The sequence below is a fragment of the Nymphaea colorata genome, chromosome 6, assembly GCF_008831285.2.
Source record: "Nymphaea colorata isolate Beijing-Zhang1983 chromosome 6, ASM883128v2, whole genome shotgun sequence".
In the NCBI taxonomy this organism is placed as follows: Eukaryota; Viridiplantae; Streptophyta; class Magnoliopsida; order Nymphaeales; family Nymphaeaceae; genus Nymphaea; species Nymphaea colorata.
Window position 1 is genome coordinate 9,240,763 of NC_045143.1, and position 121,985 is coordinate 9,362,747.

The 121,985-nt window shown below is 37.8% G+C and overlaps 8 protein-coding genes across 15 annotated transcripts; 4 read left to right on the forward strand and 4 right to left on the reverse strand.

The window, feature by feature from the left end:
* Nucleotides 1-4,126: 4,126 nt before the first annotated feature.
* On the forward strand, nucleotides 4,127-8,814 carry LOC116256663 (40S ribosomal protein S15). The gene is made up of 4 exons (XM_031633066.2): nucleotides 4,127-4,223; nucleotides 4,315-4,460; nucleotides 4,575-4,632; nucleotides 8,401-8,814. The coding sequence occupies exons 1-4, from the start codon at nucleotides 4,221-4,223 to the stop codon at nucleotides 8,647-8,649; spliced, it is 456 nt and encodes a 151-aa protein (XP_031488926.1). The 5' UTR covers nucleotides 4,127-4,220; the 3' UTR covers nucleotides 8,650-8,814.
* Nucleotides 8,815-21,343: 12,529 nt separating this feature from the next.
* LOC116256274 (ethylene-responsive transcription factor 4-like) lies at nucleotides 21,344-22,293 on the forward strand. Its single transcript, XM_031632593.2, has one exon. The coding sequence runs from the start codon at nucleotides 21,545-21,547 to the stop codon at nucleotides 22,139-22,141; it is 597 nt and encodes a 198-aa protein (XP_031488453.1). The 5' UTR covers nucleotides 21,344-21,544; the 3' UTR covers nucleotides 22,142-22,293.
* A 43,494-nt stretch (nucleotides 22,294-65,787) lies between these two features.
* LOC116256484 (probable WRKY transcription factor 21) lies at nucleotides 65,788-69,035 on the forward strand. Its single transcript, XM_050078408.1, has 4 exons — nucleotides 65,788-66,010; nucleotides 66,683-67,432; nucleotides 67,528-67,653; nucleotides 68,491-69,035. Exons 2-4 carry the CDS (start codon nucleotides 66,801-66,803, stop codon nucleotides 68,633-68,635), a joined length of 903 nt encoding a protein of 300 aa, XP_049934365.1. The 5' UTR covers nucleotides 65,788-66,010; nucleotides 66,683-66,800; the 3' UTR covers nucleotides 68,636-69,035.
* A 14,134-nt stretch (nucleotides 69,036-83,169) lies between these two features.
* Nucleotides 83,170-91,694, reverse strand: LOC116255563 (signal recognition particle 9 kDa protein). The gene is made up of 4 exons (XM_031631429.2): nucleotides 91,405-91,694; nucleotides 91,229-91,297; nucleotides 83,639-83,732; nucleotides 83,170-83,531 (listed from the first exon to the last, which is right to left on the reverse strand). Exons 1-4 carry the CDS (start codon nucleotides 91,474-91,476, stop codon nucleotides 83,455-83,457), a joined length of 312 nt encoding a protein of 103 aa, XP_031487289.1. The 5' UTR covers nucleotides 91,477-91,694; the 3' UTR covers nucleotides 83,170-83,454.
* Nucleotides 91,695-95,436: 3,742 nt separating this feature from the next.
* LOC126410180 (transcription factor bHLH92) lies at nucleotides 95,437-97,692 on the reverse strand. 2 transcript variants are annotated; one of them, XM_050078459.1, is made up of 5 exons: nucleotides 97,603-97,692; nucleotides 97,200-97,514; nucleotides 96,805-96,883; nucleotides 96,568-96,665; nucleotides 95,437-95,757 (listed from the first exon to the last, which is right to left on the reverse strand). In XM_050078459.1, exons 1-4 carry the CDS (start codon nucleotides 97,681-97,683, stop codon nucleotides 96,658-96,660), a joined length of 483 nt encoding a protein of 160 aa, XP_049934416.1. In that variant the 5' UTR covers nucleotides 97,684-97,692; the 3' UTR covers nucleotides 95,437-95,757; nucleotides 96,568-96,657. The 2 variants fall into 2 exon arrangements, with proteins under 2 accessions (XP_049934416.1, XP_049934415.1); XM_050078458.1 differs by lacking the exon at nucleotides 95,437-95,757 and having other exon boundaries at nucleotides 96,493-96,695.
* Nucleotides 97,693-99,946: 2,254 nt separating this feature from the next.
* On the reverse strand, nucleotides 99,947-107,543 carry LOC116256121 (CRM-domain containing factor CFM3, chloroplastic/mitochondrial-like). Of its 3 annotated transcripts, none has more exons than XM_031632343.2 (11): nucleotides 106,484-107,543; nucleotides 105,174-105,657; nucleotides 104,926-105,056; nucleotides 103,984-104,334; nucleotides 102,314-102,470; nucleotides 101,508-101,800; nucleotides 101,307-101,366; nucleotides 101,097-101,186; nucleotides 100,815-100,998; nucleotides 100,375-100,501; nucleotides 99,947-100,246 (listed from the first exon to the last, which is right to left on the reverse strand). In XM_031632343.2, exons 1-9 carry the CDS (start codon nucleotides 107,408-107,410, stop codon nucleotides 100,828-100,830), a joined length of 2,664 nt encoding a protein of 887 aa, XP_031488203.1. In that variant the 5' UTR covers nucleotides 107,411-107,543; the 3' UTR covers nucleotides 99,947-100,246; nucleotides 100,375-100,501; nucleotides 100,815-100,827. The 3 variants fall into 3 exon arrangements, with proteins under 3 accessions (XP_031488203.1, XP_031488202.1, XP_031488201.1); XM_031632342.2 differs by having other exon boundaries at nucleotides 100,353-100,501; XM_031632341.2 differs by having other exon boundaries at nucleotides 100,348-100,501.
* Nucleotides 107,544-108,703: 1,160 nt separating this feature from the next.
* Nucleotides 108,704-110,714, forward strand: LOC116255995 (succinate dehydrogenase [ubiquinone] iron-sulfur subunit 3, mitochondrial-like). Its single transcript, XM_031632105.2, has 4 exons — nucleotides 108,704-109,006; nucleotides 109,746-109,984; nucleotides 110,086-110,295; nucleotides 110,368-110,714. The coding sequence occupies exons 1-4, from the start codon at nucleotides 108,704-108,706 to the stop codon at nucleotides 110,528-110,530; spliced, it is 915 nt and encodes a 304-aa protein (XP_031487965.1). The 3' UTR covers nucleotides 110,531-110,714.
* Nucleotides 110,715-113,782: 3,068 nt separating this feature from the next.
* Nucleotides 113,783-120,447, reverse strand: LOC116256134 (serine/arginine-rich splicing factor RSZ21A-like). Of its 5 annotated transcripts, none has more exons than XM_031632364.2 (7): nucleotides 120,324-120,447; nucleotides 118,578-118,676; nucleotides 117,963-118,051; nucleotides 115,032-115,251; nucleotides 114,382-114,519; nucleotides 114,202-114,255; nucleotides 113,783-114,059 (listed from the first exon to the last, which is right to left on the reverse strand). In XM_031632364.2, the coding sequence occupies exons 2-6, from the start codon at nucleotides 118,664-118,666 to the stop codon at nucleotides 114,231-114,233; spliced, it is 561 nt and encodes a 186-aa protein (XP_031488224.1). In that variant the 5' UTR covers nucleotides 118,667-118,676; nucleotides 120,324-120,447; the 3' UTR covers nucleotides 113,783-114,059; nucleotides 114,202-114,230. The 5 variants fall into 5 exon arrangements, with proteins under 5 accessions (XP_031488224.1, XP_031488223.1, XP_031488225.1 ...); XM_031632363.2 differs by having other exon boundaries at nucleotides 113,783-114,129; XM_031632365.2 differs by having other exon boundaries at nucleotides 113,783-114,255; nucleotides 114,382-114,516.
* Nucleotides 120,448-121,985: the final 1,538 nt, after the last annotated feature.

Sequence of the window (121,985 nt, forward strand, 5' to 3'; positions counted from 1 at the left end):
CAGTTAAAGACATATTTTTTAAACATGGATTGAGTATGTCAATCTGCATGGACAGGGTCATGATGGAGCAAGCAATATGAGATGAGCATTTAATGGGTGAAGATGCTTATATTTAAACAAATGAGTATGCATATTATATACATTGCTTTGCACATCAGCTCCAACTAACAGTAGTTTCAGTTGCACATAAACACTTGGTACTAGATGTTTTTTGATACATTAACCATATTACCAAGTTTCTTTTCTACTTCATGCAAGAGATCAGAGCTTGTTTCAGAAGTAGAATAAATTAGAATGGTTAAAGCACTTGAGTTTGATGAACTTGAAACAAGACGAGGATTAAATCAAGAAATGAGTTTTAGACAACCTGGTGATACTCGTTGGTATTCTCATTATGTTGCTACACTTAGTTTAATAAACTTGTATCCTTCTATAATTAAGGCATAGGAGTTTGTTATAGACAACATGAATATATGAAGACTTGAAGTAGTTGCATTGATACATAATTTACAAGATTTTGAGATTGTGTTTGGCTTGCATTGGATAATCAAAGTTTTGGGGATAACTGAAATACTTTCACAAACATTTCAATGTAAAGATCAAGATATTGTTAATGCTATGAATTTAGTTGCTAGAACCAAATAGGCCTTCAAGATTTGAGACATGATGGTTTGGAGTTTCTTATGAATACAATTTCTATATTTTGCAGTACATATGACATTTCAATGTGTATACTAGATGATATGTACACACCTCAATGATGACCAAGGCGTAAAACTATAACATGTTTATATGGTTATTGTGTTGAGGTGTTCTATGTTATCATTGATATGCAAATTCAAGAGCTAAATAATCGTTTAACTAAGACAAATACATAACTTCTCCTTTCAATGGCATGTTTAAGCTTAGAGAATTCTTTTGATGTAAATAAGTTGATTCCTCTTGCTGAGTTTTATTCTAGAGACATTCAAAAAAGAGATCTATAAAGACTTAGAAGTCAATTGAAAGTATATATAAAGATGTGAAGGCAAGTCCTGAGTTTTCAAATTTAAATTCTTTGGTAGGACTTGTAGAAATGATGGCGACAATGGGAAAGCATATGGTATTCATCTAATTTATTTGTTAATGAAGTTGACATTAACTCTACCAGTTGCAACAACAAGTGTAAAAGATCATCTTCAGCCATGAACAACATCAAATTCGGCTTTGTAACAAAATGGGAGATGAATTGGTTAATGATGCTTTAGTTATTTTCATTGGAAAGGATACATCAACAACATGACTGATGAAGCAATTATGCACTGTCTCCAAGATATGAAGAGCCAACGATGTCAAATATAAATTGTGCATCATTATAGTTTTTGTCTAGTTTCTTTTGTGAAGAATAGCTATTTGATTTTTTGGAGCCAATTGTAAATTTGTACAGAAGTATAGCTATTTCATTTGTTTTTGGAGTCAATTGTAAATATGTACAACTATAGTTAATTGAATCACTTTTTGAAGCTAATTGTAATTTTGTTTGTAGCTATAGTTATTTATTTTGTTTTTCAAGGCCATTTGAAAATTTGATACTTATATATTTTGTGCCCCATGGAAAAAAATTTCTGGCTCCAGCACTGGTCTTATCATATGCTTTTGTTGGGCTCCTAATTCAAAATGATATTTTTTATTTACATTTTTTAAAAGGTTATTTTACCTATAACCAACTATCAAAATTGCTCATGCTGATTTGTCCACTAGAGAGAGGTGTTATTGTTTAATCAAATTCCGTCTTGCTAAATATTTATATATTTTTTTAAACACAAAATACACATGAGATTTCCATGTCCCAAAATCATAGAAAAGAGTAACATTTTTTTTGACATATCTAATGAAGCTTGAATTGTTATAGAACAAGATCAAGACCATTCCTAGGTCCAAAGCCATGGATACCAGATCATGACCATACTTAGGTCCAAAGCCATGGATACCACATATTAAATATCTCCTTGTAGGGTGAATCTAAACTAATAGATGCACCTCTCTAAACAATTTAGTAAAAAGTAGGTATAGGGCTAGTTTTTTTTTCCTTTCTATTTCGTCTGGGGTTAAAATATTGAAAACTTGATGGCCGTAAAAAAAATTAAATTTTTACACTAAATTATGTGAAGTAAAAAATATGTCCATCGCTAGATATGTAGGAATGAAGAAATACATCTATATTGATCTTGTATTGGCCTCAAACTATGCCTTTGCCTAATACCAAAAAAGGCTTTAACCAAGATGGATTAAGACATTTTTGAGACGCACGTATGGAAATAAGTTAGTCCTAACATCTTCAGATTTGACCCTAACAATATTTCTATGAAGTACTTCAATTTAAATTGAGAGGTCTGTTTATGCTGTTCTACTTAGCAGGACAAGATTTGTCATGCAAGAGTTTTGCTTTAAACCAAAGGACACATATTGGGGGCTGTTTGATTGAAGACAAAAGTTTTTACAAAATTATAATAAAATTATAACAATCTAGTGACCAGGGCCATGGCCGGACTGGGCCTTAACTGTGAAATGCTTTAAAGGAATAACAATAATTTTTCAGGGGCGGGTCAAACGGTCCGCGGGTTGGGCCAAGAGGAGCGATGGGTCAGGCCAATCTAAAAAAAAATGATTTTTCAATATAAAAAAAAATTTTCCTGCACTCACCCGGGCCATGGCCCTTCCTCCGCCCCTGTGGGTGACTCCCCTTGTGTTGTCATGCAAAAGTTTTGTGTTAGCATTTTATTAATGTTTATCTCTCAACCATCCATCACAACAAGTCAATAACTCTCATGGGTGAGCTCACTGTGAGGACCATTCACTCCATCGTGATGGACAGTTAAGGCCCTGTTTGATGGCCTTAGATTTCACTGTAGAAGGCAGACAAAAGTCTCTGATTTCTTATTTTGCCTCTCCTTTCTCACACACTCGACAAAATTCTGTTCTCTCAAGGGTGAGAGCGCGACCTTTGTCCAATAAAAAACAGTCAGAGTTCAGAGCTCCGACTTTTGTCCGTGGATAGAAAAGTTTACCGTTGATGCATCTTATTTTTTCTCCCTTAACATGAACTTCATTGCACCACTTCACTGCAACAGCCACATCAACTGCAGCATCCACAGTAGTTTCATCTCTTTTACTACCATTCGAGTGCTCCTCTAGATCAGCTCACCCTTCCACCACAGCCTCCTCCTTAGACTGTTCACGAGGCTCGATGGTTTGGTCTTCAGTATTAGTTACTTTCCTCCTTCCTTTTCCTGCTTAAAGTTAATATATGAAGTTTGGAAATGATAAAAAAGATTTAGAACTTTGAAATCAGTTTATCCTTGGTCTTTCAAGAGTCAAGTATCTGATCTTTGAGGACATTCCACCGGCTAATCAGCCAAGGAAATCATTCTAATATGCTATCAAGTGAGAAACGTGTTCTCTAAATCAGAATCGATCGTTCCTTTTGTTCTAAACTTGGTGGGCCTTTAAACCAGAAACAATAGAAGAAATGGTATAATACATAAATCAACCGACCTCCTGCTTCAATAGTTAGCATTTAATAATTTGTACCACTTAAAATTTACCGTGTAGCCTAGTCTTTGCAACAGATTTTTTTTTTGTCTATGGATTTTAATTCAATTCAATCACCTGGTGGACAATATTTTAAGGATTTTGATCCCTACCCATCATACGCTAGACAAAAATTTTGTCTATAATCCATCTATGGATTAAAATCCATAGATTTTTACCTATGAACTTTTGTTTGTAGCCATCAAACCATACAACAAAAATAATAAAAAAAGGTAGATATTTTTGTATTTAATGTTAGTTTAAAACACAAATAAAATTGTAAAAGACATTTTTATTGTATAATATTAATTATTGTTTTCGTTTTAATCCATTCCTCAATAGTCAATCCTGATGAATTGGACGGCTCTAAATGGTTTGATCACTGTTATGGCTAGCCATGTGAACGAGGGTATGAAAAACCATAGACCAATCGTTGCCGATTCCTGAATCTCGTAACATTTTGGAATACTCAATGCTGGTCGGATCGGGTTGGTTAGGGTTGTAACCAACCCGCTCCACAGTCTTTTATAATCCCATCGCGGGAAACCCTAACTGTCTTTGCTGCTCGGCTCTTGGGGTTTCCATCTCCCCCCGCTCTCTCTCTCTCTCTCTCTCACACACACACACACACATTCTCTTACATTCAAGCCATGGTGAGGAATATGTAATTTTGTAGGGTTTCAGGGTTCGGAGGAAACCGCTTTCGTTTGCTGATTTGCTTGTTGGGTTTTGGGCCATTTGCAGGCGGATGTTGAGACGGAGGTCGCCGGCGGTCAGCCGAAGAGAAGAACGTTCAAGAAGTTCAGTTTCAGAGGGGTCGATTTGGATGCTCTCCTCGACATGCCAACGGAAGAGCTGGTCAAGCTTTTCCATGCTCGTGCACGGAGACGGTCTGTTGATTTTTTCGGTTTTTGTCATTCTTTTCGACTTGCCTGCCTTTTTTCTTCTTTTCGGTGTGTGTTAAAAAAGTGATTTTGCATTTTCCCTCGTGGTTGGATTAATAGGTTCCAGAGAGGCTTGAAGAGAAAGCCTATGGCTTTGATCAAGAAGCTGCGCAAGGCGGTAAATGATCCTATTTACTTGGATCTTTTTTGTGCTTTTGATTCGGGGAGTTGGTCCTTTTGGTTGAGAATGTTTTTCGCCCTTTGGCGGTGTCATAGAATCTTGAAGCTTGCGATGATTGCTTGCTAGTCATAGCAGTAAAATTTCAGTTTTTTTTCTTCAAATGATTTTCCCTTTGGGTGAATTCAGTAGTTGTTGCTGCAAGAAGGCACAAAACTGGCTCCCCATTGTGTAAATTGCTATTGAAAAATGAACCTGTCCGTACTTACCTTCTATGTAGGGTTTAGGTTTAGTGGGTAATTATGTTAGCAAGCTGATGGCGGTGCAAACTAGTTGGGAGGGAACATGTCTGCTGCTTTGCTTCTAGGTTCGTTGTTCAGTTTCAACGTTATTATAACTGGAGCTTAATATGAATCCCGCAATCGTACTCTCATGACGTAGTTATTTAGATTAACAATATTTAGCGGTGGTTTTAGATTGATTATTGTTATTCCTTTACTAATCTAAATGTGAACTCTTTGACTATGGTTTGGAGTTTTCGATGCACCTCTGTTGAATTGAATTTCTTATGGGTCCGTGCTTCTCACTAAACCTAAACCTAAATTGGATACCTTATAACTCACACAAATGGTGCACCTTATGCTTTTGCCAAACCGAATGAAATCATGTGTGAGGCGTGGCAACCAGATGAAATGAGGACAAAGAATGTCACAGACTAAAAGAAAAATTTTGCACTCTTAAGTTTTTGTCGGCGATCTTGCAGTGGATGTCGAAAACAAAAAGTAGCTGATTCTTTAATTACCTAGCACTTCTAATTTCATTCTTTGATGAAAACAAAGGTCTAGATTTTCCTGAAAGAAAGTTATATTTACAGAATATATGTTTTCTTTCCCTCCTTTCACTTCCTTAGTTGCCACTTGCTACATGGTTGATGGCTTTTTAAATTTTAAAATGATCAACTTTGTAGTCTCTAAGAACTATCTTGGATCTCTTGATCATATATTGGCATGACTTAGCAGGATGTTTAGAAAATCAAAGGTTTTTTGGGGCAAAATATTGTTTAAGTCTAAGCTCTAAAGTAAGAAGCTATGTCACACGGACATGGCAAAATAGCCCACGTATCCGTGTCGACACGTGGACACTGGGATACGGGTGCGGACACGGCAAAAAATAAAAGTCATTAATTTAATGTCTTTTTTTTTTTCATTTTATCAATTTTTTATGATGCATCCAATTATTTCCATGAACAATCCTTTCAGATATTCAGTACTTTTGTGATAAAACACATTTTCTAACAACATTGTAAGAGTGAACTATTAATTTAATGTTTTTTTTAATCTTATCATTTTTTATAATATTTAATGTAGCCGTGTCCGCTATCCGCACCCGTATCCCCGTATCGCATCCGCACCCGTGTGACATAGGTAAGAAGTCAAATATTGAGATTCTTAGAAAGTGGATGTGAAAATTTTGTAAGGTTACCGGAGAATGTTTATTCATAGTATGCATATCTTTCAATGGTAGTTTCACTGAAGAAATAAACTCTGCAAGGCTCATAAGTATTTCTAGGTGTAGTTAGTATGAGTAGTTCTATAGGAACAGTTGTACAAATGAAAAGGTTCCATTTTTTTTTTTTCATTTGAAGATGGTCAACTGAACCTACTCTATGGACTAACCTTTTAGGCATAATTTCTGAGATATCTATGACAACCTAGGATGATCAGATGATTGTTCCTTGTTATTGTAGTTTAGCTGTATATCCACAATGGTTTTCATGGTTTAGTTGCTATGGAAGATAGTGCAACTTATGTTTACTATGTTCAACCGTCAAATATTGTAGAAAATATTGTGCTTTGGCATTTTCAGTATTTTGGAAAACACAAACTGATAGGTTCACACCGTATGTGATATCATCATTAGCAAAGTTTATTTATCAGATCTAATTTTTCAAACTTAGTAATACTTGTCAATTTTTGTGGAAGGTGTTTATTTTATCATAAGGAGTTGCTTAACGAGCTTACTGTTTGTCTGTTTCAGGAGAGAAAAATCTGTCTTGAAATAAGTCAATTTTGGAATGGAATTAGGTTGTTAAAATCTGTTTTTATCTAGGTTGTATTTTACCGACCAATGTGAACCTAAGTCACACGAACACTACAAAATGACTGCCGCGACCGTGTTGACATGGGTGCGCTTTAGACTCGCACCCAGCAGGCCGGCACAAGTCAACAAGAGTCGGGTGTGGCTGACTGCACCCGATCATTTTCGTTTATTTTGGACAGGCACCTGACTTGCTTTGACTCGAGTCAGGTGTGGTCAAACTGCATGAAGCCTATTGTTGTTTTTTTTCGATATTTTTTATTTTAAAAATTTTTAACGTTAAAAGGAGAGTTTAAGGCACGATTGTATACCCTCTTCCTCTCCTCCTTTGCACTCTTTCCTTTGCGTGGGTTTTGCTGGTTTCATTGGAGCATCTAGCGGAATGGAAGGTCATTTCCGGCAACTGAGGGGGTTGAACGACGGCCGGCGACAACATGCTATTGGTCTTCGAGTGGAACATAAGATTTCTCTGTCCTATTTCAGTAGTATTGTCATCTGCATCTTTCTCAACCCTATTTTTGGCAAAACGACTGTTTTTCTATCTGTCTCTGGCTTGATTCTACCATCTGCACTTCCTCATTGCACTCTTGAGTTTGTATTTCATTTTTTTGTGTAACCGATTCAACTAATGACTCATAGCACAGGTGCTTCTATTTTTTTTATGCTTAAATCGGTAAATGTTCATATTTGACTCAGTTTGTTCACTTTCTCGGTTTTTTGTTTTAGTGCAATGACTGCTATTTCTTGTTTAGCATTTTTTTTCCATTTCTATGTTCTGTCCTGGTTTTGTTTGTTTAGTGTTTGTACTTTGTAAGCATGTTAATGCTTAATATGTTGCATTCATATACACAATATATTATAACTTATAAGTATGTAACATATAATATTCATATATAATTTATCCCAAAAGTGTGTAGTGTAGAGTGTATAGACTATAGTGTATACTCTTAATTTCTTAATTCTTATATGTATACATATATTATAATAATAAATTAATAATAATAATAAATACTCTCGCCGCAGCGACACCTAAATTTTTGGGGATGTGCTGCTCCTGCACCCACACCCACACCTAAACTTTTGGGGATGTGCCGCTTCGGCAGCACCCCACACCTATGGAACATAGATGTGAACCTACATGATCTGCAAGAATAATCATTTTTTTAGAAAATCTTTTATCTGAAGTATGTTCATTGATCAAATCAACATGCAACCGATGCTTTTGATTCTTTGGTGACCTTTTGACTACAACTTATATCTAATGGATGAATCATCCAAGAAACAAATTTGTCTAATTTTTTCTTATTCAAGAACCTATGCTGTTAGAGCTTGGAGTATGAAAAAGGAACAGCTTTTCTAAGTATTGCATCAATGGTCGATTTCTTCATATTGTTCAATGTCTGGGAACCTATCCATCAAAATATATGTTGCTAAACCCAGAAACTACGGAAGAAAATAGGTAGACATCATGACATTGAATTTCCCAAGGGAATGTGTTGTTTTTTTTTTTGTGCAAGATGACTTGGAACTTAGCAAGTATTTTTGCTGTGAAATAGTTGACGTACTTTTCTGATACCATGAAATTTGTATTAGAAATGCCTGTGATGCTAATGCAGGCCTCATATATAGATTCATTTGTTCTAATTTTATTGTATTTACCTTGTAAATCAGAAACGTGAAGCCCCACCTGGTGAAAAGCCAGAGCCAGTCAGGACACACTTGCGCAACATGATCATTGTACCTGAAATGATTGGAAGTATTATTGGTGTTTATAATGGAAAGACCTTCAACCAGGTTGAAATCAAGCCAGAGATGATCGGCCATTATCTGGCAGAGTTCTCCATCAGCTACAAGCCTGTTAAGCACGGGAGACCAGGTATCGGTGCCACCCACTCGTCTAGGTTTATTCCTCTCAAGTGATGCGCTTCTTCAGATTTTCTTTTGGGGGAACTTTTGGGAGTGCCTTGTAGTACTTCTTTGCCTTTATGCTTTACAAATTTTGACTGTACTAGCTGCTACTGCCCATGTGACTAGTGAGGCAAATTTTTCTACTTCAGTTAAGCCGATAGTTGATTGATTAGCGCATTCTTATCCGTGTCAGAGTTTTACTCATAAAATGGAGTTTGGCTTCTGCAATGAATGAGGTTGTGGTTGTGATCTAAGTTCCTGCCTTCCAAAAGTTGCATAATGAGATGGTCTAGCAAAAACAACCTTCTCCCGCTCTCCAACGTAGCGCATGTTTTCTGTCTGCTTCGATCTGGAAGTCCCAATTTGATATAGCAGAGAATGAGAATGGCCTAATCAATCTTGAGTGGTCTTTCATCTTGCAGCTCAACCGGATCCTATTCAGTAGGTCTTGACCCTTATTGATTATTGTAGAACCAGTTATTGCGTAGCTATTACCGCATCATAAAACTGGACTACTATCGTATTTAGTGTGTAGGATGGCACATTTGTAGGACAAGATTGGAAACCTGTTCATTCTGTTGTCATTGTTGCCTAAACGTCTGCTCTGTTCCAGTCAAAATTTGAAGTTTTTTGTAGTTTTTTTCCCTCCTATTGGTAGTTTGGACAACAAGACGTCTTTCCTACGTGAAAGAAAAAATTTTAAGTGCAGTTGCACGAAATGTGGCACAAATCTACGGATTGCTTCGGAGTCGACTTGTTTCTAGTCTTCGGTCTTGGACTCCCAAATGTTGAAATATAATATGCTTTGCTTCTTCTTGTCATCCTGTTCTAGTCACAATTCGTGGCTTCTGAAGTTTCTCTACCATATCCAACTTAACCTCGGAGTACAAATTCAAGAGATGCTTTCCGGGCATTGCAGTGTTGTATCCATGATTCCGTTTCTTAAAATCGCAAAAAAGAAGGCTCACAAGCACCATGGAATTCCATTTTGATTTTAGAGTGGTTTTGTTATTTCGGTTCAATGTTTTTGTGAGGTGTGTTTTCAATTATTTACCACTCCTTTCGCTCCATTGGTCCAAACAATGGAGAGCATAGCATGTAAACAAGTTCTGTGACACCAGCTTAATCGAACCCAGAATATTTGGACTCTCAAATTATTTTTTTCATTAATTTATTGTTAGTGCTACGTTGGATTGAATGAGTAGGTTGCCATCATTGACGACCGCATGAAAGGGAAGGCTCGGCAGTGCCTCTGTCGCCTTCTCTTACAGGTTAGAAATGGTTGATTGCTGATATTGTGTAAACGTTAATCGATGATGTCCTCACCCTTTGCATCTTGCATCTTTAATAAAAAGGATTCCTTCCGTCCTCATTCCTTCTTGGATCCATACAATCTGCATTGCGTGTATGCACATTAAAAACCAGATGCAAAATAAACATATTTTGTAGGCATCTGATCACACTATCCCCGATGTGTCTCGGTCAGTATCCGGAAAGGCCCTTTGGAAATGACCATTTTCTTGGCATGACATGTTCTTTCCATAACACTATCAGGGGCACTGCTATCAGTGACTATCCCTCATTTGATCAGTGATAACAATTAGTCAATCTAAGGAAAGGCTGAAACTTCATGGCATTGGAGTGCAGATTTCATTACACAGTAAAAGATATACTTTTGCGGTCCATATGCAATTTTCCATTGCCAATGATATGGCCAAGAATTCCACCTATAGTCAACCAAATAAGCACTTTTTCTAGTTCAACTGTGTGCAGATGTTGAACGTGCCTTCCAATAATCAAGCTGTACACCACTGTGCCGTCCATGTACTCTGGGACAAACCTATTGAGTTACAGATAGAATTTCTAATTCATCATGGAAGGTAGTTGATCCATCCTTTGAAGTCGAACAACATTTAAGAATTCATATGCCCTGTAACAGGTGGGATATGTTGTCTTTGCTTCAATCTTTTGTTGTGGTATGGACTTGACTGTTGCCCAATCACAAGTTCAGCTTCAGAAACACATAAATTCCACCTGTTGGTCGAACAAAATATGCAATCAATGATTCAACAGTGAAGGCTACTTCCTCTTTACTGTGATTTTGTTTAGTTGTACCCGATGGTCAACACATAGTGGTAGCAAACCATCATGTTCCTTTCCTTTGAGCACCATACAATGTCTTAAAGGGTCTAATTTTTGCTTCTTGAAAGCAGCTCGTCGAGTTGTCTCTATGTGGCAGCCAACTCAGAAGCTTTGCAGGGATCACATCTGTGAATTCCTTCATGATAGATGCAAGCACCTCCAACACTGAACCAGGGTAGCATCAGGCACTTCTTTGATTGCAACCAAGCACGTCTCTTTCTATTGTTTCAGGCCTTTCTTTAACTGCACCATAGAGATGCTATGCTTAGCATTGGCAACTTATCTGCTTCCTACATTTAGACACTTTGAGGCATAAGGTTGTTCACTGCACTGCCGGCATTTTAAGTTCACCGGTGACTGATTGGAGATGAGAAGGGCAACCTCCGTTTCACATATATTCTTAAAAGCAATTTGAGGGAGGCATCTTTATTGTCATCACCAGAAGGTGAGAAAGCAATGGGAGCAAGGGAGACTACAGATAACTTGAAAGCAAGACATCATTATTTAACAGTAAGAAAGAGGTGACCTTGCATGTCCTTGTCCATGTTGAATCGACTACACACAAGGGGAAGAGGGGCCTATAAGGGCGAGTCAAAGAAATGCACATATAATTCGGGTGAGCAGAAAGTATCACTGCAACGTTGAAAGCCAAAGCCTCCACTCAACCCCTCACCCCCATAGAGTATAGGGCCTGCTAGGTGCTATCCCCCTAACTTTTCAATAGCTCTATATAAGCACATACACTTCCAAATTAGGGTCACTTCTCAACTAAACATTGTACACATTAGTTCCTTCCTCAATAACCAAAATTTCTGGTCGTGTCACCTTTTTGGAGATCTTGATTAGGCAATGAGTTCATGCATCAAGCCCAAGTGCTTTGTCCACCAAAGCCAGGTCACTGGGTTCAAGGTTTGGAATGAGGTCAAGGACCTAAATTTAATACATGAGGAACGCCTCTTGGCATAAATTGGTAGTGGCATGTCTAGTATGAAAAGTTGTTTGTGAAGACATCTTGAAGAGGTCGAAACCCCTCTCATTTTTTCCATTCTCTCGAAGTATATGACTACCTTAAGACCTAAGTAGAGAGCAGTACACCAATCAACTAAAGTGTTGTTATGCATCTAACATTTGCAATTCAGAGGAATAATGTCCATGGGAATTGAGTTGATGACTAGGGTTTTATCATCATCAGTCTGACCACCTACTCTACACTATGCCAATCAGAGCAACTTGTTTGTAGAACAAAAAAACAACAAATGTTTTGATCCTGTGGCATGATAATAAAAAAAATTAACGTTTTTCATTGAAACAACTTGAATCAAAACATCTTTTGTATCAAAATAGTCTTTATAAATATTGTAAAATGTTTATATTGTATTTAAAATAGTTTTTGAACAAAAAAACAAAGGGTCTGGTACCTAAGGGCCCGTTTGATGGGCGGGTGAAAGTGGGCGGGGGAGGAAGAATTTGTACAGGCGGGTGAAATTTCACCCGCCCGATTGAGAACCCATCAAACGGGGTGGAATTCCACCCGTTTAACCGAAAAGGGAGCGGGTGGAATTCCACCCACTCGAAATATACCCATCGGTACATAATCTTCCGCAGCGCTCGACCTCCCTCCGCAACGCTCGACCTCCCTCCGCAGCTCCTCCTCTCTCGTGCCTTCTCACTGTCGCACTCGAATCAGAGCAGAACCAGGTATCACCGTCGACCGTCGCAACACCCTCAAGCGGCCGGTGTCCGACATTTTTCAGCCGGTATATATATATATATATATATATATATCTCTCCCCTTCGCTAGCTGCCCACATTTCCCCCCTTTCTTGGCCGCCATCGCAACATCCTGGAACATTCAGCGACCTATATTTGTCTGTGCTGGGTAGCACCCTCAAACGCCCCCATTTTTTCCCCCTTTGAACGCCCGGCAACGGACATTTTTTCTCATTTTTCTTTCTGCCTCACAGTCGCAACTTTTTAGACTGAAACCATACGTGGCTGAAGTTATCTCTGTGCCTCATCGTCCGCGCCTACTCACCCTATTTTGTATGGGGTTGTTATGGTTTAGAGTTAAGTGTGGATAAAACAATGAACAAAAAACTACACAACCTGATTTTGTATACAGTCTTTGTGTTGGAAGGGAGAAAACCAGTCTAGAGTTCCTGATTCTCTGTACAGACTTTTTGTCATTATAAAGGAACCTGTTAGTGGTCAATGAAAGACTAGTTAATGATGGCAAATGAACAACCATGAGAACACGCAATCGATTTGGGAACATTTGTTTTCAGTAAATTTAAAGATGAATCTGTGCACTCTTGTTTTTGTGATTCATCTACAGTGGATTCTCGTTCCGATCATTTCCTCCTGAACTTCTATTAAAAATAATTTGATATTGCGTTCTGGGGACCAATTGTTTGTGCCTATTCGTGAAAATGATTCACGTTCATGTGCCTTGCAGTTTTGATGAGAAATTATTTGGCTGTTTAATTAATCATAGCTATGGTATGATTTAATTCCTAGGACTATTAGGGCCTTAAATGCAGTTTTTTACTGTTTAGGTTGATAGTAGATCGATGGCATCTTTGTAGTTCTTATAGACAAGAATTTGTGGTTTTGTCCTAGTGTTTGAGGAAGAAAAGCACAAAAGGTATAAAGCTGATGGTGCATCTTAAGTGTGTGGTTGATACGTCTGAAAGTTAAACTGCATCATTCTGTCGAGTACAACAGCGCAGAGGACCAGCATGCTGTTGCATAATCTGCGTTATTTGATATATTCCTCCATCCATGGGATTGCAAGCGCCTGTTATCTATTGAAATGAATAGGTCCAAGCTATATCTTGCTAAAGTAAAATCTCACAAAAGTATAGATTCTTTGATGGATGTTGGGAAATTCTTGTGCCCAAAAATTATTTATACGTACAGAAATAAAAAGCAGTTAACTGCTAAGAACATAAAATAGTTTATGAAGATAATATAGATTTTACAAGAGAAGAAAAGGAAGAAGAAGAAGAAGAATATAAATTAACCAAAGTTTGAAGATGTCATCGCAAAGCAAGATATAGAAGAGACGAAGTTTGAAGAACGGAAGTGCAGCCACAAATGTTGGATTACTTGTTTTGTGATTACATGTTTTCTCTGTTGGATATGTACTCATTAAACTTTTTTTTTTCTTCTTAGTAGAAAGTATACCCTTTTGTGGATTCGTACTCATGTAACTTTTGTGGACAATTTTTGTTTAATGCTTTTGGGAACAAATATATAACTTTTGCAGTTGTAGATGCTCTCAAGAAGGTGCTTTCTGTTGTAATGTGTTGCTGGATATTTCTTTTTGCTTTTTGTTACATATATCGTGTGAATGGCCGTCTCTTAATGAACTGGTTATATGGTGATTTGTTTTGGGATGATTCATGAAGAAATATATGGGTTCTGCAGTCCATTTTTTGTTTATTGGTTTTGGCTTGGTGGTGGTTCCATAAGGTGATGATCTTTCTCGTTTGGTGGTGTGCTTGGGTAATCTGTACATATAAGAATCGGTGATGAGGTGATGATCTTTCTCGTTAGATGTTTTGGCTTCTTGACACAAGCTTTTGTGGCATTTATTTGAGTGGTGATCTTTTGTTGTTTTGGAAGATCACATTCCTACTCCTTCCAACGTCAGATTGGGGAGGAGAAACAAAAAACAACATTTTCTAGGTTAAATTTTTCTTGTGCATCAAACATGGTTAAATTTACCACGTTAAATTCTTCATGTTCATCAAACAGGGTTAAATTTATCACGTTAAATTTCACCTGACAATCAAACAGGGCCTCGTTTTGGAAGAGGGTGAAATTTCATCCACTAAATTTTTCTAGAAGAATTTACCTTGGTAAACTTACCGCGTTAAATTTCACCCGCCCATCAAACGGGCCCTAAGTATTTGGTTTTTACCAACTTCTCTCTCTCTCTCTCCCTCTCTTTCTATATATATATATATGTGTGTGTGTGTGTGTCTAAAACTAGACTACTTAGGTAAGAGACAAAAGCTAGATTTATTGAAATTAATCATTAAAATATTTTTTTGAAAACTAATCTTATAGATATGATCTTAAGAGTGATCTAATGAGAAATATATATTAAGTTCTTTGTTTTATTACTTGGATAATGTGTTTTTGATAGTTAAAAAAATGACCAAGTCTTATAACATCAAAATTTTGGCAGTATAAAAATCAACCTTTTTTTCTTTTACAAAAATGACTGAAACTGAAGTGTGGTTTATATTAAATTAGAGTTTATAGACACATTAGAAAGTTCACATTTTATTGTAAATATTTTCTAACATGAATTTAAAAGGTCTAATTTTTATCCCTTATCTGAGTGACATACCAATCACTTTAGTTTTGATATTTAAAATGTTTTATGAGCATACACTTATTTCATACATAAAAACTAGACCCTTTAATTTTAATATTTAAAATATTTAAATAAATTTTGATGATCATCTGTTAGACTTCAATAGTGTTTTTATAATAAGAAAAACTGAATGACTCACATAGCATCAACGTTTTGATAACAAAAAAAATCTATATCATTCATAAAAACAACTTGAATCAAAGCATTTTATATCAAAGTAGTTTTTATAAATATATTTAAATGCTTATATTTTATGTAAAATAATTTTTTAACAAAAAATTAAAGGGTCTGATTTCTATTCTTGACATAAGTGTTTGGTTTCTACCAATTATTCTCTCTCTATCTCTCTCTCACCAAATATATATATATATATATACACCCGTAATAATAAAAATATTTTGGCATGAAAAAGGGAAAGCTGGCGGCGAACTGCGTTTCCAGGACTCCACGCGCAGCTGCTCAGCATGAGTAACATGGATGAGGAAAGAGAGGGCCACACCACATTTCATGGGACGCTTGACAAGGTCCCCATTTTACCTTTCCGCTCTGCCCTTATTTTGTTTTTATTCTCCTCCAATCATCTGCATCTCATTCTCTCCTTCTCAAAGGTCATTTTTGCCATTTCCAGTATACTTTCAATTCATTACTTCCACTACCCACACAAGCAAAGTAGGTGCACTATAATTTATGGCTCCCTGATGAAAGGGAACGAAAAAAAAAAAAAAATCACTTCCCTTTCTCTGCATTTGAATCACTTATTTGGTAAAACAATCTAATTATTGGACAGATGTCTATATGAGTTGAGTTTGTTTAGTATATTGTTACTGTGTTTCATGAATTTACCTCAAACTTCTGAGACGGATTCGTAAAACTGTTAAATGTATGTATGTACATATTTCGCAAAGCTAAAAAAGGAAAAAAAATTTGAAAGAAGAAGAAGCAATTGAGGAAGAAAAGAATGTCTTGTCTGTTGTGTTGGGTGTGAGTTATGAGATTGGAGCAACTCATCTTCTTCCCCTTTGAAAGGTCGTTGAGGCTGAACTGCATGTGCACACTCTAATTACCACATAAGGAAGCTCTGCACACATGGAATCTTTCCACTCTGGTTAATTGCAGGTGATTTATATTTAGACATTAAGTAATGCTCGTGTGTGTGTGTGTGCACGTACATGCTCCCAATGTCTTGTGTGAGTAAAGGCATGTTTGTAAGTTTGCCGCAAGAATGTGGCATTGCTCAAGAACTGAGTCTAATCGTCTTCTTTCCAATGAGAAAGTATGATTTCTAGAGGTCACTTGTTTGTAGCTGGTTTTGGAAATTAGCTTCCCTTTAACGCCGAAAATGAGTTAAGATGCCGTTCGGGAATAAGAACATTTTGTTACTGTCTCATGTATCTAACTGAAAAATTGGTTAGATTCATTGCACAATTTAAACGTGTTCTATGTCTCATGTATGTAACTGAAAAATTGGTTAGATTCATTAGACAATTTAAAAAGTGTTCTATGAATTTCCCTCACTTTTAGCGGCAGATGCACGAAACAGTAATATATTGTTATCATTTCCAAACAGAAAACACATGAAACACAAGGATTTGCTTAGTTGGAAGAAGATGAACTACAAACATACAGCTGCCTTATGAAATCGATAAATATGGAATAGGATTAATCTTTATTTAGTAAAAACCATAAAGACCCTTAAAGTCATACCTTTATATCTCTAAGGTTCTGGCTTCTTTGGAGGCTTGGTTGGACTTACGATACATCTTTTAACATGGTTGTCGGGTTTGCCTAAGATTATATTGATTCACCTGAAGTTTCTCCAGCCGAATGATCGAAATTATACTCTCATCATTCTTGACCAATCTCAATCTAAAGTAAATTAATGAGTCAAAGTGAGGAAAACATCCGTAATCAGATCTTTCTCAATGGTGATAAGAAGAAAGATTCCGGAAAATGAATTGATCATAGTTAAAACACACCCAACTTTTTTACTAATACAATTGTACTAAATACGAGTGTAACTATTATAACCAAATCCGTTATAGCCTTTTACTTTTATCAAAATTAGTAGAGCAAATATTTTTTTTTTTTTATGTCACACAAAAATCAAGTGCAATCTCTTAAAGGATGGTTAATTAACATTCGGCTTGAGATGAATAAGCTTTTGGAGAACTTTTCAGTTAGCCATGGAAGGATGTAGATGTGTTGTAATCCACAATATTGAAAAGTTAGGTGTGCCTCTCGTTATTGTTAGGTACTTTAAGTGTAAAAAGAGAAAAAAAAATTGATTCCTTCTTCTTTCTCCCGTCAACACCTTAACAATTATTAATTCATTGTTCTTGGGCATTACAAGCAAAAAAAAAAAGTAAAAAGAAAGTGCTCACTCAAAAAAAAAAAAAATTACATGAATTTTCTTTATTGAAGAATGAAGACCTGAGGAAGTATCTCAGTTTTTATACTACTCGAAGTTTCAGGCTTTTTCTTTGTAATTTTCATAAAGATCTTTATTTGTGCTATTGTAATCAGCTTGGATCAATCAATTCGAATGGAATTACTGACGCACCCATCTTTTCAAAGCTTTTTTGTAGGCGTGTGATTGCCCTTTATCTAAAATCCTCATAATATGGTGTAATAATTAAGATCGGACCTTCTTTCTCTCTAGCCTTAAATGGGGTTTGGTTGCACGTGGTTCAAGTTGAGTTCGAGCTCGAGTCAGAAAACTTGACCTTGAACTCGACCAAGATGAAATCGATAAAACAAGCTCGAACTGGACTCAAAAATTCAATGTTGAACTCGAATTCGACTCCTTTAACTTGTTCATGTTAAACATGTTTCTACTCGTTAACTTGTTTAGTTAATACTCTTTAACTACTTTGTCATTATAATTCAACATTTATTATGTAGTCGAGCTCAGTCGAGTTCCTATAAATAGCTCGAACTCAACTCGTCTAACATTTTGAACATATTGTCGAACTCGAGTTTGACTCGTTTATAAACAAGTCGAGTTTAGATGAGCTAGTTCGAGCTCGCTTCACTTGTTGTTAGGGGCGAAGGGAAGGGTGTGCTGGACGGGCCTTACCCCCACCCTCAAATTTTAAAAACTTTAAAAATTTATATGTAAATCTAAAAAAATTAGTTTAATATATATAAAAAATTGAAATTTTTTATTTCAGCTCCTGTTAAAATTTTGAAACTATAGTTTTAGTCCCTACGTTAAAAAGTTCCTGACTCGGCTCCGCCCCTACTTGTTCATACCTTTTTATCAGTGCAAAAAAGTTTGACTTAAAGATCATAGTCTGACCGAATATGAATTTTACTATGGTTCTTTTGCTACATCAACAAAAAAAATATGAAATACTCAAATACCTTAGATTTTTCACATATATAGTGAATCGGCAACTTTAGAAGATTCCATTTACAAAATAATCTTGTTCACATTAATATCTATTTTACTGTAAAGTTTGGCATAAATGGGAAACCAACTCTCACTCTCGAGCAGTCTGCCGCCATGAAACACCCCGCTCTCTTTTTATTGTTCTCATTATTATAATGTCACTACGCTATGCTAGTTTTCTTCTCTCATGTTATAACGTTATCGTCGGGATTTTACCAAACCTATTGAAATGTAATCAAAACTCTAATTTAACACTCAAATAAAGACGAAACTTAACGCGATAAAATGCAAGAGACGATATTTTATTTACGGGGTCCTTCAGTCGCCGAGGAGGAGGCGCCGTAGAATAGAAGCAAACGACGAGAGAGAGAGAGAGAAGACGTCACGTATCCCACAGGTGGCAGGCACCTCACGTGACAGAACATCCCCCCTCAAGCCCCCAGTTCAACGGTTCAACCCCCATGACCAAAGAGCCCTTAGAGGTGAACCGAATTCCCACCTCGGTCCGGTCTCGGATCGGTGAAGCGCAAGTCATTTTGTGAGTCGATCCGTCTCGGATCGGTAACTCTTTCGAGTTTCGCAAGGACTTGTCTTAGCTTGATTCAGGTGTCAACTCAAAGGCCATAAATCAGGGTTGGCTGACCTCAGGGTCAAGTCAAAAGTCAAGTGCGTGGGTTGGGTCCACCCCTACTGGACCCGACCCACGACCTGCCCAGCCCAAGTCAAGCGAGTCCCGAGACGTCCCGTCTTCCTATTTAATGTGCCCAGCGGTCTGGCGACCCTCGGTCAAGGGCTCCGGGGGAGTTCGCCATCATGGCACGACAGAAAATTCCCGACCCCCTGAGGGGCGTTTTGGTCATATAACGCGCAATCGGTTAGTCGGCTATAAGGGGCGGAAGAAGCAAAAACACAGCGCGCGTCTCACGCGGACGGTAGCGCCCGGTGGTCCCCACTCTGCTGGGTCCCGCGGAGACACGTCACCACTTAATGCGACGCCGCTAGATGGGGCCCACAAACACTCTTTTGCCTCTCCCCCACCAACATTCACCCTCTTTTCTCTTTCTCTCTCCTTGACGGTTGTTAACGGATATTCCATAGCTGTCGCTTTCCTACGAGCCCTGCCGTGACGGTAACCTAACGGCGACAATCCCCCGTCTCCCAAACTGAGGACACTCGGCTTCCTCCTGAACTCTCCACCTTCCGTTGATTTCGGGCTACCTGAACCCTAGACCCGATCCGGACCGAGACTTTGTGTTTCGCGACAAAAAAGAAGACGATCGAATCGCGTAATGTATCAAATCCATTGCGTGGAAAAGTTGGATATTCGCCGAACCTCGATTCAGGTCAGAACTGTATCCAATTACTCTGACCTGGGGCGGCTAAGGGAAGGGTGTTTTGGTCATTGGAAAAGATGGAAGGGGGGAAGGGGAGCATGCCATGATAATGATGGTGAGGATGATGATGATGTTGGTGGATGGAGGGGGTTGACCTCTCGAATCGGATTTAGGGTGTCATCATGGTGCATGATGATGATGATGATGGCCGCTACGAATCATGATCAAGCCGACTCGGCGGGGCGTTACATGACATGACGTAACATAGTCTATCATAATCATCATGATGACACCCACGCGGGGTCGCCGATCGTTGTCGTCGTCGCCGCCGCCGCCGTCGAATCTCTCAGCCAAAAGACGCCGCTCCGGGCGGTCAAGCGTTTCTACTTTTTTCGCTTTTTGCCTCGAATTTAAAGGGAAGGGCCCGGAAACAGGCCCGTGAGCCGGCAGATCCCACGCCAACCGGCTTCATCTTTCTCCCCTTTCCCCTTTTCTTATTTTCAATTGAAATTTTTTAGTTCTTCCCGGCAGTAAATTGTGCAAGAACACGGGCGGTCAAAATTTTGACCGGTCGGAGGCGTAGAGCCTAAGTTCCGCCTACGTGTTGCACATGTTTCTTGTTTGTTTCCTGATCTTGCATAGCTATATGATCGTCGTAGATAAAACCCTATATAATTTGAATAGAAAAAGTTTCAAATATGCTTGATAAACTTTTGTACCGTACGTAAAACCATATTGATGTTTCTTTTTTCCTAAGTTGTTGTTCTTTTATATATATATAAGTGTAGGAAGAGAAGAGATAACGCTGCCTTTCTTTCCCTTTTAAACTACCGGGAATTTCGCCTCTTTTTCTCTCTCTCTCTTATAGGACTTTTTATTTGTTGGAAACGACAAGGGGAGTCTCCAAAGTCGACGGCTTCCACACTACATGCCGCCCACTCTCATGAATTTTGGCCTCTCCGATCCCATTTACAATTTTGCCCTCCCTTGAAATTTGATTTTAATGAGTGAGAATCACTCCTTCAATCGATTTCCTAATGAATTAACAAAAAAAATTACTTTTTAAACAGATGAAAAATATTAAATGTTAATAGAAAAAACCTTTTTAAGGAAAATGTTGTTCTGGAGCCAGTGGAAAGCGCCTGCGGGGTTCGAACGAATGACCACCCACTGGGCCGCTCGGGCCTTCATTGGGTGTTGTTTAATTTAATGTAACAGCGAGAGCGGCGGGAGGAAGGAGTGTCGGTGCGCGCGCGCGCGTGAGGGAGAGAGAGGTTGTAGGTGAAATCAACGCGCGCCGCACGGCACATCCACATACATCCATCCATCTACATGGTCATCAACGTACCACATGCATTCATTATGAGCTTTAGAGAGAGAGAGGTTGGCGGTGAAGGAGTAAAATTTTCTGCGTCGGGCAAAGCGTGAACCGCGGACTTCGCTATAAATATACGGCTGGCCGCACACGCTCTGCCCTCCTCTCTCTCTCTCTCATCTGAATCCTCTTCTTCGACGCCTCCTCTTTTGTTCTTTCTTCGCCTCTCAGATCGATACGGGGCTTTCCTCTCTTCTTCTCCTCCGTTGCTTCTTTCTTTCGGTTTCTGAAACCATTGGGACCTCCTCCTTGTCTCGTTTGATCTTTGTCGTCCGTCCATGGCCGTGGAGGCGCTCCACATGGTAAAGGAGACTTTCGGCGGGCGGCCGCCGCTTGCAGCCGCCGTGACAACGGCAGCGGCGGCGGCGGCGAAGGAGATTCCGACGACACCGTCTCAGCGGGCGGGCTCAGGGAAGGAGACGCATTTCCGCGGTGTGCGGAAGCGGCCATGGGGAAGGTTTGCGGCGGAGATCAGGGACCCGTGGAAGAAGACGCGGAAGTGGCTGGGTACCTTCGACACCGCCGAGGAGGCGGCGCGAGCGTACGACAACGCCGCCCGCAACCTCCGCGGGCCCAAGGCCAAGACGAACTTCGCGCTTGATGGGGAGGACGGCAGCTCGCCGGAGTCCGGCGTCGGCGGCGGCGGCGAAGGAAGGGAGCAGCTTCCGAAGTGGCGCGGTTTCTACGGGGTGTGTCCCCGCGACCTGACGGTGACGGTGGCAGTGCCGCCGCCGGTGCTGACGGCGGCGGCGTCGGATACGGCAACCGGCAAAGAGAGGGATTCGGTGTTGGAGGCGAGAAGGGAGGAGGCCGGCAAGCCGAAGGAGAAACGGCGCTTCCTCTTCGACCTCAACTTTCCGCCACCCCTCCTCTGAGAGTTACTTTCTTCTCTTTTATTTTTTATTTTTGCGTCTTTCTTCGTTGCACATCTTGTAGTCGCTCCCTCTCCGGCTCTCTCTCTTCCCGTGATGTAAATATAATTTTTAACGGCCTAATGATGATGGAGTTACAGCATATATTCAATGGACGAACCCCTCTTCTTCTTCTTCTTCTTCTTCTTCTGCGTCTGTGTTTTCGAACGGTGTATGGGGGAAGCTTCCCATAGAGAGAGCGATCCTCGTCTCTTTTCCTCGAAGCTCGTTACTCGTTTTCCTATTCAAAAACGTCTTTCCTCTCTTTCTCCCTCCCTAGATTTGGTGGATTCATTATCGTGGAGTTATAATAGCTTGAAACGGAAAGGTGGGATCTCTCTTCGTCTCCATCGGGAATCTTGTGCGTGGAGGCGGAGATGGTGGCGTCGCCGCCGCCGTCGGGAAGGAAACACAGAAACGGAATGTTGCAGCTCTCCACTTATATATGCGATTTCCTTTGTTTTTTAGCCCCCCCCATGTCTTCGTTCGTTGGGAAGAAGATTTGGACTCTCTCTCTGGGTCGTAAGCGAGAAATAGTGGTCAAACGGCAACGATCGATCTCGCAGCGTGCGGAAATAATTAAAACTCCTCTACCAAGATTATCATTCAAAACAATGAGCGATTAAGAACTCAAAAACAAAGAAAACAAGACAGCGAAGAGAGAAGGCGTCGCTTCGAATCCTTTGGTCTCCTCATCGTGGACGGCGTCGTGCCGAAAGAAATACACCAAAAAACCAAAAAAAAAAAAAAAAAAAGGCGCCATCGGAATACGTGGTCCCTTTTTATTCCGCGGCAGCCTCCCAAATTACGCAAATACCCCTATCGTCGAAATGACGATTTTAACCTTCTTCTGGTTCCTCGTTCGCCGTCTTGACTCGGTCGCGGCTTTGCTTGGCCTCATTCTCCGCCGATTTCTCCGCCGGTGGTTCCTTCACATCTGTCGATTCTGTCCAACATAAACGGATCGCGTACATCGGGTTCTTGATCCGGTTAGCTGAACCTGATAAAGATCCGACTTGTTCCTGTATGAACCTTGATTCTTCCGCTAATTGAATCTAAATTCAGTATATCATAGAAACCCAAGTTGGCTGTATATAATCCCTTAAGTCGAATTCAATAATAAGGACTTCATTGACGCCATTTACGGGCGCAGCCTATTTTTTTAAAGATGTTTAATAAATTTTTAATTGATCATGAAGCCGTTAAAAGAATTCAAATAATGTTTTATTCTCATTAAATGATGTTGTTGTTTTTTTTTCCAAAATGGTATAAATTTCTTCTGTTAGCATCTGATGTCGACTTTCTGACATTCAGAAGCCTTCCTTAGATAATCACGCAAAAATATTTCAAAAACAATAAAAATGATATAAAAAATTGATTACAAACACAAAAGCGAGAGACCGATACGTCTCGTCGCGGCGGCCTGAGGCCATTCTCGTCCGCGAAATCGTTTGCGGTGCCCTCGCCTGGAAATTCCGGAATAGGAGGAAAAGGAAGAGAAAATAAAAAAGGAAAACCGAAAGCACGGCCGTCCCAATTCCAAAGCCCCAGGCCGCCGTACAAGGACGCTGAAGCGAATAAGCAGGGGGGGGGAAGAAGAGAGAGAAAGAGAAGGTGAAAAGAACACGAAAGGAAAAGGAGGGAGGGAAGAAGAAAGGGGCGGGGCCCGCAGCGGCAGTGACGCACATGCGGCCGGCCGGGTGTCGTGCTCCTCCCTCCCCCAGCCGCCAGATCGCCGCCTCGGAAGCCGGTCGTCCGTCCGATCTCCGCCGCGCCTCCGCCGCCGCGCCCCTTCTGCCACCTGTGGGGCCCCTTCCTCCTCCATTTTAACTCCGCTCCGTCCTCCGCCATTCGAGCCCCTTTTCCTCCTCACACGTGCGAGAGCCTGCCGCCCGCCTCCGGCCGCGTGACGCGAGCCGCGGGGCGGAGGAGGGCTGCGGCGGGGCTTCCGAGCGTGAGGTGTCGTGCAGGGGATGCAGTCCCCTGGGGCCCGCGCCATCACGTGCGTCGCCGCTGCTGACCCCGGGGCCCCACTCATCCTCCTTTCATCATGCATCATCATTCATCATGCATGTCATCTACGCTCCGCCCGCCCTTCCGCCGTTCTTGGTTGCGAACCAGAACGAGCGCACGGGAGGCTAAGTCGGATGCGCAATCGGTTGACGAAGGGCGCGTTTGATAGTCGTGGATGTGTTATACATCCGTGGATTTCTGATCCTCGAAGGCCCTGAAATCCGCAGATTTCGGGTGAGGAGGGTCGGAGTCCGAGCTCTCCGCCGGATCTCAGCTCAGCTCCACGGGAAGAGGCGCACTCTCTCTCTCTCTTCCGGGACACCCTCCGCCATCGCAAAGAGAGGGTTTGGATTAGAAACCCTTCCGGCCAGAGAAGGTGGGGAAGCAAACCCCTTTTTGCAGACGCATGGCCGACTAGGCTTTGAAGTCATGCCCGGCCGGCCCATAATGTCAGGCTTCCTTCACCTAATAATCTTGACAACAAGAAGACACGTAAGTCTATCTACCTTTGATAAAAGATTTCACGAGAGAAAGGAACATGTGAAAGATGGGTAAGAACTCAAGAATCAAAATGAGTTCTTATACCTTGAAGTTGTTATCACCCAAATTCAAGGGATTTCGATTCGAGTTACCAATCCAACGAGTCGGCTGATTCTTGGGGAAGTCGCCGGAATTCGAATTTCGGTGCTAACTCGCCATGGTCTTGACTTTCGTCCCATTGAGCAAACTATCTCAGGCACGTCAACTCACTGAGTTTGTCAAGAAATCAGAGTAATGGGGGAGATGTGACTTAACATCTATGGTGGCATCTCACAGTTTCCTCTCTTTCTTTCCCCATATAAATGTTACGGAAGCATGGCCTTTGCCCATTTAATTTAATTTATAGCATAAGCATACACTATGGTAGTCTCCTTTTGTCGTGCTCCCTGACTGTCATTTTCTTGACTCCCTCCGTCGAGCAGCCATCTGGATGGGAGAGTACAACCATGGTAGTTATTTGCATGCAAGAAACTTGAAGTTTACAAGTGAGTTCAAGAATTTCGTTCATAGTCATCCAATAGGCAGCTCCGTGACTCTGAGCAACGCCCAACTGCTTGATACATTTAAAAGTAACTTGAGATCCTACCCATCAAATTGGCTCGGCAAGCAACACTCGGCACTTTCGTATATTTAATTGAAAACTATACAAGTGCATTATACAAGTAACTATATATGTATATATATATCTATGAAAACACGTTTTCTTCGAAAAAATGCGAAGACAAATTAAATGTTCATTTACAAGTTAAAGAACCATGTTTTTTTTTTGAAAAAAACGTTACAAATGAAAAAAATGCGTTTTTGTGTTTTTTTACTTTTTTTTTCATTTTTTTCATCTTTCAGTTTTTTAAATGCCAAGCAGTTTTTATTATTATTTTTAATTTGTTGCAAATCTACTTACCTTTTGATGTTTGTGTTATTAGTTTCTCACTTATTTTATTTCTCCTTCATTTTTATTTTTTTAAAATTTTTAAAAGTTTTCAAGCTCGTTGTATTATATCTGAGAAAAACCTCGTTGTTTAAAACTCAGAAACCTTATTTATAACTATGATATATATATATATATACAAGGCCAGCTGATAGATGGCCGACCTGCCCTTCATTGGAGTGGTATGGATGGGCACCATCACTTTTTCTTGCCGACATGCGTGGTGAGCCCTGTAATAGCCTTAGGTTTTGTGCCACTAAGCGAGCAACAAGTTAGGATCTTCCAAGCTATTCTTGAAGGACATTCCAAGCCTTTTTTTTTTTGTTTTGATCTTTCAATAAAAAATTCTCTTCATAAAAAATATAAGGTAGAACTAATAAAGAACTCTTTTTCAATTCGTTGAATACTTCATTCAAGAATTTTTTTTATCCAACTATTAAGAATCAATAGAAAAGGCAAATCCTTATGATACATCAAATCAAACTCGGTTATTAATAGAACGAATAGATCTGCCTTTTCTTAAAATCTTTCTTTTGATTCAAAATCGCATGCAGCCTGTATCTCCCTTTTATACAAAAACTCCTTCCTTTTTGAAAAATTTGAAAAATTAGCGAGTTATTGATCAATTTGGTTACTCTCCACGATTGAGTTGATTGATGGCTAAACACATTATATTATTTCAATGTCAAAGTATTCATCCCATTTATTTGAATATAATTTCATTCATGATGCCTTGTGAACTACCAATACGTTAATCTCACCAAATAAAGTTTGCATAATTCTAAAACCGTACGTTTACAACTTTCAGGAACTTTTGCCCTTGGAAATATTTCAAAGGTGAAGTAATTGACTCAAATGTACAAATTATCTGATTTTTAAACTATTTTAATTACCTTTGGTTCAATGGTTGAATGGGTTAGAATGTAAAATGTGAAACAGTAATAACGTTGGTAAGTTTGATTCATGAAGTCATTTTCACATTGGACTTTTTTGTGACATTAAGTGTCACATATTAAATTACTGCAGCCAATTGTTTTTCCCTAAATGTTGCACTCGGACGGTGTAGCGTACTGGCTGGCAAGACGGTTTACTCCAAAAGGGGTTCGTGTGATGAAACCCATGGTTACTGTCACAATACATACAGTGCACTATTCTCTTACACCATAAAAAGATCTTGAAGTAAACTCTATGAATCGAAAGGATTACGGCCTCCTTTTAGGGTACTGAAGATATAACCACTTACCCAAAATTCAAAAAAAAAAAAAAAAGTTTACCAAAGAGTTTGAAGTTAAAGGAAGCCTAGACACCAGTAAAAGCCAGGTTTTACTTGTTATTTGTGGTCAAATATTCAAATAAAATTCTAGAAACGTTTTGCCCTTTGGCAATTGAACTTGTATGTTTTCGTTACATTTTTTTCGCAAGCTGCCTGTTTGTAAGACAAGGCCTTCAATGTTTACTTACAAGATTATGCTTTTCAAAAAAAAAAAAAACTAAAATAAAATTACTTGAAAAACATATAAGAAATCTGAAAATAGACCTACTGAAGCACAAAAGCAAACACTTATCTCAATTTCTTGAGGTGGGGAATGGGAGGTATTCAGGCTTTGTTTCAATGGTAGGGATGAACTCCTCGCCTACTAAAAAATACTTGGGTCAATTGTCAGGCGGGAGACAAGTAGGCTCAGCCTTATAAGCCGCATTGGGACGACCCGACCCAGCCCGGCCTCATAACGAGTCGGGCTCGGGCCAGCCTGACATCCAAAATTCCAAGCCCGGTCTTGACCCGATTAAATTTAGAAATATATTTTCAATGTAAAATAATATATAAACATGATTAATGATAATAAAAATATTATAAATTAATAAAAAATATATAAATTAATAAAAAAAAAAATTTCAAGCCCGAATTCGACTTATCAGGCCCACCAGGGCCTGATTACCGAGTACATGGTGGCAACCTGGCCCGATGCCCAGCCTTAGAGCCGGAGTCCACCCACTTGATATTGATAGGGTGGGCAGAGTGAGGGAGATAGTGGGAAGGTGTATAGGTAAATAAAATACTCTCTATAAATGCAACAATGCTCATAACATATAAACCGTTCTATGCTAAATATTAATTGTTTGATGAATCTGTCTTAATGTTTATGATAGATTAATAGAACACATACCTATTTTATTGTTGTCAAACAACTAACTCCTTAAGTCACACTTTCAAAGCATTAGTGGAGCTATCTGTAGTTTGGGGTAGGCCATTGCCCACACCAACCAGTCAAAAATCTAACCGTCATCTCATTATAATGAAATGAAATTTGACCCATGCCCAGCCACATGCAATACCCACATCATGGTTCTTTGACTCAACTACCCCTCAACGAAAAACAATTCCACCCTCTACCCCCCATTTCAAAGAGTGCCAAACCAGACAAAACTTCATCTATTAATCATTTGAGACCTTCGTAAATTAAATGCTTAGCAACCAAACATGTGGACCATCTTGAAATTGAGAACATTTATGGGGTCAAGGGCGTATCCGTCACCTGAATAGAATTCCTTTCTCCTGGTACAAGTCCTCACGCTCACAATACATGTCACATCTAACAATGAATCTAGGAATATTTTTTTGCGGCAAAAACCTAATTATAGTTTCAAAATTTAAATAAAAAGACAAACATAAATTTTCCAAATTTTTGTATAATTGAAACTAAAATTTTAAAAATTATAACGGAATGGTTTTACAGTATAACTTTTTAAATCGAGTGTCAATGCGTCACCATTTACAATTTAAAAGAAAAATATTTATTAAAATTAAACTGAAGACTAACAAAAAATAATAATAAAAAGAACCCCAATAACGCCGACGTTCTTCGGTTCACATTGGTTCGGGATACAAGAAAAGGAGGGGGGCAATTTTGGCACTGTAATACGAGTGACCCTTTGTAATTTTGGGAGAAATACGTGGCCAACGCGGGAGATTAACCGTAACCGTCGCTTTCTTCAGGCCGCCCCGCGGCGTCAAGTAACGGCCGTCAATGTTAACGGCGCTATGCCTGGGGCGAAGTGGAAAAGGAGAAAATAGAAGGAAAGTCTAATGTGGACTTCTTGAGGTGATAAAACTTTTATGCATAACTTTTCTTTTCGATCAAATATTTTTGGCCCTTAAACATTGTATTTGATCGGTATTATTAATAAACTTCCACAATATTATGACAAAGTGGAAAAAAACAAGTTCTTAAATTCAAAACCGGAAGTAAAGGTCTGTCAAACTTTACAATTCATTGTAAGGAAATGTTTGAGTTACTCTAACAAGCCAAAGTCACCATTATATAAGAAACAAAAACCAAACCCCTAAAATTAATTGTTAGTATAATTTTTTGCACTGTTTTGATGAGAAGCATACAAGACAGTCATGTTTTTGAGTTTAACATGTTTTTGTAATAACACAAAAATGAACGGTTCTTACATTATATTTTAATGGTAGAAAAAAAAAAGTGTTTTTCTAAAACACAACTAGTATTACGACATGTTCTACGTTGAATTAGTAATTATAAACATAGTAGAATGTTCATATGTTCTTTAAAATGATTTTTGTCAAGAAATTAAGAGGTCTGGTTTTTTTTGCTGTGATATCAAGAGTCAAGATGATAAAAACACTTGCATCTTGTTCCTAACGTCAAACAACCCGTCAAATGATCTTTAAGGGGTCGTTTGACAAATAGCTGTTCTGTGAATCTGTACTAAAGATTGGAGTAACCATCAAAACATAAATCTAGTATTTCATAATGATACATATTTTCATAAATCTGGTTCAATCTTTGAGGTAGATTTACAAGACACTCACAAAGAATTCAATTGCCAAACAATCGCTATAAGAGTCTCGTACTTAATCGTCTTATACATACTCTCTCTCTCTCTCTCTCTCTCTCTCTCTCTCTCTCTCTCTCTCTCTCTCTCTCGTTGTATATACACATAAAACAAGACCACTTGGGTAAGAGACAAAAATAAGATCTTTTAAGATTAGTTATTAAAATATATACTTTTTAAACTAACCATATAGATATGATCTTAATAGTGATTTGATGATAAACATATACCAAGTTAGTCGTTTTCTTACTTAAATAATTTTTAAAATGTTTTAATAGTAAAAAAATGAACGTCACTTATAACATTAAAATTTTAATAGTACAAAAGTCAATCATTTTTATAAAAATGACTTCAATTAAAACAATATTTACATTAAATTAGCGTTTATAAATACATTAGAAGGTTCACATTAAACACTTAACCCATATCTAAGTTGTTTGGTGTGTGTGTATATATATATATAAACCCAAACTTTTCATCAAAGATATTAAACAGTATATACATATTCAGAGACACACACACATTCATTAAACAAAGATGAAAGTATATCAACTTCTGACTAATCTCTTGATGGAAAGTTCAAGCGTGTTACAATTCAAACGCCGCCACCGACTCAAAAGTAATAATTTTCTGTCCAGCCCGAGGCGTTTAGATCCAGGGCAGTGGCGCTTCGTGATGACTCTCAAAGGACCCTTGATGCACTTCATGGGAATTCCTCTATCTGTTTATTGGGAAAAGGTCACGTTGGTCAAGTCGTCAACTTTCATTCATCAAAAAATCCTGTGCAAGGGATGATGAACAGTGATGCATACAAATCATATCTTTACTCAATCCACATATTATGTTACCCCTACTTACTTGGACATCCAAGTAAGAGAACAATAAAACTGGAACATGATTCATATCTTTCCTCAATCTACATATACTCAGCACAACAAAAAACTGTTTGTTCCCTGAATCCACGCAGATGTTTGTCGACAAAAGTTTAAACAACTCTGTGTTAAAAGGACATAGAATCTGTCACCAATGTTCATCTATTACATGGTTCAGTAGGGGCCTACATAACCGCAACTGATCACCAATAAAGTGAGGAAATCGACATTTTTCTAGCAGTTGGGAAATAATCACGGGTGCTAGAGGAATGGATACTTTGTGAACCAAGAAGAAAAACATCAAAAAATTCTGGAGTGCATGACCACATGACACATCTTATAAAACTTTTGAGGAATGACTAATGCAAACAAATAACATTTTCTAGTGTTCGGCTGATGCCAATACAGTAACTGTTTCTAGGGACAAACCTTTAAAATTTTAGCCATCCCGCAGTATGCCACTTTAGGTTCTGCATGATTGAATCATCGCTTTCTCCATCATCTAAATATTTTTTTAGTCAAATGGCACTCGTCACAACGCCCATTTTATAATAGAACACTAAAGATTATGAAACTTGTTAATTATAACAAAACAAAGGCATTTGGAATACCAATAAGATTCAGTTTCCTAAGTACAAACATAGTTCATATTTTAAGCAAGTTTTTACTCTCCCAGGCCACAAAACCAGGGGATCTCTGTAAAGGCCATTTTAGAAGCTGCTTATGAGTGCGGCACTCTCAAGATTCGATGAAAAGTTATAATCCGATGCAATGGAAGGGAAGATGATTAACGAGCGTGGCAGCATATGCTGCAGGGGCTTGTTTTCAGAAACACTTTGTACTTCCAGACGGCGAAATGGGCGAAGGATAGAACCAAAGGGGGGTTTGGTCCAGTAGAGCCTGGCCTTCAAGCTCTGCAGGTGTCAAGACTTAGCATGAGCTGAAAGATTATACATAGGCCTTGAGGTAAGATACTAACTAAATGGTGATCACTTCCCTTTCGCTTCATACAGCAACTAACAATTGCACAGAATTCTACTCCTTCAAGGTAACAGAAAACTCATGCAGAGAAATGCCAACTTCGTTACTCCTTTCCTGTTGCCTCTCCTTTTATCTTCTGCTAATCAGCATAGCAAGCTTCCCTTTGAATGACAAACCTGCGAAGGAAAATAAACCAAATTCCCAAGCAAAGAACTTGACGAGATCTCATGGTTATGGTGAAACAAATGTTGAGGGTCGAGCTCGAGTAGCAAGTCATGCGGCAACAAGTTATCTGTGCTGCTGATGGTACTCAACATGTAGGTCTGAGCATTCAGAGTTATGGGCTTCCGCTGCGTAGTCAATTCATGGAGGATAACAGGTCCTATGTAAATCCAAGCTGCTTGGTTTCCAGGAGTTGACAGTGACGCAAGAACGCCATGGCCCTTTTCATGTACAGACATATGCAGGGACAGAAACTACATGATTGAACCTGATGCGTCCCGAAGCACAAAGCACTCGGATGGTAACGTCTCTCTCTCCTCAGGTTGTCTCATCCAATAAGAGGCCACCGTCGCCGGCGCTCCACAGAGAGAGACAGATAGAGAGAGAGAGCGAATCACTCAGCTACCAATCAGCCATGAGAGCACAGGTAATTCTGCAACCACATCCGATGGACCATGCTACAATACGACCAGAAAGTTTCTGCAATCACGCCCAATCGACCAAGATACATCAGTTGTGAGCAATGCCTCGAACGGCCATTGAACGCACCTCTGTGTGTGTGTGTGAGAGAGAGAGAGAGAGAGAGAGGCTCAACAGGGGAAGACACACTACCGAGCTTACAGGTTACAACGGCAGAGCAGCGAACCGACCGCCCAGAGGCATCAAAACTACCCATTTCCTGAACCCCAAAGTTGAAAAGGACCAACACATCCAAACACCCATAACATAAAACTGCGATCTTTTATGCTTAACATCCAATAGAAAGCCTCTTCAATAATCTCAAACTACGAAACTTTTCCTTAAAACAAATCATACATTTAGATAATGATCTGCTCATCACCTCTTTCTCCGACCACCAATGAGTAGCACAAACAAACTTATTAATTGAAGAAGACATAAAAGGATGGGATCTTCCTTCATTCTCCAAAATTTTAGGAATCGAGATCGGGAACTGTATCTAATAAACAACCCAGTAAAACTTCCTGCTTTCATTGCATATTTGCATGCTCAACTTATACAAATATTCCAGACAAACTAAGCCATTATAAACAGGAAACAAATGCTATAACTGAAACCCACAAAAGAATTCATGTAATAAGAGCAAAAAGAAGAGGAGTTTGCTCTTCTCATCATACATCTGCAGACAGAATAACCTGTCCTCGACGATCTCTTACGACCCATGTTCTAACAACTCAATCGGACGGCTGCTGCGCACCCAAATCCGGCCGACGGGCAGATCGCACCCTCTTGCTACCCTTCGACGGCGGCAGCATCGAATCGTCGTACCTGGACGGCAGTCTCCTTCCCTTCGGCCTCAAATCTGTTGACGCCATCCTCTCACTCTCCACTCCTATCATACTCTTCTCGCGGATCAAGCTCTTCTTCTCCATCTCCACGCCCTCACCCTCGATCTCTGCGGCCTTCGTCAACCAGAACGCCTTCTTCCTCCTCCGCACGACCCTCCTCTGCATGAAGGGTACCCAGAACTCTGATTCTACCATCAAGGCCGCCGCGGAGCCATTGAGAACGTCGCCAACAACATGCCGGACGGCCTTGGCCAGAAGATCGAGCCCCTCGCATCTCGCAGTGAACTCGGCTGAAGGCGAAGAATTCGATGAATACTCCGACGAAGAAGAAGTGGGTGCTTCAAAAACCTCCTTCTTGGTCTCAGGAGGATCCGCGATCGCCACTGAAGGGGCGTCGATCGGCCATTGCCAAGACGGTCGCCCTCCCCTGATCCTCATCGATTTCCGCCGAGATCGGACAGAAGAGCTCCGATCGGAAGATTGCAAGAAGACGGACACCCAGAAATTCCGCGTCTGGTGTCGGATTTCGCCGCAATCCTAGCGGAGAAAGACGGCGAGAGGGCGGAGGAGGGAGAAGAGTGGAGGTTGAGGTACAGCAACATAGCATGGGGTGATTGCAAAGAGCTGCCAGTAATATAGTGCAAAAGAGTACCAAAACACCCCTCCACGCAACGCCCTGGAAATGTTAACTTAGCTTAGCCAAGATGGGCATAAATATCTTTTACTAAGGTATAGTTTGCTCCCCTACAATCAACATACTCGGATGCAGATCTTATTATCATTGCTTTTAGATTTGAGGCTGCATAAGAAAAAAAAAAAAGAAGTGTGTTTTGGCAGATTCTCAGTAATAACATTGGATTATAATGTTGGATTGGAGGGAGGGATGGACTGATTTTAAATCCATGGATCTAAAATCTTACTATTTTAGTTCACTGCAGATTAGATCCGTCGTCGTGAAACAAACACAACCTCGGACCTTGATTTATATCATTTGGACAAGTTCTTCATTAAAGATCGGATGTTTTTTTCACAAATGGATTGTACGCTTAAGGGGGTGCACGATGAGTCAAGTCACTAAGACCTAACTCGTTTCTAGATTGTATGCTTAAGCTCAGTCCCGGTTGCTCTCACCAAGCATCTTCATTAACATCAAAATACACATCATAAAACAGAGATCAATGATGCAGGAAGGAAGGAGGATGTCCTATAGATGACAACCTGTGCCAAGGAAATGAGCCGCATGTATGCTCACCACATAACTCAAGTCACAGACTCGCAAAGCATGTGATCAGAAAATCTTTATGAAGAAGAACACAACAATACGTATTCCTTCTTATCTTCCTTGAAAAATACGACCAATTATAGTATATAATATGTGGTATCAATGGAAATGAAACTTTTGTATGGTGAAGATTGGGCTTAGCGAGAGTCTTACCAGATTGTGCTGGGCTAACTGGATTTGTGCCCTTTCCTATCATCAATTTAAGTTCCCAAGCTAAGAGAGAGAGAGAGAGAGAGAGAGAGAGAGAGAGAGAGAGAGAGAGAAGACTTTCAGTTATTGTTCTACATGTAAACACATGGCCCGAAGCTGACTCCAGTGTTTGGTCTGCCAATTCCCAACTCGCTTCTTTTACTACAATCAACCCTGCAGGAGGTTAGGCCTCCCATCTTTATTAATAAAAAATAGCTATGCAAATAGCGGTTAGCAGTTCTTGACAAGATGATTAAGCATAGCTACAGTTTCAAAAGTTGGGTTAATGCGGGGAATAATTAATAAACCTATGGCCTAACCTTCTCACATTCACAAACTCGCTTCTACAAGGAAGACAGCCATTCGGCCACCTCAACCAGTCCCCTCAAGGCTTGCTCCTTTCACTTGATTCAGTTCATGAAAAGAAACTAAGAGCTATGACAAATTGGTAGTAGTGAACTGACGATTTTAAATCTTCATTTTGTAAATGATAGTATACAACTATTTTTATGTTTCTCTTCACACATCAATGCTGCCATCTGTTTTCCTTAAGCATGCACATGCACTATGCATGCAAGATCCGAGATTCGGGTGTTGATGTTGACTATGATACCAAGTAGAATGTTTGAGCCTAATATTAACCCAATTGTTTGGCATGGCAGATCCCAACTCATCTCCTAACAAGCTTAGGTCCATGCCATACAAGACTAAGACAACTAGTATTAAAGACAGTCGCATGGGCTTTTAAATTTCCTACCATTTCTCAAAATAATCGTTATAAAACTGTTTTTAAATTTTTATCCTCACACAGACACAATTAAGAATTAAAATTGTAACCCCCAAAAAATTTTAATTGAAATTTCAAATTTTATTTTCTAGCAAAAATACATTAAGTTTAGGAAATAACCAAGTAGATGGTATCAGTTAAATTTCAATGAACTATTTTCAGAGAGACCAAGAAAATAGACATATACAAGTTTGAAGCCCAAAGAAGGGAATTCAAATCCTTTAATGGCCTTATGTTCCAACCTTTGTCACTATCACCTTCATTGAGAACCTATACATGTTGGATACGAAAACAATAGAGAAACTCATTTGCCAATAGATTAGTTGCAAGAATCATTTCTAGATATTATCCATTGACCATAAACAACAAGAGTTGGCCTTTAGCCAACAAAACGTCCAAGTCATCTTCAATTGCTATATATGATATAGGAATATGGTACCCACTAGAGCAATTTGTAGGCGGTCCTATAGCAAGCTGTTTTAGAGTTATGGATCTTTCAAGTTCCATAGTTGATGCTAATATTTTGCCAAGAGAAAAGGCATTACAATATAAGAAGATGATTGCTGATCTACTGCAATGTAAATTATGGCAGTTAAATAGTGGAACATGTTCCTAAATTCAAGAGAGAAACACCAAATTTGTAAAACCACGTTAAGCTTTTCTCCATTTACTTTTGTTTGTGATTGTTTGGTAGCTTGAAAGGTTATTTTACATGATCTTATAGCCTTCATCGAGTTTAGCTCTATTCTTGTTTATGGCCCATTTAAATTGTTTTATATGGCCTCGGGCCCTCGGGTTTGTTACTGCCATGACTTTGTCAGCTCCATGATCATCGACTGTTATTTCTAGTGTTTCTCTCCAAGGTGCTACCTCTTATCTTTCTTAGAGATTGATTTAATAGAATTAATGCATTCTTTGATCATGTAGTCTTATAGCTATCAAATTAGCCAGAACAAATTACCTATTATGCAGGTAAAAAAATCAAATCGGTCATGTTGAGCCAAAATTTGCTTAAGTTTGTTGATGACTCCTCTTGCTAGTCAATCATATGATTGTTTACTTTTTTCTTGAATTTTTCCTTTAACCCAGAAATATGAAACAATTATCTTATTGTTGACTATTCTATTGGTCACAATATTAAAGTTTTTCACAATATATGATGAGGAGAATTTTTAGGTCCTTACTTCTCTACTTTTCCTGAAAACAATATCAGCAAGTTGCTACATTTCATGATTTCACATGCCTCCACAAAATGGAACAATATGAAAGCACTATCATATTGCTGAGATTGGCCTAAATATGATATTCCATGCTTATTTACAGATATTTTCTAGTTTGATGCTTTCAAAGCTGTTGTCGATAACATAAATCGGCTTTAGTACTAATTTCAAACTTATTATTTATTCTTTAAAGAAAAACCAAGATATGTTCATAGGCAGCACCTATCATCCATTCATATTGACAATCCAAACTTGCATGTAAATTAAGATCATGCGCCTTTACAAGATGTGAGACTTGTCATAAAGAATGTCTATGTTTTGATCAAATATGTGGAAAATTAGTATGTCTTGTCATGTTCCTTTTGACTAAAGCAACTTATTATTTTCAAACCACAACACTGCAGTTATCCACTGGATTAAATTTCCAAAGGAAAAAGAATTCATGCTACGTACCATAGTGCTGTCAAATTATGTTCAATGAGCTGAACAACTGTTGCCCATACGAGCATTCTACCCAAGATGGGATAGAGGGCAGACATTCTTTCTGACAATATAGTAGTAATGTTATTGTACAAAGTATGATGAAGAATGACAGTAGAATCATGTTCACGAAGAAATGGATTTTGGATGAACCCATCACATAGTTACTAGATCCCAAAATTGCAATGTCTAATTTTCTCTATTTCAGGTTATGAATTCATCTACGAAAATTATAAATGATGAGAACTGTGACAAAGAACCATTATGCTTTAGTGAGCTTGTTATAAATGATAAATGGATACAAGACTCTCCATGATCAAATTGACCTAAAAAGAAAACAATAGAAGGCAGATGGATTTATAGAATAAAAAACATGATGATAGCAATGATACAAAGTGCATCTTGTGACAAAGGCTATAGTCAACAGGAGGGCTGGATTACTTTGAAACATATAGCCTAGTGATCAAGCTCACAACAATAAATTCACCTAGTCCTATCTGTTGCCATGAATCAATGATGGAAAATTAAGAAGCTTGGCATAGACAACACGTTCCTCTCATAGATTATCCGTGAAATTCTTATTCAAGCTCTAGGATTTGAAGATAAAAATATTAACACCATATATATAAGCTAATTATAGCCCATACAACCTCAAAGAAGCTCCTCATGCCCAACATGGAAGGTCAAAATTCTATCTCAAACAAACTAGCTCTGAAAATGGCAAAAATGATTTCCATTATTTGTATTGCAAGCTTATTCTCAAATCATGTTTGTTCTTATCTAGGTTGGCAGTATTGTTGCCACAATAAGCTCTAAGACCAACCCTCAACCTTTTAGTAGATAACTTCACTAAAAAATTCTCTATTAAAGATCTTAAAGCATTACACTATCTCTGTGGTATACAATTCAAAATATATAGGTGGGTGCATCATATCACAATGTATGTACATCAATGAGTTGCTTAAGAAGTTCAACATGGCTAAGGTTACCAATACACATACTAGAACAAATCATAAGCCCTTGAAATTTGAAGGATAGATATTTAAGAAGCTATCATGATATAGGAAAAATTATTAAGGGTTTACCATATACAACATTTACATAATCAAATATCATAGCACTTAACAACACTTATCACTTAATACACAATTCATTTGGTAATCATTAGAGCTATGTTAAAATAACCATGACATATCCTTTAAAGGGATAATAAATCTTAGGTTCCACATCAATTTGACAGATTTGAAAACTTTCAACATATTTTGATACTGATGACACCAGGCCACCAGATGATTGGTGTCCTATGGTGGCTACCTCATGTTCTCTCATGGCTATAGTCTAGCATGAAGCAATGTTGAGAGTTAATGGGTAGCTTATGGGTAGCTTATTTGGTTAAAAGATGTCTTAAGTGATCTTAGAATACTTAAAACCCAATTCTTTAGAAACTTGACGGACAAGTTACAGTTATAGATTTTTTAAGATCGAAACCTGATGTTAATGTTTTGCCAAATAAAAGAACATTACATTAGAATAAGAAAAAAAGTTGGGTTGCAATAACTTTTAACACATAACATTGTTAATAACCCAAATCCAAATTTCTAGCCCGGATTTATAATTGTATCTTCATTTTGTATTCTGTTTTGATGTTTTTTATTTTGATGATTATACTATATCATAACCAGTGGAATAAAGAAAATTTTTCTTAGCCACCCTATAAATAGGTTACATTTGTGCATTCTGTTTTACATACAAAAATAATTGAATTGCATCGTTTCCATTCCTCTCTTTCTCTATTTATGGAATAGGAGCATCGAGGTCCCGCAATGGCAATGACTTCTTCAGTCGCTACAACTCAAAAGTTCCTCTACTTCTCAACAATTAACATGGCATATTTCATTTAAAGCAAACTCACATAGTGCAATTTTCTCATGTGGAAAACACAGGTTCTTGACTTAATCAAGAGCCAAGATCGAAAGGGTTTCCATCAATGATAAGATATCAATCTCAAATCAATATGTTGATGAAGTAGACAAACATGATATCAATCCAAAATATGTTCCACGAAGGAAATCCGAAAGGTTTCTATGAGGTTGGATTTTTGAAACACTGTCTAATGATGTTCAAGTCATGGTGCGTGGATTGGACACAACCAAACAAGTATAGAAACTCTTAGGGAAATAATTAACAAGAGAGTGAGTTATCTGCTACAAAAATTACAAATGCACAAGAAAAGAAAACTTGAGTATGAATGTCTAAGTTAGAGTTTTTACGAACGAACATGACAAACTAGCAACAATATGGAAGATAGTGAACAATCACACAAAGGTGTATCTCATTCTCATTGAGGTGGGGGCAGAATACAAATCATTTGACATCTACATTGAAACCCCCAATCCCTTCATTCAAGGAAATTAGACCTCTGCTCTAATGCCACAGATCATTGAGTGCCACAAAAAACGATGTATGTGAGATCAATGGAAACCATAGAGGCAATGGTGGCTCATAGTTACTTGACATTGAATATTTTTCTACCCATATAATAGAAATCAAAATGATACACCTAAAATCCAATAAACTCAATGGACATCAGTAGATGAGGAAGGGTATAATACGTCAAATATTTTTCAAACTGAATCATACAGTGACCAAGTGTTGACATCAACTCAACAACACTTATAAGGCAGAAGACACAACACAAGCATTGACACCGACAACTATTGTTGATCAAGATAATCACACTCAGGTGTAAGCTCAAGTGCCTTTCTATTTCTTTCCATTATTCATTTTGGACCATGTTACCATTTCTTACCATTATTCATTTCTTATACCGTTATTCAAGTCCAAACCAAAATACAACTATATGAAAATATAATGCAAGTGCTACCCATATTTGCATGATTATGCTGGACACAAGTTATATGCGAGATCACTACCATGCATATTTTTATGTACAATAGTTCATCAAATAGTATAGAGGCTTTGATATAGCAACTAAAAAAGTTTACATATTACGTCATTGCATCTTTGTCAAAGAATCTTTTCCATTCAACAAAGATTGCATATAAGCATCATAATTAGATATAATGCATCGTGAGACATGGTTTCCAAATATACTCAAATGGAAAAGTCATAATTTCATTAAGAATGTCAGGTTGCCTTAAATGATCTATTAACACAGATGCATAGTGTTGTCATACTAAAAATGAATATGTAAGAGAAAATCAAACCAATTAGGAAGGGGGTGAGACAAATAAAGAAAATGATGTGGCAGCATCTCAAAACCAAGATGAGGTGCAAGGATAACAACATATTCAAACAAGAAGAATTGAGACTAAACCTAGAATCATCGAACCAAACCCACAATATTTACTCATTTCTTCTGATCTGCCTTAACAATTTTTCACAATCAAGTAGTTCTTTCTCATGTAGGTTGTATAAGAGTCATGAAGTAAAAAATGAAGGCTCTAATGGCCCTTGAGACATGAGAGTTAGAATCAAGAGAACCAAACATGCAAGTTATAGTGTGTAAATGGGTCTGCAAGAACCACAACTTGTCATGAAATGTTATGGTCAACTACCCAAAGTAGACTTCATTGAAACATTCTCACTGGTTGTCATACCAATGACTATTAGAGTGGCTTTCATGGTGGCTTTTACCAAAAAGTTGGGGAATACATAGTAGACATCAAGAACACATTCCTGCATAGAACATTAAGTAAACTTGCCTACGTGGATCAACCACCAAGCTTCGTAGATGCATTTAAGCCTAATTATTTTTGTAAAATAAAAAGAGCACTATATAGCCCACTTCTCGAACGTGGTTCATAAGTTCAACATAATCTAACTGTCTCATGCATTCCTCTATATCCCAACCAATTCATTATTCTTCATATAAAAAGGAGAAAACCAAACAATATTCATGTTGCTATATGTCGAGGAATTTAACTTATGAGTCAAATGATCATGGTTATCTCTATTATTTTCTTTTGTGTTAAGATAAAACCATAGTAAGACTCTACATTTCTAATCAAAATCGTTATGCAAAGGAAATACTTCAAAGAACTGAAAAGATTAACAGTAAACCAAGTAATACATCAATGGTTAATTCAACTCTATAGTACTCAAACCAATCTACTTTCAAAACCAATGTTCTATAGAAGCATAGTGAGGAGTCTATAATATCCAACATTTACAAAGCTTGATGTAGCATATATTCTGCCAAACGTCGTTCTTGCCAAGGTTGTATGTCTTTTTTCAACCTACTCAAGTCCAAACTATTAGGGCCCCTTAGGGGTTCCAACCAGGGAGCATGGAGATCCCAAAAATGCATAATTTCCCCACCAAAAATAATCTCTATGGTCCGGTTATAGTGTGATTTTATTTATCAGCATATGCAATTGCCCTCATTGTTTCTTTTTCAACTTGTTAACTAGATACATAAAGGCAAAGGTTCATTATAAGATTCAAATTCAGGGTGCACATACTTGTCCTCTCCAAGGATTTGTAGACTAAGCCAGGTGGCCATTCACCCAAAGATCTACTACTATCTATGTTGTTTACCTTTGTCCAAGTTGTATATCTTGGTATGCAAATAAGCAGCCAGCAGTCGCTTGATCAAGTTATGAAGTTGAATATAAGGGGCATAAGCAGTAGCAACGACCGAAATACATGGACTACCTATTATTTGAGGAATATTGGTGTTGATATACCTCTCACACCAGTGCTATATACAATGACAACATTTCAAACTTGTACATAACAATCAATCCAATACAATTTAGTACAATCAATATGTTTATACTTGAGTTACTGCATGCCTTCTAAAGATGAGACACATACATTCTTTAGAGTAGATTACGTATATTTTTATGAAGCATATAAAAGGAGCCCGATTCTATATGAGAAGCAAACTTAGCCGAAGAGAGCTTTGCCAAGCCAGTTAGAGAAGGGATAATAATTGTTCGCATCCGCAAAATTTTTTTTTGTTTTGGATTTTGAAGTGCTCTAGAAAAATGAGGTTTTGTTTGAAAATGAGAGAGAAAGGGACTCGCCCGTCGGTATGAAGATTGACCGTTCCCAGCGTCTTTATCAAGGGCAATCAATCCAAGGTCTATGCTTATTCTTGATGCATTTCGTTTTGGTTTAAATATCTTTTTCATTCTATATGCGGTGTAGTATTTGAGAAAACGTTGAAAATTGATGTTTCAAAATTTTTAGATAGTTTTGAAGAATATTTTGAGAGGGTAAAACATTTTGATTTGAGAAATTTTGAATTAAGAAATCTTTATAAATATTTGCAAAACTTTGTAGATCACTTTTGAAGTCACGTTAGTGTCATCTTAAAACTTTAAGTAGGTTTGAGATTTTGCTCTAATTCGGTTATTACCTAGTTAGAGCTCAATCTCATCTTGTTTAAATTCTTTGGAGAGGTGTTTATGATCATAGGTGATGTTAAGTGAGCATGAATACATGAATGCATTGATCCTATATTATTAGAAGAGAATAATTCATTTCTACCATAACATTCATCTAAAAGCATTCCTACCATCACATACATTTAAGATTTTTTTTTTATAATCGTCATATATATTTTTACAAAGAAAGAAAAGTTTTTGAAAATGGAGTGAGGTTATAGACCATTAAGCATGATTCCAATATTGGGTCATTACTTAAATTTTGGACTTAATGAAGTCGGCAAATAAAAGGATCTTGAGAGAAAAATGTTCAAAAGAATGGAAAAGATGAAATACTCTCATACAAAGAGAAAGAAAACAAGATTTCAAAAATCACTAAATGAAAGATTTTAATAGATGGAGAGAGATTAGTATCTTTATGTCTTTTATATGCACATACGTATATGTATATGTATGTATGTGAAAACTTTTGAAAATGAAGTATTAACTTAAATAGAGAGAAAAAAGAAGTTTTTAAAAGAGAGACAAAAATACACATATACGTGTACATACTAACACATATACCCATATATGAAAGTTCATAAAAAATGATATTGATTCAAAGAAGAAGAGAAAAAGAGATTTTAGAGAAGGAAAATAAAACACACATATATATGTATTCATGTGTATATGAAAATTTGTATAATAAAATGTAGAAACATAGAGAGAAAATGATAAATAACATTATTATGCATACATATACGTATATAACATGTATATACATATGTGTCTTCATCAAATTAAAAATCAAGAAATGACTTAAAATATCCGACTTCAAGATTTATGTACGCCGGAGAGGAACTCGGGCTCATGCAAAAGCGTAAGCTAAATCTTCAAAGCCACATTAGAGAGGGTTTTTTCTTTCTAAATCTTTTGAAAATCATGATTTCAAATATTTATATATCAACATAAAATTTTATTATTTTGTTTGTTACAAGGAAATATATTTCTTCCACCATTGGATATGGAAGAAAATCAAACCACATAATAAGGTACTCATTTGGGTTTCTAATTAGGTGATTACAAGGAAAACTAAACATAAGAATGACATGAAAATGCAATATTAACATATACATATTCGAGAGGCTTTTCTCGGGTTGAATAAATCCTAACTTCAAGAATTAACATAAGAATAAATAGAAGAATTTCAAACCACACTTTCATTCTCGCCGTGCATTCACACATAAATAGGAAAAATTAATCAGCTATGCATGAACAGTATCTCAAAACAAAGCAACATTCAACAGGAGAAATAACATGTTTCAATGAAATGTCATCTCATCTTCTCATTCTCCCAATGCACTTAAAAATAGTTTTTTTACTAAAAAAAAAAAAGATTTGAGAGCTATGTCATAGCTATCAGGACATGAAGGAGAAAGAAAATAAGGAAAAGAAATGGAATGAGATATTGGTCATATACCTCTAATGAGAATAATTTAGAACATGAATTCTTACTTCGGAAGATCTTAGAGCGGTCGCTGGTAACTATGGATGTTGCCGGAAATGGTGCGCCTCTGGTCCGTTGGTCAGCGGGAGACGTTGTTGCAGCCGAGACAAAAAGAACAGCTTCCCGTCTCCGTTACTCCCTTCTCAGAGCTTGGAATTGGACGCGCCTGGGCTCGTTGTAGTTATGAAATCTTCAGGTACGACATGGAGCCAATGAGAGAGTGAATCAGCGGCAGGTTTGAGCTGCAATGGACGTGGAAACGGTTTGAATAGGTCTGTCGGGATATTCTGTTTCAAATTAGGGGAAGGTCGCACAGGGACAGGCGGCTGGAAAACTCACCACTCCAGCCGACTCCGGTCATTGCTCTGGTCTAGCTCTTGTCAGTTGGATCCGCAACATGCCCAGGGTCATGCCTGTGAAATATCTCGGCAAAGGGTCGATGGTGGAGACAGCGCCGTGCAAAGGAACAACCGTTGTTTCCTCCTTCGCGCGAGCAGGAGAAGGTTGCTGTGAGGATCAAACCATCAGCAAGAGATCTGTTGATTCCGGCTGATGGGAACCATGGCACTAGTCGAGCTTGGGCTCGTCGGAACCGTAGGAGATCGGGGATCCAGTCTAAGCACTTGGAGGGCGAGGGACCACCGAAGTAAAGAACGGGGGAAGGATAAACAGATCTACCAGAAAGACACTCCGCTTGGAAAATAGAGAGTTGATATGAGATGAAGTGCATGGTTCGATTCATGCTCAAATCGACCAAGGATTGCTTAGACATCAGTAAATTTTACAAGACGATCAAAAGCTCCCCCAGTTCTTTGTCGATGAGGGTTTAAATAGAAGAGGCAAGACTTGCTTGCATGTTGTCGATCGTTGGAGGGGGACAAGTTGGTTTCTAAGCATTGACTTCTAGAGATCACAAACATATGACCAGAGATTTGGAAAAACATTTGCCTGATGTGTAGTTATACGCATATTCTTCTCTGCGCATACTGGATCTGTTCTATTGTGGAGCGGAACCGACTTGAAGATAGTAATTAGGTTTAGTATATAGTGATCTGATTTTAGAGGTTATACTTCACAAGTTGATATAGTGATCATGCACCCTTTCCACGGTAGTTGGTCTACTTTGACAAGTTGGATGGCCTGTGAGTTCCAGAACCGGTATACTAGTGATTGACCAAACAAAAAGTTAGTAAGCAAATAAATTCATGCTTAGTTTTAACAAATTCAGGATTAAATGTTTTCTTAATAATGCCCTCCAAAGTGTGTGTGTGTGTGTGTGTGTGTGTGTGTGTGTTTGTATATATATAAGAGAGAGAGAGAGAGAGAAATTGGTAAAAACCAAACACTTAGGCCATAGATAAGAACTAGACCCTTTCATTTTTTGTTAAAAATTTATTTTAAATAAAGTTTAAACATCCTAATATAATTATAAAAACTATTTTAATATAAAACATGCTTTGAATCAAGTCGTTTTTTACAAAAAAATGTTGATTTTTTTAATTATCAAAATGTTGATGTTACGAGAGTCGTTCATTTTGCTTATTATAAAAATACTATCTAAACCTAAAAAATGATAAACTTAATATCTATTTTGCATCAACCTGTGCTTAAGATCATATTTGTAAGGTTGTATTCAAAAAAGCTTTAAATATCATATTTAAAGGGTCTGGTTTTTGTCCTTCGCTTATTGATATGCTTTCTACCAATCACTATATATATATATATAACATGTGAAAATCGAAACAATATGTGTGTGAAAGATGAAATGAACCTTGACAAAAGAGAAAATACCGTGTAATGAAAATAGAAATGTCCCTGTTCTGAAAAAACTGTGCAATGAAAACAGACATGACCTGTCCACAACTTCAATCCTTTGAATGTCGTATTAATGTTGCACAAGTAAGAGGTGGCCACCTTCCCTTTTTTACCCACTACAGGCGGAATTGACAAAAATTACTGCACTCAAGGCCACCTCTTCCTACTGTTATAGTGAAGTCTTGTTTTCAACTTATCTGCTCTCCGTTGCTACCTTCTCTCTTATAATTGTTTTTCCATGAGACCGCCGGTCATGCTGGCAAGCCAGTGAAATCCCAATTGTCAGTTCAATTATTATGCTACGTACTCTTTGAACTGAAAAAAGGTGATATGTTCAGTGATATGTATTCTTGTTGAGTTGAAAACCATAAATTCACCTAGGTTTTGACAATTAGACCTTGGAGTTTCGGTCACTCACCCACGTAGGACTTCACAATGAGTTGAGCCAGCTAGAGATAGACTAGAACATGCTTGTCAAAACTGAACTCGTTTATAAATGAGTGGAGCTCGAGTTCAAATGTATTATGCTTGAAACATTAAATATGTCGAGTTTGAGTTGTCAGCACTCAACTCGTTTAAACTCAGCTACATAACAAATGTTGAATTATAATGAGAGAATAGCTAAATGAGTAGCAACTAAACAAGTTAATGTGTGAAAATGAATGAGACATGCTTAACTTAAATGAGTTAAAGGAGTCAAGAAAGAACTCGATGTTGGATTGTCAAGTCAAGCTCGAGCTTGTTATATCGAGTTCAAATTGAATTCAAGCTCGAGTTTTGACAGTCGACTTGAGTCGAGCTGGCCCAACTTGAGTTTGACTCGGCTTGTGTGCGACCTTAGACTCAAGCAGTGGAGCCCCTCTCCCTCAAATTGCTTTCGCAATCTGCTAATTTTTTAACGATATAGATGGAAATTACAAGTAAAAAATGAAGAAATTCTACAAAAGTCCAGCCATAATCCAATAACTAAGCGGCTTTGCGTGTGTGGAGGCTGGACAAGGGGCTTGGGGTGCATGCATACATACGTATGTGCATGTGTGTGTGAAACAATGGGTAGCCAAACATGATGAGTTTAACAAACAAGGGAAAGACTTGAAGCACAGGCGGATGTAGAAAAGGTGAAAGAAGGGTTCATGCTTCAATCATGCCTCTTCACTTTAAAGCCAAGATGCTTGTTGCTGTTGGGAGATGCTTGCCTTCAAGTCTACGCGGAAACAACAGCTTCAATTGTCTAGCAATTTATAAGCTTATAATTGGCTGCACCAATTTTCTACTTCAGGAGCTTCAACTACCTAAACAAGGAAGCTTCTTCAAGGAATCATAAATCGTATATAATATCTAAAATCATGGTGCATATGTCAGATATCTCTCTCTCCCCCTCTTTTCAAAGTTTGGATGAGTTCTGAGAAGCCCAACCTTCTTTTGTCTTGCTAAATTTAAAGTTTATGCCTTCTACTGATTAATAAAACGTCTAGACTTCTCATATAATTATAATTCTGCTAAAAAAATCAGCAGGAATATAGTCAAACAACCCCATGTTCTCATCATTCCTGGGGCCAAGGGAAAGAGGAGGTTTTCAGCCCCTTTTCAGGTGGCTTCCGCTCATTCCACGGCATCTAATTCGCCCCAAGACGTCGGGAGCTGCAGGCAGGCTGGACCTTGGACGCTGGATCTAAAGCTGACCAATTGTTGGATCAAGTGTCCGGTTACCCAATTGCATCTGAAAACAAAGGATGTCAATGGATCAAATTCAAATCAGACATACTCTGCTCTTTCGGATATTCACATATTCAGATTCAAATAAGAATAAGAAATGAATCCAAACCTGATTTTTACATTCATATCTGAACGCAAATCTAAATTTTGAAGCGAATTTAGTCATTTTTCAAAATGTAAGAACATTAGATATAAGATATTTGTTTGAAAAAACTAGACCCAAATCTGTTTGGATGTAAATTCTTAAATCAGAATCCAATTCGATTTCTTTAGTGGATATTAAACTTTTTTCCATATCCTATTTTTCAGAATGGCTGAGTCGGATATCTCATCCTTATGTAGACAACCCTACTAAATAATGATCACATAGATCTGAGACCTGAGTTCAAGATCCGCCTTCTTCTGAGTAATGCTTTGAAGAAATATATTACATTACATAATAGGTTAGTGCTTACGAAGTCGAGGTGTAAGTGGGAAACTTTGGTCCCATGTTCTACAAATTAAGAGAGTGATAAAATGTTTTGCCACATATAAGAAGAGGAGGCGTAACCGCTGATCAGTTCCCATACGAAGCTGGACTTTTTAATCTAATGATGATCACAGGAGTCGAGAATTTCTTGTCGCAGAGGCCAAACTATAGTTTCAACATTTTAACAAGGACTGAAAAAAAAATTCATTTTTTCATTTTTTTTTTAGATTTACCTATAAATATTTAAAGTTTTTAAAATTTGAAGGAGGGGCCAAGGCTCCCCTCCTTCCCTGATCACAGTCACCTATTTGACTATTTATTGGTACTGCCATGCCTGTTTGATCGGTTAAGAAAAAGAGGCTATTTTCATAAGAAAATCAGTGTCTTTTTCCATGTCAAAAAGGCTCACAAAAGGTTGCATTTTTTCACCATGCTTGCAGAAAGTATGCTGGCAGCTGATATATATATCTCTCTCTCTCTCTCTCTATATATATATATATATATATATATATAAGGAGGTGAAATCTTGGGGGCCATCCGGACCTCCGTCCAATCATGACCATCGATGCATTGTATCCACAGAGTGCTGTGAGAAGCTAGTGGCATGGGCTGGTGTATGCAATTCACATAAAGCAGCACCATTCCAAATATGGTTGCATGATCTCTTCTCATTAGATTTTCTTTTTCCAATTTAAGATTTTTTATTTTTAATTAAAGTTTTAATATTTTATACATTTTAATTCTAAGAAGTGATGTTTTTTTTTTGGATAATGCTTCATGGGTTGAAGTATATATGCAAATAAACCACTGTTTTGTTTACTACATGATTAGTTCTCATTTAAATTAGAACACACTTATGATGTCGATGGCATTTTTTTTTCCGGCCTTTAAATTGAGAGTGGGCCTAAACCACCAAGCCTTTGAAGGAGAATAACAACTAGCGATGTTAATATATATCTGATTTGGATCGATATCCAACTAAACCATTTTGAAAAAATCAGAGATGAAAAAAATATATCCGATTAAGAAATTGGATTGGGTTTAGCTTTGAGAAAGACATCCGATCGTATTCTATTTCAGATTCAAATCAGATTTAATTTTAAATAAATACTATTCTATACCTAACACCCTTACATTTTGAAAATTGGCCAGATTCATTTCCAATTTTGGATTCAGATTTGAATGTGAACATAAAAATCATATCCAGATTGTAAAATTGGATTTCAGATTTGGATTCAGATATGACTTTTCTTGCATCTAAATCTAAATTTGAATCCCAATCAAAGTATATCCAATTTGATTCTGATTCATTGACATCCCTAATAACAATTGGGGTAACAGAATGACCTGTGGTGGCAATGTAGATAGATATATAGCAAAACTGCTAAAGCCCTTTGAGAGTGTTTGGTAACAGGAACATTGTATTAATGGGGGCGTTTGCTCATATGAATGCTGTGTTCATCCAAAAATGCAGCATTTCTATTACCAAACATCCTTTTAAAATATTAAGTGACGTTTTGGTAGAAAAATAATTTTTAGGAAAAGATATATTTCTTTAGACACTTACTAGACTTACTATTTGTTTTACGTTCTTGAACCTGTGCCTGTCACTGTGTCCTCATCAGTACCTCTAAAATGGGTTATAAACAAAAAATGTCTATGTTTAATAGAAAAAGAGAACCATTTGTAGGACAAAAAAAAAAGAAAACAAAAAAGAGTATGGTTTTGGGATTCGAGTAAGTTTAAACTGAATGATTTGTGTTTGTGTGTATATACTTATCATTATGATCAATATACCATTTAAGCAGAAAAAAGAACATCTTCGTTCTTTTTCATGTTCATGTCATTATCTCATACCCTTAATAATAGTATCTCATATTGTTATCTCATATCTTTATTATTATTGTATACTTATTATTTCATACCTTTGTTGTTATCTTATATATATCATTATTTCATACCCCATCATTATCTCATACCACCCCATGTCATTATCTCAAATGCTATGGGTATGAGCTAATGAATACGATGGTAACAACAGGGATATAAGATAATGACAGAAGTATAAAATAACAACAAGGTTAATAATGTTTGTTGCGCACATGCAATGTTAGGACATTGAAATAAATATGCATATTGGTAGTAGGGTCTAGTTTCGGCATACGTAAGCTTGGGCGCCGGGCCTGGAAAAAAGGAACCCGGGCAGGCCCGGGTCGGCATGATAATGTGTTTTTTTTTAATTTTTTATTGTTTTACATATATATAATTATAATATTTTATTATGATTAATTATATTTATAAAAAAAATTATTCAAAAATATATTTTAAATTTTAATCTGGCCAGACTGGGGCTCAGGTTTTCCGAATCGGTCTGGACTTGAGCCCGGGTTTTGGATGTCAGACCGGCTTGTTTAGGACTCAATATCGGGCTGGGCTGGCCGATGCCCAGGCTGAGGCATACGGGAACTCGTTCTTCAATACCACCCTCTCTAGTCTTTGATTGGGTGGTCATTGAATTGTAAAGATGCAAGTGACATAATTATTGAAAATAAGATATGGAACCGACAATAAATTTTTATTGATGCTATTAAAAAATATTGACAACTCGAGCTGCTGCACGAATAAATTTAAAACGAATGTGGCCGATATGACATTTGTTGTAGCACGTGATCAGACTTTCGACGAAGAGCTACCATGCTCACAAGAAAACTCCAAGTTTGCTTTCCTAAAATCCAATTCCTTGCTCCCCGTGATCATATCATATTCTTCAAAGTTACTTTGCTTTCCGGCTTAATATCGATCGCTTCCTCGAACTCCTTAGTCTAAAATGATATGATATTCTCAAAACGATTTCTTCCCCGCATCAACTTCGGGCTTCCCTTCATGTATCATTTTCATATTCTGCTTATTACAGAAATTGCGTATCCTACTCTTTTCCACGTAAAATGAATGATAATTGCTTCTTGTAGCAATTCACGGATATGCATTAAAGAATTGAATGCGAAAGCCAGATCAGTCAACAACGTACATTTGATGACATCATAGTTGAAATCTGTGGATATGATGCAACTAGTTTTTGCTGATGCGGCAAAAAATACGCACAAAAATCTACTGTTCATCAAACTGAAGATCTAATGATCGATGCTTTGAAATCCTTATTTTTTTGCTTTTTACGTTACAAAAATGTCAGATTTGTGATCAGAAGATGGAGGGTCTGATCTTAAATTCACGGATCTTGAAAAACACAAGGGGAGGAAAACGAGCAACAGAACAGAAAACGTATGAATTTGGTCCGATGACAAAAGAAATAAGTCACATGCGACAAGAAGAAAGACAAAATGCATGCTGTGATAATTGGCAGCCTTCGACATCTCACCAATCAGCATCCCCTTTATCAAACTAGATGACAATAATAAGTAGATATGAAGCCAGATTTGACGTTTATTTTATCCTTTTATAATGTAAGATTTCAATTTGTGAAGCATCTTTAATTTGGAGTTGAGAATTATTTAGTATAGTAAAAAATTTATTTCAGGAAGGTAAATAATTAATAGCAATATTTGTGACCATTTGTATCGTACGCGTCCGTGCAAATAACTACGGACGTTTGTGACCAAAATGGCATGCCTTGTAGCGTTAGAGTGTTAGTATTAGTCATGTATTACTAATCTAATTTCTTCTGTTAATCTCTATTTCTATGTATTTTTATCCATCAAGCAAGATGATAAACTCTCTAATTTGCACTATATATTTATATATAGAAATAGAGATTTTATCATATTGCTTGTATTAGTCACACACACACACATATATATATATATATATACACGATTAGTATTAATCTCTCTCTCTCTTTCTCTCTCTCTCTCACATACACATATATATATATAAGCGACCGGCGGGGCTAATCCAAGTTGAATTCTGTGTTGCCCTCTCGCTTCCTAACTTCAAATCAGAGGTTAACCATAATTTGGCTAAATAAGTGCCACTAATCCAAAACTGTTTACAAAATCTGAATTATGGTCACATCTATCTAGTCGTCATCTACAGCATCAGAACATTATGGATCCTCCTTAATGGCCGTTTGGTCACTAACCCATTATCTAATCTTTTCTTTCCGGCGTACTAAGCTGATCTATTACCTAATCTTACTGTAAGTAATACTAAAAGTAATATCAGATCATATTCCCAATTAGTCATGCCCTCCACGTAAGAAATAGTCTCCAATTAGACTACTACTTTAATCAAGACTATGCAAAGTCCGACTATTATTTGGTCCATGGTCTTGTTATCGATCTGACATTAATTTCTTAAGACTTTTTGGAGATGGATTTCATGCTGGATACGGTGCTTAGGGCTGAGAAGTGAGGTGCTTAGGGCTGAGAAATGAGCTGAATGAACCAATGAAACAAGGCATGGTTAATTGTATACATGTTCTCCTGCCAAGTTAGATATGCAGTTGTTAATTCTCATGGAAGAATGCACGTTTATTTATGTTCATTATCGTGATTGATTGAAAGTTGGAGGGAATAAAAAAACCAGAGCAGCAGCAGGTTGTTTGTTATGCCCTTTCACTATCATAGCCCAACACAATGTGCTACGTGATTGCACCCTTTCAATATTTTATTATATCATAAACATTATCTCATACTTATGTTTATTGTTATCTCATGTATTTGTCTATTATCTCATTATCTCATAAATTTTTTTATTGTCTTATAAACATTATCCCATGCTTATGTTTGTTCGTTATCTCATTATTTCATAAACTTTTGGTTATCTTATAAATATTATTTCATAATTATTTGTTATTTTATACATATTTGTTATTTCATACACATGCATATTCAATGTTTGGATATGAAAGTCGATGTACATATTGGTAGTAAGGTACGCTCATTACAAACAGGAGGCAGCGTATCGTATAAACTTTTTGTTATCTTATAAATATTATCTCACAATTATTTGTTATTTTATACATATTTGTTATTTCACACCCATATTAAATATATGGGCATAAAAGTGCTCACCAGGCAGAACACTCTCTCTCTCTCTCTCTCTCTAAACGTCGCCGCATATTCCGCTGTTGTCCACAAGAGACATTCCCTGCTTAGGCAACAAGCAATTTTCACTTAAATCTTCATTTTTTTGCTTCATATTCCACGGAAAACGCTCCGTTTGGATTACGCCTTGAAAAAATAAGTTTTCTAAAAACCTGGTTTTATTTTAATGAGTTTTGCAAACCAGGTTTATGTATTTGTTTGACGTGTCAAAACCTGGTTTTCGCTTTTCGAAACTTGGCTTTTTTTGTTTGCGAGACCAAAAAGTGAATTTTACTTCATGCTTTTGAATAGGGGACTTTCATTAATATTGTCTATAAGTTATTATCATTATTGTTGTTGTTGTTTAAGAAGAAAAGAGATGAAAATAAGCTGAAAAGTGCCATGAAAAGACATTTATCACTCCTGAAGCCACTACATACTCTGAGTCTAGACTTGCAGTTTATAAGTTGTTGAACATTTGAAGAACACTTGAATTTCAATAGAAGTTGATGGTGTGAGACACATAAAAACCATTGAAGTATTCAATGGTTAAAAGAAAAAGAACCACATATTTTTTAATTACTTTGATAATGAAACATCGCCTATGTAAATTAATTTGATAATCACGACACGATGGTTGCTCACAACATCATTTACAACCAAGGCCCTTGAAATATGCATAATAATGACCAAAGTAAATGAACAGTGCCCTTTTTCTCAAAACGACCTTTTGGGTAAAAAAATTTACATGTAATTTTTTTTTTTTTTGTGGGGTCAAAGCTCATGCCTCTACTCGGATCTTAAGATTTTTTTACTGTGGATCTTTAAGTCTGACCTAAGATCCTTAGTTGAATGAATCATGGATTTTGGCATGGATCTTTTGTTACGTTAACAAAAGTATGTCATGTCACTTTCACATCAGATCCATGGAATTTGAGTTCGGAGTAATCAAACCCTCCCTAATAATGTTATCAATATATTAGATTTGGATACTGCATTTCTCCAAAAAGTCAGATGCAAAAAAAAAAAAAAAAAACGGATGACTAAAATATCTGATCGGATCAGGATTTAAGAACTGCATCCAGTCTTATTCGAATCCAATTTTAAAGAAATATTTAATCAGATCTTAATACACGTTTAGTTTTACATAAATATCCTATATTAATATTCGTATGCGTTGAAAGTCGTCAGTGTTCTTGATATATGATTATAATGTGTTTTAGATTCGGTTATGCACCTGAAAGCTAGATATGGATTTATATATAAAAATAAAAGTCGAATTCAATTTATGAATTAAAAACCAGAGTTGGATATAACATAAACTTCCTTCCTTCTTTGTTCGAATAAATATATCAGCATCTAAAAAATCAAATACAGTGAGTGGTACATCCAATTCAAATATGATCAAAATTTCTAACCAAATCTATGTCTAATTATTAAAATCATTAGAAGGGAATTTTTTTTCTCTTTTTGTCTGTAAATTATTTTTTAGCTTTGTTTACGATTATGTTTCAATTTGGCATAAGTAAATTCAGCATCATTTGCTTTATTATGCATATATAATATAAGATTATTTTAAAAAAATCAGCATCAATAATTCGGTATCTTTTCTTTTTGACATAAAATGAAGATGAGCTGCCACCTTATCTGTGGTGCTAACCTCTTATAATGAACATGTCTCAATTAGAAATGACACTTGGGCTAGAAACAAGAGTTTTCCCTTTTTTCATAAAACATTAAATATATCGTTAATAAATTTTTAATTGATCTTAGGGCAGTGAATCGGGTTTCGTGGGGCAGCCAAATCACTATCAAATATTTTGTCATCTCCTTCAGTTCAGCGCTTGGTTTTAAACTCAGCCACGACAACTTCATGATTTGAGAGAGTTATTGTGTGTACTGGTATTGTATGGCGAGAAATTTCTCGGGTAAAATACGGTAAAGTTGTATATCTTGATAATATCTCAGCGAATTTTTAAAAAATTTAAAAAAATTAATCAATCATGAAAATTATAAAAAAAATAAAAATTAATAAAAAACGAAAAAACAGCAAAAACGAGAAAAAACAGGTATAATACATATAATATGGGTATTATGCGTGTTTTTTGTTTTTTGGTCTTTTATAAAAAAAAAAAAACACGTTTTTTCACGTTTTATACGGCTGACTTGTTTTTCACGTTTTTTTTTTACTAAAACGCGTTTTTTGTGACAATGAAGAGAGTCAATTCAAGCTTCTCTTTAAATTCTGTAATCTGTTAGGTTTTGTTGGCAGATCAAAGAAATGTCCAACAGAGTTTATTGAACAAGAAGGTGTGGAAACGATCAGCCCTAAATATTTTGATTGGGTTTGTATGGATCAATTATTGTTGTGCTGCATTATTTGATTGTTGTCTCAACCGGTGAATAATCAAGTAGTCGGATTAAATACCTGCCCTGAAAAATTCTTACGCACCACACTTCAGATCTAGAGTGATGAGCAACTTGCCACCTTGGAATTCTTTCAAAAAGTGAGAATGATAGGTCATCAACTCTCCATGGCATCTAAACCATTTGCTGAAGATGATCTCATTTTACATATTTTGAGGGCTTTTCAACTCACCCAAGGCATCTATTTCTTTTAAAACACTTGTTTGAGCATTCTAAACACTGGGTCTTCATATTTTTTAAAAGAATGATAATATTTTATGCTTAAAAACATAGTAATAAATAACGTCTCTGAGTTTTAAATGGCGAGGTTTTTCTCGGGTATAATATAATATGGCTAGCTTAAAAAAATGAAAAAAAAAATACAGTAAAAAAAATTAAAACTAACAATAAGGGAAAAAGAAAGTAAGTGAGAAACTAATAACCAAACATCAAAAGATAAGTAGATTTGCAACAAATAAAAAATGCAAAAAATGAAAAAAGTGAAAGAAAAACACGTTAAAAACGCATTAAAATGCATTTTTTTTTTTAACATTTTTTTAAAAAAACACGTTTTTTTAAGTTTTAAACGGCATTTTTTGAGTTTTTTTTTTTTGAAAAAAACATGTTTTTTGTGACTATGCAGTTAAAACTATACTTCATGTTCCTGAAATTTTCAAAAATTTAATTTCTGCTCATAAATTTACTAATGGCAATAATGTTTTATGGAGTTCTACCCCAAGGTTTGCATTGTGAAGGATCTAATGACAAAGAATGAGCTCATGCGAGGGACGTGCAGCAATGGACTCTACAAGTTTACGTTTGATGGAGTAGGACCAAATAAGTTGAAACATAAAGATGTTTTTCTAGGAAAAAAAATCACCGTTTGGGACATGCTGAAAACTGATGTTATTGCTGCTTTCAATGATTTTAAAGCAAAAGCTGAAAATTTTATTGAATGTGTGGACTACTTCAAAATGTAGTAGACTGCAAATGGATTTTGAAGTTAAAGCGCAAAGCGGATGGATCCATTGAACGCTACAAGGCTCGACTTGTAGCAAAAGGCTACATTGAGGAAGAATGTTTGGACTACTTTGAGACCATTGGTCCTGTAGTGAAGCCCACCACCATCAGAACTATTCTTTCTCTAGCCGTCGCTTTTCATTGGAATGTTCATCAACTCGATGTCCATAATGTATACTAAATGGTGAGTTACAAGAAGATGTCTATATGGAGCAACCATAAGGTTTTTACAAGGACTTCAATCTGAGCCATCTGTGGTCTCAAACAAGCCCCTAGAACTTGGTACCAAAAATAGAGTCGAGCTCTCATTGCATATGGATTTATTGTTTCCAAGACTGCCACATCACTCATTATTTTTTTTTAAGAAAAACGACACACACATTTATTCCAGTGTAGGTGGATGGTAATATTATTACAAAAATATCGTTAAATCATCAGGGCTCTTCAATATTCAATGTTGACTTGACCGGACCTCGCGTATGCTGTCAATAAGGTTTGTCAATTTATGCACAAGCCCACTTGGGCAGCTGTTAAAATAATTCTTCGCTATGTGAAAGGAACCATTCAATATGGCTTTCTTAATCTCCTTTGTCGCATACTCAGACAGATGACCGAAAATCTACAGGTGGGTATGTTACCCAATCTCCTATCATGGAGCTCCAAGGAACAAAATACCATTGCAAGATCTAGCTCTGAGGCTGAGTATCGCTCCCTTGCAAACACTACAGCAGAATTGGTATGGATCCAGTATTTGCTTAAACAACTTGGGTTCACATCAAATCAATTCCTATCTTATGGTGTGACAATGTCGGTACAAACATGTAGAATTGGATCTTCACTTTGTTTGGATTTGAGGGGGGATGTTAAGGCAAGACCATCTGGCAATACGGCAACCATTCAACCCAAGGAAGAAAGAATTGGGATCAAGGAAGAACTCAAGGAAAGTCCGACCTTCACTCTTCAACCTTGTGTTCCAAAAATGTGAAAATTAAAGATATTACCATTGAACATTGTAAAGATATAAAATATAGTGGAACCTCATCTCATATCACTTGAGAATGATATGAGTGAGAGAGAGGAAGTAGGTGCCTGCACCGAACCTCTATAATTTTGTCTTCTCTCTTCCTCACTCTCTATCTTTAAGTTCTCGTGCTGGACTTTCATTGTTTTTCTTTACTCTTACAGTACTCACGTCATGTAGGAAAAACTGGAACAGGATGTTTTGGTCTCCAATGTCCCTGGAAACGAAATCAAACATGCTCCCTTAGCCGGACTAGAACTCATCCATTTGGACAGCTAATCAAGCTTCAAGGTTGATTTAGTCTAACAAACATGAAAGTGAAAACCATGAGTAGGCTGGAGGCTTGATCAGGCCAGCCATGGACTTAGCAGCTGTCTGGACCAGTCAGTTCACTAGTCAGGTCAGGTCAGTGCAAATTTAGGCTGACTTATCTCGGGCTGAGAATCTGACTACCCTCTATCTGACCCACCACGACTAAAGATCATGGGATTGAACCATTCCTTGGTCCATTTTGTTGCTAAAATAAGAGGGCCGAGAACCAACCATATTTTCTTATGTCTTCTGGGTCCAGAGTTGTGTTGGTGCCTGGGATGAAGTCGATGTACCTTCAATTTGATGCCGCATTCTAGTTCCATAAGGCACAAGAAGTAGCGCCCAAGAAGGAACGGAAAAGGCATTGTTTTGCTAATTCTTTGGTATCATGTTTGCTTGTTGTGCCAAAATTGATTCCTTATAATGGAAACTGAAATATAAAATATTTCAAATGAAAAGGTGAATGGGTATTGTAAATACCTTCATATGTCCACCTCCCTTAGGGATAGGTTGATGAGAAAAATATTGCATTCTTAACAAACATGTTCTTAGCACACATCGGCAAGGTTATTATTCTAGAAGTATTTTTGGAGAAAGGCTGTGGGGAAAGGGGCGGAGTCAGAAATTTTTTGTTGTACGGGGCAAACTATAGCTTCAAATTTTTAACAGGGACCGAAATAGAAATTTTCAAATTTTATATATATATTAAACTAAAAAATTTTAGATTTACATATAAATTTTTAAAGTTTTTAAAATCTAAGGGGGGTCAAGGCCCCTTCCAGCACCCCTTTCCCTCTACCCCTGCCTTGAAGTTAACTTTTAACAAGCAGGCAATCATTTAAAAGATGATTTCAAATTGAACTAATTAAATTGACAAAAAAATCAATTATCATCAAGTGTAGTTTCCAAGTTCCACCTTGCTACGTGATCAGCTTAATAAATTTGATGACGAGGCATTCGAGATAAAAAACAGATACTAATACTCTTCATGGAGATTCCGTAAATATTACATTCCAAAAAGTTAAGGAGTCAGTTTATAGTAGGCATACTTTGGAAGTGTTTCATGAATATGCCTCAAAACCTGAAGCAAATTTATGAAATACTAGAACTATTGTTGTATGAACCTCCTCAATGTTTAAAGTAAATTCATAAGATATTCATCAAGTATCCCTTTTTATTAGCTAACCCAAATTGAAGAAAGTTGTCATCTTTAGAAATAAAAAATGTTTGATTGATACTTTCATCTAACATTATTCATATCTTTATTTCGTTTTTTATAGCTTTAAGCCACGTGCTTACATTTCTTCCCTTCCCAACCTCAAAGTATTTTCATGTTTAACACTTTTTAGTTACTTTTATTGCAAAATGTCATAATATATTTGGTGATCTTAGTTAGCAGTTTTCTTTAGTTATCTTTTACCACATAGTGTAGCCTATTTCATCTAGTTATCTTTTTCTCTATGTTTCCAACAATGGCGGGTAGCTAGACACTTCAATGGAGATCAGACAATAATTTAAAAAATCTTAGACCCTTTAATTACATAATAAAATGATTGAGAGACAAAAAAAATTAATTAATTTGGTACATCAATATAAAAATAAGCAAATGATTGAAGATCACTCATACGTAAATTAAAAAAAAAAATTGTGGGATGGTGTGGGCAACTGTCCACACAAGCCAACATGTGGCAAACTAGTATACATGTATACATATTTACATATTTCTTTGAAAAAGAAAAGAAAGAAATATATATGTGTTCATCAACCGATAGGATGGGCTCAATTCCAATAAGCGTCAAACCTTCTTCTAACCAAAAGATGAAAAGAATACAAGTAGAGAGTACTCCCCTACTCGCCTAGGGGTTTAAGTTGCCCTCTCAAGTGATCTTCCAAGCAGGGTGTAGTTTTATTGCATAATAATTTGAGAGAAGAGTGAACAAGAAAAATTTTCAAAGAATCAATCCAAATTGGTTGGGTGAGCGGCGAGTTCTTTCGAGTGTGTGAGAGGTTAACAACCCACTGCCTAGAAAAGAGGCCCGAGGCCTCATTCTCCTCGACTCTAGAGTCCTGAAATACATTACGATCAGCGGTAACAATAGTGCATCCTTCAAATTAGGTACCGCATCTAGTCAGTCACCCCTTGCGGCCGTTTGTGAAATCTTCAATCATATGAGTAGAGATTGATATGTCAATAGGCCGTAAAGGCATAAAAAAATGCAAAGTATAGATGTGATGTCTTCCAAAACCTTGAAATTTGAAAGCATTTGGGACCATGAGAATTCTCTCTTTTGTGTGCACTTGCCATGCTTTTGGGGAATCTCCTTTTCACTAAGCGAGAATTCCTTCTCCTCTAATGAAAGCACCTTCCTTGACGTTGAAAATGAGCAGACAAGCTTATGCCTTCCTAAGCAAGTTGAACATTTATATATTAACAGGCGTATGTTTCTTTAACCAAGATGCATATTTAGATAGTGACCAATTTTCAAACATTCCATCCCATCTTTGAAACCTTTAAGACAAATCCATCGTTTCTGCCAGTTTTGTTTAAGATAGTAGTTTATCATATTGTTTTCTTAATAGAAGAGGCTTATAAGTTATTCTTAGGTTACTTGCATACTCAAAGCATGGGGTAGAGTCCGAAACTTTTTTTTATAAGACATGAAATATATGGTTAATAAATTTTCAATTGACCATAGGGCAATAACACGAATCTCATAAGGCTACCCCATATAACTGGAGTCAATTTCACTCAAGTTTCAACACAATTCAGGTTTCAAAGGGTGCGTTCTATGAGGCATACACTTCACAAAGACCTTACCTAAGAAAGGGATGCAATCTTAAATTTCTATTATGGCCTTGTTACCATAGGGTGTCTCGACTGACTTATGGGCTTAACAAAGTAAGCTCCTTTTACTGGGTTGGGCTCAGTCATGGGCGAAGCCAAGGTAGCGCTTGCTTGGACCCTATCCCCTTAAAACATTTATTTGTAAATTTTAGAAAATTTCACTTGTTTTATATAAAAATTTTGAAAATTGATATTTGAGCTCTAGTCAAAATTTAAAAACTTTAATTCGGCCTTCCTCATGAAAAATTTCTAACTCCACCCGTTGGCTCATTAGGGGCTACATTAGCCAGCAGGCAGACGCCAAGGCTGATCATGAGAGACTTCAATGCTGTCTGAAAGCCTTTAGGCAGAGCTTGGAGGCCTGCATGGCTTTCAATACCTTTATCTAAAAGAATCAATTGATGGAGGTATCTACAAAGCTGAATAGGGTGAGAAATGGTCTTCGATGTTGGAGTAAGAATGCCTTGGAAAAGGTAAATTTGAAAGTTGACCATTTGCCAAAAGCACTATATGATCTTCATCTTAGTATTCATAAAGTGATGGTAAGTGGTATGAGAAAGAAGAAAAAATCAGGTCTGATCTTCATAAGGCTCTTGAAGAAGAAGAAGAAGAAGTAGTTTTCTGGAAGCAGAGGTCCCGTATGCGATGGCTCAGGCTAAGGGATGGAAATAATAGTGGTGTCCTCAATGGGCATAGCATATATGGTCGGGATAGGGGCCTGTATAAGGCAGGTCTCTAGTTTGATTCCTATGAGTGTTATGTTCTTATGTCTTAGAGTGGTAGGATACGACGTCCAAGTTAAAGGGTGTGCCGTTCTATCATTGACACCGACGTAGCTCAAGACCCCAAAAGCATGAGTAATGGAGGAGCCTTCGGGTCTCGCTTCAAGCGGTGGTGGGATGATCCTCTCACTCACCCGAAGGGGTTATCTCAAACAAAAAAGACTGACGACCTTACTCATATTCATATTAGAAAGGAAACTGCTATTTAGCAGTCATGGTCAAAATGGTCCATTTGAACTGATTGTTTGTGCTGGTGGCTCGTTCTCTATTCTTTTTATTTTTCTTTTATTTTTTCATTTGTTCATTAATGGAATAGGGTGATCTCCCAACCCGTTTTTTCTATTAAAGAAAAAAAAGGTAACCTCTATTGTAATACTTGTTTTTTTTTCAGAGACAAACACGCGTCAGTGGATAAAAGAATAAAAAAGAACAAAGAACAAAGGGCGTCATCAGTTTTGACGCCGATTGACGGACCCTCCAAGTTATTTTACAATTATGCCCTCCCCACTGAAATCTTGTTGAGTGAAAGAAATAGGCTCCTCACTTGGGTCAACTTTTTATATTTATTTCCTGGAGACTGTGGGGCTTATCAATAAATATTTCAAAATTGGAGGGCCCCGTGGATAGTGTGTGTGTTTCCTTTTCGAAATGACTATTATGCCCTCTAGAATTTGATGGGAAGCGCTACCGAGGCACCTGAATTCGGATCAGTTCTTTCTTGTCTCAGTATCGTTATGGTTTACCCGATACGCAGTATCAGCCCGTATGCATTCGAACATATATATTGGAACATTTTCTTTTTTTTTTCCATTAGAAAGTAATTATTCAGAATAATAAAATCATTCAAATTCTTTGGAAATTAAATCATCTCTTTATTATTTTGATGGTTGGAGAATATGAGCGGACATGATATGAGAATGACAATTACTGTCACGGAACGTCAAAACCATGTCCAAGTTCGATTGCCTCAGGACTATAGTTTTGGGATTTTATTTGGGGGTTCAAGTTTTCTTACAAATTAGAAAAAGACGGCTTAAAGTTTAGACATATAGTGAATTGTTGATTAATTTTTAGAAATTAACAAAGGATGCTAGCTTTTGAGTTGAATTCCTAAAAACCCCTCATCATGAAAAATGTTTATATATATATATATATATATATATATATATATATATATATATATATATATATATATATATATAATGATAAAGTATCCCTCTTACAAACAATACAAACAAGTGTATCTTTCCTCAACTAGGCGACTATACCTTAAACTTTTCATACAAAAAAATTATTATTTTTTATCGGCAGGCGAATCTTTTGATGATTTCTCTTTTAAGAGGTGAGTAGTAGATTATTATTTAGGCCAATCTTAGCTATCCTTTTACAATTTTTTTTCTTTTTTTCATGTAATGTTTTTATACCTCTTCAAAGATTGTAGAAATTGCGCATGTAAAAGATAAACGAATGAACTTTTTTCATGTTGTAGCTATGCTTCAACTATCGTATGTAAAGCCCGACTAAGTTATTCTTTAAGTATAATATATTTTTTTTATTAATAAAAGGTGGATGGCGTATCCTGTTGATTCCGAATAACCAGATTTGGTTTTGATGTGCAATGCTAAAGGTTTATCCAATACATGTACGGTACCCGGCCGGCCCGATCAGGCCCGAGCTTGGCCCCGAAAAACTGGTCCAAGTCGGCTTGATAGGGTCAGCTAGACGAGGCCCGATTCAACCCAATAAATTTTAAATATTATTTTTATTGTACTAATAATATATATTTTATTATTAACAATATATTTTATATTCAATAAATTTTATTTTAGATTAAAAAAAACTATTTTAACCAGGTCTGGGCTCAGTTTCGGGCATCGAGCCCAGGCTCTGGTTTCAGACACCGGGCCGGCCCGATGCTCAGGCCTACCTTTGACTCACTTTGGTCTTTTGAAAACAGGATCTGACTTATGTATTTTTAACTTAATATCCACTGTGATATCCTTATTATCCGCAACTTAGATCGTTCCCAGTATGAGGGTTTGCTGATTAAACTATAGTACGCAGACAGCGTATTTCATGTTCAATTCCCATAGACATTGCATTGTGCTCCGTAAGGGTCTGAGGGTGAGGACTTGGGAGTTGTTGTTGTGCCTGGGGCTTTCTCAGCGGCTGAGTTTTTCTCTCTCTCTCTCTCTCTCTCTCTCTCTCTATCTATATATATATATATATATATATATATATATATATATATATATATATATATATATATATATATATATATATATCATAGCTATTACGTATCTAATCAAATAAAATAAATAAAACTTGCTCAATATCTATTAGGCGTCTATCTACATGCTACAAACGCTGATAGACAACTAAAACGAAATCTAGAAAATTTGCTCCCAACTACTATTGAAGGTCTGGTTTCTCTTCTTTTTCAATTAAAAATGCACCAGTCGTTGTTGAAAAAGGAAATCTGTGAGAGCATTAGAGTTTAATATGCACAATTAAGATGATGGAGTTGATCTGTTGATGTACATTTGCGGAATTGCGTCCCTGCTTAGCTCATTTACAAGAACAAGTAACGTCAGTCAAACTTAAACGAATAAACGATGACGATACGCAAGTTGGGATCCACGTTGATGCGTCACCTTGTTCCTTTTAATACCAAGGAGGGAATGTTGTAGAAAATGATATCGGTACCATATCAGTTTGGTTGATGATATAAGCAGAAAGATTAATAATCTACCAAAAGAGATGGAAGACTCTTTATTTCCCCGTCTTCGGGGTCCTATGGTTGGCAGCAAACTCTTTTTAATTTGATGGAGGAGAATAGCACCCACTGAAAAGTAGAGACGAGCGTCTACGTGTCTTCCACCTTCATTAGTAGGGGTGAACACGAGCCGAGTCGAGTCCGAGTTCAGTCAGCTCAAAGCTCGAGCTCGACTCGATTAAGGTTCGACAAACTCTTTTGAATATATTGTCTTGATTAAGGCTCGACAAACTCTATTATGGTTCGAGCTCGACTCAGCAGTTACGTGTTGACCTCAAATTCAACTCGATTATTTGAATGAGTCGACTCATGTACTAGAGCTCGACTCGTTGTTCACCCCTACTCACTAGTTATCTATGCTCCTTGATGCTATCAATGATCTTATTCCAATTCGTTGTTCTACTAAACCATTTGAAAAGAATATGATATAGAAAACATTTAATACCCAAATAAGAAATCACATCAAATTTGAATTTAAAAATGATATTTTGTCATCAAATATGGATTCCAACTCAGTTTTAATTAAATATTTAATCGGATTCAGATACAAATTTATGTTCAGCTTTAAATAAGTATCCAACATATAATTTCATATCAGTGTAGTTCCTATTTGATTGTGGATCTAAAAATTGGATTCAGACTCGAATATGAAAATAAAGGACCAGTTTCAAAAATCGTCTCCAAATATAACATATACTTTTCTTCATTCATAGTTTAGAATATGAAGATCAAACATCATTTACGTTCTAATCTAACTTACCACATGATGGTCAAATACAATAAAAGGTGCAGCTGGAGGATGTAAATTTTAGTTGCATTAAAATCGGATCCAGATCGCACAGCTCCCAATAAAAGCAGATTTCATAAGTTATCTCCCTGATCCATTTCTCATCCGGTTCCTAGTCGATCCAAATAATATTTGTTAGATATGGTTCTAACGGTGATTCTTGGTTTTTAGAATAATTCAGTCATCTAACCATAATCGTTCGATCCAACATAATGAAAAAACTAAAAAAGAAAAACAAAGATAAAAAATTAATAAGTATTTTCATCATTTAATCTAATCTAAGTTCGTATTTTTTCTTTGCTCTCCATCCAACATAATGGAAGACTAAAAGAAAAACAAAGATGAAAAATTAATAAGTATTTTCATCTAATCTAAGTTCATATTTTTTTCTTTTCTCTCCATCTGCTTCAAATAAACAATCGTAACTGAATGGCTGACTCATTCACTTAATCCGATCGGACCCGAAATATTACGTCATCCACTAAAGTCATGAACCGGGTCCGAAATAGTTCGAACTAAAATCCAAGGACCACGACGGTAACCAGAGGGGGGGAGGATAAGTCCTTGAGGGTAATTAGGTAATTCAACTATCAAGAGAGAGAGAGAGAGAGAGAGACGGGGTCCCACGCGCAAGTCAACGATGTCTGACCGGAATGGGACCCGCGTGGCCACTAAGTCCACAGCCTCAACGGGCCGGTGGGGCCCACGGGGACAGCTGCCAGCTGGTCAACAACCTCGATGGCCTGCTGCCACGTACCCCATAGCTCCCACTCGTGGTACGCGTGTCGGAAGGCGATTGGTGGACCTGTCGGGGTATTTGCCAGAAGGTTAGCTCCACGTCCGCAGCGAGCGTGACGGGAGGGTCGTCCTCAAGCCTTGGGGGGGTGGGGACCACGCCGGAACGGCTACCGGTTTCCCTCCCTCTCTCCCTCTCTCTCTAGATATTCTCTCTCTAGCAGAGAGCTCTTTTCCCTTTTCTCCTTTTCTATTTTTCTGGTTTTGATTTTTCTTCTTTTGCTGGAATACGTTGCTTTTTGCTGAAACAGAGAAGACGGAGAAGGGGCGCTTTTACGGGATTCGAACGCGCGACGTCTTTGCCAGGACAGCGTGGCTCTGCCACCTTCCTCCTTTCGATTTTCTCGTGGTTTTTTAATGTAAAATTCTCGTTCATTATTCTCTCTCCCTCCCCTCTCTTTCTCTGGCGTGGGGTCGACAGCGCTGCGGACAATCCGAGTCCTCCTGTGTGAATTTCGTCAAAGGGTAGGTGTGGAACCTTATATCATTGTTTCGTTGTATTTGGGAGTATTTTTTTTTGTTTTCGTTTCGTTTATGAACAATTCGGCTTCTGAAAGTGTCAGACTCTCGCTCCCTCCCCCTCTCTCTCTCTCTCTCTCTCTCTCTCTCTGCTTTGTTCTCGTTTCATGGGGTCCTAGGGTTCCGCCATTAATATATCATGCCTTTAATCATCGAAACCTTTAGGCTTTAAGGGACTAGGAATTGGCCTCACGAATCTTGGGTTTTTCTTTTTGTTATGCTATGTTGGTTGTGGTTTTGGGAGGTACCCACTAAATCTTTTCTCTTGCATATCTAGGAAACCCATCAGGGAAATCCTTCTTCCTTGTCTTTCTTTTATTTATTGCTCCTCTCTTCCTTTCTGTTTCTTTTTTTTATGGCCCTTCTGCTTTGGTGGTTGGTGTAAAATGGATAGATTCCTAATGGTATAGACGTTGATTTCATGGCTGCTTTGTTCCATCTTCGTATTTGAGCCACACCCATTTTCCAGATTCTAGGAGACATTGGACGGTTTTTCTGTTGTTGAACCCTAGTGGTCTTTTGGGCTTTGCTGTAGTAGCCGTCTCTGGATATGGAATCGCTTTGCTTTCGTCTTCGTCTATGAGGAGGATGGTGAGTTTCTGGTTCATGTGCAAATAGGGCTTGTGGGGAGGTGTCGCCATGGTTGTTGCTGGTCTGTGTGTTGGGGAATAGCGCTTTGAAGATTTGGGCTCTTGGGTAAAGCCGTATCTGGTCTGTCCTTATTGTGGGGAGAGGGATGGAAGAGGTGGAGGAAGCAAACAGGGCAGCAGTGGAGTGCTGCCATAGATTGATAGCCGTGTTGGCCCAACCCCAAGAGTCGCTGGAGTGGAAGGGTGTGATGGGTCTGACTGGTGAGGCCCTCATGAAGTTCAGGAAAGTGGTCTCCCTCCTCAACCACAAGATGGGCCATGCAAGGTTCAGGAGGGGCACTACCCAGTCCCCTTCCAGGCAGAGGATATGCATGGAGAATCCCAAGCTCAGCATGGATGCAGCTGCGCCCAGGGTCTACTCTGAGCCTGCACAGTTCCTTCCCCACCCACAGGCACCAAATCCTCACCTACAGTTTCTTCAGCAGATGAAGCTCCAGGCTGATCTCATGTACAGAAGGAGCAACAGCAGCATAAACCTGAAGTTTGACAACTCTAGCTGCACGCCGACTATGTCATCAACCAGGTCCTTCATGTCATCCCTCAGCATGGATGGCAGTGTTGCTAATATGGATGGCAAGGGTTTTTGCCTCATCGGCGCAGCATCGTCGCAGGATCGGGTCAGCCACCAGCAGAAGAGGAAGTGCTCTGGCAAGGGAGAAGATGGTGCTGGCAGTGGCAAATGTGGTGCTAGTGGAAGGTGTCACTGCTCAAAGAGGAGGTTAGAATTGTTGGCGGTTGCTTAATATTGGCTTCTGTTTGGTGGCTTTGGTTTTTGTCGATGGTTGATCATGTAATTATTTGCTTTGCATGCAGGAAGCTGAGGGTTAAGAGATCCATCAAGGTTCCTGCTATAAGCAACAAACTTGCTGATATCCCTCCTGATGAGTATTCATGGAGGAAATACGGCCAGAAGCCAATCAAAGGTTCCCCTCATCCAAGGTATGTCTTGCTTCCTTGTTCTGCTTTTGTTATCGGAGTGATGTTTGAGTTTTTGCCTCCCTCTTCTATTTTGACGCGGTCAACGTCAGTGACTGTAGATGTCCTCGTTAGTATGTCGTATTATTTCTTTCGTCAGCCTTTTCTGTTATTCAATGGTCGATTAGGATTTGTCATTTAAGGATAAAAAGAAGCAAGTAGAAAAATGAACACTTGTTTTGGATCTTGATTCAAATTTTCATGACGAACCCTTAATAGGTGGGCTTCATTGTTTTTCTGCAAAGAGTTTGTTAATGTTGACTAATTTTTTAATCATTCTATGTAGATAATTTCGCAAACAGATAGTAATTCGTCTTAAATTTTAGCTGGTTGGTAGTAGCCAGGTCTTTTAGTTGCGTTTCATGATTTTGGCAGCATGGTCAGCCTTTACTGATGCTGAGATAGATGAATACCTCCTGTGCCTTTATTGGGGGATGGTTCTATTTCATTCTGATGCGTATTTATGTACTGATATGACTCGGATCTTATAGCTTCCATACCGCACCGATCACAGAGTTGAGCACCTCAGTCCTGGATACTTCTCTATGGGCTTCATCAAAAAATTTACCCATTGTGGAGTGTCATTGATCACGTATACAGTTAGGACTGCCTCAAACGATTCGTAATCAATACATTAGATTGTTGGCAGAGTTAGAATCAACAGATTAGCTTGACACTAAAGTAACTAGTGCCTTTTAGCATGAACTTAATATCTGTCATTCTTAGTCCTAAGATGCTCAAAGTTTCTTTTACGGGACCCTTTCTTTTGCAGGTTTAGATAATTTCGTTCTGTCTTTGCAGGGGCTATTACAAGTGTAGCAGCATGAGGGGCTGCCCTGCAAGAAAGCATGTGGAGAGATGCTTGGAAGACCCATCAATGCTGATCGTCACCTATGAGGGTGAACACAACCACTCAAGGTTATTGTCTCAATCTGCTCATGCGTAACGCTTTATCAGACGCCAGTTGGATCAGGTCGAGGGTCGTGCTTTCTGGTTCACAATGGGTGATGCTTGACCTTTTTTGTACATAATATGTATTGTTCAAGCATGCAAACGATGTATCGGAGAGATTTGTGGGGAATTTTGGAGCCGTGGAACCTTTTCAACAAGGAGATAGATAGCTGGAGGGCTATTATTCAATTTTAGTAAGAAAGACGTGAGAATTCTTTCGTGGTGGCAGCATATCTCGATCGGGAAAATGTACAAGCTCAATATGAATAGCTTTGTGAAGCTCTATGATCTTACCTTTCTAATATTCAACAACGTGTTTCATCGTATTATGTCAAATTCATGGAGCTCGTATAGCGTGAAATCTAATTGAAAAGGGGTTCTTTTCATGGTAGAAACACCGCTTGCAGAAAGTCCATTTCAAGCTAAAGATCATCATTCTAGTTAGTTATATATGCTATTACTGGTCTCGCCTCTTTCAGTTACATTTTTTGTCCCTTTTGTGTTGATATGCTGATCCAAAGGGTAGACTTATCACTGCCTAGTGGTCACACAGAGCTCGTGCTAATATTCATATAATCTCTGTGAGAATCTTGTTGCAGTGCCTTTGTTTTGGTCTTATGCTAATTTCTCCTCTTTCCTGGAAATAACCCCAGGAACATCCAACTAAGCAAGGACTCTGCCTTGCAAAAGGTTAGAACGACGTTTGAACTCATGAGCTACTAGCCAGGCCTTCGTCTGTGTCCGACTGTCCGTCCTTGTATGGTCTCTGATTTATTAGTCATTTGCCTGCGTCTACCTGAGGCATCCTGCTCCTTTTCACAGAAGCATCTCTCTCGCTTATATGAATTTGCAGTTTTCATGAAAGAGTGATATTGACATGTCCTGTGATATATGCCTTAATAAAGTTGGGCCTTTTCCATTGACTAAGAAAAACAACTTATGCACAGAAAGCAACCAAAGTAGATTTCATTAGTTTCAGGAATGTTGTAAGCAACGGGCATCTCATTTGACACCCACGAAGAACTTTTGGCAGGCGCTACAATATTGTGGGCTAAGGAACTGGTCTTTGAGAGCCAAAGTTGTCAAATATGTGTGTGTGTGTGTGTGTGTGTGTGTGTGAGAGAGAGAGAGAGAGAGAGAGAGAGAGATCTATGTATGTCTCGACAATATAGTTTACAGTTGGCAGTATCTGGCAGATCTACCTCCAGGTGATTAATGTGCACTCTAGAAAGATAGACGGCCAACCGGCACACCCCAAACTTTAAACCACTTGTTTCCAAACGAAACAAAACTTCAGGGCTTTAATTTCTATATGACGGTGAAAATATGTGGGTATTTTGAGACGTCAATTTGAGTTGCTGCCCAAGTATGAAAAAACAGTTGGGTACAGAAGATTCCCTATTTCTTCAGCTGCATGATTCTCGTTGGAGTGGTTTCAAGCGTTGATTCTTTATCTTTATGTGCATCATTGATATTGGAGTTGTTTCTTTTTGCGTCATTCCTTCTCAAAGGAAAGCAGTTGCTTTAAGCAACTTACTGGTTTCACCATTACACACGATCAATTTTGTAGCCTTCCGACGGCCAGCAGCATTTTATATATCAGCATCCTCTTACTTTTTGTTGTTTTCTCTCTTCGAAGGCCCTAAAACAGGACATCCCGTGATAATTTTTTGACTTTTGTTCTCAATAGACAGACTGTAATTTGCTTCTCTGCCCATTTTTTCCGTCTTCCCTTTCCCTTTTCTCATTTTATTCTCTTTGGTGAATGTATAGGAAAATTTTCCTTTCTCTTCTTCTTTTCTTTTGTTTCTTTCGGGAGAACAACAAAGGAAAAGCTCAGTGAAGTCAAAAAGAGGGCACAGAAAAACCAACCGCAGTGAGAAGTCACCATCGCAAACAGACAAAGGCCAACTTGAATTCAGACATCCGCATGCGATGTATATAGAACGTTCATTTATTTATCTTTTCAAATTGTTTCTAATGCTTTCAGTTAGACAAGAGGAATTGACCATGCATTACCGCTGCTCTAGAATGGTAGGCAGCCAAGGATCTGCCGCTCTGCAGAGTCAAGAGAAGCTGTACATTTCTGTTTCTTTCTTTCGAAAATCGGAGGGGAAAAAACACTCAATCCTGAGTCACAGAATTTCCTTTTTGTTTCTTTCTCTTCCTTGGCTTTTCAACAGGCACTCCCTCCTTTAATAAGAGCACCGTTATCTCGATATCGCACGAATTCTTCAACGAATCTTTAATAAAGTTGTTTTGTCTTGTGTAAGAAGAACCTGTATTTCGAACCGTGAATTCGGCTGCCAATTTGTCTGGTTTAGCCACTTGGGGAGCCTTGAATTTAATGGTATGAGATGTGCTTCATGGTGACTCATTTACTGCACCGATCGTAGATTCAAATATTATGAATTTATTTGAGAAAACAAATTATAGAACAAAAGAATAAGGAAAAACTTTATTTCATCTGTGTTTCTTTGTCGATGTTTTCGGACTCTTAACTTTGGAAATTCATTGGGATCACTCCAAATTGACAGACGAAAGTAGTGAACAAATGATGTCAAACGTGATTCCAAAAAAGATAATCTTCCCTTCTTTTAAGGTGTTAGTTTGCTATAAACAAGGTAATGGAAGTAGCAACCATCGTCACTATTCTTGGGGCCCATAACCGATAGTGGTATGTATAGTACTGCCGTAAAATAATTGTAGAGAGAGAGAGAGACATTTATTAAGAGTTATTTCAAAATTTTGTTGACTTACAGGTAACTGACAAATGCATCTCCGCTTTATTTATATTAAGAAATCCATGCACTACATCATCCCTAGAGCAATGGAAATTAGTCCTTGACGTTGAACTTATCTGAATACTTTCAATGAAATCTTAAAGCCAACGAAAAGAATGAACTAAAAGATCATAAGCTTATTTTGCTGGGTAAACCGTTTACGTAAAGCTACTAACCATGGATAAAGTAACAAAAGTTTAAATTTGTTTTAAAGCTATGGTTAAATTAACAAAAGGATCAATTTGCCAATCACAATAAGTTAAGACTGAAGTATTGATTGACCATAAATCAAGGACAAAGTAAAAAAAAAACGATTTTTTAAATTAGTTGTGCAGTCGATGGCAAGAATCCGCCGATCAAATTGCATCGATGTTCTCAACAAGGATGTCTACGTTGATGGTGATATGATTAATTACTCATCCTTGCTCCTTCTTAAGCATCCTAAATGTTTGACGTCATGGAGTGAACAAAATAAGAGCAAGACATCCATTAAGTTGAAGGTCACATATTTATCATTTGCAGTTCAAAAAAATATATCCAATCCAACCACCTTTACTACACCCCTCAAAACTGACTAGAGGGCATGTGAGAACCTCATGCAAGATAAAGATTTTATGCTTTTGAAAATGACTTTGTGGTACTTGTTTGTTTTCCCTTTAAAAAAAAAAACCCTTCATTTTGAAAACATTTTCTTTTTAAAAACATAAATATAACCTCATCCCAAGAAAATAAGAGTTTTCAGCCCCCAAAAGTCAAAATAAATTATAAGGTAGTTGGCATTAAGACATCACTAATCTTAAATTATTGTTAAATTAATACCACAAGGGGCTCACCACAAAAAAAAGTTTCTAAACATTGTTGTTTTCAGCCATTAATGTTTGTTAAATTCGATACATATCGGCCTGTATATCGTGAAACGTGATGTCACACGGCCCCTTTCCTTATGCAGACTCGATGACACATAATTGAATTTGAGGCATATATGCAGTCATGTGTTCCAAACACTGACTTTCTGTCCAAGCATTAAGAAAAAGAAGTTCAGTTTATATTTGTTAGTATACTTTTACAAATTTAAGTTCATGATTAGCTCAAACAAGCAAACTTGGGGCATGTTGAGAGCATGTTTCCAGTTTGAAACCTGTAGGGGGTTATGCTTTTGTACCATAAAGAGGGTGGGTTTTACCTGCAAGTTGAAGCACGCATAAATGATCGCAATTGTCCCTAAGAGGAAGGGAAATGATGGGGCTTTGGCTCTCGCCTAGGCGGTGAGATAACCCTCTCGCTCACCTGAAATTCATGGTTAACTTTTGGAGTAGAAAATGATCACTAATTTTATTGCTTTCATTTTTGGAAAGTTGGGTACCCTTGATGTGATCTACATGATTTTTCTTTTTTTTCTTTTTTCCAAATTTTTTTCTATAAGAGGATGTTTAATGCCTCTGGAAAAAGTTTATGGATTTTTTACTCAGGAAAAAAGTTTCTAGAATGGAGTGGAAGAGAAATGTTTTCCACCCATTTCACTTCATCTTATGTTTGATGGCCCATAAACTATTTATAGAAAAAATTTCAATTGTTTGATAAGCAATTTTTCTTGGATAGACATCCAACAAACCACCAAGCAATTCCATTCCAAAGTGCCAAAACAACGCCCTTCTCTCTCTCTCTCTCTCTCTCTCTCTCTCTCTCTCTCTCTCTCTCTAGGTACCACAATTGGTCGGGTTGGGTGGTATGTTATTATCAATTCGATTCTTGAAAAGTGTTATCCTTATCGTATTGAGGAGTAGTGTTGATCTTAATACTATGGGTGCCCTTATAAGGCTAAGTTAACCGTCCCTCACCCCCAACTCTCTTTTCTCTCTCTCTCTCTGACGGTCACAGCAAATTTGCCATTGTGCAATACACTGTTTAGTGTTGAAACATAAGAAAGGGTAGAAATCTCTGTAGATACTTTTTGTTTAGGTGCATGCTGAATATATTTTTTGAGTTCATCAAAGAAACATACTATATACCTAATTTGGATTTCTCAAACATATGCCCAATCAACAGTGAAAAGCAACAAAGTAGCTGAATTCCTCAACATCGAGCAGAACTGAAATTTTATATCAGCAAGAACATTTTCATGCAATATCTGAATATGTTTAAAGCAAACAAAATGTATACAGCCACCGAAACTACTCCAAACCATGTATTTGTTTACACTGGTTTGAGAGAAATGGAACTCAGACAAGCCTTGAAGACACTGCCGAATGTCAACTCGTTCACACTCACACCTACTGTCATCATTTCCTTGATGTCTCAGAGGGCGTTTACACTTTACATTGTTGTTCTGCATGCTACAGTTACAAACTGATTGGGGCATATTCATAGAACAGTTACAAACTATTTTCATAACCAAACAGCCTCTAACAAAACCTAATTTCACGGTTAGTTTTGGGATTGTGCAATCACATGTAAAATATGAACGAGGAGTGAGAGAGTTTAGGAGATGTCGACTAAAGTAATCTTTGGGCACATTCATGGAATAGTTACAAACTGTTTTTATTGCTAAAGGTGTTTGACATCTATAATACACTGTTACCATCCCATGAATTTGCTCCCACAAAAAAAATAGGCAGTATTTCATGAATCTATTCTATTGTTTTTAGTGGAGATTCTTGGTACACTAATAATCTATTACTATTGCCATACGGTCTCTTTAAAGTGCACCTCATACATGCTGCCAGAAAGGGGTTGAAAGTTCCTTTTCCAGCAACTGATACATGCCGCTAGTCGCTAGAAAGGAGGTTGAAGTGCTGCTTTCCTGCAACTTATACATGCTTCCAGAGAATTGTGGTCCGAAAGCCCCTTTATAGTCACAAACAAGGGTAATAGATGCCAACTCGCGGAGAGAAAGATTCGTGTGTGTGTGTGTGTATATATATATATATATATATATATATATATATATATATATATATATATATATATATATATAGAAATCCTCTGGCCATCTGAAACTATGTCTAATCACTGCTATCCGATGCAATGTATTGGGTGGATGTGATTAAATATATTGAGTGTCCCACTGAGACTCTCTATTAAGATTAAGATTTAGTGTGAAAAATATCTGTTCTTAGATGGGGATTGGTTTTGAATGATTCAAATCTTAACATGATCATTTTCATTTTCTTTTCTCTTTGGGGGGTTCAATTTATGGCTATTCATTCCTTTGGCTTGCCTATGGTGAATAAGAAAATTGGTTCCCTGATGATACAAAAGGGAGAGATGTGCATGAAGTCAATCCAAATTGGAGGAGAAGGAAATTTCACGCAAATGGAGAGAAGCGGCCAAACATGTCAGTTTCTTCGAGTTTCAACATTCTCTCTATTATTGCATCATCTCAAAGTGCAGCTGGTGATAGATGGGATGGCATACCAACAACCCTAATTCTTTATTTAGGAACCAATTATTGATGTATTTTTTCCTTTTTCTCTTGCCCCCTTTCAGGGGATTCTAATTAATTTGGTTCCTTTCTCAGTTGACTGCTTGTAGCTAGTGGTGTCATACTGACAAGAAAATAGAAGATGTTGTTGTTGGTGGCAAAGGCATGAAGTAGTAGTAGCAGTAGTAGCATTAGCACCTCTTAACAATATGCACTTTAAAAAGAAGAGGACACCAGTAGACTTCTTCTAGAACTGGTACTTTTTTATTGCTAGTACTAGTGATATCAGAATTTGAATCAGGCTGAATGGGCATGAACTGGTTTACTCTAAAAATTCTTTTTCTGATGACCACTCATGAATAAGATGATCTTCGGTTGAGCACGAGGTTAATAACCCACCTCCTAAAAAAGACCCGAAGACGCCTCCATTCCTCCTACCTTCTGGCCTTGGGTGGCGTTCGGACCTGGGTGGGGTAACTTGAATGCCGTGATCCTACTTTTTACGGTTCAAGAAAATAGTGCCCATGAGAATGGAATTTGAGGCATGAATGCAGTGAACTTGGAAGGAACTAGTTCAATTGTTTTCTTTCATGACATCTTTTTGTTTTGAGTGCAATTATTTGAGTTTCATCATTGAGATGTAACACACTGAACTCGATCTTTTCTTTTCTTTTCCTTTTCTGAAACTTTAGTTGAAGATTTCTATAATGTGATCCAGGCTTAGAAGTAGGGATGGAAAAAAAACTTGAATTTCAAGCAAAGGCCACTTTAAGTCATTCTAGCTCTCAGATCATCAACTCAGACCGATTTTTTTTATCCTTTTTAAAACCGATTCACTCTAATAACTGGTTCACACAAATGTTTGTTCAAATTGAAAGTAACTCTCTCTTTGTCTCTCACACATAAAGGAAAGAATATGCCCCTTTTTCTAAATAGATAATGGCGGACCAGACATGCGAGTTGGCCTCAAGGGGTTTCAGACATAGGACAGTGGCTCCACTAAGCACAATAGTGGGGGGAGAATATGAATCAATTTCACTTTAAGACAAGCTGTTTGGTTGGCTTTCATGTAGGACAGCAACTTGGCGGCCAAATCATTTCCATTGCCCCACCACATAACAATCAATTAGGTATGATGCATTTGGGTCACTCAGCCAACAGCCAAATTTCTTTTGACAGTAGTACTCTTGTTGAAGAAGAAACACCATATGCCAACATTGATCTTCAACAGTTGGGCATGAAGATGCATGAGGGGGGCAATGGGCCCCAAACGTGGAAGAAGGTCTCGGCATTTGTCATTGTCTAAAAACTGCCACCATGTTGGAAGAAGGTTGGTAGATGCTATAGAAGAAGCTCACAATTAGCTCAAGAGTTATGAAAGAGTACGGGGCTCATAGTTAGCTCAATAGTTATGAAAGTGCATGGGGCTGTTTGGCAGAAGTAACAGTGTGTATCGATGAATCTACCTTAAATTTTGAGGCAAATACATGCAATAGTAATGTACTGTTACTGTTGCCAACAACCCCAATATGTTACACTATTTATATTATTTCTAGAGGACATTCATTAAGACAAATGTCAAAATAATCTATCTAACAGATTGAGGAGAAAAAAGGAGAAGAAAAATGGGTAAGTTACATCAAAAATTTCGACGTAATTAATTTGGATGATCGTGTGAATCCAGATTTGATAAGTTGGTTTTTGTAGAGTAGGTGCGTTGCTTTTGATAACCGGAAATGCAGCCACAGTCCCCTTGGCCATAATATTTCATGAAAACTTGGACTTGTTTTTTCCAGTCCAGGTCAGCTATTAACGTGATGCCTACCTCCAAATTAATCAGCATGCGCCCAGTTGCTCAAAGCATTTTGGAGTCAAGGCCCAACCAAAGTTAGGCATTGCCTGACTTTATGTGACTGGGCTCGGCCGAAAGTCAGAGTGGATGGGCTGTCTCAAAGCCAAATAAGACGTTTTCTTGCCAAGCATCAGTATTAGTAGGGTCTTAAGGGTCTGTTTCGTAACAATAACATGTTGTAACTATCTCGTGAATCTGTCTCAAAGATTAATGTAGATTTATAGGTCACCATGTTACCATAGTCCATGAATCTATCTTAATCTTTAGGGTAGATTTGTAAGACAAGAATAACTTGGTACTGTTACCAAACATGCTCTAAAGGACTTGCCTGGAACCATTCCAAAGAAAGAAAAAAGTTGTTTCCCTAGCATTTTCAGTTGGCCTGGTGGCCGGCATCTATCTTTCAATTTGTAGTCCTCTTCTAAATCAAGTCTAGCCGCACCAGTTCAATTTTGGAACACAAAGTTGTTGAAAACCTAGCCAACTTACCCTTCAAAAGCACACCATAGGGTTTTACTGAAGCTCTAAAGAGGGTTCATGCCCAAATCTTCTCTTTAAATACCCATTATATTTTGCTTATAAAACTCTCTCTCTCTCTCTCTCTCTCTCTCTCTCTCTCTCTCTCTCTCTGGGTTTAATGACAATGTACTTTGAAGTAAATGGAGACAGTGAGGCATCTTTTCCTTTACTTTATCAATTTCAAAATAAATTATTATGCAGCAGTAAAAGAAGTCTTAGGGCACGTTTAGGTGGCACCCTTAAATAAAATGGCTTTTAAGGCATGCTTGGGTGATGATCCAACTTGAGTGTGTGAAAAATCCAATTTCAACAGAACGACATTTTCAAAAGAGGATGAATATAGCCTTCATTTTTCATCCTCTATTGTCTGCATGCAAATAACATAGTTTTTGTCTTTGCCATCAAAAAAGACAAACCAGGTCCCAAAACCAGTTAATCTAAGGAGGACAACTCTTACACAGAAAATATTACTGGGGTAATCAAACAGGATCTTTGACAAGTAAAGGTGACTCGATGTGAGTTTTCCTGGTTACAATATCTTGTGTGTTGTGTATAGAAACATGCCTAGAGATGCTGAACATGGAACACTTGTGGGAGAGAGGATATCTCACTGTGTCGCCTGTCTTTCACAGAGAGACCAACTATAAACGATGACACAAAGAAATGCAGAACAAGGAGGTAACGAGGTTCGGTTCAATCAGAACCTACATCCTCAGGAGGAAGGGACTGGAAAGTTTTATTAAGGTGGAAGATGATGCACAAAGTTCTAGTCATTGTCCTTTATAATGGTTATATTGTAATGAGTAAGGAAAGTAAGAGCTGTTACAGATTTGCTCCATCTATCTTTTATCTTCTGTGACACAGCTACCTGTATCTTTATCCTCAGGTATTACAGTACTCCTTTCCCACCTCCATCAATCTTAATCTTGATATTAACTCCACCACATGATGTTCTTTCCTAAAACTATTCTTACATTCACTATGCCAAAATTAAATGTCAAAACACTGCCCACCTCATTCATGGGCGAACATGGACGTTCTTGTATTTGGACTGGGGGTCGTTTGACAGTTGAAACACTCTAATATTCAAATGAATTTGCTCCAATCTTTGAGGTAGATTCTTGAAAAACTCACAGAGCATTCCAACTGCCAAACAATCTTTGAGGTAGATTTATGAAACACTCACAGAGTGTTTCAACTGCCAAACGATCTTTGTGGTAGATTTATAAAACACTCCCAGAGTGTTTCAACCGCCAAACTACATCCAGACTCAAATAAGAAAGGTAACATAACCCAAACCATACATGGGAAGAATAATTTCATTTGGATTAGTTCAGATGTCTAACAAAACTCATACTCCAAACCCCACAAATATTTAAAAAAGGAGTAAGCAATTAAACCGAGTATCGAGTACTTTGCTTTATAAAAATACAGTGCAGCTCAAAGGCCCTGCAGGCTCATTTGCCTATTGAATGTTAACATACCGCTCTATGAACCTGTCTCAGGAATTAAGCTGGATTCATAAAACACTAGAACTAGGATCCTATGAACCTGCCTCAAAAATTGTATAAGGTTCATGAAACAATATCTTAACTCAACGACCTTGCATGCAGTACTTAATGATTCTGTCACACATTACTTCACTATTAATGGTAGGGAAGAGATCATGTATATACTTCTTAATCCAACGTTCTACCAGTGCTAAGTCCTAAGAGCTTCTTGTTTGACCTCAGTGACACTATAAACAGTATATTTTTTGTGTATCAATATTCTATGCAAATGGATCGGACCCGGTTGCATTAAAATCCAGTTCGGTGGGCCTGGTTGCATATCTGTTTGATTTCTTACAAATAAATGTATGAAAGTTTTCACCGTTAAGTTCACTATGCCAATCTCTGAGGCTCACCTTCTTCTTCTTCCTTAATCGTTTTAAAAAATAAGAAATAAAGGGAAAAAAATTAGTCACATGATAATGAACCTACAACACCTAAGATGCGCCTCCATCGTGTTTATCTTAAAGTTCCTAGCATTACTAAAGATGCCAAATTAATAATGACTCAATAAATGAGATCTATGATCGTGATCAATAATTTTTTACTTAGGCTAATTAATTATAAGTTTATCATAGGCCACATCCAATAGCTACGCTGGTAAAATTGCACTACATTCACTAGTGTTGAGCCTGAAACCTTTCTAGGCGCCTATCTTCCAGCTTGCATTGCAAATAATAAACAATAAACGCCATATTTCTTTAAGATATTTCCATGGACATGAATAATGTGACTTCTAGATGCTTCTAGAACATATTGTTTCATGTGGGATTGGACTGTCAGAGAAGAACAATTTTTTTAGTTTAGATTCGGCCGCCGTGAGAGTCCAATAAAGCAAGGCCAGATACATGGTACATGGATAATTAAGCCGTTCTTGGGCCATAAAATATATGCGAAAATGATGAAGACAAATGAATATCCAATCGATCATCTAAGAGTTTTGTGTTTGAGGACGTGAGAACAGCTGATCACTCTTGTGGACACATGAGTTCAAGAAATTTTACAGAAACATGGATATTGGATTACTTTTCTTTCGCATATTTTGTTTTAGAAAGTTTGTCCTTTAAGATAGTTGACAAAAAGAAAGATCTCGGAAACAAAAACTATAAGCAGTGTCAGTACCTGCCCCTTAAGTTATGATGACAACAGAATTGATTCAAATCGGATGTAATCTTAACCATATTTAATTGGCTGTTTCCAATATTTATGTATTCGAATTCGGATTCAAATGCGAATGAGCAAAAGTATGTACCATATTTAACCGAATCCAATTTTTAAATCCATGTTTGAAACTGAATCCAGCTTTTTAAATCAAACATAATTTTGATCTGATCTGAAATCACAATCTGAATCCAATTTAAAATTCACCAAGGAATCCGAATCTGATTTTAAGCCGAATTTGAACCGCGCTACTGCATGTTAAGAATTGACTTTCAAATGTATGGACACTGGATATACGATATTTATTTAAAACTAAATCTGAACCCAATCTGCATCCAAATTCAATAGGATATTTATTTAAATTCAAATCTGATTTCATATCGTTTCATAAATGATCTAAGTCCAATCTGATTTTTTAATTGGATATTATTTTTCCTTGCATCTGAATTTTTTAAACGGTTCGGTCGGATGGTGGATCCAAATTGGAATGTGGAGAAATGAAAAAGCAATAACAATTACTTCACACATAGATTTATACACATACATGCGATAATTCAGTTCTGTAAGATGCCGGATCTTGCTGGATTGTTAACATCTAAAAGATTGTCACTAGAAAAAATAGTCACTACATTGGCATTAGCAACAATTTTATGGTTTTTTTGGTATAACTCTTAAATTTTACCCTCGAGCAACTATTCGCTATTCGAAAACATTGACTGGTCCCATATATGTATGTGTAGAAATAAAATTATGCAGCTTTTTTCATATGTATCTCTACGTTTCAATAAGTTTCACTTGGTCGGCTTTAGGCATTTACTGAAAAGAAATATCAAAAACAGCGAGGGGTTCATGGTAGTCGTTGTCAAAATATAATTGGATGGTGTTTCCTAGTTGAGGTGCGTTCTGTTTGCATCAATTAAGAACAACAGGTTTAGGACAAGAATACATTCAACGCTGCTATTTCTTCTTGGAGTTTAATGCTCTTCCATCACGTCGTTTCATAATAAATTCATCATTTTAGACTCCAACAAGCTGTGATTGTAAGTGTTTGATTCTTATCTCATTTGTAAATGCAAACATTGTAATTGAAGATTTAGTATTTGTTAATATCGCACTTATCAACTTGATCGATATCCTAGGCCGAAGTCCCTCCCCCTTTTCCCATGCTTATGGGGCTAAGGAACAAGACACCTGTCCACTAAAGTGTTGCACATCTATTGTTTGCAGTCAAGTACCCATAAGGATTAAACTGATGACTGGACTTTCACCGGCCAGCTAGATAAACTATTTTTAGTATAAGTATCCCTATTTCGTGGCTTGATAGTCAGGTTGATGCATTTGAGCAATAACAAATTTTCCAACCTAGTCAAATCATGTCAAACTGGCTGTTGTGTCTGCTTGCTCCTGGTCTCATTTCCTCCTACCTTTCGTAACAAGAAGGTGATAGCTGGGGTGGAATGCTCAGTTATTCAGCATCTTTCTGGTGCAAGTTTCTCTTACATGGTTTCAATTTTATTTGAGCGTGGTTTAGATCATTTGGGCATGAACCTCGCACAAGGTATAGCACCATTTAATGAAGAGCGATGCCTATGGATCTTTTTATATGTCCACATTGGAGGATGCTATATATGTTCGCTCAGTTCAGAAAAGTTCATTTTCTGTTTCTAGACTCGCAGAAGATAGTGATTGCAAGATCAGGTTTCCAGCTAACAGCTTCGTTGCCAAGAAAATGCAAACGACAGATTCTTTACGCAGGAAAGAATAGGGGCAGCTTCTATGTAAGGACTTATATTTGTCCCAAGGCTATGAAGGCTCGTGAGAAGGTTTATATGGAGTTGGAAAAGACAAAGTGGTCCCTAGAACTGTGGTATCATCATCATCACTTGGGGAACACTAGTTTTAGGACTTTGAATGAAATGAATCCTTCTAAGTTTTTTCGTCAATAAAAAAATGATGTGCATTTGTATTCTGCGTGTACTTAAAAAAAAACTGCATTATTTGCAATTTTTTATAATTTTGAATCGCACTGCCTTCCCCTTGAACTTATTCATGCTGGCCTGTGAGGTCCATTCCCCATCCCCTGAAGGTTTTGCATATCATCTATGATCGTTGATGATTATTCTAGTTCCTCTTGGCTCTTTCCTCTAGTCAACGATCCTGAAACTTGTTAGTGTTTTCAAGTTTTCAATAATACTGTTGCATAAAACCATGATCTTCGACAGCTATTCGGAGTGAAGTTTATGGAGAAAGACATCTCTGATTTTCTTGAGATCCACGTCCAATAAAGATAGCCTTCCTGCCTACACATACCTCAACAAAATATGGTGCTCAAACAAAAAGACCATGATGTTATTGGATGGGAATGAGTATGACAGTACATGGTTTCATGCCATCCATCTTTTGGATAGATGACTTACATATGACGGCATATCAACAATCGATTACCCATTTTTGAGCTTCGCCAGTAGATACCCTGTAAGAAAATTTTCGGCCCACCATCCTAGAATGAGTAGTTGCATGTTTTTTATTGTACCGCTTATCCTTACATGGTTCCTTATGGAAATCCAAATTGGTCCATAAGTCTCAAGCATGTGTCTTTCTCAGTTATGTGGTCTATGATAAATGATATCTTCACTATAATAGACATTCAACTGGATGCATGTAGACTTGTTTTACTTAATGAAACCAACTTCTTGCCTTCAGGAAGAGATCGCCCTTAAGCAAGATGTAGCTCTGTCAGGTTGGCAGTTAAACATCACATGAAATCCTACCTACAACTTCATCAGGCAACACCTCCAAGCCACCACACACCAAATCATAATACCATTCTACCAAGATTAATTATGATTTCTAACCGTAAACAACATTACCTTCCCTTATCCCAACCTAGAACCTCTCAGGAACCCTCCTGTATGTCATTCATCTAATATTTCATAGACAAGCGCCTCCTATTCAAACTAGTGAAAACCCACCATCAGTTAGAATCCGTTCCATGGTTGCCTGGTCTGAAAATGCAACAAGTTAACCAAAAGTTTTCTTCTATACATTCAAAATCTCCTTCAGTGATATCAAACCTAACACAATAGAAGAAGATCGATAAGATCCTTGCTAGGTAGAAGACATGAATGATACGATGCATGGCTTAAACGAAAATCAAATGCCTAGCATGCATCTGTTGTGTAAGATAAACACAACTACATTGTTAATGCAGCGCTCTCATTGCTCACCGAAGACCTTCAGTAGTTCATCCCTTAAGCTTTCACAACTTAATAGTTTAAGTCAGGCATCTGTTATGCAACAGTAATATTACAATATTCAAAATTGATAAAACATTGCTCTCAATACTCTGATACTAAGGAATTTGAGCATTAAAAAGAACAGGAATTAGGTTCAAACCATGTAGATCTAAACACTTGCATTGGTTGTTCAGTTGTTTTTGACAACTATGATCGCAACTGAAGATCAGCAATGCAATGATATAAGAGAGGCCGACAATCATTACAAAAAAATAAGGCCCAAAGCCAGGAATCATTGCCTCCTACCTCGCCCTTTCTTAGACGTCTGGGTTTCTGCCTGTTCTTTCCCCGATACTTCAGTTGTATCCACTGCAAACAAGTAAGAATTATACAAAAATTAAACAAGTGAAACAAAAAACTATTTCTCAACATTTAAGTATGAAGTTCTTCATGAGAAGACACAAAATTTTATGTACCATCAGGACCACGAGCCATTAGGGTAAAAAAGATATTGTTCAGCTTCTCCATCTTTTTAGCATCTTGTGCTTGGTCTGTCTTAAATTTGAGACACTGCAATAAACAAAATTAAATTGCAGAGCTCAGAATAATAAGAACAAGTAGAAAAAAATTGAAAGCACAATTAATCAAATAATTAAAGCGGCCATTCAATTTTCGGACAAGTGACAAGACACCCATAAATGGACCTCCTTCTAACTCATTCACAATAAGACCATGCATTTCATGGCTTCGAGAAGGCTTTTGCACTTTAAGGCTGCGTTTGATTGCCGGGGTAAAATATGAGGAGCGGGTGAAAACTGTACGACAGTGAGAAATTTCAACCGGTTTGAAGTGAGTGCATCAAACGTTGAAAATTTTAACGTGAAAAAACTGTACGAACGGTTGAAGTTTAACGCTCAAAAAAATCCGACCTGTGGAGGTCGGATTTTGTCACACAGATTTTTTTGAGAGCCGTTAGCTCTCTTGTTTTTCCCTCTTTTCCCTGCGTCGACGCCCTTCTTCCCCTCTCCTCTCTCGCTGCCTCACCTCTCTCGCTTCTCATTACTCTCCTCTCTCGCTGCATCACCTCTCTCGCTCTGTTCGCGCCTTCTTTCACTCTCTCTTTCTTCCCCAATGCATCCATTGGAGATCCCCTCTGTTGTTGCTGGTTTCCCCTCCCGTTGAAGCCCATCTTCCCCTCTTTGCTGGTTTCCCCTCCCGTTGAAGCTCATCTTCCCCTCTTTGCTGGTTTCCCCTCCCGTGGACGGCATCTACCCCTCTATTGCTGCTTTCCCCTCCCGTGGACGCCATCTTCCCCTTTGATTGTGTGTGTTTCGCCCATTTGAAAGAGAAGTGCAGCATTCGGTATCTCTCTAGCCTGTGAATTTCTGCCTCTACCAGTCTGCGTTTCTGTGAATCTCTGCCTCATGAGTCTCGATATCTCTCTCGCTTCTCCTCCTTCGTGTTTTTCTTCCATTTCCTGCTTGTTTTTTTGCTTCGCCTGTTTGGCTTTCGCCATCGTGGATGCCTGTTAACTGTGCCATCGCTTGTTCACCCTCTCTCTCTCTTTTCTTCTTCTTTTTGATTTGGGCGTTTGATTTGCTCTTTTTGATTGCTGATTTGGTGATTTGCATTTTGGAGTTCCGATTTGGGAATTTTGATTTCTCTTTCCTTTTCCTAACATAGGTTCTGGAATGTATATGTTTTGCAGGTTGTTTAGGTCAAGTACTGGAATCATCCGATTTTGGTAAGTGTTTTTTAACCCTTGCTTTATATGGTTTCCACTTATCATGTTCTTAATGATTTTCCTTCTCTCCTCACCTCCCCTCTCACATAATGTCAGCACTAGAAGATGTTAAGTATGGCCTTCGCGGCTGAGATCTTTCACCAAGTTCATGTTCATGTGCATTATAAGTGGAAACCATATAGAGCAAGGGTTGGAGACATGCATAAGTGGATGATTAAAGCTTAATTACTTAAAATCATCTATGTAAATGGAAACATGAATATAGCGGATCATGCATATATGATATAGCGGATCATGAACAGGTTTTTGGGATTCATTTGGTTCACTAGATCATTCATATGTTATCATTTATTCATTGGGTATTTGGACCATTATTTTCACATATCTCTATACTTTATTCTAGTCTCCAACCCTTTGTTATGATTTCTCTCTTCTGATTTGAGGAGAACCAATAAAACAACAAGTTCTAATAGTCAGGAAAAAAGTCTCTCCTATTTTTTACCCTGTGCACCAAACAGTTAAATTTACCCTGCAAAAGTTACCATGTGCATCAAACACAGTTAATTTTACCTTGCAAAAAACTTCTCTGCAATCAAACAGGGCCTCAAATCGGAAGAGGGTTAAATTTCATCCTGTTTTTTTTTTTCAGAAAAATTTACCGTGGTAAATTTACCACGTTAAATTCTTCCTTGCAATCAAACAGAGCCTAATAAGAAAATTTTTACCCTTGAACAAAACAATGCTCTTTTTATTCCATATAAATTGGAACCTGCCATCAATACTGCCAACATTGAGTTTGATATTTCATCATCTGCCTGTATTCCAATTCTGTGTGTCTAGGTTCTGTAAGATTAGAAACTACACTTATTTAAAAGGATTAAACATCTGAAAGAACATAGATGTCAGAATTCAATGGCAACAGTTGACTCGGCATAGCAATGACTTGAATCAATGAAAATGCTTCATCACTATTTGAATCTCCATAACAATACGTGCAGCAGTATGTGCTGATCCATGTGAACCTGTAATCTCCTTCACAGCAGATTTCTTCCACTTTCTTTCTTTTCCATTGTCCACTTCTCGTATTTTTATTAGCTAATTTTTTCTCTCTTTTTTTTATTTTTTTTACATTTGTGGATTTTTAGCAATCAAACATGCCGTATCATTTTCTGTCATGCCAAAATGTATTTTATATATTTTTTAAGGAAAGAAATGGACACCAATAACCACAAAGCAAGATAACCTTATTTCTAGCTGACCAGATCTTTCCTACATATTAGCCTTTGAAGTTTGAATAGCTCAATGCTGTCATAACATCCATATCCTGCACATTTTGGAGGAAGCTGATCCCAATTATGCAAAGGTTCTGCACATATGATGCATCTGAACAATATCTGGAACTCAATACAATGGGAGAGTTCCATTTACAGGCCAACTATGGGCCTTCCCTTTAAAGTTCATTTCTGGTTTTGAAGCAACTTGACATTCAGTTGTGATATTCCTCATATTACTGATGCTAAGTCAGCTTCATTTCATGCTTAACAAGAACATGCCACGAAGGTCACTTCTTCACAATGATGAGAAGAAGAGAAGACACTAAAATAGAATAACTTTCAGCATGGACTTGTCCAAAGAATTTATGGCATCGATGATTAAAGAAGAAATTGGCACTAAGGCCAGTTGCTAAAAGTAATTTGGATTTTGGAGTTTCATGCACCCAGTATACTCCATCTAATGATTCTTCTCAGGCATGACTAGTCTGTCTCAAGCATGACTAGTATACATACAATCAATGCACCCATGGCCATATCCATCCTTTTTTACGTCCATTTTGTCCATTAATTAGATTTTTTAAAACCATCATATATATATATATATATATATATATATATATATATAAGATGGAAATGAAGAGCTCTCGATAGAAATTGAACTGCTCTTCATGTTTTCTGCAGCCTGACCACACCTGTTCAGCAGGACTTTCCAACGATTTTTTTGATGACTTAGTTTTCTTATATATATATATATATATATATATATATATATATATATGCCGGTTCCATCCGATCCCGGATGGGTGGGGGGTGGGGTGGAGGGGGTGAGAGCAGAGACTCTTCCGCCACCCTCCCTCCATCGTAATAAAGTAAAGCAAAAAATAGAAAAAGCAGAACCCTGAATGGCAGTCCCAATGACTTAGTTCTCTCTCTCTCTCAAAAAAAAAGAAAAAAAACTATATATATATATGATATATATGGCCATGTCCCCATACCCAAATTTTTTGAAAGTGCTCTGCACCCATATCCAAACCTATATTTATATATATATATATATATATATATATATATATATATATAGCCATGTCCCCATACCCAAATTTTTTGAAAGTGCTCGCACCCATATCCAAACCTATGTGACATAGCCATGCATGATATGTCATACGGACACGGCAAAATGGGCCACGTACCGGTGTCGACACTCCGACACTTGGACACGGCAAGATACGTTTTGGATCGGGTTTGGGTCAGACCCGATCCGAACCACTTTACCAACCCGACATTCTTTGTTTTGTTTGAGACTTTCTTTCTTATGGGTTATGAGATTGGTGATGAACAATGTTTTGTTTGAGAATCTGTGACTTTCTTTCTTATGACTTATGAGATTGTAAGAGTGAATTATTAATTTAATGTTTTTTTTTATTTTATTATCCTTTTTAATTTTTTAGAATATAAAATTTGCCATGTCCGCGTATCCTAAAATTTTGAAAATTGCCGTGTCCACGTACCCGTACCCTTATCGTACCCATACCCGTGTGACATAGCCTGCATGAGTACAAGATTAAGGACATATTTTCAGAGACAACTACAATATAATAAACAAATAAGAGTTTATTTATAAAAAAATACACAGGAATAAATTTGTTTCGCCACATTTGTGATTTATGAACAAAAACATGCATGCATGTGCATCAATTACATTTGGACGGGACAACTTTGGGCCAAATTAACAATATAATCTAGTACAGGTCCAAATTATAATGATCCATAATGACAGCACATAAATATAAATTTTCTACAGAAAAGCCAGTATGTCAATTCTGAAGATGGGACCAGTAATCACCAGAGGGTCACTACTTCTAATGCATATGACAAATAGTCCTCTGCCTGAAATTTCACTCCAGAAGGGAGGCATTTCATGAATTTCCAGTGAAGTGCATGTGGGAAGCTATGCAGCTTTATCTGAATTAAATGGCTTTCAAGTGCACCATGGCTTCTTTACCTAGTCTACAATTCAAATGGAAGAGCAAAATGTTTCTCAACGCAATACAATATTATTCTTGCTACAGTTTAAACAGCAAGGATTGAATTTACTTTCCTAATCTGGAAACTTGAAAACTGCCTAAGAGTGACTATTTTAATTGTTCAAAGTATTGTCACATAAACGCTTATTATTCGAAAAAAAACGCGTATGATACCCGAGAAATAAGTCAGCCGTATAAAACGACAATTTGATGCGTCTTTTTTTAAAGAAAAACACCAGAAAATAAAAAACCTGAAAAAAAGGGTATTATACACGTTTTTTTTGTATTTTTTATAATTTTCAGGATTTATTAAATGTTCTAAATTTTTTAAAAAATTTGTCGAGATTTTCCCAAGATATACAACTTTGCCATATTATACCCGAGAAATTCCTCGCCATATAATACCCGTACATGATATATAGACAATGGTTCAAACTTCAAACAAGTGAAAAGCACTATTTAATGACAAACTAGGCTTTAAAAGCTCAATAGATCTCTAAAGACCAGTCTATGAAAGAGATGGGCCATCCAATACAGCTTATTAGTTTTGTTCCTGGACGACTTTGAAGTTTGAACTCCTTGGTTTTCCCTAGGAAAAATCAACTCGACAAATAAAATATCAATGACTTTTCAATGCCAAAAAAAACATTTTAAAGTTTACTCTAGTGCACCGGGGAACTAGTATTCTTATGAAATCTCTTACTGTTATTGCATTTCAACGGAAACACTTTCCTTGTGATTGGGTGATCCATATGCGGTCTTTTCCGTAGTATCATGTATAGTTGTTTCTCTTGGAACAGCTGCACCTGTTCCCAGGAACAGCAGAAGGGAACACCCTTTTCTGCCTGCTCCTGAATCAGTGAATCAAAGACACCCATAGACTCATAGCAGTGTCCCATAAGAGAACAGTTTTTATCAATTTCCATAGAACAAGAAAAATTGAAAAGATGTGTTATCATCCCAAATTACACATAAGTTCATGAACCACATCCTGCTCACTATAAGATGACAAATACTCATGAGAAGCAGCTTAGTTGTCAAGACGGCTAGGCATGCCTAGCCTAAAAAGGCATTCAAAAGTCGTTGCAATTTTACTTAGTTATTTTTAATTCTAAAATGTTAGCTTTATGTTTTGTGTGTTAAGTTTGCATGTTAGCAAGTTAGGATTAGTCAAAAATCGACTTATAAAACAGCAGAAGAAAAGTTTAGTGAAGAATAAACCAGATGATAGACTTCTCATTGTAGAACTGAAACTGTGCTCTAAACGATAAACATGAAACATAAAATAACCAAAATAATACCTACTTTGAAACTTGTGCTCTCCAAACTGGACGTATGGTAAATGGCAACTGAATATGAACAAATCTGAAAGACTAAAAGATGCCTACACAACTCTGGCCTAAGTTGTCTAATGCATACATTAGCAGAACTCAAATCACACCTAAAATCCTAACTCAATCAATTCAGGTAAAAGATAGACCTTGCAAGCAATCTAAGTTCTGGACAGATTGTAATTTCTGAGATGCTTATAGCAAAAAAATCTCTGTGTTCAACATAGATTTTGCAACAACTGGTCAAATCAAACTCCCTGCAATAAAATTAAGCTAAAATCAAGAGATAACAGGTCTTGGGAAGCAAAACAAATCAAGTATCAGAGGCTAAAGTCACCCAAACACCCAATTGGACTAGGCGACAGCCTACATGCCAGACCCACACCCCACACCTAAGTGATGGACTTAGGCATGGGATGTGGACGGATGACTAGGCGATGCCTTGACAACTAAGAGAAGCAGAAATACATTAGAGAATACAGGTCGACATGGGGAAGAATCCATTACACATAAAACCAAATGCAACCCAAAAATGATTTAGACGCATGATCTCCTCAAGTTGATGAGCATAAATGATTGTGATGTTTGCAACAAGAAGGATTCCATAAATATGAATAAAAAAATGAACTCATGGACTAAACGAACTCAAAAATCATCCTAGGAATTTATTTATTAACACCATGAAAAATGTTCACTACTAAATACTAACTAAAACTGCTTATAATTTTCACCCATTTGGCTTCTGCTATTGAATGAAAGGCATGTGTAATAAGCTATTATTTGGATATAATTATACAAAAATAAATCCATGAGATTGCAATGCAATTGGCTCATGATATCCAATAAATTTCAGGGACATTGCATAAACTAGCCCTACATTAACAGTTTCAAGCCTGTAAGGTAGCCACTTCCAGCTAAAGGCAGAAGGTTAGAGCATCTCCACGTAGCCCCTATTCAGAACTTGAGATACCAATTTGTGCCCAGTATGGCCATTCCAGAATTCTGGAATATAAGATCGTGTAATATGGCTTCCTCCATCTTACCTCAATATGGCCCTTTTCATATGTATCCCCAGTTGGCATCAAGAGACAAATTTCTGATGTCAACACCTACGCACAGTTTCTTTTACAACTTAGGATGTCAGAAGCAATACAAATCATTTTTTTCCAGATCCTATCTTATCAACAGAAGATCACCCATATTCAAGAGAACTACACCAGTCATGCTAAAAAACGAACTGACCACAAGTATATAATACATGAGAAAAGCACATAAAGATTTGTCTTGCAACCAAGCCAGAATTTTCACTTCTCTTCTCAGTATGCTGTAAAGAAGACATGAAAACATCTTTTTCTAAAGAAACTGCAATTATCTATGCAAAATAGAATGAAACTCCAAATTTTGGCTCGTCGTTAGTTTTACGGCAACAATAAATTATTTAGAACGACACCTTTTCTGGTCCTTGATTGTACTTAATTTCAGACGGATAAAAGAAACCGAGATGTTCAATCTAGGACACAGAAGGATGCATCCAACCGCTTCATACTACTGGATGTTGAAACCCGGGGAAAAAAGGATCTACAAAATCGCGACATATGCTCCCAAAGATACCAATTTGAAAAAACAGCAACATATGACAGTTTACTGCAATCAACACGACAAACAAACGATCACCAATAACTGGGATTCGCACCTGACGGTTATCCGTGACCTTCAGCACCAACTTTCCGTCGCAATGCCGATACTTCATCACATATCGAGACTACCACATTGAGAAAACGAGTAGAAAATCAACGACAATTCATTGAACTCAAGAAAGAAACAAGAAAGCGGACGAAAAACACGACTCAAAGAGCGATGGAGCACTACCGATTGAGGGTCCGCGCGGAACAGTTGGACGGATCTCTCCACGAACTCGTCCCACGAGTCGATGTACACCATCTCTGTAGCGCTAAGAGTCCACCACCAATCGAGAGGAGAGATAGAGGAGAGACGGTGGACTCGAATTCCTTTCCCCTCGAGTCAGACGCTCTTTTCCACTTCCCCTTTGGGGTTTATGCGAAGGTAAGGAAAATTTGATCCCCTTAGAAAGTCCTCGGACTCGGGGGGTTTGTATATATTTTCCTTTGTCCCTCTCAGAAATATCGCCAATGTATTAATCATATCGCGGTACACAACAGAGAGCTAACTTTTCATGGCACTTGCACAAAGTTTTTCAAGTTGTCATCAACCTCCGTCCTCAAACGCCGAAACTAGAAATTTAGGTAAGAAGGTCCATCTTCATGAAGCAAAATTCTAAGCAAGTGTGGTCGGGGCTCCCAATCTACTTCTTGACAGTGAGCCCATCACACAGCCTAGTTATAGAATGTTTCCACAAGAATAAATAACAGAACTGGATGATTAGATTGCATCCTTATGATTGAAAATCAAGGTTCAAACCCTGCTTGCCAAATTTTTTTATTAAAAGAATAACTGAAACAAGTTAAGTGGATCTGGATCTAGACCAAGATTTGGCATGCAATCCCTACAATGTTCAATTTTGATAGATGTTCACTCTCATTTGTAAGGTCACTAGCTAGCATGTTCCAATACCTCTCTAGTTTATAGTAGGGGCGGAGCCAGAAAACTCTTGGTTAAGGGATACTAGTTTTAAACTTCAAAGTTTTTAAGGGTCACCACTTTATATCAATTTCAAAATAAGTACTTTTGGTGTTTGCATCGTTGATTGCCTACACGGTGTCTGCCCGGGCCCTGGCTTATAAAGAGAAGAGTAGCAGAGCAACATGTTGATTGGTATGGACAGTTGCTCACAATAACCCCACAAATTTTCCTTATTTTCACATGGGTGTCTTCAACTATTTGCTTTTTTATATATATATATATATATATATATATATATATATATATATATATATATATATATATATATATATATATATATATATATATATATATAAAGGATTTACCATGGAAGCCTCTTCTGATGAACACAAGGCAGAGCTTCCATGCTAGAACACCTTGGAGGCTGATTTAGTAGAAAAGATATGAAGATTGAAATGGTTAATGGAAGCCCTTGCATGATTATTCATGCAGTGGATGTCGAGGAGGGAAGCCCTTTATACGGACCGACATCTACTGCTTGTTTGGCTGGGCAACGGATTTAACTTTATCGTCTCACATATGCATAAACAATAGAGGGAGATTCGTAATCCAAGTTTTTTCCTCTGTGCGAAAGGAATGTTTTCTTGTGTTGATTCCAAGAAGGAGCACAACATGGTGATGAAGAAAATGGCTAGTGTTTGCGTAGACAAAGGCTTTTGGCAAGCCATTGGCCGCTGGATCTAGTAGAATCTTGTAGAATCCCCATATGCATCTGACTGAGAAATGTCATGTTAGAAATAGGCTCTCTCCCTCTCTCTCTCTCTCTCTCTCTCTCTCTCAAAACCAAAAGAAGAAATGAACAAGAGAAAGAAGAAGAAGATGCAAGATGTGTATGTGGTTAGGAGACAAGTTCTTCTAATTATAGACCACACAGAAATTTTCACTATTAAAGTTCAAGAATACAAGAAATAGTATTCTATATAGTAGGTTTTACATCGAGAGAAACTCAGAGTTAAATGAAAGATCTTAGATCAAGATAATCAGAGATGTGTGCATATGTAGGCCTCCATCAGCTTGTATGTGATCTTCTTGAAACGATGTTACAAGATGCATGAATGCCAATGGATCAGATTTATAGTTACTACAAAATTCAAACTACTCACATAATTTCACTTGAATAAGAATCTGCTTTTGACATCTAAAACATAAACATCAGAATTTTTACATTCTGGATGTGGACATCCATGAATATCATATATCTATCAGATTAGGTAAGAAAAATATCATACATGTATCTATCCCCAGTTATCAATCAAGCGTGAATTTTGCTGGAACCAACCACTTGAATTTAAGGACAAAGGTCACCAGAGTCAATACGACTCTCTTCGCTCCCTTTGGATAGAAGGGTGTATTGGCCTTATAAATCTCTACATAATAAATATATGTCAAAATCAGAGCAATAGATCCTTCCCTGGGCTACAAGTGCAGATGGCATTGGAACTTCTGGATTAGCAAAATTTCTTCCAAGCGCTCTTAGTCATGGAAGGCTCTTGTCTGGCTTTGTCTAAGAAGGAAATTTATGTTTTAATTGGGAAATCACAACTCTAATGGATCGTTTGTCAAATGAAACACTTTGTGAGTGTTTTATGAATCTGTCCTAAAAAATGACGTAGATTCACAGGCACCTAGTTACAGTGTTTCATGAATGTGCATCAATCTTTAGGGTAGATTCATGAAATACTTATATAATGTTCCAACTACCAAACAACCCCTAGAGCTTTTTGATTTTGCAGAATGATACTCTCTTTCTTTAAAGTGGGTTTTATTCTTCACAATGGAGAACAAGTTGTTGACTTTGGATAAAGAGCTTAGGCTACATCTAAACAAGCTTCTGCTGCATTTGTCAAGCTAGTAAAGAATCCTGTGACTTCTTCCTTCAATGCCCACTTGCAGAGAAGGCCTAGAAGTTTCCTACTAGTAATTTAGTAAATTTTATATGCCTGAGCTTCCATGGAAGGCTTCATGAAGCAGTTGAAAAGTTGAGAACTTTTCATTTAAATGGGGCTGGCTGGCCAATATGTGGAAGGTTCTCATACTCACCTTGGTTAGGAAAGATTTGGTGGCTTAAATATTTTTATCTACCATACAAATTGAAGAGCTTTGACTGATTGCTTTGGTCATGCTTTTTTGAATAGCATTTGTGATCATGACTCAATCTAGATTAAGGCTTCCCAAATGAGAATATCATGGCCACCCAAGTCTCGACAAAACAGGGCTCGAGCAAGCCTGAAGACCTTGATGGCAACTCAAGCCAAGCTATTGAGCATGGCTTGTCCGTCAACTTCATGTCTACCGAGTATTTAGTCCGATGTTCGCTTTTGTTTGAAACCCTTGGTGTTTTCTTTTCAATAATCTCAAAAACCTTCAGTGACCCACCAACAATATTTTCTGTTTTGTGTGTGTGAGTGTTCGTGTGTGGGTGGGTCTGATATATATATATATATAGATAGATTGAGCTCTTTTTAATCACAATTGCCCATTAGGCAGATGTAATTAAACACAATGCACCGGCCTTATGTTGTGACAGGTGTGTATATATATATATATATATATATATATATATATATATATATATATATATATATATATATATATATATATATAGAGAGAGAGAGAGAGCTCTTTTTAATCACAATTGCCCATTAGGCAGATGTAATTAAACACAATGCACCGGCCTTATGTTGTGAGAGGTGTGTGTATATATATATATATATATATATATATATATATAGAGAGAGAGAGAGAGAGCTCTTTTTAATCACAATTGCCCATTAGGCAGATGTAATTAAACACAATGCACCGGCCTTATGTTGTGAGAGGTGTATATATATATATATATATATATATATAGAGAGAGAGAGAGAGAGAGCTCTTTTTAATCACAATTGCCCATTAGGCAGATGTAATTAAACACAACGCACCGGCCTTATGTTGTGAGAGGTGTAAGCCAAATTTAAACCGGCCTTAAAATATCTTAAGTCCTTGAATTCATATTAAAAGATGTAGTGCATGGCACCAATGTATAATAAATAAATGTACGTGGTGCAACTGCCCACTCTGGCCTACATGTGGTGCTCCCACTGTACCCAATATCTATTTATTCATATCTATATACTGTCACTGATCGAAATTCGATTAGAAGGAAATCTGGATTTGATGGAATATTCAACGCCGATGTCCGAACCATTGACATCTGAGCAGCACTAATCACATGATCATCGATCGTCTGCACCAATTCGATCCACCTCCTCCTTATTTCCCGAGCAAATCATTTATTATTGCAGATTTCGCTGAAGACTTCCTCCTCCCATGTTCGTTCTATTATCAAGGGTCTTTTTCAAAGGCCAGACTGTTTATTAGTGACTCAGCTGGACGATGATCAATTCTGCACGTAAACCTGAGTGAACCTCAAGCACCGTTCATTGGAAGAGCTTTCATCCCTCCGAAAGACAAATAGAAAGAAAGCTTCGCCGGGAAAAGTTGAGGTCTTCAAGCCCGGCTTTGTATCTATGGCCGCCGATCGAGAAGCCTTCTGGTTGCTTTCGCGGCTTCTTTCATGTCCTTCAACGAACCACAGGAAATTAATCAGCAACACGTGACGGGATATAAACAGAGGTCCCAGGCCACTAGGTTAGAGATAGAAACCAGACTCCTTAAAATTGATTTGTCAAAATTTTTGCACAATCTAACCGTATAGCTACAAGAAACGTATATTAAACTAATCATTTTCAAGTTTAATAATGCTTTTTAACATGAAGAATAACGGCCCTTACAACATCAGAATTTTTTTACAGAAAAATCAATATTTTTCAAAAATGCAACTTCAGTAAAGACTTGTTTTATGTTAAATTAGTGTGCATAAGCAGTCTACAATATTCATATTTTGTTTAAAATATATTTTCATAAGAAAAAAAACAACTAGTTTTTATCTCTAACCTAAATAGTGTGGGATATACTAATTTTCCAATATATTTAGATATTGGCCTTTAAGCACTTAAAAAACATTTTGAAGCAGAAAAAAAAAAAACAAAAAGCAGGCCCAAATGAAAGGTCAAGCACTCCTTTCTTTTTTTGGAGTTTAGAGTTGCTTAGAACCTCAGTGGTCTTATGGTACATCTTTTGATTCAAGTGTCATGGATGCCATGATTGCTTCGGATGTTACATGTTAAAAACTATGAATTTACTCAGATGAAAGGGGTCCGATCTTAAATCCATGAATTTGAGATCGTAGAGATCTTGATCACCACGATCCACAGATCTCAAACACAACCAATATGAATCAAACTGAGGGTGAAACAATGCACTACTCAAGGTAACCAACTATACTACGTCTATTAAGGTATAAATGAACTTCAATAGTAAGGAGATTACCTGTCCACGCAAATCACATGTGGAAGCCAATAGTCGAATGTGCGCAAATCACATGTGGAAGCCAATAGTCGAATGTGCTATATATCCAGTCTACTTGCCTTTTAAAAATGAAAAAAGTGTTCCACCTACTAAAATATTAAAATTTATACAACCCCTCTTTAGATTAAAAAGGCAGATTTTAAAAGGAAAAAATCTTTATAAATTCAAAACTGAAAAAAAAAAACTAAAACAAATCACCTTCCTCATGGACGATCACGATCACTTGGTGGCTTCTAAACAAGAAGTACGAAAAGCAGACTTCGACGTTGCATGCAGGCTGCAGCACCCCAATGAAAGCAACGAGCATGCACCAAAGAAATTTATGGTCATTTCGACATTTTTGTAAGAAATAAAAGATTTTAAAAAAAAAAAATTTCACTTTTCATAGGAGGCTTCCTTATTATAGACAAGATGCATATACTTGTTTGGCAACCTCAGTGCACCAAAAATTATGCACAAAAATGGTTTATATAACCATCTTTCCAGGTAGAAGCCAAAGAATAAAAATAGATGCTTTAATTTTGATAAAAGAAAGTGGAATGAGCTTTGGCCTGTTGAGGTATTGCTGATTGAAATTTAATCCAAAAACATACCTCAGCTAAAACGTCTACCACGACAGAGACTTCTCGAGAGTCGATCCTCTCCGCCCTCAACCCCATCGCGCTCAGCCTTCTACCCTTCAAGCACTCTGCAACTTTCATGGCAGCATCAATGACAGAAACTGGTTTCTGCACTCTAATCTCTAAGCTTGACCTCTCCTCTCTCCCTTCTTCCCCACCCTCCTCCCTTCTATCCGCAAATCTCGGCCCATGGCTGGCTGCGCCGCCCCGTCTCTGCAGCTCCTCGTTCCTTCTCTTCAATATCTTCAGCTGCCGAGCCGCCTCTCGAACTATCGACACCTTGTCATTCTAAAAACAAGATTCTTAGAACGACTCCCCATTAGTTCATCTGAGCAAGAAATCCGCCATTAACAAAGGGAAAGAGAAGAAAGCGAACCTTGGATCCGCGGGGGAGCATGGAGTGCAGGATTCTGTATTCTTGCCTGAGCTTCTCCCTCCGTTGCCTCTCGCTCATCATGTGCCTGTAACCCTGATCCCGTTCCAGCATCCGACGGCCAGCATCAGCCGTATGGATCCTACGGAGCATCTCTATCGCCCGTCTGTTCAGATTCCGGTGATTTGGATTTGGACCCCAAGTTCTTGCTCCCGAGTACACTGTGAAAGCGCTGGAGGGCGCATCGCAGAGGTCCGGGAATCCGAGATCTGGATAGAACAGCTCGAACGCATCCATTTTTGGGTCTCTTGTTATTCCTGCATGCTTAAAGAAGAGAGTTGATCGATATATAAATACTGGTTTTCATCGGGTCCACATCTGAAGACCAAGTCCGATCCAGATGTCCAGAACAGCTGCGGCCACGTGTGCGCTCTCCTGAGACAAGGTCAAAGTTGTCCGACTATTGACTCGTGACGACGATGGGTTTGGGCTGCCAGACTTTGGTCGATCCACGGCCCAACTGTGGTCCAAATTATGATGCAAAATATTTTGGGACGTAGATGGGCCACATCTTGGTCCATATCCACGGATACCAACCTGGAAAATTCCAGAACATCCAGGAAATAACTAGAATTAGAGAGATCCAGAAAAGATAGGTGGGGAAGAAAACGATTAGATGCCCATGCACAGGTCACTTTTGAAGTTAGGTGGTGGAGCATGGTACAAAATTTTCTTGGTAGGACCAAACTAAATGCAGGTAGGATCAAACTAAATCTGAATATAAAAATACATTATCCAACCAAAATTTTTCAATACTTGTAATATATATTTTTTTTAAGTATTTGGGGCGAGCCACGACGTAGGTGGCCCCAACTACTATTAAGAATGTTGATATATATATCTGTAATGGATATATGACCTAATCGTTTTGAAAAAACAGATATAAAAAAAAAACAATAATATTTGATTTAGAAAACAAATGAGATTCAGGTTTAAAAAATGACACCGATTTGTTCAAATTTTAATATACATAAACATGTCAGATTTGGAACAAAATTAGTTCGAAATAGATTTCTTATATCTAATGCTCTTGCATTTTGAAAATTAGCTAGATTTGATTTAAAATTTAATTCAAATTCTGGATGTAAAAATTGTATTTGGATTGGATTTTGATCGTGAAATCAGGTTTCGATTCACATTCCTTTTTTTGTTATAATGCCAATCTAAATATGTAAATAGTCAGAAAAGCAGAAACTATTAAGAGTATATCTGACTCAAATTCAATTCATTAACACCCTGACATAGCCCGATGCTAGTCTTTAAACAAAAAATATTAATAAAATAAGAAAAAACCAAGCCTGTATATATTTGGAAAATCCTTTTATAAATGAGAATAACCAGCGCCAAAACGATCTAGTTAAGAGACATTTATAAAATTTATTCTTAATTTTCAAAGAACATAAATATGTAAATGAAAAAATTTGCTCAAAAATATCAAGATAAAAGATTTGAGCTCCCTGTGATCAGTCGGAGCCCGCACCTCCCTGCATGGCGGCATGTCATCATATCTGGCGTAATCATATTGACGACCAAGAATTTTTCTGGCCGGTGAGATTGAAATTCTAGAACATAAGCCTTTCGTTGACGTGATGGGCGTGCTGATGCACGAAGTCGTGAGGTATGTGATGAAGCATTCGAGACAACGATTGGTTGGTTCATTTTTTATTCTTCTATTTGCTTATTCAAAAAATAAGCTGAAAATAATTTCTCATCGTTTCATAACTGTTTGAACTGAACGGGTCGATTCAGCAAATGGGCGTCCTGGTAAATTTGATTTTGAATCATAAGCACCAACTTGATTATTTTTGCTATTTCTGTGTTGTTTGGAGAGAAATTAGGAGTTTTGAGCTTGGTGAGTGGGACTCTGGCGACACTGTGCTCGAGCATCTTGATTGCGCCACCATGGGGATGGAACGCGGAGAAGCAAACAAGTTATCGGAAGCTTGCATTGAGTATATTTGGTCAGTAGTCTTTTTGTTTTTCTTTCAATAATTGCATGTGATTACCAGAGTTTTCCTCTTGTTCAAAAAGGAATTGAGCCACCGCCTGCGATTTTCGATGTGCCAAGGGGAACTTCAAGAGTATTCGCGATGATTCTTATCACACATAGTGAGGGGGTTTTGTTAACTACGCATAGTTCCGTTGTTTATTTAATAGATCTTTTAATTAACACAGAGTGGTTAAGTCAGACCCTTAAGAAAAATTGTCACCGTCTTTGGTGATACAAAGTAAACACTTGCACCGATAAATGTTGCGGTTGTTCAATTGCTTTTCAAAAGGTTCACTCTAAAACCACAGAGAAATCATAGTTCACGTTGAATGCATTATTCGTACAATCAAGCGTCAACCGAAAATTGCAGAGATGTGCATATACATGGAGATCAATACCACAGAAAGAACCTATTTCGTACATCGCCAAAAAAAGGGGACGAATGGGGAAATAGATTTCTTTTGCTGTTTCTTGGTGGAACCAAGTAGCATGAACGTGACCATCTTTGAAATAACATGATGGGAGTACGATTTCCTTTTCACGAACAAGATGCTGAACCTTCAGGCGCCGACCACGTCTGGTAGTTCTTCTCGTAAGCTGATTTCATGGACAATTAACAGTAGTTAAAAATATGAAGAAAATGCTGCAGCGGCTGTTAAAGGATTGAGAAATTTGATAAAAGAAAATGACATAAGGACCTTACGAAATGGAAGCGTCATCGATACCAGGAAATAAGTAATTGGGCTGGACATAATTTACTACGTGGAGTCAATCTCATAGATAAGCCGTCCAAATTGAATATCACCGACAAACATAATGCCTGCACCTTTCCTTCAACAAGATGATATATCCCTGTACTTCGTCAAAGGCATTCAACAATGAGCCTAAATTCACATAAAACCCAGAACATCTTAAGTCTTCCAAGCAGGAAAAAGCAAAATAAATTTGTCAAAAGATGAAAAACAGAGGAACCAAAAGTAATGGCGTTCAATGCAAAAAGAAGTAAGACATCTGATTTTCAGCTTTCAATCCTTTGACTACAAGATTCCAACTTGATTAGAACCCCAAAGGCCTTTAACTTCTGTATCTCAAAACGGAGACTGTCATCTAAGCCTTCTTATGCTTCAATGTAATAAACACAAAAAACATGGGCATCAAACTTGACCTGAAATTTCTCTTCAATCATGTGACATTGTTCCTCCCCATCTCGTTGGGAGATTGCTATCATGTGCCGTAAAGGAATTAATTGCAGATGAATCTACACCATAACTTGATTCCTTAATGTCATCAAATGCATCTAGATCTTCATCTATCTGATAGGTCTCAAGATATGCTTCCTCTCCTTCATCCTATAAAAAAAGAGGATATTTTGTCGATATGGTTATACTTCCATCCAAGTTGGTTATCTTTTAGTTGCCATTTCATTTTCACAGAATAATAAAATCACCTCTGTATCTTCGTCATTAGAAGAATATGCTGAATCAATCCTTGCATATAGCTCATCATCTCCATGTTCCTTCACATCTTCCATTTGATCCTACAATGACACAGCAAAAAAATGAAAGTACGTCGGTTATGTTCTTCCAGTAGCAGTTATGCCATCCATCTTCTGTTAGGTTTCTATGGTTTACATCCTTGTAAACAAGCGAACACGTACTAGTTCATTGCGTAAATCTGCCACCCTTTTCTGAAGATTTGAGATATGAGTTTGGATTGCCTGTAAAGAGAAAACCAGCACAAGCAAAATCAACACGTGGTGATTTATTGGAGCTCTTTATGAAAAATAAGTTGGATGTCTGTATGTGGCTAGCATAAGCTAAAAGATAAACCCTAAACTTTCTGATGATGATGAAAGCACCTGATGCCTCTGAAGCTCTATGGATCGAGCTAAAGCCTTGCGCTTGGTTAGGAGATTCTTGGGCCTCAAAGTAGGTGGCCTCTTATAGTCCTTGCCTCGGTAAACAATCATGGCATACCCTTTGGATACCCTATCCACAGAGACCAGTATACCTCCACTTTCTGCCTCAAGCGACAGAGCTATGTTCTTCACTTCTGCGAACGTTTTTGCTTTTACAATTATTTTAACCAGCTCCCTGTACTTCCAATGCAGATGCATGTTTTCAACTGTGCCGTCAAAAACTCCTCGTCTGCCTGCATTTAGCCAAGCGATATCAAACCCATAGTCACAAAAAAAGAAAAAAAAATCGAAAAAACACATTAGAAACACGAAAAATAAGTCAGCCGAAAAAACAGCAAAAAAGCTCCCTTCCTTTCAAATGCCAAGACTGAAAAAAATACGAAAAAACACTTTTTTCATTTTTTCCCACGCTTTCCCATTTTTTTCCATTTTAGTTTTTTTTTCATATTTTTCAATGTCAGACTTCTTTTTTTCATTTCTAATTTTTATGTGTTGCTTATCTACTTATTTTTTGGGTAGTTTTGTTAGTTTCTCCTTTACTTTATTTTTCCCTAATTTTTAGGATTTTTAAATTTTTAAAAGTTTACTGTATTTTTTCTTTTTTAAAAATTTGCCATATTATACCTGAAAAAAAATCTCGCCGAATAAAACACGAAAACAATATTTGTGGCTATGATCAAACCTCCTATTCAAAATTTCAAATCATAAATAATAGAGGATTATTTTGAAGGTCATAGAGTAGTCACCCAGTAGCAGGAATGCTTTCATTCTAAGGCCAAGCTTCCGAAACATGAAGCGCTCCTCATCACTGATGCTTTCTGGATCAACTGAAGATTCTGCTGGCTTCAAAAATTCTTCTACTTTGGCTAATGCTTTTTCTGCTTTCATTAATTTCCTCTGGGCCTGGCATCTCAGAGAAAGGCATATTAGTATCAGAAGGCAACAAAAATGTTGGGAAACTAAGCCTTCCTCTGGCTACCTCAGGCAATTTTGAATAAAAGATTTTTAAAAAGAGGAAAAATATGTCTAAGCAACATTTATCACCTAGTTGGTTTGGCCTCAACATGTTCCTGACAACTAAGCCATTCCTTGTTGAAAAATTGTTTTATGCAATATTTGCTAAGAAAATCCACGTGTTGCCATCAGACATTTTGTCTTCCAGACAGCCCCAACCCAAAGGATAAAAGCAGATCAAAATCCATATATAATTAGATTCTCCACATTAGATTGTTTACATCATTCTGTCCCCCATTCTTCATATACTTGCGAGGTTATATGAACAAACACAACAAGATAATGTGTTTTTCATGACTTCTAGTTCTTCCCATAGAAAGTAAACAGAAAAGGAAGAAAATCCCAAATAAAATAATTATAGCCTTAAAATATGGACATTAATGCCCATGACATCTCCCAAATACTGCAAATGGAGACATACAGAAGAGAAAACATAATCCGAAAAGTGACTCTTCTTCATATCTGAGAGTGGAAAGAAGTCAGGAATTTCATGCACATAGGACCAAGGACAGTAAGGAATTTTGCAGGCTGGCCCAGATATGGAAGAGACCAACTATTTGCCTCAGGTCCACTTGGGTGTATTTTCTCAATCAACCTGAAACTAACTTCAGCTAATCATGGCATTGTGTTGATATAAGCAACAGATGGAGTCATGGTTGTGGCTTATGAGGATTGAAGTAGTTTATCATACATTATCCGTTCATGACAGATCAATCATGATGCATGACAGATAATCGAATAGTCCAATTCGATTCACGTGAAGCTTATAGGGAACATGGAACCCAGAACCTTCCTATCTGATTAAGGAACTAAAAAGCCAATTCATGCACATATGACCAATGAGTTCTACAATATACATGTTAGAAGCTAAAGAGATGATATTTTAGTTTCACTAGAGATTACATACATCCTTGTCTTTAAAGGCATTGATTTTTTCAAAAGATAATCTGAAGCAGACTTTGAATCCAAGTTCAATATAGTTGTTACACAAAGAGAAGTTACAGCCATCTAATATTAATCCATCCAATGATAAACCTGTGGATATTGTCTGATGCAGTGATTAGAGGGTTAGCGCTAATTGCTGCGGCAAACTACAAATAAAATGAAGAACAGAAAAGCAAATTGAATGGAAAGGAAAGCAAAATAAATTTAGGGTTTTGATTAATCAACATCTAATGTCCTCCAAAACAACAGATTGCCTGTAAATAAGTTTTCCTAACTATTTGGATTTGGGTTCCCATATTGAGAAAAAAAGGTCCCAAATCCAAAATAAAAATGAAACAAATATGTAATCAAATAAATAAATTCAATCAGATGAATCTAAATCTAAATGAATAGCTCCTGCATCATTGAATCTACCAGCTGAAGAATGGTTTGGCAAATATACATAAACCAAACTCACCAAAACCATTTTGTTCTCAAGCTTCCTCACTAAATCAGCATGCCTCGCCTTTTCTGCAGCCCTCTTCATCATTTTCTTGTCTCTTTCATCCAGTTTCTTTCCCCACCGAGCACTGGCTTCAAGTGTTTCCCCTAGTGTGCCAGCAGTATGAGGCTCTGCACTTGGCTGTACATCTGAAGTAACTGATAGAGAAGCTCTCCACCGTGCCCTTTCCTCTTCATCCTGCAAGGTCTTGGCCAATCTTTCCCGCTCTAATAATGCTTCTGTTACTTCAGCAGATAAGAAATTCTTACCCCTGTAGAACACAAGGTAGTCCTTGTTTCTGGATAGAAGTGTGCCTCCTGTTAGTTGCTGCATTCAGATACAGCAACAAATAGTGAGATAAGTAACAAAGTCAAAATACTCTCCATCTGCATGTATGATAACAAAAAACATCATCAATATTTTGAAAAAATGTGACATTCAGAAAAATATATTCAAAATCCCTTACCAATGAAACATGTCCGAGTATTTCAAAACATCAGCTAATCACAATAATAACAGAATGTTTAACTCATACATTTTATGAATATGTATTGCCCTTGCTTTGCTTATAACTTTCTAAGAACAAATATCTGTATTTCCAAAATTTATTATCTTTTCTTTCCATTTGAGAATGCCCAAGATTTCCAGTCTAAAATAATGTTGACCAAATGCATTTAAATTTGGCTACAAAATCCTAATACTTGATGAAATCATCAAAATGGACTCAATAAACACAATAAGAACAGTGGAATTATCAAAGGACAAATAGTGGTATAAACATGAAGTGTATAATCCATCATTCTGAATTTGGTAGACAAGGCCCTGCATCTGAAAGAAAGACTATTAAAAAAAAAAACCATAAGGTATGTCAGATATTTTATATAGGCTTGATGCTATTTATTCATATACATTTATCACCTTTATATCTTCAGCCATTCTCTCACTAGTAGTGACCTGAACCCCCCGCTTGAGAGCAATCTTTGCAATAGAGCTTTTCTCCCATAGCTTTATCATTGCCACTGCTAAGCCTTGATGCTGCCTGCTTCTCCCTGTAGAAGAGAACACACATAAGGTTCTGTTACAATGACACAAAATGTCTGTCCAAAAGTCAAACCAGAAAAGTTCAAACTGGACAAAGAAAAAAAAAACAATAAGTAATGTTGTACCTAACGCGAAATGAGGAGGCAATACCCTTGCAAGTCTTCGAAGAGATGTCATTTCAGTTGTTCCAAGTGAGCGTTTGACCCCATAAGGTAGAAGTCTGAACGGGGGTTTATAGCCAGCAACCACACCAGGAAGAAGATCTGCATCAATTGGTAATGGATTGCAACCTGGCCAATCTGTGAACCTTGGACCTAGACCATCTAAAAGTTTGTCTATTTCATGCTCATATTTGAGTTTTTTAGAAGATTCTGAAACATCTTTCTCATCGCTGGAGCTTGAACTGGATGCCTCACCACTGCTAACTGATCTGCTTTCAGGCAAATCACCTTGAGCCACACCAGGTTGTAGATCAAATGTACTTGGACTAGTTCTGTGTTTGTTCTCTCTATATTGACTATTTTGCTTAGATGAAACCTCATAATTCACTCCTCGATATAAAGAAAGGGAACTGCCTGACCTCCAAATCACCATTCCTCCAGTCTTCCTCTGACATTTAGTAAACCGCTATAAGTTTAAATAGGTAAAGTACCTTTTCTGTTAGTACTAACAGCGATGCTAGCAGAACTAGTCTGCACTGTGCCGACAGCTCTGAGGCTATTTGATGCAGGTCAGCTTTGGCAAGTAATATAGATATTTGTGGGACTGCATATAGGATGATTTTGGGGGGATGACCCATAGGGAATATCTCAATTTTTTTTTTCAGGACGTCAGTACCATAATTTCAGTAATGGTCAATATGATTTTTTTTCAATATGCAGATTAATAATAATTTGCATTTGCAAGTCATGATTGAAAACCTTACGGACTACAAATGTCAAAAAAGAGAGCATGATTGAGAAATGCTTCCGAAATGATGGCCTAAAGTATTACAAAGAAAAACAAAAACTCTAACCTACTCAGATCATTTGGCACGTGCTAATAGAAAAAAAAACACCAGTTAGTTCCGTTCTCTGGGTGGCAAGTTAGATAATGAACCCCATACTCGATCAGACTCAGGAAGCATCGTGACAGCATTGAGAAAGAAAGAATGTCCAGAAGCCATTTGACGTCTAGATGCGAATGAAGAATGCAGCAAAGAAATCACAAATTACAATAACTTTAAATTACGATCCCAAATATTTTAAACGCCAACCGTCAAAGGCGACATACGGTTCCAATATCTTAATCACATACACGTTGAATAGAGAAGTAGCAATTAGTTAGTTACTTCTAACTATCAATTTCATAAGAAATTTAATCAACCATTGCAACTCGTTATGGATGAAATGCAAACAAATCAAGAAAATGAAACAGCGACGATGAAAACACTCACTTCCAAGATTTCATGCATCCTTTTCATGTTGAGTGCAGGTGACCCTTCACATTTGATTCTGACCACCTCTGATTTTTTCCATTTCTCATGAATTGCTTCCACGATCTCCTGAGTAACACCCGCGCCGCCAATCTTCGTCTTCCCCTTCGTCCGAATTGCCAAATGCCTCAGCCTGCGCAACTCGGATTCTGGAAGAGTCAATTCAGCAAACGATGTTTTGCTTCTTCTCTTCCTCGCCAAGCTCCCATCTTCTAATACCTCTTGAACCCGCTTTTCCCATGGAAACCGAGCCTCTCCGTCATCATCCTCGAAGTGCTGACCTAGAGGAGACTCTGCCGAGAATCCTCCTCTCGAATTCGGCAGAACACCTGGTTCAACGTAGAAAATGTCTTCGACTGAGCCTTTCTCCGGCCACCTCTCTTCTCTTGGCTCGCCCTTCGAGCGCGCCGGCGGATCAACATAGCCAAATTTCTTCAATTTCTCCACAATTCTGTCCATTGTACTACCACTCTCCTCTTCCAAATCGTTCCCCATGTCCCCACCACCATCCTCCTCCTCACTGGAGGCCTCACCATCTCTGTAGTCCAACACAGGTTGAGGCTTCTTCCGAACACTGGCTTGCTGAGCATCGCCCCATTTTTCAAGCCACCCACCATCGGTGCTATATGTTCTCCCATTTGAATGATTTTGAAGCGCTTGCGATTTCGAAGTGTACAACTTATCGTTTTTCCTCGACAGGTTGTCCTTTATAGCCTCTGAATCGATGGAGTTATAGGAAAAACGACACAAAGAAGAAGCGAAATGAAGACTTCTTCGAGGTGGGCATGTCATTCCATATCTGAAGAGCAATGGGGTTGCCGGATAGAGAGGCCGAGTGGATGAAAACGCCATCGGCGGACTATAAACACGAAAGAGAACAAGAACCATGCAGCAAGAAAGCCATCTTTGGAATCAACCACAAAGCATCGGAAGTTCGTGCACAAGAGAGGAGAAAATAAGCTCAAATGTTGCTCTGTGTGTGCGCGTGCGGGAGTGGAGAGGGAGGAAGAGGGAAAATATCGTCTCTGATCCACGTCTTTGGAACGAAGAGACGCAGACGTATGGGTCGGATATCCACGTGCAGATCCGGTTTGGTTGGATGAATCCCAAGGAGGAGGGAAATCGGGTCGGATTTGAGGGTCCAGCACGTGAAGCCGGGTATTGTTTATGAAAGTCCAACACAAATGATGCACGTTCCGGATGAGCGAGTGGGTTATCAAGCCTTGTTTTCAGGTCCAAACCTACATCAGGAGCTGCATCGGTTCTTATTTCTTTTGTTTTTAGGTCCAAAACTCCAACGATACCAAATTGTGAGTTATCTAATCTGAAAGCAAGAGCCAAAGCTCTTGTTCTTTTCTTACTCCCAAAACTTAGAGCTGCATCAATACTTTTCTCCACATACTTTAACATGTAACCACATACTTTAACTTGTATGTAAACTTTAACATGGAAGACTCATTCCTTTATAAAAAAAAAAAACATCCAACTGCTTAGTTTTACTGGTTTACTTCCCATAAAAGTATAAGCAAACAGGTTTTGGTCATAACGAGAAATCCAGCAGTTGAACCAACTGCGATTAGAAGATCTGGATTTCAATTGAAGTCTACTTGTGCTGAAATTCTTCCTTTTTTTGATATTAGGGTGTAGAACTGCATTGATAACAAGTGGTGAGTTATCTAACTACGAGGGCAAAAGCCGAAGCCCTCTTCTTTTTCTTGCTCCTATAGTCCAAAACAGCATTAGTACAAATTAATACAAATCTCTACATGCTTTTAACTTACCCGTAGAACTCACCCCGAAACACAGAACTCATTTTGTTGTAGTGGCTTAGATCAAAAAGCAATAATAGCAAATGGGTTTTAGTCATAACGAGATATCCGATCGAACCAACTGCGACAAAGATCCGGATTTGGGTTAAAATCTACTTGAATCTAGTAGAAGTCTGATCAATTGCTGAATCTACTAGAAGTCGACCAATTGTCACCTTGAGAAGAGGAAGTGGAGGGTGGACGTACAGGTGTTGTGTTTCATAAAGGTCAGGAGCATATCCCCGCAATCCTTCACTGGAAGTACAGGTGTTGTGTTGATGAGCAGACAGCACAAACTGAACGGCGAAACCATTTAAGACGCCGGAAATCTGGTTCTCTCTTTGTGCGTAGCAAGAGAGAGGAAGGAAGAAGGATGGGGAAGTATGCAATACCGCCACCACCCTGGCTAAAGCGGCTGTATGACAAGGTGGGGGCCTTCCTCAAGAAGGCGGACCCTTACGAGGCCAAGGCCAGCAGGGACTTCCCCGTGTTGGAGAGGCACGACCGAGCTAAGGAGTTTGCGGAGGACAGGACCAATTTGGAGCGCGATGCACCGGCGGGGAAGAGAGCTGCCACCCACCTGAAGGAGTTCAAGATCTACAGGTGGAATCCAGATGCCCCGCAGAGGCCACACCTCCAGTCCTTTCACTTGAACCTCAAGGAATGTGGACCCATGGTAAGTTCAGAGCTTGGCTAGGTGGCCACAGCGTTACAGCAAGCTGAGATGGGCATGGTTTCAGACAGTCTTCACAAGCTGTCTCTACCTGTTAGCTTAAATTTTATGGTGTCTTTACATATATGAAATTGGAGAGAGAGAGAGAGTATATAAATATATATGTATATATGTATGTTGGTTTAAATTTTATGGTGTCTTTTACATATATGAACTTGGAAATGAACCAGAACTAGGTTTTTGCAAGTTACGTGAATTCCAAAGCATGTTGTTATTCAGATTTAGTGGTCGTTTACTTTAGAATGCTTAGGACTTACCGTAGCTTCTTGTTGATGGGAGTTTTGGAGCAGGGTAGAGGCTATTCTGGATAGCAAAATTATAGGTCTTGTACAAATCAAAATACTTGGGCATCTGAAATTCCAAGCAGTATAAAAACTGCTTATAAAGATCTGCATAAGTCACAGAGACAGAGACAGAGATTATGGGTCTTGAACAAATCACAAGACTTGGGCATCCAAAATTCCAAGCAGTTCAAGAACTACTTACAAAGATCTGCATAACTCAGAGACAGAGACAAAGAGAGAGAGTTGTGCCTGACTTGCAGGGCTTGACTCAACTACGTTGGTCTCAGTTCCAAATTTAGTAGAGTGTTTTAGAAAGATTGCATGCAGTAGAAGACCACCAACTGCGATGTATCAAACGGAATAACCTGTACTTTTATCATGGTTGATTTCTTTTATAGGTATTGGATGCGCTTCAGAAGATAAAGGCAGAGTATGACCCAACTCTGGCTTACAGGAGGTCATGCAGGGAGGGCATATGTGGGTCTTGCTCCATGAACATCGATGGCACCAACACCGTGGCCTGCCTCAAACCCATCAACGCGGACACATCAAAGGCGACAGTCATCACTCCGCTGCCTCACATGTATGTCATCAAGGACTTGGTTGTGGATCTCAGCAACTTCTATAATCAGTACAAGTAAGAGACCTCAGTATCTATGCACACGATTTCAAGTTGCAGTTTTCTTTCAACTCTCTGGACTCTAATTTCCCTTGTTGTGAACGGATGGAATCAAACAGGTCTGTGGAGCCATGGTTGAAGACCAGAAGGCCGCCTCCTGGAGGGAAGGAATACCTACAATCCCCTCAGGACAGGAAGAAGCTGGATGGCTTGTACGAGTGCATCCTGTGTGCCTGCTGCAGTGCTGCTTGCCCCTCTTACTGGTGGAACCCTGAAGAGTTTCTCGGACCTGCAGCGCTCATCCATGCATATAGGTGGATCCAGGACAGGTATTTTTCTGTTCCTTAATATTTCTATCCCTCCTCCTTCTGCCTGTCTTGATCAATTTGTATGGGCAGCAGTCGGGATGATTACACGGAGGAGAGGCTGCAGTCGCTGACCGAGTCGCATCAGAAGCTGTACAGGTGCAGGACCATTGTGAACTGTACCGCCACCTGCCCAAAGAGCCTCAGCCCTGCCCACGCCATCGCCATGATGAAGAAGAAGCATCTTTACTCTGTTTGAAGCAGAAGGCCTCGACACTTGTTTAATCCCACACGTCTTGTGACTATAATTTACCATAAGCTCGTCTTTTTTCTCTCGATCATCCTATGTCTCTTTCTTTGGCCTTTCTTAAGAATTCATAGGCCGGCCTGTTTGGATGGAGGGATGGAGGAGAATGAGAATTTAGATGGAGGAGAAGGAAAGAAAAGGGAAAAAAGGAGAAGGAAATGAGGAGGGAAAGAAGAGGAAGGTTTGCTTGTCTGTTTTACATAAGTTTTTTCTTATTTTGTTGTTTGTAGATTGTAAAACAATGACTTAAAAGTCCATGGATGGATCTTAAGGCCAATTTATGAAGAAATGAGGAGGGAAAGAAGAGGTCAGGTTTGCTTGTCTGTTTTACATAAAGTTGAGTAGTGTAAAACAATGACTCAAAAAGACCATGGGTGGATCTCAAGGTCAATTCATTCATAAAGTTTTTACATACTGTATTGATTAGGATTGTTGGGTCGTATTGGAACCGGGCCCAATTAGAACAGTCCTCCATCAATACAAAGACACGCAATTAAACCAACTTAATTGTATATAAGTACAATTGTATATAAGTACAAAGTGTCCCCTGATGAGAGGGACACGCTAAAGATTTAGCCGCCTTGGGTAAGACGGTCTCCTTTTCAGCCATTGTCACAAGTTGCCTGTGTTTCCTCATCGTACTGGTGATGGTTGAGGGGATAAACCTCTATTACTGATGCGGTGTGACAACCGCCGATACGACGGAGGGGGCTCATAATAATGAAACGCAATCTAAATGAGCCATAGGCACATGATTTGGTAGAAGGTACAAGGTACTTTATTTGTTCGATCTCATATTGACAGAACATTGCTTGATTATGGTGCAACAAATTCGTTTATTTCTGTCAGTTTGTGAGTTTATTGAAAGCCTGTTAAGAAAGCAGCCAGTCCTGTGAAGAATCGGTACTGGCCTAATGTTGATATAGTGATTTAAGAACACCACCTGAATTCTTATGTATTTTGATGTAATATTGGGAACGAATGGACATTACACATATCATGCAAGAGATAGAAGAAGAGGAGAATGTGATCAGTCAACCGGAGGAAATAGGAAAAGTAAAGGGCGGCAACTGCGGTGGTGGAAAGTGGTCACTAATGGAAGTGAAACCAAAAATTTAAGACTTCCACTGAGAAAGGGCCTGCATCAAAGGTATGGCAGCTTTCTGATTAAAGTTTGCCTACCACTGTCCAACGAAACGTAGTGCCTTATTGAATTAGTTGAATGGGAATTTGGAATGTTTATAGCTTGTTATGTTATGCAGATGTTAATTTTGGATGTACAATTGAATTGAATACAAATATGCATGTGCATATCATGTGATATATGTTTACGACTGCCATAGTATGCCTCCGAGTTGAAATTGACTCCTCGAGCACGACTCATGCATTAAACCTTATTATAAATTGATCATTGTTGAGGACAGTTGATCGTCGACTACAGGTGGAGAATACTCTTTGTGGTTTAGGTGGGTATGCCTGAACTGTAAACTCAACCTGCTTAAAATGGATCGGAACAGTTTGACCATACGGGGAATGGGAGAACCATTTTGGTGTGCATTGAGTTGCTAAGATCATTATTGTCTGTTCGTTTCTGTTGTTGGTGGCTGCTTGTGTGTTCATGTACTCTTGCCTTTGGTTCTTGAATCAAATTGTTGATTAAAAGATTGGCTGAAACCTTTCCATTGGCATATATTTGATAAAGTCACTTCCGTAGAAAGCAAGCAGCCGAAACTCCTGAGTCGGGACATCTCCTCACTTCTACGCTCACCACTGGACAGATGCCATATGTACTTTTTTCCACTGAAGTTTATGTTTTCTGGAGAACCCTTCAATTAGTTGACAGCATCGTGAAACTACTACAACGAGGGCCCGAACACAAATTTGCAGGCAGACGACGTAATTTTTCTCCTTTTTGGCTATGATGATGGGGAAGAAAGTCGAGTAGACGTTAGGGCCACTAGAAGTATTTACGCTCACCGCTGGGAGATCCCTATCGGCCAGCGACATTGGCCTTGCAGCTGCTGAGACTGTCTGACAACACTAACACAAACTATGCCTACATTCCGACGAAAAATGGCAGAAGGGTCGAAAAAAATTGTCCTTGTACGATAGGAAACCACTATAAATACTCTCTCCAATACTTTTCTGATTTTTAATGTAAGGTTAACTGACAGCATTTCCTTTCGAGTAATTCAGTTCAAAATGAAATGCCCAGTACGATCAATTTGGATTTACATAATTCTTATGTACAAGTTCCCTTGCCACACTCCAAATATTTGGCCCTACAGTGCCCTCATTGGTCATTTCCATGTCGGCCAGAATCAGAATCGAAACAGCCCAAGAATTAAAAAAACGTCGACCATTTAAAAGCACAGTAAGTCAACGTCTATTCAAATCCATTTCTTCGTTAATTCAGCTTGTCTTGCTTGTAATCCAAACAAGGCATCCTATAATACTGTATCTATAACACCAGAATGTAAAGGAATGGTAAGAGTAGACCTGCTGATTCTTCAATGTTGAAACCAGACATGTCTTCTTTAGATTCGTCGTCGAAAATGGTTGGCCAAAACAGCATAAGACCGAAGCACACCACAACAATGGAGATTCACTACAACCGGAACCCACAACAAAATGCAGATGCTCTTTGTAGATGGAAATCCACTATATGCAGAGGCATTCAGCCGAGGAGCCATGTTGCAAACCGACAGGAGAGAGAGCCACGTGATTGAATAGCCATGACGAGAATGTAGATCCATAACAGGACCAAATTGAAGAGGCGAGGGCCCATGCTTGATTAGCCATGAAGACCAAATTGGAGAGACGAGGGCACATGCTCGATTAGCCATGAAGACCACGTTGGGAAGACGAGGCACAAGCTCAATTTATCCATGATGCAAAATGCAGATCACTATAAGAGGACCGTATGAACAAACCTTCATCTTCACAGTTCGCAAAACTCTGTTGCTAAAACAAGGTTAAAAGAAGACGGTGCTTTTGTCGCTTAGAGGCAGAGGCAGAGGCAGTGGGGCTAATGAACGTGTGATCAAGCGTTCCAACTTCAAAGATGCCAACAAGCGACTTGAGCAGGAAAACCAGGAGCTATAGACAACGATAACAAGCAAGGAGCAGAAAACCCACGTAGAAGAAACGATGATGGGAAGCATGAAGGAGACCCATGTAGAAGAAATGACGATGAGAAGCATGGAGCCAAAAACCCGCGTAAGAGAAACTAGGAAGTTCCAACCATGTCATGTAAGCAGAAACCCACCTCACAACAAGAAAAAGAAGCAGGTCTAAGTAAATATTATAAAAGCCTAGCGGTGTTTTCTAATGATAAACTGCCACAAGCCAAGAGGAGAAATGAGAAACTAAACCATCATAGACAATCTAAAGGATAAAACGTAGACAATCAAGAAGGAAATAACCTATCCAAATGCCAGGCGACCGAGAGAACTTCCCACCAAGGAATCTGAAAGCATCACTAGCAGCAAAGCAGTTTTCCAGAAGCCGGTGATTTATCAGACACAGAATTCAGCTGTAAAGTCCAAGTCCTACCCACCAAACAAGGGTGGTATTGCTGTCATGAAGCTTTGTAGTTTTTCAAAATATTGATAGACAAATACCTAATTCACTTTCTTGCAGCTTATCATCTTCAGCTCCTGCTCCGGCGCCGTTCCCTGAAACAGGATTCCATTGTCAGCAACAGCAGATAAAATAAAATCAGATTTTGTAATCCATTTCCTTTCCACAGAAAAATTCAAGAAAAAAAGTGTAAGCAACATCTCATAAGAGCAGAAAATTACCCATTCCCATTCGCATATGGTGACTCATGCCGACTTCGCCGGTGAACTGGTGACCTGCTGTAGCTACGTCCACGACGAGGTGAGATGCTTCGTCGCCGCGGTGATCGTGGTGATCGCCTCCCGCGTGGGCTATAACTTCTGCCATAAAATTTATCAGGTTACAAGCTCTTACAAGTTGGATAAAGATTGTTCACTAGTAGACATAGAACATTGTCAGTATATCTCAGAAGAATTTGCTCATTTGGATGCCTCATTAACCTAACTTAATGATGAACATCATAAAATCGGTGGTAACCCAAGACCAAAATTTAGAACAAAAGAGCAACGAACAAGGCAACAGTAGACATCAATACTAATGGTACTGCCATAATATTTAAAAGAAGCACAGATTTGTTGAGCCATTTCTGTGAGGGGATAATATACACTGAAATCAGCAGGTTAACCTGATAAAGTGGCATCTTTTTCCACGGGAAACCAAATTGCATAAATCTAGTACCCCCTACAAATTTCAGTTTCCTTGGAAAAAACAAAAAGATAACCATCCCTAATTTCTATCTGTGTAGAAAGCAGCCATGGTTTCCAAATCATGTAAACATGCAGGAAATATATTACGATGCAGCATGGGACCAGTCAGGAACAGAATGATGCACCTGCGACCATAACTAGGGCTACGGCGATATCTCGGGCTAGGGCTACGGCGGCGTCCACTTCCCAACCCCCCAGGACCAATACGTAATCGACATTCTCGAGCAAAGTGCCCAGGCTCTCCACATTCATAGCACTTCATATCCTCCCCACCTCCACGGCCACGACGTCCACCACCACCTCCCTTTGAATTGTGGGAGAGTTCGACCCGCCATCCATTCTTTCCTGTTAATCATGAAGAGTATCAAAAAGCACCTTGAATTCCAGAACTCTACATTTTAACGTGCTAATCAAAATGATTCGTATCTGGAGAAACAAAGAAACAGTTACACATCCAAAAGAAGCAAATGATATAAACAAATAAGCTGACAGTAACCACCCTTAACCATCTTATATACAAAAAAATAAAAATCATATTATCGAGAAGCACTAAGCAGGAATTGTAAGCAACCAATTGGAGATAAAGATCCGCCATGTGAATACCTATAATCAACCCCAACTATCTCCCATGGACAAACAAATAACCTTAACTGACACACTAGCTTCAACCTTAGTTGTCAAAGTGTCACTAGGCGACACCTAAGTGTGGACTAGTTGTCAGTCCACATCCCACGCCTAAGTCCATCACTCAGGCATGGGGTGTGGGTTGCACCCCTGGGATGGACTAGGCATGCTGGCGCCTAGTCAATTTGAATGTTTGGGTGACTTTAGCTTCTTATACTTGTTTTGTTATGCTTCCTAAGGCCTGTTATCCCTTGAGTGTAGCTTTATTTTAATGCAAAGAGTCTGATTTGACCTAGTGGTTGCAAAATTTATGTTGAAAATAGCGAATTTTTGCTATAAGTATCACAGAAAATTACAATTTGTGCAGAAATTAGATTGCTTGCAAGGTCTATCCTTTACCTGAATGGATTGAGTTAGGATTGTAGGTGTGTTTTGAGTTCTGCTAATGTATAAATTAGACAGCTTAAGTTAGAGTCATGTAAACGTCTTTCACAGTCCTGCAAATTTGTTCATATTCAGTTGCCACAATGCCATCAACCATAGGTCTAGTTTAGAGAAAACAGATTTCAAAGTAGGTATTATTTTGGCTATTTTCTGTATCATGTATATTGTTTAGAGATCAGTTTCAGTTCTACAATGAGAAGTCTATCATCTGGTTTATGACTTTATTCTCCACTAAACTTTCCTTTTGTTGTTTTATAAGTTTATTTTGACTAATTCTAACTTGCTAACATGGTAACTTAACACATAAAACATAAAGCCAGCATTTTAGAATTAAAAATAACTAAGCAAAATAGCAAGGACTTTTTGATGCCTTTTTAGGCTAGGGAAGCCTAGCCGCCTTGACAACTAAAGCTATTGCATACAAGTCATGGAAGCATACTAAATCATTAGAGAGAGAGAGATGCAACACAATCCAGTTAAACTAACAGAAGTGCATTTAGAATTATTCACTTCATTCACTAGACTGTGGTTGCACAATCTAGTGCAACTGTTCATTCAGTTACTAGATATGCATATAAATTATTCACTTCATCCACCGTTAATTTAAGACAGCTTAAACTAGTGGCAGAATAATAACGTGCATAGTGACACTTCTCTGAGTTTCTCTCATCACCAAAAAATTGTTATCACAATTCCAGGCAGTTTCGTTTTGCATGTCTGGCTGCATGATCGAATATTAGATTCTTAAGGAAAAGAAAATATCATTTAATAGTCTTGGAATTGGATTAAACTCAAGTTCCCAAATAATAACATCTAAGTCAATGAAAGAAGTCAAACTGTCAAAGAACCATATATAGTTAGTAGCTCACAGCACCGTCAGTGATTGCAGTTCATAAATAACGCCTAGAATGGTGTGGGTGTCAAGTTAACAAGATAAACTCCATATTTATCATTAGAAACAGCAAACAGTCAGTTAGAAGATTAATTCAGCAAAATGTAAGAAATATATAGTTAGTAGATCACAGCACGTCAGTGATTGCAGTTCATAAATAACGCTTAGAATGGTGTGGGTGTCAAGTTAACAAGATAAACTCCATATTTATCATTAGAAACAGCAAACAGTCAGTTAGAAGATTAATTCAGCAAAATGTAAGAAATTACAGATTCACAATATGGAATTTATCTGTCACCATCACATGCATCACTTCAAAATTTTTGTGTGGTCATCAGTACCTCCCATATCCAGAATCATTCCAAACTTGCTAAAGAGGCTCATGTTAGAAATGAGGAGACCACACAAAAAGGGGAGAGAACAAATATAAATGGCTCACCAGCACTACCATATCCATGGGCACAACCCATATATTAAGCACATACATCGAAGTTTTAAAAGACAGAGTTCAGTTAAGGAGAACCAATGTATAAATCCTACTAACTTTCCATTTTAAGACAAAACTATGATATGTGCTAAGGTACAACTCAATCCAAAGGGACATTTCATCTCACATATTTTTATCATATTTCCTTTTCTTTTTATCACATTTAAATCTTAAAAAAAAATCATGTTTCAAATAAGTGTACTGTATTTTATACATAAGAAAGAAGTAAACTCTCCTGGCTTCTAGTTAAAACTTTAAAAGTAAAAAAATCAACTGCTTTAATAATTTACCATCATAGATCAGAATAATGCATTGATATTTGCTCTGATTTTCAATACTAAAGAAAGAGAAAACAAACCTCATTTTTAATATTCAAGATTTTCTTCCCTTATTAAACATCAAAGAGGCAACAGCCTGTAAATAAACTTGAAAAAACTCAGAGCCGAAACAAGTCAAGAGTCTAATAAGGTCTAAGCATAGCCAAAAATACCTTTCCAGGATATAAATATTTTGTTAAAGAACAAACACACCAATATTCAAAACACTCAACAAAGAAACAACAATTCACCTTGGAAAAACAAAATAAAGCAAAATACAGTTTCAGCATACCATCCAATGCACGGATTGCATCTAAAGCATCCCTGCGGTCATCAAATTCAATAAAGGCATAGCCAGGAGGCCTTCTTGCAACCCACACACTACAATAAGTGAAGAAGCTGGTATCAGAATGGGAAATACAATAAAAAAAAAGATCAAGCAATATCATCTTATTTATGAGAATGCCAACATAATGCATGAGAAATACCAAACAGTTAGCCCAGTGCCATTGTCATGCATGTGTATACATTTTTCATAAGTTGCAAAACATGATCATCTTAGGAATATTTTCAATATTACAAACTTTTCAAGCATTCCCTTTTCGAATTTTGTAACACTTTATTTTGCATCAGTTCTCCAAGCAACTATTGGACAACAACTAGCACCTGAGATGTAAACACACGCCTAGGGCACTGGACTAAAAATTTGGCTAACCAAAAGAGAAAAGAAAATAAAGCAAGCTTAAGCATCGTCCCTATTGTGCAATAACCAGGCAAAGGAACTGTAAAAAACATGGACCAAGAAACAGGTTTTTCTGATGACTGACGAGCTCCCCAACCCAATGCTCACCACTAAACCACAATACAAACTGGTGTTGTACAAAGAGAAATAATAGTGTTCTCTTACCTTCTCAAAACACCATATACTCTAAATTCATCTTCTAGTTCACGTTCAGTAACTCGTGGATCCAAATTTCCCACATAAACACGAGACATGTTGGCAGACCTGATTATATCAGTTAGAAGTTCAGCATAAACTATTAGAGGTCCTAGACAAGATTCTACAAATATGACAGGAAAAAAAAAGGGAAACCAAAAAGAAAAAAGCAGCAGACACAACAACCACAGGAAGTTCTTAAAATATACAGCCAAAGAAGCACTATCAAGAAAGAACAAGACAAAGCGATACAAGGTACATGTTTAAAACTTGATTATTTAACCACAAAATTTCACAGAAACAACAAAAAGATCAAGCCTTTATGCTTATGCTCAGCTCAATAATAACTGAACCACTGAACTACAAAAATACAGGGAATTCGTGTCAACATTACAGACACAAACATATTTTACAAAATTACCAGCATTAAAGTAGTTTAAAATATAAACAAACAGTGAAGAGCATAATTGGAGAAAACTGTTACAGCAAACACAAACCAATATGTATATGCATACACAGGCACATCTAGAGACGGAGTCAGAAAATTTTCTTTGGGAGCTCAAATAGTATTTTCAAAATTTGTACAAGGGCCAAACAATAGTTTTTCATAATTTTTGACAAATCTTAGGTGGAGCAGAACTGGCCCCTGGCAGACACCCCTTGCCTCCAGCCCTGCATACATACACGCATATACATACATACATAGATATCAATATATATATATCTATATATATCTATATATATATAGATATCAATATATATATATATATATATATATATATATATATTCCAAGCTTCACGTTAAAAAAAATTATTACAAATGTCATAACAGAATCATCCTCACTTTCTCTTTGCCAACATTTGCACAAAAGAATAAGTGCGCTGAACCCGCTGATGGGATTACTTTATACTTTTATAGGACCAACGATGGGATACGAATATGCAAAAGCCTACAACAAGATTGAAAATGCAAAGAAGTAAAGAACCAGTCTAACTGAAAAATTGTCAAAATTAAAGTAACAATTTTTAAGGGAGGAATAGAACCGATCGGGTTTTCTTTGTCTGACAATTTTTCCCATCTGTCATTAGCTATAGGCCATTTTTCCCTCTCTTGAATTGGTGGGAGATTTTTAACAAGACAATAATGTCAAAACCATGCAACTAAAGGGTACACGTTGAGCCGCAAGGTCCACACATCTAACCGCGGACTTATGGAGGCTTATGAGCACGAAGCCGATCATCATCCCTTTTCTTGTTCGTTCCCTCACGGGGTAGTTGAATTACGAAGCACATAGGCCACCATTTTCATGTTACAGGAATTGACGACCTGATCGCGTTTCTTCAACAATCCCTGCTTCAAAATGAGTATGACGCGAGGAGGGTAAAAAGACGGCCGACGGAAATATACGAAATGATCAAGATTCAAGTTCAATCCACTCAAGCCTCAAAAACATTACACCAAACATACCAGATCATCCTTGAAAAACAAAGCCCTGGAAAAAAATCTTAATGCCCACGAAAAAGTAACGCTCAGTTAAACAATACAAGAAACAGAAAGCAAATGAAGACAATGAACGGTGAAAAAAAAAACCAATCACCAGCAGAAAACAAAGAAAAGGAACCCGTCTAAACCCTAACCGCTAGGAACACGGACGAGCAAGAAGATATAATAGCATAAACAAAAACCTCCGCATGGAAGGAAATGACAAGGCTTACCGAGCTGCAGGATGAAGCCACCGTCTGGTTCGAAAGGACCCTCTGATCGCCTTCTCCGATGCGCAAGGGCATCACTTGGAAGCCCGATAAAAAATAATCTGAGCTTAAAAGGAGCAAATTTGCCTCGCCATCCTCATCGTAACATCGTGAAACATTTATAAATCAAGCCCTCAGACACCGAGGCGCCACGAGTAGACTTAAAAAAGAAAATGACAGGAAAACGCCTAATATTTGAGTAACTAATAAGATCACTCAATTTTTGTATTAACTTTTGAGAAGGCGCTTTTCATGTTAGAGTTTTTCCTCATTTAATAGAGGGGTAATACGGTAATTTTATGGGATAATAAATTCTCCCCTCAGAATGATCTTTTCCATTTAAATCCTTTTAGTCATTCAAAAACTTTAAAAATTTATATCTAAATCTAAAAGAATTTAGTTTAATATAAATAAAAATTTCAAAAAAAATTATTTCTGTTCGTGTTAAAATTTTAAAGTTATAATTTAGTTCTTCCAACAAAAAAATTTTTAGCTTCACCCTTCAATACATACATGGTCTCTTATTACTTGTTAGGGAGCACAACATAAAATCTTTTCTCAACTTTTGAAATAAATTTTAGAAGAGGGGTTGTTGATTAACTGAAGATTAACTTTTAATATAAAATGACAAAATGCTCCTCTTGCAAAGAAAAGCGGAGTGGTTTTTTCAACGGTTGTTTCAACACATTTCAAGGTAATTTGTTGTTTGCTTAAGCGTTTTTTTTTTAAGTAACTACTTTTAAAAACTTAATCTCTAAATTCATTAATGGCAAAATTTCAAATAAGAGTTTGATTTGAGGACGAAAAAGGAATTTCATTGAAGATGTTAAATTCAAGGATAATTAGCATAAACATGCTCCAGAATGTCACCAAGGGAAGTCTCCTTTCATTTCTTTTTTTAACACATTTTTTTTAAGAAAAGAATGATGGATTATTTTTATTTTCTAAGTATTAGTTTACATAGGTTTCTCTTTTTTGTTTTTTTTTTTTTTGTTTTTTTGAGAGAGATCAAAGATTGATATTATTCTTTATCTGTCTAGGATTTACGTATGTAGCATTTAATAGCTATACATATATGTAATAGTAGCAAGATGTAAAAAAAAATTTAATGACGTACTGTAAATATTGTTGCAAAGAAAACTATTAATTGAAAAATAAAAACTTATCACTATATTGTCCATAATAATTTTTACCTGCTTAATTTTCTTATAATTAACAGTATTATTTTTTAATATTTTATAATCACCTAAATGTCTTATTTAACATTAAGCAATCAACTATCAAAATCAAGGAAATAGTTTATAACTATCAATTAATATGTTTGTTGTGACAATGTAACTTTGAATATAATAAATATGAATCAATGAAATCAACGCTAATCACTACAAAGAAAAACAAATGTCCTTCAAACAAAAATCAAAAACCCTAAAAGCAATAATAAACATGGGATCTTGATGTTTATTTAAATGCAAATAAAAACCTAAAATAAAGAATAGCATAAAGTGGAGCTCGTCGCCTTTTTTATTGGATCGAACTTTTGTATTGGATCCAAGCTATTGGCAACCCGGACCGCAACTCATTGTTGAAGTAATACTTGGTAAGTTAGGGGTATTAATTGGAAAAAGG

Bases quoted from the DNA above. Each gene is read 5' to 3' on its own strand.
- LOC116256134 (XM_031632364.2), bottom strand. From the start codon at position 118,666: ATGTCTCGTGTTTATGTGGGAAATTTGGATCCACGAGTTACTGAACGT. The intron at 118,052-118,577 runs GTAAGAGAACAC...CACTTATTGTAG, and splicing joins GTATATGGTGTTTTGAGAAG to TGTGTGGGTTGCAAGAAGGC. The intron at 114,520-115,031 runs GTGCATCATTCT...ATTTTATGGCAG, and splicing joins AGCCCTAGTTATGGTCGCAG to AAGTTATAGCCCACGCGGGA.
- LOC116256274 (XM_031632593.2), top strand. From the start codon at position 21,545: ATGGCCGTGGAGGCGCTCCACATGGTAAAGGAGACTTTCGGCGGGCGG.
- LOC116255995 (XM_031632105.2), top strand. From the start codon at position 108,704: ATGGGGAAGTATGCAATACCGCCACCACCCTGGCTAAAGCGGCTGTAT. The intron at 109,007-109,745 runs GTAAGTTCAGAG...TTTCTTTTATAG, and splicing joins TCAAGGAATGTGGACCCATG to GTATTGGATGCGCTTCAGAA. The intron at 109,985-110,085 runs GTAAGAGACCTC...GGAATCAAACAG, and splicing joins AACTTCTATAATCAGTACAA to GTCTGTGGAGCCATGGTTGA.
- LOC126410180 (XM_050078458.1), bottom strand. From the start codon at position 97,683: ATGATGAGCGAGAGGCAACGGAGGGAGAAGCTCAGGCAAGAATACAGA. The intron at 97,515-97,602 runs GTTCGCTTTCTT...TCTTGTTTTTAG, and splicing joins TGCTCCCCCGCGGATCCAAG to AATGACAAGGTGTCGATAGT. The intron at 96,884-97,199 runs GTATGTTTTTGG...GGGGTGCTGCAG, and splicing joins TGGTAGACGTTTTAGCTGAG to CCTGCATGCAACGTCGAAGT.
- LOC116256484 (XM_050078408.1), top strand. From the start codon at position 66,801: ATGGAAGAGGTGGAGGAAGCAAACAGGGCAGCAGTGGAGTGCTGCCAT. The intron at 67,433-67,527 runs GTTAGAATTGTT...CTTTGCATGCAG, and splicing joins TGTCACTGCTCAAAGAGGAG to GAAGCTGAGGGTTAAGAGAT. The intron at 67,654-68,490 runs GTATGTCTTGCT...CTGTCTTTGCAG, and splicing joins AAAGGTTCCCCTCATCCAAG to GGGCTATTACAAGTGTAGCA.
- LOC116255563 (XM_031631429.2), bottom strand. From the start codon at position 91,476: ATGGTGTACATCGACTCGTGGGACGAGTTCGTGGAGAGATCCGTCCAA. The intron at 91,298-91,404 runs GTAGTGCTCCAT...TCAATGTGGTAG, and splicing joins TCCGCGCGGACCCTCAATCG to TCTCGATATGTGATGAAGTA. The intron at 83,733-91,228 runs GTGCGAATCCCA...TGTTTATTGCAG, and splicing joins AGGTCACGGATAACCGTCAG to TGTCTCAAATTTAAGACAGA.
- LOC116256121 (XM_031632343.2), bottom strand. From the start codon at position 107,410: ATGGTTCTTGTTCTCTTTCGTGTTTATAGTCCGCCGATGGCGTTTTCA. The intron at 102,471-103,983 runs GTGAGTTTGGTT...CTGAGATGCCAG, and splicing joins TTGAGAACAAAATGGTTTTG to GCCCAGAGGAAATTAATGAA. The intron at 100,999-101,096 runs GTGATTTTATTA...CTTTTTTTATAG, and splicing joins CTAATGACGAAGATACAGAG to GATGAAGGAGAGGAAGCATA.
- LOC116256663 (XM_031633066.2), top strand. The intron at 4,461-4,574 runs GTCTGTTGATTT...TTGGATTAATAG, and splicing joins CATGCTCGTGCACGGAGACG to GTTCCAGAGAGGCTTGAAGA. The intron at 4,633-8,400 runs GTAAATGATCCT...CTTGTAAATCAG, and splicing joins TCAAGAAGCTGCGCAAGGCG to AAACGTGAAGCCCCACCTGG.